Here is a 144,179-nt window from a genome sequence, read left to right as displayed (position 1 = left end):
AGTACTGTTTCCAGTTTTTCACCGGGATCATTGAGAGGAATGGGTTCCTTCATCCATCGACTGGTTTCTCCATTTGGAAAGTCAGATTCTGTATCTGGACCTTCAGATGCTTTTTTTATATTCTATGCTCTATACCAAATGCTTATTGTAAGAAATTTTGGAAGTCTAACAGGTGCTTTCAAAAATCACTTTTTTATTATGTCTGAAACCTGTAATTCAAAGCTCATTGGTTTTAAAATAGAGATATTTAAGGAACTTGACCCAATAATGAAAAGCTATTGAATTTATCCACCTCTTTAATGGGAAAACCAGTGCTTTTTTTAAAGGAAAATATAATTCTGGAAAACCTTTATTTGGTCACATTATTACTACCATTTATAGGTGAGTCAACATTTGATACACTGATTAAGAAGCAAGTTTCTACCCAAATACTTGACACTGAAGAAATAGAGATATATGTTCTCTTTGGATAAGCGAACAATTGATGAGGATAAATAAAACCATACTTTTCTCTCTGCCCAGCTTTACTGAGGTATAATCGACATAAAACGTTCTAAAAGTTTGTGGTATACAACATGATGATTTGACCTGCATATATGCTACAAAATGATTACCGTAGTAATGGTAGTTAACACATTCATTACCACATTTACTTACTTTGTGTGTGTGTGTTGAGAACTTTTAAGATTTATATTCTTAGCAACCTTCAAGTATAGTATACAGTTTATTAACTATAATTGCCATGCTGTACACCAGATGCCCAGAACTTATTCATCTTATAAGTGGAGGTTTGTACCCTTGCCTAACCTGTCCTAATTTTCCTTGTCCCCCCAGTCCCTGGAAACCATCATTCTGCTTTCTGTTTCTATTGGTTTGTTTGTTTGTTTGTTTGTTTCAGTTTTCACATAGAAGTGAGATCATGCAGGATTTGTCTTTCTCTCTCTGACTCATTTTATTTAGCATTATGTCTTCCAGGTTCATCCATGTTGTTGCAATGGCAGTATTTCCTTCTTTCTCATGGCTGAATAATATTCATATATATTCATTATGTATATATCTCACATTTTCTTATCCATTCATCCATCAACAGACACCTAGGTTGCTACAACATCTTGACTATTATAAATAATGTGGTAATTATAAATTACCACATTATAAATTATAAATAATGTGGTAATGAGAATGGGAGGGTAGATATCTCTTCAAGAATCTGGTTTCATTTCCTTTAGGTATATACCCAGTAGTGGGACTGTCAGATGTTCTACTTTTCATTTTTTGAGGAATCACCAAACCATTTTCCATAGTGGCCGAACCAATTTACATTCCCACCAGTGTATAAGAGTTCCCTTTTCTCCATATCCTTGCCAGGATTTCTTATCTCTTATCTGATAATAACCATCCTAACAGGTATGAGATGATATCTCATTATGGTTTTGATTTACATTTCCATAATGATCTGTGATGTTGAGCACCTTTCCATGTATCTGCTGGTCAATTGTATATCTTCATTGACAAAACAGCTAACTGGGTCCTTTGACTATTTTTATTAATTGAATAATTTGGGTTTTTTTTGCTATTGAATGATCTGAGTTCTTTATATATTTTGTATATTAAATTCTTCTCAGATAACAGTTTGCAAATATGTTCTCCCATTTTGTAGGTTGTCTTTTTGTTTTGTTGATCATTTCTTTTGCCCTGAAGAAGGTTTACAGTTATGTTTTCTCATTTGTTTATTTTTGCTTTTTTTTTTTGTACTTTTGATGTCATATCAAAAAAAATCATTGCCATGACCAATGTCAGGGAAATTTCGCCCTATGTTTTTTTCTAGAAGTTTTATGGTTTTTGTTCTTACATTTAAGTTTTTAATGCATTTCAAGTTAATATTTGTGAGTACTCTAAAACTAGGGCCCAGTTTCATTCTTTTGCATGAGAGTATCCAGTTTTCCCAACACTGTTTATTAAAGAGACTGTCTTTTTCCCATTGAGTATTCTTGTTTCCTTTGTTGACCATTAATTGACCATATACACATTGATTTATTTCTGGCCTCACGATTCTGTTCCATTTGTCTACATATCTTTTTAAATGCCAGTGCCATCCTGTTTTGATTATTATACCTTTGTAATATACTCTAAGATCAGGAAGTGTGATGCCTGCAGCTTTGTTATTCTATCTCAAGATGCCTCAGCTATTCAGGGTCTTTTGTGGTTCCATACAAATTTTGGAATTTTTTTTCTATTTCTGTAAAAAAAAAATGCCATGGAATCTTTTTAAAATTTTTTATTTGATTATAGTTAACACAAAATACGATATAAGTTCCAGTTGTATGATCTATTGATTCAAAATCCCTATACATTATGCTCTGCTCACCACAAATGTATCTACCATCTGTCACCATACAGCACTATTACAGTATCATTGACTATATTCCCTATGCTGGACCTTTATTCCCATGATGTATTTATTCCATAACTTGAAGACTATATCTCCCACTCCCCTTCCCACATGTGGTCCATTTTCCATTGTCTTCCTCTCTGGCAACCATCAGTTTGTTCTCTGTATTTATAGGTCTGATTCTGCTTTTTGTTTGTTTGTTTATATATCTGTTTTGTTTTTAAGATTCTACATGTAAGCAAAATCATATGGTATTTATCTTTCTCTGTCTGACTTATTTTACTTAGTATAATACCCTCTAGGTCTATCCATGTTGTCACAAATGGCAAGAGCTCATCCTTTTTTATGGCTGAGTAATATTTCATGGTGTGTGTGTGTTTATGTGTGTATGTATATATATAGATAGATAGATATGTATATAAATCTATACATATATAGATAAACATATACATAGATATGTATCTATATCTGTATATATCTTTTTTATCCATTCACCTATTAATGGACACTCAGATTTCTTCCATATCTTGGTTATTGTAAATAATGCTGCAATTAACATAGTGGTGCATATATCTTTTTGAATTAATGTTTTTGTTTTCTTTGGGTCAATACCTAGGATTAGAATTGGACCAAATGGTAATTCTATTTTTAATTTTGGGGGAAACTGTATTACTGCTTTCCATAGTGGCTGTGCTAATTTACATTCCCACCAACAGTGCAAGAGGGTTCCCTTTTCTCCATATCCTTGCCAGCACCCATTGTTTCTTGTTTTTATTATGGTAGCCATTCTGACAGGTGTAAGGTGATATTGCCTTGTTTTGATTTGCATTTCCCTGCTGTTTAGTGACACATAAACAGTCAATTCTACTTACTAGAGTCAGGGGAGTAGAAAGAAAGTCAAGACTCTTTCCCCATATTAGAGTTAAAATGAAATATCAACCACATCTCAATTATTTGGGTCGATTGGCTGAATCAGACTAGAGAAGAGACCTAGGAAATCTTCACCACACAAGGATGATAACTCATTAGACTATGGTTGGTCATCTGTCCCTCTTTCCTGTCTTCCTCCTTCAGGCTGAGCAAGTAAGCACATGAAACTGGGGAGCAAGGGGATGAGAAAGGGAGAAAATTTTTTTCGTAAGTCCAGAAAATAATAAAGAAAAACCAGCATTATATTTTATTTAAAAAACTAACAGAGTAGGAAGGAAATTGCTATGGAAAAAGAATGAAAACCAAACAGTGAGGATACTTTGAAAGAATTGGTTTCCTCTGCCTGGGAGAGTCAAAGAAGATCTCATAAAACAAATTCCATATGACCTTGACCTAGAAGGATGGTTGGGAATAAGGATTTGGATATTGAGGAGGGAATGGAAGACATGAGAAGTGGGAATAACATGTTATGCAGAGACATGGGAAAGCACTGGTATATCTCAAGTGATTTGTTCATTCTGTCTAGAGTCTGAGATGGTAAATGAACAAGAGAGAGAGATGTAGGAGATAAAGATTGTAATAGTTTAAAGCTAGATTGTGGTGAGTTCAGAGGGAAGACACAGAGATTGAAACTTGTCCTGAAAGCAGTGGAGAGCTAGTGAAAGTATTTGAGAAGAAAAAATGACAACTTCACCATCAGTAGCTTATAGAAGGCAAAGAAGACTGGAGGGAAAGCTAGTAGAAAGAGAACTAGGAGTATATGGTCACAGCTGGTCAAAGTAGAGAAGGGAATGTGAAATATGCTAGTCTGCCCTGAACGGAAGTCTCTCTCCCAATCTGTCAACTATCCTTTTCTTGGTTCATTTGATTTCCTCCTTTCACTTGATTATAATTTTCCTGATGGCATTTTTATGTTGGTGCACTCAGTAGGGAGCTGGGACCAATATTCTCTTCCTGCAAAACATGCAGCCTCGTATCTAGAGAATTTCACAGACCTCCCTGCCTTCCACAGTCTTTATACTTAGACTTCCTGAGATTTGCAATTACTACAGCAGTTCAGTGTTTGAGAGGGAACTAAAGGACAGAAGCTAAAGGATACTGAGAAGTGACTTGGTAAAATTTTGTATGCTAAGATGAGTTGATGCAGGGAAATTGATGAATCTCAAAGAAAAAGAAAATTATGTCCAACTTTCCAGCCTGTGCCTATCATGACAGTAGTAGAAGAGGGTCCTTACAGAATATTGAGGGGCTCTTTGCTCCCTTAAAACACCTATGCACCTCTGAAGAAAACTTGAAGGAGAAATAAGCTGCTCTGAAAACATTTGGACAAGGCCCACTACTACCTGGGAAATCATTGCTACTGTATCATTGACAGGAAAATCACCAAATAATTTTTGAGCAAATTATTTTTCTCCTTTCAAGCATACATACAGATCAGCAATATAGTTTGATTTCTTGCAAGGAAGGGATAGAAAACAACTTCCTTAGTGAAGTAAGTTCAAAGAGATACTGCACACATGTTTTAAAATGGCAAAACAAAAACAAGGGCACCTGGGTGGCTCCGTGGGTTAAGCACCTGCCTTTGGCTCAAGTCATGATCCCGGCCAGGGTCCTGGGATCAAGCCCTGTGGTGGGCTCTCTGTTCAGTAGGGAGCCTGCTTCTCTCTCTCCCTCTGCCTGCCACTCCCTCTGCTTGTGCTCTCTCTCCCACAAAATAAATAAACAAAATCTTAAACAAACAAACCCCACCAACTCCTGACAATACCAATTGCTGGCAAGAATGTTGATCAAGACTCTTTCATTCATTGCTGGTAGGAATGAAAAATGGGACAGCTACTTTTGAAGACCGTTTAGAAGTTCCTTATAAAGCTGAACAATCCGTCAATTATACTCCCAGATATTGACTCAACTGAGTTGAAAACTTATGCCCACACAGCACCTGTACACAAATGTTTATAGCAGCCTTATTAATAGTCATCCAAAACAAGAAGCAACCAAGATCCTTCGATATAGGAATGGATAAACAAACTAGGGTTTGTTAAGGTGGGATACATTTACTAAAAACAAAACAAAACAACACACAAAAACCAGAAAGATGACCTCTCAAGCCATAAATGAATCTTAAACAGACATTCTTAAATGGTAGAAAGCATTCTGAAAAGGCTATATATTATATCATTTCATTCATATGACATTTTGGAAAAGGCAAAACTATAGACAGTAAATACACCAGTGATTGCCGGTGATTTGGGGGTGGGTAATAAGCAGGTGAAGCAGAAAGAATTTTTTTTAGGGCACCAAAACTATTCCATGTAATACTGCAATGGTGGATACATGACATAATGCATTTGTCAAATCCCATAAGACCTGACAGTACAAAGAGTAAACCTTACTGCACTCAAATTGTTAAGTCTATTGGGAAGTTAGGGGTTATCAGAATGAAATACAGAATATAACGTAAGATTTTAACTGTATTAAAAAGGCATGAAATGACCTCACTGAAGGGGTAGGAGAATAATATGCTGACCTAAATAACTTAGAAAATAAATAGGCTGTAGGAATTAAGTCGAAAGGAACTGCACTCTGCTTGATAAAGGGATTTCCTGTGGAGGTGAGGGTTAACAGTTTGAAACCACTATACCTGTATACCGGAAAGGAACAATTCACTAAAAGGATGATAGATGGGAGGAGCCAGGTGTCTTGCTGTTGGAGTTGGGAGGTTACAGGTAAGCAAGAGAATGGGGCTAGTGGGATCCACATAGGAATGGATTAGAGTTGGAGACATCCGTAAAAACCCATATTTGCCTTAATATAGGTAAAGATAAATTTCTGTAGAAATACTTCTAGAATGTGTATTTGCATGGGTTAGTATACACAACTTTCCTTGCTCTCTCAGCCGGGAAGGCCTACAATAAAGGCCTTCCTTTATTACAATGAAGGATTGTATCTTCATTATCACTTACAATGAAGATGCCTAGCACAAAGATCTTTGTTTCTAATACCATTGTCCAGTAAAAGGAACCAAGAATTCTTGGAGAAATGACTCATTCTAGGACTGGGGCAGGAAATACCGATTTTTTTAGTGCCAGAACATCCTCTTGTGCGGAAAACTAAGGTAGTTCTCAAAACGAAACAAAACGCAAACACAATAATGGGGATACATCAAACGGACAGAGAAGCCAAGGGAGAGCGCTCCCAATGGGCAATGCTGGAACCATTTGGGCAACAAAATAAGGTTGAATTGGATTATGACACAACTTATAAAAATAAATTGTGAATTCATACTAATAAATAAATGATGGAGGGTTACGTGGGTGGCTCTGTTGTTAAGCAGCTGCCTTTGGCTCAGGTCATGATCCCAGGGTTCTGAGATCAGAGTCTGGCATCTGGCTCCCTGCTCAGCGGGAAGCCTGCTTCTCCCTCTCCCACTCCCCCTGCTTGTGTTCCCTCTCTGGCTGTCTCTTTCTGTCAAATAAACAAAATCTTTAAATACACACACATATGTGATTTAATAAAGAAAACAACAGGTGGGGGAAGAATAGACAAACCTCCCTTGTGATAGATATATGTAGACTGTCTGCTTTCAAGGAGATGGAGCATAGTGGAAATTGTGTTCCTTTCCAAGAGCTGAGTACAAAAGAGAGTGAGGGGGATAATAAATTTACATTGGAGAAACCTGACACCACCACCTCAGCCAGGTGATCTAGGTTAATACTATCCGCTATAAAACATGTGGAGGTTCACCCGGTGGTTCAGTCGGTTAAGTGTCTGTTTTCTGCTCAGGTTATGATCTCAGGGCCCTGGGCTCCCTGCTCAGCAGAGAGTCTGTTTCTCCCTCTCCCTCTCCCCCTCCCCCTGCTTGTGCTCTGTCATGCTCTCTCCCTCAAATAAATAAAATCTTTAAAAAAAAAAAAAAGGTGGACAGTAGGTACCCTTGATATGAAGTGATGAGAGTGGTTTACCTGTGATCTTTCTTCATGGAACCCACAACATCAGCCTAATTATGAGGAAAACTCCAGAAAAACACCAACTGACAAAACACGTGACCAGGATTCCTCAAAAGTGTCAAAGTCTTCCCTAACAAGGAAAGCCTGAGCAACGGCCACAGCCGAGAGAGCCTCAAGAAACCAGACAACTAAACATAATATGGCATCCCGATAGCACCTGCGAGAGAAAAACAGTAGGTAAATACTAAGGAGATCTGCATAAACTATGAGCTTTACTTAATAATAATGTATCAGTATTTGTCCATTAATTGTGACATTTTTCTTTACTAATGTAAGATGTTAAAATGGGCAAAATTTGACATAGGTTACTCAGAAACTTTATATCAGCTCTAGAAATTCTGCCAGTCTAAAAATGTACTAATATGAGAATCTATTTAGGGGCGCCTGGCTGGCTCAGTCAGTTAAGTGGCTGCCTTTGGCTCAGGTCATAATCCTGGGGTCCTGGGATCCAGCCCAGAATCAGCTCCCGGCTCAGCAGGGAGTCAGCTTCTCTCTCTTGCCCTCCTGCTGCTCAAGCACTCACTCTCCCTCAAATAAATAAATCAATAATTTTTTAAAAGAATCTATTTAAATCAAAAGACATAGCAGAACCATTTGAGGTAATTAAAATCAATCTATTCTTCATCATTAACAAGGTGTTCGACTGAGGCTTAGAATTTGTTGACTCTCCTCTCGGCCTTTATACCCCTCCTTTCTTAGGAAAATTCATCTGAATATTTTCTTAGTGCCTATTTGTTTTTTGGGGTTTGTTTTGTTTTGTTTTTTAGGCTCTTTAGGGAAGGTGTGCTCAAGTGAAGAATAAAAATGGCCCAACTGGGACCCCTGGGTGTCTCAGTTGATTAAGTGGCTACCTTCGGCTCAGGTCATGATCCCAGCATCGCGGGATAGAGTTCCACATCAGGCTCCCTGCTCAGTGGGGAGCCTGCTTCTCCCTCTGCCTCTGCCTGTGCTCACTCTCTCTGACAAATAAATAAATAAAATCTTAAAAAAAAAAAAAAAAGGCCCGATTGTGAATATAGCCTTTTGCTGGAAGAAACCACACTTAAGGTTTGATCATAACTTCTCTTTGGGGCTTGCATTTAGCACAATTTGGAAAATGAAGCCCCTGCAAACTCCAGATGGAGAGGGAGGGAGGCAAAAAAAGCCCACTGTTTCAGTTTCCTTTGAGCATTAGTCATTCCAAAGCCCATGTCAGACCTTAGAACTGGGCTCTGTCATTAGGGTCCTTCCCTGTATGACAAGATGATAGACTTTGATGAATTCTCAAGCCTTGGGGAAATGTTTTCTGGTTCATTTTAGAGGATGAGGTGAAAGCCTTCTGTACATATTGGGTTCACCTTCTCTTTAGACTGTCGCCTAAACAGAAACATACGAAAGTTTGAAAGCTTCTGCAAAGATGCTAATCTCACTTCTGCACAGGTGCTATACACAGAGCACGGAATAGAGCTGCCTGGTCAGAGAATCTAAGGTCTCAGCTAAAGTTTAGGTCAAACTCTTTTAAAGATTTTATTTATTTATTTGAGAGAGAGACAGTGAGAGAGAGCATGAGTGAGGAGAAGGTCAGAGGGAGAAGCAGACTCCCCGTGGAGCTGGGAGCCTGATGCGGGACTCGATCCCAGGATTCCGGGATCATGACCTGAACCGAAGGCAGTCGTCCAACCAACTGAGCCACCCAGGCGTCCCAGGTCAAACTCTTTTAAAGAAAATTTAAAAAAAAAAAAAGAAAAGAAAATTCACTAAGCCTACATATTGATTAAATCAATGGAAGGGGCAACATTCCAGGACTATTTGAACCAAGATCGAAGTCAATGGCAGAGAAGAATGCTGTTTGGCGAGCAGAAACAACTACTGAAGAATATTTAGTCATCTCGCTCCCTCGATTCATGAAACAAGTCTCTGCAGAGAAGAAGGCTAAAGGACTACAGGGTTTAGCAAATGAGAAAAGTATTTCAGGAGGGAAAAGGTATCCTGTTAAACGGAACTTGAACAAACAAAAATCAGAACTTTAAAATATCTCAAACTTGGAGCTCGATAGAATATATTGTATATGATGCTGATAATTTATAGAATTGATTTTCCCTTTATCATAAGTCTCTTTAAATCCCCAGCACCACTTCATTGTCTCCTGCCATTACCCATTTGATACTTACATGTTACAAGAATTGTCCTTTTCTTTTTATTTATAGATTGCTGATTCGGCTGGTTCCTTGCCTCTTTCATGTTTCCCTGTTCTCTTCTCTGTTCTGTCCACTGTTTATATTTAGAAATAAGCTACCAGCATCCACAAAATGGTGGGAAATATGACTCCAAAATCCACATGCATTGAACCTCAGAACTTGGGAAAGAAGTGTGTTAATACGAATTGTGTAGATTTTTTTTTTTAGTGGATTTTTTGAAATTAGCAGATTTATGTTTTATACTTCTAGGAATTTTAAAGTTTTGTTTACAATGAATAGGTCCAAGTGCCATAGTTTTGGGGGGGGTTGAGATTTTATTTATTTGAGGGAGAGAAAGTGAGAGAGAGAGCACAAGCAGGGGGAGCAGCAGGCAGACTCCCCATTGAGTAGGGAGCCCAATGCAGAGCAGGGCTGGATCCCAGGACTCTGGGATCATGACCAGAGCCAAAGGCAAATGCTTAACCAACTGAGCTACCCAGGCACCCCTAGAATATGGTTCTTATTCTGCTTTGTAACCCTTGTATTTTATTTGGTTTCATTTTATCTTTTTCAAAGAGTATATCTCTTATAATGAAAGTCAAGGCAAAAAGGGATTCAAAATATATACATTCAATTATGAAAAAAAATAAGGTCCAAAATGTGAATGAACTCCCCCCCCACCCCCTGCCAATATCATGGAAGAACTAACAAAGCCTATTATGCCAATGTGTTGACTTTGGCCTCTAGAACTTCTGCAGTTCACTGCCAAGATTTAGAGGCTTAGAGAAGCATCCAAACTGTGCGTATATGGCAGAAATACGGCAGCATGATTGAATCAGTGTTTTGGATAACTAGTCCTTTATCTGGACAAGTATTGTTAATGTAATTAAAATCATAATATTGACAACCAAACTGGTGCTGTGATTGACTCAGTTAAATCATGGATATTATGGAGTCATGTCTTTTAAGTAATAATAGTGCTTAGTGAGAAGGGATTCTCAGGTTCTTCTGATGGATATCTATTCAGTTTCCTGACTCTGAAAAGACACTAGACTTATTTCTCTCCTTTTTCTCCCTCTTCTACATGCCTTCTTTACTTCTATTCAACATATAAGTCTATACCATATTCCTCCATTGAGGTATGGAGATAGATAGATACAGATACAAATAAAGATTAGATATAGCTATTTCAAGGAAGGAAGATGGTTTGGGTTTGTGGAAGAGAGAAAGGGAGATAGGCAGAATGGAATTCTCTTAGACCATCTGCAAATGGAAGGGAGAAATGGAAAGCTTTCTTGATCAAAGACTTAATCCATTTTGCAGATTTACCCATTTCCCCAGGACTATAGATCAAAGGTGTTTTATTTGCAGTTTTCATAGACTTTTATGAAGGAAGAGGTGGTAGGCAAAAAGGAGGTTGTGCAAAAAATTATTTTACAAGGAAACAACGTGGTTTATTCCTTTCTTATGATACTTTAGGCATTCTAGTAGATAACACACTAACATGGGTAAATGTTGTACCTCTCTTCCTGTTTTTTAAGCTCCTTGATGGTAATGACAGTGTTTTATTCTTATTTTATCCATCAAAGTGGCTGACATAGTACCTGGTACAAAGCAAGACTCTCTAAATGCTTCTTGAATAAATGAACCCTAAGGAGTGGAGGGCTGTAAGACAACTTTTTCTCTTTGAAGAAGACTGTAGTTCTTGAGGTACGTTACCTGGGTTCTGTATACATTTCAATATGATTCAAAAGGTGAAAACTTACCCTCATTAATTATAAAGGTTTATGTTGGCAACCACTTAGTTCCTATGGTTACATCTCCAAGACATTATAAAATAGGCACTTCAAGGATTTGGGAACAGGAACAAATTGGCTGTTATAGAATTCATGAATGCTAATAACTCATTTACTTATAATGCTTATAATTAATTGGTTTAAAATCATCTACTGCAGTCTTAAAATGAATAGGATATTTAAAGGTCACCATTGCTCTTGGCTCTCATTTAGAACTCTAATCGAACAAAAATACATTGCGGATATCAATTAAAACATTTGAAATTCTTCTCTAGCCAAACTTGGCCTAGAATACTAAATGAGATACTCACTTACTATCTTTTAACTCTGGTGATCTATAGTCTGTGATTAAGTTATTATAAAACCATAATTTCCAGTATTTGGGATGATGGAGGATATGCCCATAATTGATGAAATCGAGTGAAGTAGAATGAATTAGGTACACATGAGGGTAATGCCTTGTGAGATGTTGAGCAACGAATCTTCACTTTTTTTTCCTTCACTGGAAATGCTGATTGATAGCATGTGCTACACCAAGTTTAACACTAAAGCTATGAAATTCAATGAGAAAGTTTTTTTCTCAATGGAGGATATAACACATAACAATAAATCTCAACAAATTAAGCAGCCTATCTCTGCATAATGTTAACACAGACAAATAACATTTCTTATCAGAATTTTTGACAGGTGTTCAAGCAGGTGTATTGATACTATGAAAATTGCTGATTTGTCATTTTTAAAATTATAAATCTTTACAAAGAAGTATGGTTTGTAGCAGAAATCCCCAATGGAAATGGAATGCTGTTTTGGAAAATGTTGATAGAAGTGCTGTTGATAAGGCTTTGCAACCAAATACATTGGGAGAATTGTGCATATTGGTTGTTTTACTGCATCTCCTTAGTCTAAACAGGTTTCTCTATAGACCCACTTAATGATGTCTTTTCTATGAAAACAAACTACTGATCCCAACATTAAAAAAAACACATTTTATTCAGTATGATGCCTAAATCAACAACATATAAAGAAGCACAAATGCCAAGTCTGACAGATTGTATTTTCCAAAGATAACTACAACAATATCTCCCATCCCACATGTTCTTCTTACAAAGTAATGTTACATTTTCCCTTTGGAGAAGTGGAGTCTGCATTGCATCTCCTTAAATCTGGGTGTGTTTATAACTTTGTAGTACTCTGCATGCAGAAGTAATGCAATTTGACTTCTGAAGCTAGGTCACACCAATGATATGGTGTCTGCCTGATTCTTTCGGATACTTGCTTGGAGCCCCGAGTGGTCACGTAAGCAGTCCAATGGTCTTGAGGACTCCATGCAGTGCCATGAGCATGGCTCAAACTAGCCCGTATGGAGAGGCCATGTGGAGAGGCCCTGAGACTACATAAAAGGCAAAGAATGCCTGGCACTCTCACTCCCCTAAAATTCCAGCTCCAATCACCATCTGACCCCAATTATATGTGAGACTCTGAGCCCAAACCACTAAGCTGAATTCTTCCTGAATTTTTTGGCTCACAGAAGCCAGGAGAAATAATGAAATATTTTTTTGTTGTTTGAAACCACTAAATTTTTGGATGATTTGTTATGCGGCAAGAGCAACTGGAACATTGGGTACCATGTTCAGTATAATCTCCAGTAATAATACTAATTCTTTCATTGTCATAATAAACCATTCATAGTTTCTTTGACCTTCAGCTTTTATCATTGTGAAATGACAAATTTTTGAATTAAAAAAATGATTATGAGAAGCAGAAAATATTTCACAAGCTCCAAATCTCGAGATCTGTTGTAGACAAGCTGTGCTCACTGTCCAAAGTATTTCCAGGAACATAATTTAGGGTTACTAAGTCACCAGGAGCATATGGTTTAACTGTTCTTCTTGAATTATTTAAATACAAGAGGATAGTGGGAATTTTGGCACCTGTTTCTTTACCATTCACTGCCCACAGAGACCTTAATGTGATTCAATCACTCAAAAGGAGTTGAGCATTCAGATGCCTATCTAGACTTGAAAAGGCCCCATGAATACCTAAGAGCAATCAGATTAATTTAAGGATGATGATTCAAAGACTTCTTGCAAAATAATATTCCCTCACATGGAGGAAAACCAAAAACACACTGCAAGATTTCCCAAAGAGAGGAATCCAATATGCTTCATTAGTGATAAAAAGCCTGTTCATTTGTCTGGTTGCCAGTGTTCCTCCTGGGGAAGGGAGGGAGACCTTATAGTCATTATTTAGCAAATTTGAAAAAAACTGTGTATTTTTTATTTTTAAAAGATTTTATTTAAATCCCAGTTAACATACAGTGTAATATTAGTTTCAGATGTACAGTATAGTGATTCAACACTTCCACGCACCACCCTGTGCTCATCAGACAAATGCCCTCCTTAATCCCCACCCCCTGTTTCTTCCACCACCACCCCCCACACCCCCCAACCCACCTCCCTCTGGGGGGAACCATCAGTGTGTTCTCTAGAGTTAAGAGTCTGTTTCTTGGTTTGCCTCTCTCTCCTTTTTGTCCCTTTGCTTTTGTTGTTGTTGTTCCTTAAATCCTACACATGAGTAAAACTATATGGTATTTGTCTTTCTCTGACTGACTTATTTAACTTAGCAATGTACTCTATAGCTCCATCCATATCATTGTAAATGGCAAGATTTCATTCTTTTTGATGGCTGAGTGATATTCCATTGTGTATATATACCACATCTTCTTTATCCATTCATCAGTCTATAGATACTTGGGCTGTTTCCATAATTTGGTTGTTGTAGATAATGCTGTTATAAACATTGGAGTGCATGTATCCCTTTGAATTATTTTTGTATGTTTTTTTTAAAAGATTTTATTTATTTATTTGACAGACAGAGATCACAAGTAGGCAGAGAGGCAGGCAGAGTGGTGGAGGGTGGGGAAGCAGCCTCCCTGCTGAGCAGAGAACCCGATACGGGGCTCAATCCCAGGACCCTGGGATCATAACCCAAACTGAAGGCAGAGGCTTTAACCCAATGAGCCACCCAGGTCCCCCAAGTATTTTTATATGGTTTAGGTAAATACCTTGTAGTGTAATTGGTGGATCATAGTGTAGTTTTAACTTTTTGAGGAATCTTCATACTGTTTTCCAGAGTAGATGTACTTGTTTACATTCCCACCAACAGCACAAGAGGGATTGTTTTTCTCCACATTCTCGCCAACCCTTGTTATTTCTTAAGTTTTTTATTTTAACCATTCTGACAGGTGTGAGGTGATATCTCATTGTGGTTTTGGTTTACATTTTCCTGATGATGAGTGATATTAAGCATCTTTTTGTGTGTCTTTTGGCCATCTGAAGGTGTTCTTTGGAAAAATATTTATTTATGTCTTCTGCCCATTTCTAAACTGGATTATTCCGTTTTGGGGGGTTGAATATAATAAGTTCCTTAATATTTTGGATACAGATCTCTTAATGGTTACATATTCGCAAATATCTTCTCCCATTCCATACGCTGACTTTTAATTTTTTTGATCATTTCCTTTGCCATGCAGAAGATTTTATTTTGATGAAGGCCCTATAGTTTATTCTTGCCTTTGTTTCCTTAGAGTTGGAAGACATATCTAGAAAGAAGTTGCTATGGCCAATGTCAAAGAAGTGACTGCCTATGTTCTTTTCTAGAATTTTTATGGTTTTCTATCTCACCTTTGGGTCTTTCATCCATTTTGAATTTATTTTTGTGAACAGTATAAGAAAGTGGTCCAGTTTTATTCTTTTGTATGTTGTTGTCCAGTATTCTCAGCACCATTTGTTGAAGAGACTGTCTTTTTCCTATTGGATATTCTTTCCTGCTTTATCAAAGATTAATTGGCAGTATAGTTGTGGGTTCTAAATAAGGCCATTTAAGAGAAGAGCTGATGATATGTGCTTAAAGTAGGGAACAATATATGCCTGGGAACATATTTTAAGCTTTAGAAATCCAGTGTTTGTCTAAGAGTGTGAAATATTAACTACCTCTTTCTAGTCAAAATTTGTAACTTTCTTTCTTCAAATATTGACAGGTAATGTTATCTTAATAAAGAAGAAAATTTCCTCTTTATCATCTAACCAGTGAATGATTATTCATCATCTTCATTTATGGGCAATACTACCTAGCATTTGTGCAACTTTTCCCAAGTACCTGGTACATGTATTAACCCTTTTAATCTTCACAACTCTATGGTATAAGTACTGTTATTATCCCCATTATAGAGGGGAGAAAACTGTCTGCTCAAAGCTTAACATGATCACACACAGAGACACACAGGGACAGATATGTAACTCAGCAGGCATTGGATGATGTATTTGAGGAGGTCAAGACCTCAAGCTTCAGACAGAGACGATTCCCTTGGGCTATCCATCTGCCCTATGGCATCAGAAAGAAGCAGACAGAGTAAGGGAAAGGCCTAAGATAGTTTATTGATCCTAAGTCCCCCAAGTCCGTCCTTCCAAGGTTTATGCAAGAGCAAGGACAAATTGGCAGTAAGATTGTTGGATGCATCTTTGAACATGTAAATTTGAAGTTACGATTGCAAGAGTAAGCATTTTCTTAGGAAAGCTCATTTGTATTTTAAAATGTGCTGAAAATCCATAGAAACATATTAGAAACAGCTTAAGAGACTATAATTATAAACAATAACAGAAAATAATTATGATAATGATATTCCCAAAGTCTTCAGATAATCTTTTCTTTTAGAAATGATTTTGGACTATTTATAGTATTCTATGGGAAAATATATCTATTTTTAAAGTGCTTCAGTTAAATAACTAGGACATGATAATAATCTTGCATCTAGTACTTTATGATGACTAGGTGGATATATTGATAAAACATCTGTATGGAAAAAATCAGATGCAAAATACCCATGTGTTTAGTAACATCCGGATAAGCTTGCTAAAGTTGACATTTGTTTTATGGTTTAAATGTCACAGTGGGCTTTATCCCTACCTCCTTTACCCAAACTTATTTCTAGGAATTGTTTTCAACTAGACGAGTTAAGAATTTGGAAAACTAAATATATCCACATTCCCCAACCACTAAACCAACACTTTTAAAGGTGCTTTAATTATTTTAAAGAAGAAAAACTACCAGTTATATTTTATTTTACTCCTCTTGAATGAATTCCTTAAAAACCTTTTATTGACTGTAAACAGAAGCAAATGAAAATCTCATTTTATAATTATGTTTGGTAAAATATACAATTTGATGATATCAGCCATACCAGTAATTTGTCAATGAAATTTACTGAATTAACTTTGTAGCACCAAAGACAATTAAACCCTGAGAAGAGACACAAAAGAAGCTGAAGACATACAATTATGTATTAAACTGTGTTTCTTACATTTTAGCCTTTATATAAATATAACTTGAGGAGCTTGTTTAAAATGGAAACTCCTGGGCCCTCTCTCCCAGGAATCTAGACTTATTAGGGCTTGGGTAAAGTCCTGCAATGTGCATTTCCAATAATCTTCCCAAGAAGATGTACATGCATTAACCCTTTTAATCTTCACAACTCTAGGTGATTCGTAATTAACTACTTTTAATTCTAGAGATAGATATATTCACGCACACGGTGTTGTTATATTTTTTTTCAACATTTGCAGTGCATTGGAATCCTCTGGGAAAATTAAAAAGTACAAATGCTTAGTGACCACTTCTGGACTCTCATTGTCAAAATATATGCGAGAAATACCGATCTAGGATGCGCTAAGAATGCTCTTATCTCCCCCATTCAATCTCTTGTTCACCTCCTATTGAATTTACTCCCAGTGGATTAGAAAAGGTCTGTGTCTGAAAATTTAAACTAAAGTCCATTTCATGCAAAGCATATGCATTTAACCCTCTTACCAGTTTTTCTTGAAGCATGAACCCATGGTCCAACTATATCAGAATTATTTGTGTATCTTCTTAAAAATGCACATATGTGGTCCATATACGCTATGGAGTATTATGCCTCCATCAGAAAGGATGAATACCCAACTTTTGTAGGAACATGGATGCGACTGGAAGAGATTATGCTGAGCGAAATAAGTCAAGTAGAGAGAGTCAATTATCATATGGTTTTACTTATTTGTGGAGCATAACAAATAACATGGAGGACAAGGGGAGATGGAGAGGAGAAGGGAGTTGAGGGAAATTGGAAGGGGAGGTGAACCATGAGAGAATATGGACTCTGAAAAGCAATCTGAGGGTTTTGAAGGGGCGAGGGGTGGGAGGTTGGGGGAACCAGGTGGTGGGTATTGGAGAGGGCACGGATTGCATGGAGTACTGGGTGTGGTGCAAAAACAATGAATACTGTTATGCTGAAAAGAAATAAAAAATTTTTAAAAATGCACATACCAAGGCTTAATCCCCAGATATTTTAATTCAGTAAGCTTTGGACAGAGCACAATCTATAGTAATGAAAGTAACCCTATAGATGATTACAGTCCAAGTGGATCATTATCTATACTGAGAAATAATGATTTTCAACAGCCCAGAAAATGCATTTGTCACCTCTCCTACAACATCTCCAGTTAAAAAAACTCACAAATTCCTCAGGTAGCCAATTCTTTTGAAAAGTTTTGGTTTTTAAGTTCCTTCTAAAATTCAAACTTTAAAATTCTTCCTTAAAGGGTGCCTGGGTGGCTCATTGGGTTAAGCCTCTGCCTTCAGCTCAGGTCATGATCTCAGGGTCTTGGGATCAAGTCCTGCATCGGGCTCTTTGCTCAGTGGAGAGCCTGCTTCCCTCTCTCTCTGCCTACTTGTGATTTCTCTCTGTGTGTGTCAGATAAATAAATAAAATCTTTTTAAAAAAATTCTTCCTGAAAATCAACCTCCTAGGGGCACCTGGGTAGCTCAGTGGGTTAAAGCCTCTGCCTTCAGCTCAGGTCATGATCTCAGGGTCCTGGGACCAAGCCCCGCATCGGGCTCTCTGTTCGGCGGAGAGCCTGCTTCCCCATCTCTCTCTCTACCTGCCTCTCTGCCTACTTGTGATCTCTGACTCTCAAATAAATAAATTTTAAAAATCTTAGAAAAAAGAAATCAACCTCCTAGAGACTTTGACCTATTGAGATATTTTTTTCTTCCAGGGCCATTTCTCCAGTGCCCACCCCACACCCAATCCCCACTCTCAATACATTTCCTATTTTGCAAATTAGACATCCCTTGACCTCGTGAGGTAGACCAGATGTCGATATTATTTGTCAATGTGTGTTTCCTCCACCACCTACACCACAGTCATGTGAAGGGACTTATTAAGATTGAGACATCTGAGCTCTACTTTAAAAGTATTGAATTAAAATCTCTGGTGGGGAGACCTGAGGGCCTACTATTAACAAGGTATGTGGAGGGTGTTCATGCTGCATTTGTTCCCACAGGGGTTGGTGTATCTAGGCTGTGGGCTGGAGGAAATGATGTCCACCAGCTCCTTTGTTCTTGGATAAGTCTCTCAAAGATCCCTGTCCCTCCAACACAGACCCTGAGATTAGCAAACAAATTGTTCCCATACACCCAGGCATCTTTCAAACTGCTTCTTGCATGCTATCTCCCAGTGGGGCTGTTTGTTGTGCTGACTCTTCAAGGGTGAGGACTCAGTTTCCCATCACCCTCTGGCTCTCCCAGAGCTGAGCCCACTGATTTTTAATTTTCCAGGTGTTAAGCCCCCTGATTGAAAGAAATCCAGAAATTAAGCCCCTCTGGTTTTCAAAGCCAAATGTTATGGGGATCAATCTTCTCATCGTAGATCCCCCATGCTTGGTGTTCCTGGTGTGGGCTCTGCTCATCTCCCCCTCCATGTCTGTGGTGTCCCTCCCTCCCATGAACTGTCCCATGAGTTCATTTGGCTCTTGGCCATGTCTTTGCCTTTCCTACACTCTTCCATGTGGCTTCTTCTTTACCTTTAGCTGTAGAGAATCTATCCTACCTGTCTTTAAGTTTGTTCCTAGGTTATTCATACTGATGTGGGTGCTATCTAGGTGTACCATTGGGATAAGGTGAACCTAGGATCCTCCTACTCTGCCATTTTCCCCCTAGCTCCAAGAAACATGTATTTTTTACCAGAACACCAGGCCAGATTGATGCAGAGGTTTATAGATCATAGTTTGAGAAACACAGATCTAGGAGCTTATAACGTAAAATAAATGCTTATCTTCTCAGACTGTATCAGATGAATGCCAGCCATGGGCTAGTATTATTATAGAACCATAAACATGTACATAACTACTCTTACCTCTAGAGATAGACTCATTCTTGTGTAGTTTTTCAACTCTAATTGTGGATATTTTTTTCAAATATAGAGAAATACCATTTTAAAATGTGGAAATGCTGATATAGTTAGAGGTGGGACCTGCCTGCTGTCACTTATAAAGCTCTTCAGGTGGTTTTAAGGTATAGCTCAAACTGAAAGGGCGTTTTTGGTTGGGGCACAGGTGGGGACATGGAATGAGGAAAGAATCTGAAGAATCTAGAGCCAATCTAGCCAAACTAGAGACAAGCTGTGTTCACCTCAGGGGGAAAAAAAGAGAGCTGGGTATTTGTGAAGAGAAACAGCATCATTGAGTGAAATATAACCATTGTATTTTTTAATATAAATCACATTGTTTATTAAAAGCTCATTCAACAAAGATTTTTGAGTGCCAAGCAATGCACCTGGGCTCTGGAGGTATACACTAGAAGACAACATATAGAGTCCTTGCCTTCATGAGACAGTCTGACATATGCTTTCATACATCAAAAAATAATTAAACAAATAACTAATTGCAAATATTATGCATGCTCTGAAAAACATATCAAGAGTATTTAGCCTAGGGCGCCTGGGTGGCTCAGTGGGTTAAAGCCTCTGCCTTTGGCTCAGGTCATGATCTCAGGGTCCTGGGATCGAGTCCCACATGGGGCTCTCTGCTCAGCAGGAGCCTGCTTCCTCCTCTCTCTCTCTCTGCCTGCCTCTCTGCCTACGTGTGATCTCTGTCAAATAAATAAATAAAATATTTTTTAAAAAAAGAGTATTTAGCCTAGTCTGGAATGTCAAAGGAAAGCTTTCATAGGGACAGCTTTTTAAAAATTTTTTATTTATTTATTTTGACAGAGATCACAAGTAGGCAGAGAGGCAGGCAGAGAGATTGGAGGAAGCAGGCTCCCTGCTGATCAGAGAGCCCGATGCAGGGCCCAATCCCAGGACCCTGAGACCATGACCATAACCATGACCATGACCATGACCTGAGCGGAAGGCAGAGGCTTTAACCCACTGAGTCACCCAGGCGCCCCAGGGGCAGCTTTTAAAGTTTAACTTGATGTATGACTAACAGTTTTTGTGTGTTTGAAGGCTCCAAGGCAATAAGAAAAGCCATTGCAATAGTTCCCAAAGTGTAGTCCCCAGACCAGCAGTATCAACATCATCTGGGAACTTGTTAGAGATGCCAGTTCTCAGGCCCCACCTTAGACCTACTGAATCAACGGAAACTATGGGGTTGGAGCCTAGCCATCTGTGTTTTGATAAGCCCTCCAGAGGATTCTGATCCAAGCTAAAGTGTGAGAACTACTGGCCTACTCTGAGAGCCTGAACGACAGCCAGAGTGGTAGAGCACAGTGAGCAAAGGGGGAAATGGCAAAAAAAGAAGCTAGAAAGATAAATAGGAGTGAGATTTTACAAAGCTCTGTAAGACCTATTTAAAGATTTTTATTTATTTGACCCCAATAATAACAAATCACATTTCCTGAATGTGCATTATGTATAAGATTCACAATAACCTTATGAGGTAGGTTGTTGTTAATGTTTCCCTTTGTAGGTGAGTAAATGGAGTTTCAGGTTGCTTTTCCAACATTCTATAGCTACTAAGTAATAGAGCTGGGATTAAAATCCAAGTTTTTCTCCAGAGACCAGTTTGTTAACCATTCAACTATAGTGATTATTTTAAGTCAATGGAAAGCTATTGAAGGATCCTACGTAGGAGAGAGAGATAATTGTATTGAACGTTAAAAAAAAAAATCACCCTAGTTGCCATGTGGAGGGTGATTTGTAGAGGTCAAGTCAAGCAGCAGGAAGACCTGTTAAGAATCTATTGAGAAATTCCTGTGAAAGATGATAATGGCTTGGATCAGGATGCGAATGAAAAGAAGTGGATAAACTCAAGGTAAGTTTTAGAGGTAGAATTGGTAGACATAGAAATATCTTCATTATTTTTTATGCATTTCAAGATTACTCTGGCTGCAGTGTGAAGAATGTATTAAAGTGGGCAAGAGTGGAGGCAGGAGACCAGTTATCATCCAGGAATGGAGAGTTAGTGGTGTGAAATATAGAGAAGTGACAGGAAATAAGGTCAGAGAGGTAGTCTGGGGCTAAATTAAATAGGATCTTGAAGGTCATAATACAAAATGTGGTTTGTATCTTAATTCAACTAGAAGCCACTGGAAGGTTTTAAATAGATAATGACACAATCTAATTAATCTTTTTTTTTTTTTTTAAAAAAAGGTCATCTTGGGAGCTATGAGGGGAATTGATGGAGAGTGTGGGGCATGAAAGGAGGAAGACTGGTTAGAAGGCGACTGTGGTACAGGCAAGACATGAAGAATGAATGGTAAGAATGTGGATGAGAGACAACAGGTCATAAAACTGCTATGACTTTATGATGGAGGTTTCTGGAATGAAATACTGGGCACCACTGGCTAAAATAAGGATGGTAGGGAAAATGAGAAGTGCAGCCAATTTGAGGTACAAGTGTGTGTGTGTGTTTGTAGGCAAATGATAAATATAATTATCATAATTCACAGAAAAATCTGTTGAGGATTACAGAGATGAATAAAGTAATTTGCTCAATCTCACACATTTGGTGAAACACAGAGATGGATTCAAATCTAAGTCTTTCTGATTCTGCAAGTTATGTTTTTTTCACTTATACCACATGGTATTTTCATGGTAGTGAATCTTTAGTAGAATGTGTAAGGCAAGAAATAACATGACACGGCAGAAAGGAAGTAAAAAGGGTTTCTTTCACTGGACTGCTGGCCTGATGGACAATGTGGAGGTGCCAGGAAGGAAACTAGGTTTAGGTAAAGGAGTCCACACTGAAGAATTGAGTGAGAATATTGAGCAAAGTAAGAGATGTTAAATCACAGAGTGTAGCTTTTTGGTGAAGAGCCTAAAAGTTCACCCATACACAAGATTATTGTTTGGATTTGACACGCTATTGGGTGGTATACTATGGGCTTGAAAATAGGGGAATTACATAATTTGAATATCACATAAGGAATGTATTTGCTCACTAACATGGGAACAGGACTTGATGTCATTACAGAGATAAGCAGTCATCCAGCTGATAGCAATTTGATTTGGGGTATAGAGAGAAAGGGGCACATCTGAGACCTCTAAATTTTCAGAGTTCCTTGAAATTCTTGAGTGTTATGTGTTAAGATTTTTGCAGATTTCCAAACTTATAAATACCAATATAGCATATAATATCCTTATGAAATATAGCAAAGTATGACTAAAAATTTTAAGGGAGCCCTTTGGGCCTATAACAATCCTATAAATACAAGTCTAAAATAATTCATAAAGCTCTTAAATTCTACCAATAATATAAGCCACCACACTCTTAGATTGTTTCACTTATCAGCATTATTGCAAATTGGCATTCTTTGTACAGCTTTTTTACAAGAAAGTTCCCTTCCCCACCCCACCCAATGTTTAAAAATTACTATGTTTTCCATTTCCAATAGAGAACAACAAACCCATGTTATGGCGCAGACACCTAAAGCGAAAGAAAATGAGGTCTGTGGTGGATGATCAGCTAGGTACCCTCACTAGCTAAGTGACTCACCTCCACACACCAGCCACAGAGAATACATGATACAATTTCATGCCCCAGCACACTGACAAATGACTATGTGCCATGGACCTTCAGAATCACTTGAGAATAATTGGAACTGAGTTTCAAACTTGGGAATGCTTAGTCAAGGTTGACCATACATTAACCCTGTGTCATTTAGTTAAGGTAAAACTATTGGTCTAAAACGCTACTGACCCAGTAATCATAATCACTCATTTGGAGCCCTTTTGCTTGTAAGGATCAAATCATATGTCCAAAAGGGACTGCATACGAGCATGCAACTGTCGTCTCTCTTGTATAGCACTGCTTGGTTATATATGTGAAAACCCTATTCATTGACTTTACATTCTAGCCAACATTTGGCAAGAGTGGCTGTTACAACCTGGGGAGTCGTGTCAATGGCATCTAGTGGGTTGAGGCCGCCAAACATCTGACAACACACATGATAGCTCCCTACAAGTCAGAATTATTCAAAACAAGATGTCTATACTACTGAGGTTGAAAAACCCTGTCCTATGTCAAGGCAACTGTCTAATCAGGGATAGACCACTTTTAATTTTTCTGACTAGAAGCTATGCTTGGTTACCAGTCCTTGGTTCCTTTTGGTTCTCTCAGTCCTATGACTGGAGAATCTGAATTCCTAGGGTAAAGGATACAATATTTTTCTATCTGCAAACTCACTTCCTTTTTTAATTAATTATTTTTATTAACATATAATGTATTATTTGCCCCAGGGGTACAGGTCTGTGAATTGACAGGCTTACACATTTCACAGCACTCACCATATCACATACCCTCCCCAATGTCCATAACCCAACCAGCTCCTCCACACCCCTCTCCCCCCAGCAACCCTCAGTTTGTTTGGTGAGATTAAGAGACTCTTACGGAGCAAACTCACTTCTTTTAAGTAAGTCACTGACCTTCATGATGTAGACATCTATTCCATGCATAAATCTTGCTATAGACTGAATATTTTGACACCTCAAATTCATATGTTAAAATACGAATCCCGGGGCGCCTGAGTGGCTCAGTGGGTTAAGCCTCTGCCTTCGGCTGGGGTCATGATCTCAGGGTCCTGGGATTGAGCACCGCATTGGGCTTTCTGTTCAGCAGGGAGCCTGCTTCCCCCTCCCCCTCCGCCTGCCTGCCTCTCTGCCTACTTGTGATATCTCTCTCTCTCTCTCTGTCAAATAAATAAAATTTAAAAACTTTAAAAATATATTAAAAAATAAATAACGTAAAATACTAATCTCAGGGTGATGATATTAGGAGGTGGGGCCTTTGGGAAGTGATTAGGTCATGAGGGTGGAGCCCTGAATGGGATTAGTGTCATTAGTGCCCTCATGGATGGGATTAGTGCCATTATGAACAGAGACCAGAGACTGAGCCTGCTTCCTTTCCCCTTCTGGAGGATACAAGGAGTCAGCAGTCTGCCACTAGGAAGAGGGCCCTCAACAAGAATCTGACACTACTGGCATCCTGATCTCAGGCTTCCAACCTCTATAACTGTGAAAACTATAATTGTTGTTTAAGCTACCCCATTCGTGGTATTTTGTTACAGCAACTCCAGCTAAGACAAATATTTTGCATCTACTGTGCTAGTTCTTGAGTTATAGTGGAGAATAAGATGGACAAGTAGTCTTTTCTTATGGTCCCATAGCATTTATATTTTTGTGAGGAATATAGACGAGCAAGCAGATGATTGCAATGCTGAATGATAGGTGCTGTGATGGAGAAAGTCCGGGTTCTCTTGGAGCTTGGTATGCATCTGTTAAGAGCAGGCATCTGGGGACAACTTACCTTAGAAGTGTAACTATTCTCTGATAGTTCCTTTATCTCCTTTTCACTGGGTGGACATTGAACTGGGCCAACTGACAACCTGCTTGCCTGGTCCTTGATTCAGTCCTGCCTTCCAGGGAGGATGAGTAGAAGAATGGAGGAAAATGGTGCAGAATGGCATGTGGGTGTATCTTTCTGGAGGAAATGCCCTCTAGGCACAAACAGCAGGAAAAGAAGAAATTAACCGTGGGGAAGGAGGAAAAGAAGGGTATTCTAGACTGAAAGGAAAGCGCGTGAGAGTTTGGACTCATCGGGGAACTGACTTGACTTTCTATAGCCTAAGCTATTTTGAATTGGTATTGGTGGATGAGAAGAATAGAGAGTTCAAGGGCAAGGCTTATGTGGGTCATACTGATCTCATCTCTAGTCTGCAATTACCTTAATTTTTTTCCTTCTTATGTACATTACAAAAACAACCCTCATTCATTGTTAAAAACTTCCAAAGTATGTAAAATGAGAGATGAAAGGCCCCATTAACACTTGTCAACTTCCCTTACCAAAGGTAGCCAGCATTCATAGTGTGTATCCTGCTGGCCTTATCTTCATTTCTTTTGAATGATCATGAAAAAGTTAAAGATCTAAGCCTTTTCCTCCTTTCACTTTTTTGTAGTAATTTCTGGAAATTTTTTATATGGGCACATATGGACCTACCTTATTCATTTAATATCAGCTTAGTATTCCATTATATGATGTATCATAATTTATTGGGACTTTTACTTCACCAGAGTTCCCCCAGTTATAGATTCCTTTTCTGCTAAGTGGGCAGGGCAGTGGATTGATTGCCCACTGAGGAAGCAGTGGGCTGTGAGAAAATGGGGAAAATAATGAGAAGTCCTTAGCTGAGAATTAACACACAGACAGTCTGCACCAGAAACCTCTCCCCTACACAACCGTCCCCTGCTCAAGGCATTTTTCCCTTCCAATTTCTACACAAACCCTTTAAACTGGAAGTTTTTCTCTGCCCTGCCCCCTCAAGAATGCCTCTGGTGTTCACTTTAATGTGATTCCACTGGGATAAATGTATCCGAGGAAGGAAAGACAGGGAGGAAGCCAAACCTGCCCACCTCCCTTTTCCAGCTATGCTTTAGAGGGAACACAATCAGTTGCTTTAAGGTATAACTGAAATGATAATCAGGTTTTTAGAAATATGAATAAGGCAAGAAAGAAATTTGGGAAATTCTCAAAAACAAGCAGAATGCAGTTAACAGGAAGCAGAAAGTGGAGACACCTGACTGTGCAAGTCAACAGCAAAATCACATATGTTTAAAAGGCCCCAGGCTCAGAGGGATTTATCTGAATTGTTAACTATACCATGGTTTTCTTCTTTCTTATCTTTGCTGGGTTTATTGGTATGTGCTTATAGGATCAAGAAAACTGGCAGTCTGAATTACTGTTTGAAAAATATCTGCACACCATCTTTCACTTGTGAATGATGGCTTCATCTTGATCCTTCTGGAGGATCACAAAGCAGAATCAGATATCAGCTTTTGTTTCTTTTCAGTCCCAAATCACGTGGACTAAGGCAGGTCTGATCGTTGGAGAAGTAGCTTGTTCAAAGTATACTGGGAAACCTGGAGCTGACAGGAGAGACGAGGAGCTGGGCTAGACCCTTGTGGAGAGAACGCAGGAGAAGGAAAAGGGAGGTAAACTGAGAAGGGCAGGAGCCAGAGCAGAATTCAGAAGTCAAGAGAGGACTCAATCAAGCCAGTTGGGGACAGGAATACAGAAACCTAAGAACTATTCAAGCAGCCCACCAGTGGACCAGCTTGAGTCTGCAGGGAACAAGATTGGAAAGAAAGGGTCCCTGCTAAGAAGTTACACTACTGAAATGAGTTGCACCCAAATTGCTTGATCTTAAGTTTGAATGACTCTGAAGATCCCACTGGAGTGAGGTAGGAAGAACGCGGTTTTAGTGGGGCAGATTAAAGGACCTTGGGTGAAGCCTAGCAATGGCTGGTTAATTCTCAGATGTAAAGCACTTTGTTCCATATTCTTCCCAGCCCCCTAGGTACTTAGTCATCTTTGTGTAGAATTGGGGATCCAGGCTAATCTGGATTTCATATTCTTCTGAGAGGAGTATTCTTCAGAGAGGCGTAGTTATAATCACGGTAAGAGGAGAACAGAGTCAATTGTAGTTGGAGTGAGCAGAGAGCCCATCGTGACTATGGACAGTACCTATAACAGAAATGTTTGAGGTTGAAGAGCCTTAACAATGTGGAGAGCTCTATAGAACTGTCTCCCAGTTTCTTGAAGAGATCGATTGACATGGAAACATAGCTGCCCATCCTTTCCAGGCATCTCACTGGTGCAGTCTCCTCACTGGGATGCCCTGTGTTTGCTTAAGCTTTGTAATCAACTTTGCCCTACTAAACTTTGAACTTCAGAGTACATTTAGGACAATAGTTTCTAAATTTTATTTTTAACAGGAAGTTTTACTGTTATCAAATGGAACCTTACAGAAAGCTATAATATGTAAGCATGTTAAAATATTTTAAATTCAAAGTTATGCCATTTACTTAGGGTAGAATCAGTACATGAATAAAGTTTTGATAAATACAAACCTTGGAAATATGGGGTTCTGGGTGACGGTTGTATTCTTATGTTTAGCTTCAGAATCGAATTTATTTTTTCTACAAGGTTTTGGTCGCACAGTGTAGAGACACTCCTAATTCACAGATAAATTGCAAATAGAAGCAGTGTTTTGGATAGCTCAACTTACAATCTCTGGGGACTCTTGAATTAAATGGAAATGGTAGGAATAGCTTTCAGTCAAGGTCTGCACTAAAAACTAATTTACCCAGTAGCAGAAATTAACACTGTAGTGGTTTCCAATACATTAAAACTTAGTATTTATTCCCTTTGAGTGTTTTATTATTTTATTATGTTTTGAAGGATATTTAACAATATGAGTATTGTAATTCAAACTGAACACTCTCAGAAACACTATAACCTCTTTAAGGAGTCTTAAAGGTCTTTGAATCAAAGTTGCAAAACCCCTGACCTAGGGAAATGTCTGCTCTGGGAACAGTATTGTGTAGAAGCAAGTATGGGAATTGAATTAGAGGACAACCGCATCTTGTACAAAAACAATGTTCCAAATCAAGTTGGGTGATCATGTAAGCAAATTCTGTGACTCACAAGAGGCATACTTGGTTGTTCTGTGGGTGATGGAAGATTGGAAAGACTGCCTATCTGACGATCCATGTGTGGGACCCAGTGGAGGTTGGGTGATCCCCAAAGTAGGCCCTTGCCTGGAGTGCACAAGAGACAACCCCTGTGCAACAGGGAAGCTAAACTATAATAATAGGCTACATTTGTCCAACACATGTTGTGTGTCAAGCACTGAGCTTGGTACCTCATATGCTTTGTCTCAATCCTCACAGAACCCAGTGAGGTAAGTACTGTATTTTTCCCCATTTCACAGCTGAGAAAACTGAAGTCAATCAAGGAAAAATTAACTTGCCCAAGGTCATAAAACTTGTTAGTGTGAGATCCAGAATCTGATTCTAAACCCTGTCCACCGAACTACTTCTTATACTCTTCCCTCACAAAACAGCTTGTAAGAAGGAAGTGTGTTATTAGCAAATAAGTCATTGTTTGGGATTCTGGCTCGAGTCCAGACTATATACAGGCTTACAGAATGAAGATCAGAACACCGCTTTTTATAACTCCCTCGCTGCTCCCAAAGGCAAGCACTGATACAATTCCCTGCGTTCCTTTATCAGATTCGGGGCTGAAGGATGGTGTTGCTTCTTTTGGCAATGTGAATATAAGTGACACTGAGAGGGCAAGAAGCTGTCCCTGAGTCACACGTCTAAGGTGTGGCAGAAGCAGGAACAGAACTTGTGAGCTGGCAATCCTGACTCACCTACACTCCCAGGCTATGCCTAGATAAGGGACACCAGGAATTTCCAAGTGTGCTTGAGAATTCTGTATGACTTTCACAAAATACCTTCAGTGGGCTCTCTTCCTTTGCTACCAATGCCATTCCACATAAATTATTTTCCTTAGCAAAAATTGTTTGTGAAACCACAGCCCATTTATTCCTAATTTCCATGGAATTTTGTGGTGAGTTCCATGGTCTTCTGCAGATGGGATTATCTCCTGTCTGCCTCTGTCTCTTCTTCCCTGGTTTGGACTCTTTTAGGCTAATATTCCTAATAGATAGTGAGCTCCTTGATGTGCTTCTCTTCCAGACACAAGTATAAAAATCACCAGGTTTGGGGCCTTGTGTATAGGGAATTGAAGGTTGCTCTGTGAATGTAGTGTCTACTCAGGGCCGTTAAAAGTCATGGTCATGTCCATGTCCCTGTGGCAGCCTACAGAAGCTCAGTGTCAGGACTACTGGTACTAGTAACAATATAGACACAGGCTGGAGGCTAGAACTGGGAAAACAAAGGCAACTGGATGAGCATCTGAATAGGTCAATGCTTCTCATTTGCATATTTGATAACTTTAGCCACACCACCAGAGAACGTGGAAGTCAAAGTACGCTTGCTTCCTTTCCTGGACTAATACCGTCTTCCTCCAAACCTGTGAAGAATCATTATTATTCATAGGAGTGTGGCATATCCCCTTTGTACAGGAGGAAACAATAATAATTAACATGAGTTGAATACCTACTAGGTGGTAGGAGCATAGTGTTACGGTATATTAATTTGTATATTCATTATTCATTCACTCATTCATATATTCAGATTCAGTAATTCACAATTCATTCATTTCATCCACGCATAGACTTTATGGAGTAGGGGCTAGTGTTATCATTTCTGTTTCATTTGGTGAAGCGGAGACACAGAAAGTGTTGGCGACCTGGCCAGGTTCACGTGGCCAGTAGGTGGTTAGGTGGGATTTGAATTAAGGCAGTCTGTCTCCAGAACCTACCTTCCCCCCTGCCTCATGCTCCACTCTGCTACACTGCATCTCAGAGGCATGGCTACTTGGATGCTGTGTAACAGGGATAAAGAAAAGGTAGGTATAGGGTGTCTCACATATGTCTGTCTTATTATAAGCCACTTTAAATTTCTTTCTTTTTTCAAGGTTTTATTTATTTATTTGAGAAAGAGAGAGAGGGAGACAGAAATAGTGACAGAGAGCATGAGTCGGAAGGAGAGGGAGCAGAGAGCCTGATATGGGGCTTGATCCCAGGGCCCCAGGATCATGACCTGAGTTGAAGGCAGATGCTTAACCAACTGAGCCACCCAGGTGCCCTGCCACTTTAAATTTCTTCTGGAGAGGCTCAAGGGGCAGATAATGCAGAAAGACAAAAATCATTCTGGGGACCTGGGTAGTGACTGAGACATTCACAAGGAACCCCAAGGAGAATATCTGTAATGAGCTGAGGTAGAAGGAGTAATTTTGCAGCAACTAAACAAGATCTCTGCTAATGTTTGCTCCAGCATTTCCTAGAGTGTGTCTGATGCCTTTAAATATAACTGATACTCTTGGCCTCTTATATAATATAATTATTTTTTTTCCTCAAACAACCCAATTAATTAGGCAATGCCTTGGTCCTCTTCATCTCAGAACAGACTGAAATCCCAAGAGGACAACTATCTTGTTCAAGGTCACAGAGCTGGTCAGTGGCAGAGCAGCCTGTACTTAAACTTCTGTAGTTTGTTTGCAGAACTCACATGTTTCAATGTTGCAGATGATGTAGGAATTCGGGAGTCCAGAGGCTCAGGCAAATCAAAGGTCAGGGCAAGGAGTCAGCAACCTGGAAGAAAATAAAAACCTGGAGGACCAACCTATTGAAAAGCAAAGCCAGCAGCTAGTCAAAAAGGCCAAGTTCGGAAGAGCCTCAAAGAGTGAAGGAGCAGAGCTGGGCAAAGTGGATTGGAAAACAATCTGGTGGGCTAGCACAAAGGACATTTGAATTTCATGTGAACACCTATGCCAGCCAGGAAATTTTATGTTGTGTTTTCTGTCAGGGCAGGGATGGGCCCAGGGCTTATCTAGCTTAAGAGGGAAAAGCAGGTTAAGTAGGAATGCCTGGATGGAGGGCAATGGTATAAAAGAACATATTCAGGGTCACCTAGGTGGTTAAGCATCTGACTCTCGATTTCGGCTCAGGTCATCTTAAGGTCGTGAGATCGAGCCCCACATAGGACTCTGCTCAGTGGGGAGTTTGCCTGAGATTCTCTCCCTCTCCCTCTGCCCCTCCCCTGCTCACTCTCTCTCAAAAATAAATAAATCTTCAAAAAAAAAAATAAAAGAACATATTCAAATACATACTTGCTAAAGACTATTTAGAAAATGATATAATTATGGGCTGTTAGGGGTCAGAAAAAATCCCAGGCTCCTCTCTACTGCATTTGTCTTTGAGTCCTTCTGATGACATTCCTGGCAAGGTCATCTAGCTTCTGCTCAAACACTATCTCTTGGGGCAGCCAGTTTGATTTTCAAGCAACTTTTCACAGTTCCAAAGTTATTCTTTATGTTGGCCTGAAATTTGCCTCCCCGTCCTTTCCTCCTTTTGGCTCTTACTACTTTCTCCAGGGACACAAATATGTCTAATTCCCATCCACATGACAGGAGACTTTGGGGCACATTTTGAAGACAGATCACGGGAGGATATATTGTGCTATTAGTCTAGATTGGAAAAGGAAGCACAGACTGGCTTTTCTCATGGAAAGGCTGGTTTCTTGACCATGGAAAGTTGAGTTTCTTAAGCCATGACTTCTCCAAGAGGGGATTATATTTTGGATTTCCTATTGTCTGAGCTCATTCTTATGGATCTTCCAAAATACCCTCAGAGCAGTTTGTTCCCATGGTAAACTCGGTTTTAGTTTGACTTTGTTTACTTATTTCTGGCCCTGAGGTCTTGGCCTCATTCAGTGAAGAGTATGAGTTCCTGTTCTAAATAAAGCAAAAGCTCACTCACTTGTTCTCTCTCACACACCACCCTTGTTATATCCCCAAATAAATGCTTTCTTTATAGCTAACCTGGTCATTTGGGATAAATACTCAGTATTTACAGGGATACAGCATATGTGTAGTAAGGACAGAAAGAAGAGGTTTTGTCTTATTTTGCTGACAATTTTCAAAGTGAAATCATTAAGATAAAGTAGAGGCGGGTTAAGGGGACACAGAAGTCATATATTCATTGTTTCATGAGAAAGAGAGAAATTGAGAGACAGAGTGAGTACCAGACAGTAAGAGGAATGTGTCATACAGGATAGTCTGGAAAGATCATCCAAGATATACAGCTTCTTGGCCTCTGTATGATGAGAAAGGAAGGAAAAATTGAAACAATGGCAACTATAGATGAAAAATGGAGTTTGTGAATCAAAATTAAGACGGATTTATGAACCACATAAAGAAAGAAATTCCATACTGGATACTTGTGAATTTTTCCAACCAGAAGACCTGAAAATTAAGAAAAGATGTTATTAAGAAGTTGAGGCAGTTTAAATTTAAGAAGGGAAAAAAAAGAATGATTGGGTTTAAATTGGAACTCAAAGTAACAGAAAAAAAATTATTTTAACAGAAGCTTAGAATTATGTTCCATGAAGTTTCTTTTCTTCTCCCTCGGGTGTGTGCAGAGGCTGGGGCTCTGACTTGGCCAAGATCTAAAACCCAAAAGGGCCGCTGTGGCCTTTGTCATGGGGTGTCAGGGCACAGCTTGGGCGGCAGTGGGATGCAGAACAGGACAAACCTCGTTTAGGCCCAAAGGGAAGGGGTAGCACAGAAAGCAACACAAACAGGGAGGAGCCCTCTGGATAGACCAGAAACTACTGGATCTTCTAAGAGCCCTTTTTTGGTTCTGCCGCTGCCAAAGTCGGGTTTGTAAAAGGCAACGGAGGGCCATGAGGCAGTTTGGGGAAATAAGTAGACACTGAGGATGTGGGAGAGGTAGACTAAAACACACGTGACCAAAGCCAAGTTTACCAGACGTGCAGTGGGGCCCATCCCCAAGACCTTTGGTCTGCACCAGGGAAATGGTTTATTCCAAAGCCCTCTTTGAAAGAGAAACAACGAGAGAGGAGGGAGGGAGAGAGAGTGGGAGCGGTTTGGGGTGGGGGGTGGTAGGAGTGGAAGAGAGAGGATCTCTAGCAGATTTTGTGCTGAGCGCAGAGCCTGATGTAGGGCTTGGTCCCATGACTCAGTTGATCATGACCTGAGCCGAAATCAAAAGTCCAACACTCAACGGACTGAACCACTCAGGTACCCTGAGTCAGGACGTTTTTAAAGGCAGGTGAGGTGAGGAGGAGAGGTGTGTGAGGAGGAGAGGGCCAGTGACTTAAACTCAGACTAAGGAAGTCACTAAGGAAAGGAGAGTTAATCTCATTTTGTTGAGCTCAAAGAGGGGGTCAGTGGTCCCAACTGGTGCCTGCCAGCTCCTTGATGGAAACTTGAATTCCTGCAAACAACTAAATGAACACTTGAATATCATCTCAGGCAAGGATACTATCTCATAGGATCTTGGTAGCAGACGGCATTCCGAGAAGACGCAAAAATGGGAAAAAAGTTGCAGCTTCGCTTTCTGCCCTGTTAACTCCTTGGTTATGGAATGTGTCTCTCTCTCTCTCTCTCTCTCTCTCTCTTACACACACACACACTCGGTGAGTGGCATTATCTGGAATTGCCTCTACCTCAAGCCCAGCAGCAATTTAGGCTAAGGACACAGTCCTGTACGCGGCTCAAATACCAGTGTGAGCTGGTACTGAGAAATTTCCCTTCACCCTGATCCACAGAAGGCAAACCCCGGGTCTACCAGCAGGCCGCACTGTTGTGAGTCGTTCCTGTCAGAATTTAGAAGCCTTGGGGAGGAGATACTTGAGGGTTTTTTCAAGGTCACAGAAAAAGAAAAGTTACACTGAGTGCCCCAAGCAAAGGCAGCTGGCAGAATCTTCTCATCCCTGTTGTTGCCAAGTACACCCTCCAGAAACCTTGAGTGTATATTGTGTGGAACATGAGGCAAACTCATCTGACCTCATCACTTTGCTGAAGATGATGACAAGGATGAGTGGGTCCTCTCTATTTCCAGTAGCAACAATTGGAGAGCGGGAATGGAGACGCTGCTGCATCTAGAATACGGGATGGGAGAACAAAAGGTCAAAGGGCCTAATCCTTTATCAATAACTAACTGATCTCCCTACTCTGATTATTTAATACCTTCCTAGTGCAAAATTGTTCGTAATTTACCCCAGATAAGAAGTACATTTTCCTGCCAGTGCTAGAGATGCAGAGATCTTCAACACTGAACAAATTAAAAGCAACATAAAGTAAATGACCTTTATTTATGATGACACTCTCAGCTCTGGCTGAATAAAGAACATCTTTTTTTCCCGAAATTTTAAATGACAGAGTGCCCTGGATCAAAGTCGTAATGACACATATCCTGTTATCTGATGCCTCTAAGAGGTTGAAAGGATTCGTAAATACAGTTGTCTTCATGTTTCAGACACATTTTTCACTCTTTTTGACAGTTACTAAATACATTAATTTTCTGATGGTAATTTCAATGTAATAACCATACGAAAAATGTAAGTCTTGTTTTCCCATCAGAAAAGAGGAAACTGAGAAGCATCTTGAGAGCCATAAATCAGAATATGAAAGACCTGGACGATGTCATTCGGGGAGTGGACTGGAATTCCACGTGTCAGAATTGAGTTGGAGCAGAAATATAATATGATCACAGTTCAAGGGACTTTTGCACACAGTATTTCCCTAACCCAGATAGCTATGGAAGCCTTACCAGAATAATTAGTAAGCAAGATACACATAGGTACAAAACAAGGTCTTGAATTCTTGGTTGACTCTACCAAAGTAGAGTCACAAATAATGTAGAGGGAATGGTTTATTGAAGTGGATAGCTTGAAAATCAAATAATTTGGGAGTACATGTTGGCTCCTAATGGCACAGCACTCTCCAAAGGATTTGAATTTATTTCCTTGAGGTGAGGTGAGTGAGTCAGCTCAGTCCTGTTCCATGGCTCTAGGCAGTACTCCCTAACCTAGCTAGGTCTCTCAGAAATACAGGTGCTGGCCCAGCGTAATCAGACCAAACAGCTGGTAAATGGCCTATATCCACCATAACAATGTTCGAACAATCCAAAGTGCATTCCTTCTCCATAAGTGAAATGTAGCTCATTATGAGTAATGGGAATGCCACTTTTATTCAGAAACATCTATTTTAGAATGTGGATGGTTCTTTTTCTTAAGGTTTTTAAAATTTATTTATTTGAGAGCAAGACAGAGATAGGGAGCTGAGCCAGGAGGAGAGGGAAAAGCAGGCTCCCCTCTGAGCAAGGAGCCTTATGCAGGGCTCCATCCCAGGACCCTGGGACCATGACCTGAGCTGAAGGCAGAGGCTTCATGCACTGAGTCATCCAGGTGCCCCATCATTAACATCAATGTCAAAAGCCCCCGGATGAGCCCCAGAGAATACTTGGAAGCAAGCACAGTCAAGCATGTTTTCAGTTGGGCTGGTACCATTATCCCTATCATTGTTTTTGAGGCAAAACAAGCTGATTTCCTGTTCATTTTAAAGATCTGTCTTTCTGATACACGCAGACTCTTACATTCACTTCCCGGTTCTTTGGCAATTCATTTCATTTCACTTCATTACTGTCCTTCCTTCGTTCCCTTTAAAAAAAAATTTTAATGTTACCAAAGTAATACAGGCAGACAAAAGATGAAGTTTAAATTTTTTAAAAAGCAGTCCCTTTATTCATATTTCTCCATTCCTCAGTCCCATTTGAAACTTTGAGCTGTTTCTTTTAGTATTTAACTCCATATTTCTAAATGATATGCTTTTGTTGCAACTTCTTCCTTTTTTGGGTTTTAGGCTGCTCATCATCACTTCTTTTTATTATTGAAGTAACTTACATACAAAATCCTGTTAGTTTCTCGTGTACAACATAGTGATTGGACATTTGTATACATTGAGAATAGATCAACGCAATAAGCCTAGTTACCATCCAATTTCTTGGTTTATCAACATTATGCATTGTCTATTAACTTCTTTTATTGGAAGATGAGAAATTTAATCTATTTTCCCTCTCACACACATGCACTTCTGTTATTATTTAAAATGCCATGCCCATGTAAATACTATACACTGTTGAACCAAGTTGTCTACCATCTTTGGTAGACAAGTTTTGTCTACCATGATTCTATTTCTTTTCTCTTACAATTTTTGGTCACTAGTTCTCTTTTTCACCTATTTTCATTTGCCTTGTTTTCTATATACCTAACATTAACTTTCCCCCCAAACATCCCTCCAGACTTATCAAATGCCTATCGATATGTTTTGCAACTACTCAAGTAATTAGAAAAATATTACCAAAAACCTGCCACTTCCATTTTCCCCTGGAGGCCTTTTTCCTAACACCCTGTACCATCCTGTTTCAACCTAGAATGGCTACTTCTGCTCTGTAGACCTGGGATACAATTCTCATCCTATAACTTCCTTTCATCATTCTGCATTAGATCTCCTCTTTCCTAGGTTCTCATCTTTCTAGGTTTACTCCCTCAGCTTGATGCAACCCAAGATACATGGAAAGTGAAATTTTGAGTCCTTATAACCTGTCTTTTTTACGGTTTCTCTCAAGTTGGAGAATTTCTTGGCAATTCCTAGCAATATAACAGTGATCCATGATAAAAGTAATTAGAAGTTCTGTGTGAATGTGAGGTGAAGGCTTGAGGCTTGCTGACTGGTGGGTTTGCTGGAATGGGGATCAGGCAGAAGTACGCCTCTTCACAAAGACACCCACAACATCAGAGTCTTAATTTCTCCGAGCTTAGTTGTCTAATTCGTTATCCTGAGCAGAACAGTAGTGGTATCTACCCAGCTGTGTGTAGGACCAGGGTTGAGAGAAAGAGTGAGGATCCCACTGTACTTTACAAGATTTACTCTTGATCTCCTTGTTCTCAGTTCCATGCTTTATCCCTGTTCTACACTCCCATCCTGGAGTGTGGAACCTCCCCAAGTTCAGTTTTTCCAAAGACTAAACTTCTCCTCTCCTATTGGAGAAGGAAAGGTAGTCACCATCTGCGTGGATCAGAAGGTGGAAACCAGTGAGTCCAAGCACTCTGTAGATTATCTTTCAACCAATCATTCTGTGGTAACCAGTGCCTCTACCCCTCAGCTTCTGTAGGACTACAGGTCCCATCTCATTGCTCTTCCCCTCCACAGGGACTTAGGTTATAAATTCTTTTACTCTGTAGAATTGACCTGTACTTGGGGCACCTGGGTGGCTCAGTGGGTTAAAGCCTCTGCCCTCGGCTCAGGTCATGATCCCAGAGTCCTGGGATTGAGTCCCACATCAGGCTCTCTGCTCAGCAGGGAGCCTGCTTCCCCCTCTCTCTCTCTCTCTGCCTGCCTCTCTGCCTACTTGTGATCTCTGTCTGTCAAATAAATAAATAAAATCTTTAAAAAAAAAAAAAAGAATTGACCTGTACTTTTCCATCCACTTTTGCTTTTCTAAACATCTTTTGAAATTTTTGGTCTGTTGTTGTTTTCTCTCCCATTTTCTTAGTCCCTGTTGGATAATGTCTTTCATTATAGCTCTCCTTCCTATTTTTATCAGCGTTTGGGAGGCTAACAAGATAAATCCACTTCTTATTTTGCTATATTTAACTGCAAGGCTGTTTATCCATTACTTTTGTATAAGCAAGGTGGTTTGTACCATCTTCTCTGTTTATCTCTGATTATAGTCGATTTAGTGAGGCTTTAAGTGAAAGGCCAGAAGGCTAAATTAAAATAGTTTATATATGAAGATTAATTTTGACTCTAACTCAACAATGCTTTTTAGGGTCCTTTAGAAAGTAGTTTATGGGGACGCCTGGGTGGCTCAGTTGGTTGGACGACTGCCTTCAGCTCAGGTCATGATCCCGGAGTCCTGGGATCGGGTCCCGCATCAGGCTCCCAGCTCCATGCGGAGTCTGCTTCTCTCTCTGACCTTCTCCTTGCTCATGCTCTCTCTCACTGTCTCTCTCTCAAATAAATAAATAAAATCTTTAAAAAAAAAAAAGAAAGTAGTTTATGGACACCTGGGTGGCTCAGTTGGTTGAGCCACTGCCTTCCATTCAGGTCATGATCCCAGAGCCCAGGGATTGAGTCCTGCATTGGGCTCCCAGCTCTGTAAAAAGTCTGCTTCTCCTTCTGGCCTTCTCTCTTCTCATGCTCTCTCTCTCTCTCTCTCAAATAAATAAATAAAATCTTTAAAAAATAAAAAGGAAAGTAGTTTATTTTTCTATTCTTAGAGGACATCATCATTACCATCTTAGGCCTATGACTAATTAGCAAAAATGATATCAGTGTACCCTTAATAGGATGTCTTCAGTTTGTATCCTAAACATTCTGATGAGAGAATTAGAAGAATATTGTAGGTTAAAATTCCATAAAGACAAATCCAGGCATTTGTATGGGAATTTTTTCAGCTAACTTTCATTTATTATGTAAATTCAAACATAAGAAAATTTTATATATAGCTTCAAGTTGCCCTGAAAAGTTTGGTGTGATTTTGTGATCTACTAATACCTCAGTCATTTATTTTAAAATGGCCCAGCTAGCAATAACTGATATAGTCTCCATTGTTTCCTACTTACCTGGGTAAGAAAAATCTATGGCAGGAGGTTGGATTCTTTTTTTAAAAATGAAAGGAAAACACTGTTTAATTCCTTTTTCAGGAACTTATTATATTGCTAAATGTTTTAAAGCAGTGTAACAGTTTTTAAAATGGTCTTTTTAAAAAGAAGCTGTGGGAGGCAGAATAATCCTCCCCGCCAAAAAAAGATTTCCTCTTCTAAATTCTGGAGCCTGTGCCTATGTTATACTATTTGGAAAGGGCGAATGTAATTAAGTTCCCTTGAAATGGGGAGAGTACCCTGAATTATTTAAGCGGGCCCAATGGCATCACAAGCATATTACTTACCAGCGGGAGAGGGAGGCACGAGAGGGCCAGGGTGCTACAATGTGACAAAGTCTTGACCGGCCATCGCCGGCTTTGAAGATGGAGGACAGAGACCAGGAACCAAGGAATGCGGGCAGAAACTGGAAAAGGCCAGAAAATGAATTCTTCCCTGGAATCTCCAGAAAAGAAATGAAGCCCTGTTGATGACTTCATTTTAATCCAGAGGGACTTGTTTGGACTTCTGACTCCCAGGACTATAAGATAATGACTTTGTATTGTTTGTAAGGCTCTCAGTAATAACTGGTTCCAGCAGCCATAGGAAGCTAATATAGAAACCATATGCTGAAAAGTTCACTTTATCCATTTAATCCGCTAATCAAACATTAACTCGTACAAATCACTATGCAGGTAATAGGAGGGCTGCAAGGAATTTACAATCTAGTAGAATAGATGAGATACTGCACTGCTTCAGGTGTGTTACAGATGCATGAGAAGACCTCTTTTTTTCTCTTTCCTCCCCCCGACCCCCACCCCAACCGCCCCTACTCTCCCTCCCTCTTTCTTTTCTCTCTCTCTCTCTCTCATACACACACTCCCAGAACCCTGGGATCATGACCTGAGCCAAAGGCCGATGCTTAACCAACAGAGCCAGCCAAATGTCCCATAAATTCTTGATTTATTTAGCCAAAGATTCACAAATTTAGCAGAAGTGAGGTACCTAACAGCAGAAGCAAAGCAGCATTACTCTGCTAGCCCTTTGAGGCCCTTAACGTTAGGCAAACAATAATAGGAAATCCTGCTTGAATAAAACAAAGTTTCTGGGTGCAAGAAATCTGATTTTGTGCTGCACCATATCCTTTTTCTGTGTGTGGCTTATATCACTGCTCAGGAAGAATTAAATAACCTTTGTACTTTATGAACACTAGGTTCTCCTTCTTCTTCAACTGAATTCAGTGTCATGAGTCTAAATGTTACCCCAGGTGAAAAAGCAGTCAGTGATTATCCAGGTGCCCCTGAGAAGTATTTCTTCCTTGAGCTCCACAGGGTTCCAGAAAAATCCATTTCCCCGTGGGTATTTATGTAACTGAATTTAATCACTTTATGTAGAAGGTGGGGATTGATAAGAGAAATATGCATGCCTACACAGAAGCATATAGACATGTGGCGCTAGATACTTACAAACAAATGTTGCTAAGGTGATTAATGTATTCTCTTAAGCGAACAGATGCAAGGCAACTTTTGGGATAACTCTGGGCCTCAAAGGGTCAGAGTGGAGAAATTAATCATGTAGCAAAGAAAATCTCTTGATTAGGAAAAAGAAGACAGTGACAGAAACTGCAAATGTTAGGTCATGTTTATAATTTTTCTTTTTCTCTCTTCTTGGTTTGCACTGGGGGATAAATATAGTGACAGGGAAAGGCTAGGAAGCTATAAATGCCTGGAAAATCTAGAATAAGGGAAACTGGGGTGAAATTAGATAGTAGCTAATGGCCGAGTTGAGTGTGGCAATCACAATCATTACACTCAACTGTGATCCTTTGAGCCCTACTAGGTGCTCAGGAGATTTTGTGAAAATCACAAAGGTGAACAGGACCACGTTCTAGTTCTTGATATTAAGTAATTTTCAATCTAGTGTTTGGGTATGAATCCCCATATAACTCCAGGGCTAGGCCAGATATAGGGGCTGTTAGCAGCACAGAGCCATATGACTAAGAGATCAGACTGATGGCAGGGCCACGGGGTGTGAGCAGGGAGGGATGATGGAGGGAAAGAGAAAAGCCTCAATGAAGGAGGAAGTATTCCAATAGAACTGGAACGATGGGGAGCGCCTGGGTGGCTCAGTGGGTTAAGCAGCTGCCTTCAGCTCAGGTCATGATCCCAGTATCCTGGGATCGAGTTGCACGTCGGGCTCCTTGCTTGGCAGGGAGCCTGCTTCTCCCTCGGCCTCTACCTGCCACTCTGTCTGCCTGTGCTCGCTCTCTCCCCCTCTCTCTCTCTGATAAATAAATAAAATCTTAAAAAAAAAAAGTATTGGAAAGATGAGTAAAAGTTCAGTAAGAAAACAAACAGCACAGCACTGAGAATTCAACATTAATTTGATCCCTCGTTCATTCATCAAGGCCTCTGCTCTGTGAAATTGGCTCTGCTCTGACCGACGTTACCATGGGGGAAACCAAGGAGTGTCTGATGGAAGCCCATCTCGAATTTTGATAGCACAGATGGTACCTCTCTATCTTTCCCAAACGGGCAAGGTGCATCCTTCTGTACTGAAGCGAGGAAAGCAAATGCATGAATTAGAGGAGAGCCCTGACATAATTCTGACATAAAGCCGTCATTACTGCTTTTCGAATGAATATTTTGCTTTCTGGGTGACTGTGAGTGGTGCTCATTTCTACAACAAAGGGGTTGTCTACACCATAACAAGCACTTCGGGGGCACAGCAGGGAGACAGGTTTGAGTCTTTGGGAGAGCTCAGAGCCTCTGACTATGATGGGGTGACCTGTCGAGTACACATTATCCTTCTGGAGCCTCACTTTTCTCTTTTTTGGGAACGGAGCTTGGCTGGCCTTTCCTACATAGGGATGCAGTGAGACTTAAAAAGAAATAGGAAGAGTGTTACAAATATTCAGAGATATAATCATGCAAATTGGCATATTATTCCCCACTCTTTTTCCCTCTTCATTGCACAGAGGAGTCTCCTGGGTCAGACTGAACCAGGGTAAATGGCCATCGTCTTCTCTGCTACAGAGATGAGTCTGACTCCAACACATTCGCCTGGCTCTCTGATGCTCTCTGGCACTCTTTCTCGAATAAGGATCTATTTGATTGACCCACTGGGAAAATGGATTCTTAGCTGGGAGTACTGTGGTGTCTGAACACTCAGTCTGAGCTGTTTCTGCTGGGGCCCTTGGCCAAGTCTCTTTCCCCAGACTGTTGAAGCTCTTTCCCCAGTGCGGTCCTCAGTAAGCTCTACAGCCGGTCTTTTCTTTCAAGGGAGATGTGCAGCCGCAAACTGAAAGCTTTCAGAAATCTGTATGTGGATAACTCTTACTGAAAATATTGCTATTAATGCAAACACAATCACCTAAGAGTAATAGAACAAAAGCCAGCCTACAGCTCACTGCTTTTAAAGGAAGGGGGAGTGGGCTTTTGAAATTGATTGCTTGGGTGCACACAATTTGTACTAAGTTTGCCTCTCAATTGGACTTGTGACAGCTTTCAGCTAGGTTTGAAACACCAGAGAAATTTCTCTTTTGTCCCTTGAAGGGGAAGTGGCTAAATCGATTTGGGTTATTTGTCTGGGAAACTGTCTCCCTGGACACATCAAACAGCCTCTTTTATAAAGACAGGGCCCTGGGCCATGGCTACCTTCTATAATTACAAAGTACACAACATTTATCAGCAATCAAATGTATAGTTTCTCTTTGGAAATGCTCTGGCTGAATTTAAGCTGTTCATCATTATTGCTAAATAAAAAGCTCTGAATGGGTTGTGACAACTGCCAGACAGGTGTTATTTAAATAAATAAATAAATAAACAGAACACTGGAAGAATCCTGATTACACTTTTCAAAGAAGTGTCATCTCAGGGTGTTAGAATAATAATCCTGAGCCCAGGTCTCCCCCCAACAGCCTGCACCTGGGCAATTTGAATGATAGCTGGGGTGTAAGAGGGGGGCCTGCTTTAAAATATCGTTGTTCTGGGATTATATGGGTGATGGCAGGATCATAAAGTTTGGATGGCCTCCTGGTAATTTGCCTATTTCCAACTGGTACTTAATGAGTAAATTGGATGAAACTGGATGTGCCCCTTTATGTAACTAGAGAGTGATATCTTGAGAAGTGATACCTAACTCCAAATATAGAGGGGTTTTTTGTTTTTTGTTTTTTGTTTTTGCAAGATAGAACCATTGTCATGGGATCTGTCTGTTTTCCAGTCTATAAAACAGGTAAGGTGATGCTGTCTCTCCACCTCTATAGGTCTTATGTGGGTTAGGTTCAACAAGACACTGCTTGCAAAGCAATTAGTTTTTTGTTTTTTTTTTTAAGTACAAATACATGACCAGAAGTTGGGAAGCTCCAGTTGGGTGTGTCTCTTTGGGAAGTAGGAGAATCAGTTCCTGGGTGAACCTCTGAACATCTAAATGGAAATAGGTGAGGAGTCGATCAGGGGAAGAGAGTTCTATGTAACAGTTACATGGATGGCTGGACAGTCAGGAGCACTGTCTCTATCATGGCAAGAATTACAAAGATTCTTCTTTGACTTCCCACTGCAATTCCTCTACCTTCTTAATCTTGCAAAAGTATCTGACCATTGAATATCTCTACTTGCTTCTCCTCTATTAAGCACGGAGCATCATGCCATTAGAGTACTATTATTTCCAATATGAGTTTCCCTCCTTTAGGAGTAGTAATAATATTAATAATGTACAATTTATTGAATGCTTATATGCTAGGCTCTTAGAGAAGCACCTGTGCATGCCTTAGTTCATTCAATACTTGATACCTTTAAGGTGTATTTATTTTTACAGATGAAGAAAGTGAGTCCCAATAAGGGTAAGTAATTTTTGTAAGATCATATGGCCAAAGGAATGTGAATACATTTTGGAAGAGTCAGAATTACTGAATTTGTGTAAATAGGATATTGGAGAAAAGGAAAAATGCCAATGGAGCTGCTTTGTAAGACTACTTGAAACCTGAGGAATGAATTCCTAATCACCTTCAAGTTTATGAAGAAAGATTATAAGAGATACAGCCTAGTTGACCTTGATTTCTTTAAGGATACTAGCAAAACGAAATGGGCTAATGTGGATGAAAAGACATAGTCTGTGGTCAAACCTTCTGGAATAAATGACCCATGGATGATGGCCAGTTCCACAGTCAACCACAGGGCTTGGTTGATTGCTCAAATGCCTGCTCAGTTAGAAGAATCAAATGCACTAGCCTGTTGAAACACAAGGCTCAAGAGATAGAAACATGTTTCTGGTTCCAGATTTATTTAGCTTTCCATCCATTGCTTTAAAGAGATACATTGTGTTTTCCTATTTTAAATGCATTAACTTGGTGAGGTGACTTATATTTCTTCCCGCTCCCCCATCTCTGGGCTCCTGGATCTACTGCAGGGTTATATGGGCCTGGGTGACTTACATTTTTATATAGCGTGAAAAACATTATTTTGGACTTTTGAATATTCTCATCTAAAATCCTAATTGGTATTGACTCTGAAATAGCAATTAATATCATTTCTGAGAATGGTCAGCAATCCTTAAATCCCAGGGTTAGGAGTCTGGGCTACATATTCTTCGAGGATACATCTAAGATGATCTTTAGTCTTTGGGGGAAAAGAAGGCAGATGTGACTAGAAAAGGTAAGAGTGTGATCTGTAATCTCAGAATAGGTTATGTGTATATGGTAGGATATATGCTAAGTATCCAGATCCAACATCTTTTTAATATGTATGATTTGAGAATTGAATGGCAAGGTAGAGTCCATAATACTTTCCTCAGTACAGTGATACTATGTATCAAACAAGCTCCAAGGAGGGGTGCCTGGGTGGCTCAGAGGGTTAAGCCTCTGCCTTCGGCTCAGTTCATGATCTCAGGGTACTGGGATTGAACCCTGTATTGGGTTCTCTGTTCAACAGGGAGCCTGCTTCCTTGTCTCTCTCTCTCTGCCTCCTTGTGATCTCTGTCTGTCAAATAAATAAATAAAATCTTAAAAAAAAAAAAGCTCCAAGGAAATAAAACACGTTTTTTAAAATTCAATTATCATTTCCATAATGTGCAAAGTTATTTATTGATCTTCCATGAATTTCTCTGGTTCTGATAACTGTAGTACCTAGGCACTTAATGAATCAATTAACAATGAAATCAATACGAACCACATCTTCCAGCAACTGGAGACCACTTGCTGGGCCACGTCTGCATAAGCTCTCTCAAGTACTTAAAACAATGTAGGCATTTAATAAATGATTAATAACAATACAGATAAGTCAGTGCATTAAAGAAGATTGGATTAGTACTTTGGATCAATTTTTTTTTAATGCTTTAACTTGAAACAGATCTGGAATTGATCTAAGGCAATAAACTGCAAAAATGGATAACACATGATTTTCTTTCAAGTGAAATATGAACAAAATGTATACTTAATCCTTACTACTGCCTTGTTATGCTTAGAGTATGTAGACCTGCCTAGGATTTTATTCAGCTACTTTCCTGAGGTTCCTCACTACCTCTGGACCTGGGTCTGTTCCTGGGTGATAGAATCATGCTAGTTTCCCCACCCAGTCTCTTTGAATGATTTATGAACACTTTTATCAGCCTCAGGGATCTCCTTCGTGGACTTGTTCTCTGTTATGATGATTGACAGGACAAACCTAAACACCAAAACTCAAGTCTTCCATAACTAAGCTGCTTGTTGAGTCCTGTCTCTTTGGTTCCACAGAGGTAACCTTGGAGTTTCTTGTACTTGAAACTGATCTGAACAGACTTCTCTCTGACCGTTGATTTTTCCAGATGGAGTGCTATGGACTAGCATTTTGTTACCTGATCAAGTTCACAAATGGCTTAATAATCTTATGAAACTTATGGACCATTGATTGCCCCCCTCCAAAATTTTTCTGAACAATCCAAGATTATTTAACAGATCCCCAGAAACTCCTCTGCAAGCACCAGGTTAAGAATCACTGCTTTAAACTGTCACAGAAACTTGATGATACACTGGAGCTAGAGCCAAAGATTACAGGAAAGTGGGATATTCCAAAAGTTTTTTGGGGATAGAAGGTATTTTCCACTCTAAGCAAATTTGTGTAATTTATCCCCTAGTTTGACATTGTCCAGAGACTCAAATTGCATTGAAACTGTCATGGGGTAAAAATTTAATACAAAACTGTAAGTGGAAAATAATATAGCAGCTTTATTTATGTTGCTAAGATTAAGGTTGGAGTATTTTCTCTTGGAATTGTTCATTTCCGGGGTTGGCAGGAAAATTACAGTTCAGCTTGTCCAAAAGCACCTCTGATGCTTTGAACCCCCTCTATGTTGATCGGTTTTCTTGTTGCTTCAAAGTTAGCTGTCACATTTTTAATGTGTAAGGGGGGTTTTTTCATCAATTGGTTGAAGGATTTAAATATACTTTCTTTTTATATAGGCAAAGTTTAGCTTCGTGTAACCTCAGGTGTTTTTCTCACAACGGTAAAGAATGCAAATATATTCATGTGGTAATAGAATATGACATAGTCCTTTTTTTCCCCTGACCTATTTCTCTTCAGATTCTAAGATTTGGCTTCTGCGGTTGTTGACATGGCATCGTTCTTTTTTCTATGCTGAGAGATGCTATCAGTTTTTGAATAAGAAATAAAAGATCATTGTTGGAGAAGATAAAGAAAAACTGAGTCACTTATTTACAAAATGCTTTTCTCTCTGTGACAACCAGCATTCACCACCTAAATTAATAGCATATTTTAGAAATCAGCCCTTTATACCATGGATATTTTAACTCAACAACTTGGACAGAAATGTAGTGAAGAGAACAAAGTATTTCTGCATGTCAGTTCCAGGAATTCTGGTTATACTTTCCATCTGTTTTCATCAAATTTCTGGATTCTAAATGTCTTTATCCTTTCACAAATTCTTCCTCCCTCTTTTACTGTCACACTGAAGTCTTTGGGAAGCCTTCCTTTATGTCTGAGGAAAGACTGAAAACTAATGAGGCCAACTTCATCAACAATATATACACTAATGAACAGTGACCTTCAAAGCAGTCACCTTAGAAGCCTACACAATTATCCCAATGTTGACTAGCCTTAGAGTTATATTAGTTTGTTGAAGAAGATGGTTTTGGTTCTGCACTGTTTTCAATAAGGGCACCCTGAATTAATGTGTTTTTATCACATAACAGCAATGAAAGTGTTCTTATTTGCTTTTTCAGGAGAGGGAGAGGAGCAGCTAAAAATACTTTTTTATCTCATGGTCTTAGCTTATGTGGATTTGAGATTTTGTTCCAGCTTCATGGTACATGCTCTTTCTATAAACAGTTTCTCCATAATGCCGATTTTTTATTAAATATGTCTTACAAGATGAGATACTATCTAACATTCCCAAAGTTCTGAATGATTTTATAGAAATGCTTGATATGGTAGAAACATTTTCAGCTCTCCCTCAAATTAATGAGGTTTGACTTTTACCATGTGGATAGACATATTTATTTGATCAATATATTTGATGGAATTAGATTTAGGAGCAGAACTCATTCACTTAGGGATGATAAAGCACAAAGCAAAAGCACAGTAACTTACAGATAAGATGGATGATAAAATTGTAATTATAGAAGAAACAAGAGAAAGTTGAAATTATGGCCTATGTGTCTTCCATGGGAAGAGAAACTTTTAAGTAACCGACAGACAAACAAAGCCCATCACTATGGAAATCCTCCATATCTATTGATGGTGAACCCCAAAGAATCCTTAAGTCCACTGGTGAGGCTGGTAACCTTATGCTCTTGGTGCTGCTGCTGACCTTGTTCTCTATTAGTGCAAATCAGAATGTTAAAGGGGTGTTAATGAATTTCATGATAGCTGTTAGGAACTACGAGTGAGAAGCTGGTAAAATCCCAATCCACAAGTAAGGCTGGAGAAACTGAAAAAAAAAAAAATAATAATGCTGAACTGCAGGCATCTCCTAATTTCCACAAAGCCTAGTCTTTCAAAAATCCCATATAATTCTACTATCCATGTAAAATTTCTGAAATGAGTCATGTGAGTTCAACATTTATTTACCAGAGTGATAAAGAACTTTAAAAAAATTAGATGTGTTTCACATATATACTTTATAGACCAATGTCTTATCCCCTCTTATTCTTTAATGATATCATAATAACTACTATTTATTGAACTTACATTGTGCTAGAAGACAGACACTGTGCTACATATATTAGATTGAACCATAAAATTGCCATATTGGACCATTGTTGACCTACATAAATAGCAGTTGCATATGGTTTAACCTAACATCTTTTTTAAATTTATCCTTAGAACTATATTACGAAGTAGTTACTATTCCCCTCCTTTCATAGATGAGAAAACTGAAGTTCAGAGAATTATTTTATCCTGAGTCTAGAACAAGGTAATGGCAGAGGGATTAGTCAAACCCCAAATGGCATGATTCCAAAAGTGAGTGATTCTCTGGTATAGTACTGTTTCTGGCATTTTCCAGTTCATTTAAATGATGTAAGCATGAGGTACACCCAAGCTGAGGGTTCAAATTTTCATTATGCGAGAATAGAGCAGTATTGATGAGTGTAAGTTATTTCAGTTACACTAAAATGGAAGTTACGAATGAAGATGGAATGACAAAATATGAGAGTATGAATGCCAAAGAGAAATGTAAATTTTGCACTAGCTGGCATAGATCTAAATGTTATCTTTGGCGGTTGCTTAAAATTAGCGACTATACATACTAGGCATATGGGTATGAAACCATTCCCTACTTTACTATGTGACCTTGAGCGATTAACTCTTTACTCTCAGCCTCAGCTTAGCCATATGAAAGATGAAGGGTTTGGCTTCACCAAACTTTAGGATAAATTCCCATGGAATATTGCATAATTGGTCAGATTCTATGGATTTAGCACTTAGATTCTTTCATTTAGTATTTGCTCAATAGGTACTATGAAATACATGGATTTTTAAAATCACCAAAACCAGACATTTTCCTGTTTTTATCCTGTTAATTCAAGCAAGTATTTGAGAATCTATTTACCCTCCTGCCACTTTGCCTGGCACTAGTTGTGTCTATGTGTGGAGTGGGTGGGTAGGTGGTACTCAGAGTCAATGGGGAGACAATAAAGGGACAGCATCAGAGGGGTGAAAAGATCAGGTATGCATATCAGAATATATAAAATATAGAATATAGGGAGATGGAATGGCCACACCCTGAGTTAGGAAACATTGAAAGATTGAGTTGAGGAGAGGGTGAAGAGTTTCAGTTTTGGATATGGTAGATTTATCTCACTGCTCATGAGATATTCAAAGTGGAGATGTCCTATTGGACTTTTGGGGTTGGAGCTCAGGAGGGAAAAATTGGCTTGGGATCCATGTTTATGAGTATTTGTTGATAAAATTTCATTCTTTGTTTTGTGTAGGGTTTGGTAACACATCAGAAGCCATTTATGGACAACATTCTATTTACGGAATGCATATCTTAAGAAGCAATGTCAATGGAAGGGAAAGAGAAGAATTTCAAAAGAAGATGTTGAGAATCTAACAAGGACATCCCAAAGCCATAATGTGGAGAGAAAGCTGAGATTGGAAGCTAAGGGTACACAGTTATAAAATGGGTCATAGGAATATGAATTGGGTTTCAGGAAAGTTCTTCCAAGTTCTCCAAATCCATCATTTAATGCAATTGCTATTTGACTGCCTACCCATATATACTAGACTTTGTCATGCAAAGGCACTGCTTAAGCTCAGACATCACTCTAACAGTTGATGTGAAGGGTACTTGTGGGGATTGAGGGAAAACATGACAGACTCGCCTTTGGAAAATCAAGTAACTGATAACAAGGGACACTGACAAGATGGTTTGGAGAAGGAGAAGGTTATATTATTACTGCTAATGATCACTAAGCCTTTAGTGTTTTCTTCTGGATAATAGGATGAGAAGGGAGAGTACAGGAAGCCAAAAATCAATATGCCCTTTTCTCTCTTTACTTTCAATCCTGTTTGTCTTGAGGTTGCATTAAAGTTTCTGTTTAGGTCATTCTTTGTGAAAATTTCCTTGTCTCTTAAGTCCCTTAGATAGTGAGGAGAGAGCTATAGATTGGGCAATCAAACTGGAGAGGTTCCCATAGTGGAAAGGCCATAAATGGTGAGCATGGAGAGAATGCCCAGTCTTTTCTTTAATTAGTATTCCATATTAAGAAGATGGTAGAGGATTTTTATCATGTCATTTATCATGGACAGACACTGGAGACCTGGAAGTATAACCAAATTGCTCTTTTCCCTTGAAATGTTTAATTTTCTTGTCCTTGGTTATTACTTTGGAGCATTTAGAATATTCTTCTCTCTGTCCATTCTCACAGAAGGTGATAAGGGCATATCTGTAGATTTAGACATGATTTTGAAGTTCTGGCTTTTCTATTGAAGTTAATCTTAACTATTACCTCTGGAAATATGTCAAAAGCATGAAGTCAATGAATCCCAGACAGTAAATATTGTTATCTCTAATCATCTATAGAAGAGAAACAAAAATAATATAAGGCAAGGTGATACTTTATAGAAGAATAAATTTGGGGGGAACAGTGTCAGAATAGCCTGGGCCACGTATGAGCTTTAACAGAGTACAGAACAGAGAGATAAGTAAATACCTTGTCTTTGCCAATATTCCGAGAAAAAAATCAGGCCAAGGATTTTACATGTTGCCAGAGTAAAAACTGTATGGTGTCTGCGCTGTCTTAGCTGAAGTCTCTTCTTAGGCCATGGTTGGGGGGGGAAAAAAAAAGGAAAAATGAAACTCTGCGAAAGAATGAGGGCAGACATTAAGGAAAACCCACAGAGGTAACACAGCACACCAAGTAGAGAAGAGAAACAGAAGTGAAGGAAATTTTGTTTCCTTTATGAGCTCCTGACAGATTAGCTCTTACAAATACCACAGGGGAAATTAGAATAATTAGAGAATTCTTTTTTAAATATTGTATCCTTTAACCTCCATTTCTTCTATTTTGTTACCTGTTTTATTATTTATTATTTAGCATTGTTTCCTATATTACAGGGACACCTTGTCAGTTCCTTTTACATACTTAGCCACATGAACCCAGTTACCTTGAAATGTTCCTGTGTTTCAGCAATCACTACGATTATGGGTATTTTGTTGTTATAATTGTTGATCGTCTTTCCATGATATTGAATAAACATGCAAATTTTATAGATTCTCATAAATGGGTTTGGCTAATCAAAACCACAATGAGATACCATCTTACACCAGTCAGAATGGCTAAAATTAACAAGTCAGGAAACAACAGATGTTGGGGAGGATGTGGAGAAAAGAGAACTGTCTTGCACTGTTGGTGGGAATGCAAACTAGTATAGCCACTCTGGAAAACAGTATGGAGGTTCTTCAAGAAGTTAAAACTAGAACTACCCTACAACCCAGCAATCACACTACTAGGTATTCACCCAAAGAATACAAATGAAGTGATCTGAAGGGGCACATGCACCCCAATATTTATAGCAGCAATATCCACAATAGCCAAATTGTGGAAAGAACCCAGATGTCCATTGACAGATGAATGGATAAAGAAGATGTAAGCTATATCTGTGAGATATATCTCACATCTTCTTTATCTATAAACACACACGTGCGCACACACGTGCACGCGAATATTACTCAGCCATCAAAAAGGATGAAATCTTACCATTTACAACGACATGGATGGAACTGAAGGGTATTATGCTAAACAAAATAAGTCAATCAGAGGAAGACAATTATAATATGGCTTCACTCACATGTGGAATTTAAGAAACAAAACAGGAACATAGGGGAAGGGAGGGAAAAATTAAATAAGACAGAATCAGAGAGGAAGACAAACCATGAGACTCTTAACTGTAGAGAACAAACAGGGTTGCTGGAGGGGAGGTAGGTAGGGGGGATTGGGTAGCTGGGAGATGGACATTAGGGAGGATGCTTGATGAAATGAGCACTGGGTGTTATATGCAACAGATGAATAACTGAACTCCATATCTGAAACTAATGATACAGTATATGTTAACTAATTGAATTTAAATAAAATAAGGTAAAATGAAAGAAATTTTTTTAAAAATGGGTTTGGCTCAGGTCATGATCTCTGGGTCCTGGGATCAAGCCCTGCATCAGGCTCCCTGCTTGTCAAGAAATCTGCTTCTCCCTCTCCCACTCTTCCTGCTTGTGTTCCCTTTCTTGATCTCTCTCTCTCTCTCTCAATTAAATAAATAAACTCTTTTAAAAAAAAGAATAAAAAATAAATGGGTTTGGCTAAAACAGCATTCTTACATTAATACCAGAATTTACCTTACCTGATTACAGTGTTGTAGGGACCTATTCATTAATTAATTAATTCATTCATTCATACAGAATCATTTATTGGGTTTCTTCTGTTTTCCAGTTTGTCTCTAGGTATTAAAAGATTGATGCTGTACAAATCCTGCCTTCAATGTGCTAATCATCTGTTCAGAATAATTTTGCTTGTAAGAGTCTATGTAAGTACTATAGAACAATTTTAGTCTTCTGTATTATTTCTCTATCACAGTTGATCTTTTTTGAAATGTGAAGACCTTCAAGAGAGTTCATCTTGCAATCACAAATGACAGATACCAAGTGAACTCCAACACCTGATAGTAAATGTTTACAGATGAGTTTTGGTGTCTTGTTCCTTCTATTTTAAAGTTGAAGTGAGGTTACTTCAGAAAAATCCTCTTTATATCTCAGACTTAAAAACCTTCAGAGTCATATTCTCTGCCTGACCCAATTATCAGAGAAGTTCTATTGTTCCAAAATTAGGAATGGAAAACCACAAAATATTTATAAGAATATTTCTTTATGTAAAAGTTCCCTAACTACTATCTGAACTACAATGGTGCCCAGAACTTGTCCTAAGGTTTATTCAAATTTATAAAATATTGCCTCAGTCATCATTCAGAGACCGAACTCCTTTGAGTCAACTTGCATTCAGACAAGTTCAATGTTTGTTACTTGTCCATTTGGTGACCCTGCATATTTCAGTGACTTGTGTCCAAGCTGCTTATATCAGCAGTCTCTTGTCATAAGCCCTGATTTGGACACCTGACCAGAGAAACTTGAAGTCATGTGACCTGTTTTAGGACAGCTGGTAGTGAACAGGAGAGGTGGGTCCTGGCACCTGGGTGGCTCAGTCATTAAGCCTCTGCCTTCTTCTCAGCTCATGATCCCAGGGTCCTGCAATTGAGCTCCACATTGGGCTCCCTGCTCACCAGGGAGCTTGCTTCTCCCTGTGCCTCTTTGTACCCCCTACCCCATGCTCTCTCTCACTCTCTCACTCACTTGCACTCTTTCACCTGAGCACCTGGGTGGTTCAGCCACTTAAGCATCTGCCTTCAGCTCAGGTCATGATTCCAAGGTCCTGGGATCAAGTCCCGAGCATGCTTCTCTTCCTACCTGAGGCTTCCCCTGCTTGTATGCTCTCTCTGTGTCAAATAAATTAAATTAAATTAAATTAAGAAGGGTGGGTCCTTTTCTGCTCCTTCATCCTTCATAAGTACTTCATACATTTTAAAAATAAACATTTTGTGTTTTTATCCTCTGGTTTCTTCTCCTATCTGTGGTAAATCTTGAACTCCATTGACTATAAATTTGGTTGGGAGCTTACAGCTTTGCCTGTCATTTTGGTTTTAAGCCAGCACATGGAAGAGTCAATAATCAGGAAATATTCTCTCTGTGGAAAACCATTTACATCCTTGAGGGATTGAGCCTTATGAAAAACGAATTGCTCGTCGGTATTTCATTGTCGCCGTTTGGGCTAAGTTTTCCATCTCATTCCCATCTAAGCTATTTTGATGCTGCATCAAATCAACTAGATCAACCAATTTCTCAATATGCTACTCATACAGAGCCTAGGAGCCAGGACTCTGAAGCAAAAATTAGAAACTTTTTCTTCCATTTCTTTTTTCTTCCTTTCTGTAGTGACAAGAAAGAAAAATACTCTTCACTGGCTAAAGTGTTTTCTTACCATGTTCCTTGCCAAAAGTTCGTACAAATCTCATCCATACCATGCTTTATCCAGTTATGCTGCTTAACACAAAGCAGGCTTACTGGACAGCTTAGTATTTAGTGAGGTGCAACTGGTTTCCTTGTACCCCATCAGTCTGAGAGACAAATCACCCATTCCAATGAGCAAACATCTTTTCCTCGATCAACCTTGCGGTGACCTTGGCATGACTCCTCTCTATTTGGAAGTAATGATACCAGGTCCCATTAATCTTCACCGTGATGTTGTCTGGCCTCCTATAATGGTTACCAACCCTTGAGTTGCTCTTAGGAAATGAAACATTATGCAAATTTGCACTCATTCCACTGAGGTCAACCTTTTCAGAACTTCCCCCAAAAGAATAATGCTTCATTCATGCTTACTCCTGCTTTGTGAATGGAACCTCTTAGGAGCCGTGCCTGCCCTTTCTCATTTGCTCTGTAGCCTGTATGACCTTCCCTGAGAGGAGGACTCCTTGGCAGTATAATTATGATGATAAACCCAGTGTTATAAGTTGATGTCTACATCAGCATAGACATTTAGGGTACTGATGGGATTAAGGCAGGGGAAAAAAAAAGAAATAGATGTACTTTTTTTTTCCTGGAGTAATTAGGGTATTCATATGGCTCTTAGTCCTCTGAAAGGCAAGATCTCACTCAAGCCTCAATAAGCTAAAGCTATTAAAAGAGCAAAGTTTTCCTCACACTTCTCAATTCCAGAATGGTTACATGCTTATAAACTATTAAAGGGAGAATGGAAATTTTATTTCTGAGATACTTTCATATAGTTGTGTTGTGTTGGGATGAGCAAAATTAATCTGTCCCAAAATACTGTTTCTCAACCTCATATGGTTAGTCAAAAATATTATAAAGCCATGCCCAGGTTTAAAAACAACAGATATTAGACAAGAGGTCATTATTTGCGTCTCAAAAGCCTTCTTCACTTGACTAAAGAATTATAGAAAGATTCTTGAACTCGATAGTGCATCTTTGAATTTATTTACAGACTATTAAATGTGTGACAGAAAGACTGATAGAAAAATTGAAAATGTGTTAGGAACCACTATTAGCTGAAGAACAGAAAACATAACACATAAGAGAGCTAATTTAATAAAGTCAACAGAAGATAACACTCAATTTGAAAATACTGATTTATATACAACTTTTGAGAAACTCACCTCCTGTGTTACAGAGAACCCATGTCCAGGTGAAATGCTTTGGCACTGCCAAGCCAGGATGACGGATGACAACTCGGAATAGAGATTAAACATCTTTAGGAATTGCACAGACCAGTCTCATGATATATATCATGCTGGTTGAAAGAATGGACCTGTGGGACGCCTGGGTGGCTCAGTAGGTTAAACATCTGCCTTTGGCTCCTTGCTCAGAGAGGAGCCTGCCTTTCCCTCTGCCTGCTGTTCCCCCTGGTAGTGTTTTCTCTCTCTCTGTCTCTATGTCTCTCTCTCTCTCTCTCTCTCACACACACACACACAAATAAATAAATAAATAAATAAATAAACTCTTTAAAAAAAAAAGAAGAAGAAGAAGAAGGATGGACCTGAAAGGCATACTCAGTTTTGGAACCCAGATTTTAACTTACTTATCTGAACTTGGGCAAATTACTTCAACCCTAGGTTTCTTCATTTGTAATGTGGGACAGTAATAATAATAAAAATAACAACAACAACAACACTTTTGACAGTTGTGATGATTAAATTATCTAGTCCATTTGAAGTGTTTAGCCTGGCCCACTTAATTAGTAACTATTATCTCAATAACTAATCTCAGTAACTAATATCTCAATAACTATTAGATATTATTACTTTCATTATCATCTTCATCATCATCACTTCTAGATACATTCATTGCCTTACCGTCATGATACTTTCTAAGGCAGCAACTTTCAAACGTTAGCCTACCTCATAATCACTTGGAGGCTTTGCTAAACCACAGCTTGCTGGGCCCCACTTACAGGGGATTTGACTTAGAAGGCAGGTGGGTAGTGGAGCCTAAGAATTGACATTTCCACCAATTTCCAGGTGCAACTCATGCTGCTGGCCCAGGGACTGCACTTTAAGAACCACTATTCTAAGGTATTCAGAGCAAGTTTCAAGGTACCTCTTTTATATATGGGATATATCAATATAAGTGTACATTGAACAATCACAACTCATGGCATATCACCTGAAAGCATCTTTATTTTTCCTCCTACTGTTGCTTTAATATGTATCCAGTGGTGAAAGATCTTCCCTTTCTCGTGCATGAAAACCTGAGCAGATGTAGACTTTCAAAACATTCTCAGTGGAGCAATTTGTCAAATATTAAGGTTTCTGAGCCAATGCCTTGGCACTGATAAGAGAATTGCCTATACAGAAAAATTTTAAGTAGGTGCAGTCATCCATTCCAGCTAAAAACACAAGTAACAGAAATTTCAAATGTTCTATGAAGAAAATTGTCAGTTATAAAGTAGCACTGACTTGTTGGCTTGCTTTCTCTGCCTTCCTCCTCATAGAAAGAAGGAAAATCTCTCTAAGGGAGCTGAAATGTATGGGGGTTGGCTTCTAAAACACTCTATAAACAAAGACAGACACACAAATGATTTGAAGTGTTGGAATGGTATTCCCACCCTAGTCAGTGTTTCATTATGTGATAATAATCTAGGGCATGTAACAAAGACATACCTAAAGGTTAGAGATCAACCCAGGGTTAGATAAAGCCATGATTGGTAATGCTTAAGAGGTAGAGGGAAAAATACTTGATGTGACCTAAAGTGAGTTGAAATTCATCTGAGGTTCAAGAAAAACCAAACCTCTGTCTTCAAATATTGCCCCAATTTCAGGGCATCCCCATAAATATAAAATAGGAGGAATGACAATTTAAGCACTGGAACTGGAAATCTAAATATACAAAGGTAAAACAACATAATTGAGAAATAAAACCTTCACGTATTTTCACGTAGAATCATGAGAAATAAGATACAGGAGGAAGAACTATAGAAAGCAATTTCATTGTCCTTGCTCAACAGACAAACTTTGAACTAATTTTTGTTTCTCTGCAAGTCTACATTTCAGGTCAGACTGTGTTTATAATGCCTCAACCAGTGTTAAGCCCCTTCTATGTGCAGGCACTATGCTATATGCTTTACCAATAATATCTTATTGAATAATAGAAATAAGCATGTATTAATCAGGGTAAGTGATATGAACTATTATAATAAACAATCCCATAATCTTCCTGGCATGATATATATATATATATTTTCCATTTGTGTCTCCATCTATTCTGATACTAATGGGTGGCTTTCCATAGAGTTCCCCAAGTAGTGACTCAGAGACATAAAGTTTGTAGATTTAGGGCTTCCCCCTTAGATAAGCATTCCTCAGAATTCTGTGCTTGATCCTTTGCATTCTGCTAGCCAACAAGCCAATGGAGAGAGCATGAAGGATCACATGAGATGTTTTATGGCCAGGCCTGGATGTGATTGATTGATATATAATTTCTGTTCATATTGCATGGCCAGAACCCAGTCAAGTGCCACAACCCAATTTTAAGGGAGTCTGGGAAACATTCTTCCCCTATGGTCATGCAAAAGAAATAGGATAGGTTAGCAACTAGGTAGACTCTGACACCACATGACATAAATATTGTACACATAAGGTAATTGAAGCTTAATGCACTGCAGGGAGCTCGGAGCAGCTGTTAGATCCAAGAACCGAACCCAAGTTGTGATTCAAAAAAGCATAGACTTTCCAACACTTCCTTATAAATCAACAACTGAAAAATACTCTGACAATGTTCTAGGTCTTCCCAAAAGTACGTACAAGAAGAGAGGGTGGGTCTGCAATATGATGATGAGGATAGGAAACAACCATTGATTTGGGGTTTATAGAAGTTTCCGTTATGGCCCATCTTTCATTGTTTAAAGAAAAGTCCAAGTTGGCAAAGGCGCGGGGAGGTTAGATTCAGGGAAGCCTGTCCTCAATATTTATTGTGGCCTTAATCTACCCAGAAGACTGCTGTCTGGAATAACAATTAGAGGATATGTCTCAGGCTGCTTTGTGATTACCAGCTCTCTTCCTTCCAACAGTTGTTTGATAGTATTTTTTTTTATTGCTTTTCATTCTTCCTCTTTATTATTGTACCACCACTGTATGGCTATGCAGAAATACTTTAGCGAGAGCCAAAACATCTCTGCTGGATGCAAATCAAAGTTGCCAAAGGCAGCCAAAGTACCACAGGCAGGCATTAACTTAATGTCTTCTCCTCAGAACCATGCCATATGTTTTCCCAAAAGATAGGTATTTGCCATCAGCTCTCTTTGATCTGAGCTGGTATCACAGGGATGGGGAGTTTCAGAATGGCCAGACTCTGAGAGCCACATGATCCAATTCGTACCTTAGCCAAAGCAGGAAGGAGGCAGCATTTGGTGGGTGGCTTTCTGTTCCCTTTTTTCCTTCATTCCTTTCCAGGAATTGGAAGGTTAGAATTGCTTTCCAGCCCTGCTTCTTCAACCCAAACCTCATCATTTAAGCTTCTACTGCTGTTGTTCTTCTCAAGATGGCGTCGTCTTCTTTCTTTTTTTTTTTTTAAGATTTTATTTATTTATTTGATAGAGACACAGTGAGAGAAGGAACTCAGGCAGGGGGAGTGGGAGAGGGAGAAGGCAATGTGGGGCTCCATCCCAGGATCCTGGGATCATGACCTGAGCCAAAGGCAGCCACTTAACCACTGAGCTACTCAGGTGCCCTTCAAGATGGCTTCTAAGTAGTTCCTAATACCCTAGTGTAAATTAGTTTAGTGTTTTTAAACTTCCTAGAAGCATTTGTGTTTTAAAGTTGATCAGTCATGCTTCATTGAATATAACTTTTCTCTCTTAATCAATGAATCTATAAATTAATTGACTTTTTAAGACAAAACTAACCTGGTCATCATGCAAAAAAAAAAAAAAAAAAACCAGCTTGTACAGAATCCTCTTTAGAAGTGTTTGAGTCTGGTGCCTTCTATGCAAAAAGATTTTTAATTAATAATTTGGTGTTTTCAATGATTTTGGATCTATTTGAGTTTTCTGCTGCTTCTTGAATCAGTTTTCATACAGGAAATTGTTTAGCTTATTTCAACATTTAAATGTATTGACATAAAGTTTTCCTTAGAATTATCTTGGGAGATTAAAGAATTCATCAGTGTATATATTTTTCCTAATAGTGTTTATTCCTTCTCTTGTATTTAATTTTGACAGAAGTTTGTCAATCTTATTACTCTTTTCATAGAACCTTTTACCTTATTGATCCTTCCTATTGTATTTTTGTTTTTTATTTCATTATTTTGTGTGCTTATCCGTATTTTTTCCCCTCAACTTTATTTGGGTTTAATCTATTTTTGTTTTTCTGATTTCTTAAATTGGACACTTTGTTCACAAATAGTCAACATTTCTTTATCTAAACAGAGCCACTTTATATCTAAATACCTCTTTATCTCTGTATCTCACAAGTTTGGATATGTAATACAGTATTTTAATTTTTATTCCTTTATAGTTATTTTCTAATTTCCATTTTAAGGGTTTTTTGAAGTCTAAATTTTTTAGAAATATATTTAAATTTTCAAATGGAGAGAATTTTTAAAATTTATTTTTATATTGATTTCTAGATTAATTGCATATAACGAAAGACATGATCTGTTTAGCATAAATTCTGAGTCAGTTGAGTCATACTTTTGGGCCAAGTACATTGTCAATTTTGTAGTGTTCAATGTGTGCTTGTAAAAAAATGGGCACTCAACAAATAGAGAATTCACATTTTATATAAGCACACATTGAACTTTTATGAAATATATGTGTGTGTATGTATACTCTGTACCTCAAAAAATAGACAATGGACATTTTTATAAGCACACATTGAATATTTATGAAAAATGATGTGTACTTAGAAATATACAGACTAGATAGATAGATATAGATACAGGAAGATAAAATCTCAATACATTAGATCAAAATAGAAAATGAGCTCTTTAAATCTGTTTCATTAATTTTTGATCTCCTTAATCTTCTGCATACAAAGAGAGATACAGTAAAATCTCCCACTGTAATGATGGATTTTTTCTTTATGATTTTGTTTACTCTGTTTTGCATATTTTTAGGCTATGTCATTAGATGTACACAAGTTTAGAATTGGGACTTTTTCCTGGTACAATGTATCTTTTCTACCCCCCAACTCCAACTATCCCCCCACCAGGTTCAATGTATCTTTAATCTCTTGACTCTCTTCATTCATAATATTTTTTTTCTTTTTGCTTAAAGTAACTTATCTACTATATCTGCTTTTTGAAGTTATTTTCATAATGTAACTTTTTCTATCCTTTTACTTTTAACTTTTTTGCATTCATATTTTATTTGTCTCTTGTCAACAGTGTATAGCTAGATTATATATTGCCATCCAATCTTACAAACTCTTTTTTTTTTAAGATTTTATTTATTTGAGATAGAGTGAGAGAGAGAGAGCACAAGTGGGGGTGGAGGAGGGGCAGAGGGAGAGGGAGAAGCAGACTCCCCACGGAGCAGGGAGCCAGACCTGAGGCTTGATCTCAGGACCCTGGGATCATGACCTGAGCCAAAGGCAGACACAACCAACTGAGCTACCCAGGTGCCCCTAATCTTACAAATTCTTAACTAGAAAGTTTGGCCAATTTACATTTATTATGATTGTTATTGTAATTTTATATATTTCTACTATCATTTTGTGCTATTTTACCTGATTTTTCTATGTTTTTTTCTTTCCTCTTTTCTGCTTTTTTTTGAGTGGGGAGATTTACTGAGGTCATTATTTTTGTTCTCCATAATTTTCTTTTCTAATTTTGAAATTACATATTCTATTTCTAATCTTTATTTGGTTACTTTTTAAACATCTTAACTTACACTCTTAACTTCACAAATTCTCAAGTTAATCAACATCTTTAACATCTTCCTGAAAATTGAGGACTTCAGACTTCTTTAAATTTGATCACCTGTCCCTTCTTCCATTTTATTTTTGCCCAGAATTTTACTTTAGTCATTTTATCTTAGCTTCCATCCCAAATTAATCATTATTATTTTAACTATTTAATCACTATTTCTTATGTATCCACATACTTACCACCTTCTTTGTTTTCCATTCTCTTACATCTTGGTGTTTGTCTCTAGGTTTAGTTTCCTGCTCTCTGTAATACATCTTTGCAAACTTCTATCAGTTGGAGACAGTCGGTGACAAACCCTCCCCATTTCAATTTTCTGAAAATGTGCCTTTTTTGCTTTACCCTTGAATGATAATTTCTATATGGATAGTTATTTTTCCCATCCCTGTAGAGTTATTGTCCAGCTGTCATCTGCCTTCTGCTAGTACAACTGAGAATTCTACTTTTGTTCCATTGAAGATAATCTACTTTTTCTCTTTATATACTTTAAAAATCTGTTTTTGGTGTTATACAGTTTTGCCAGAATGTGTTTATGTGTAGATGCCTTATATTTCTCTTGTTTGGAAATCTTTATCTTCCTGAATCCAAAGATCATGTCCTTTATCCACTCTGGAAAATTCTCAGCCATCATCTCTCTACAGTCCCCTCCCCCCCAACACATGCATTTCTTTACTTTTCTGCTGCACTTCAGTTATATGTACATTGGACCTCACAGTCTATCCTCCATGTGTCTGGACCTCTGAGTTTCTTTCTTTGTCTTTCTCTGCTGCCCTGTCTGCTTCTTTCTTCAACTGATAGCAGTGTGCTATTTAGTCACTGCATTGCATTTTATTTTTAATGATTATATTCTGAATTTCTCAAAGTTCTAATTGATTCATATTCAAATTTCTTGGTCTTTTTTGAGTTTCCTATTATTGCTGATATTTTTTTTTATTTTATCTTTTGTTCTTTAAACTTTAAGACACTTATTTTACATTCTGTATTTTATCATTTATGTGTCTGAAGTGCTTGAAAACCTAATTGTTTTTCTGTTGGTTCCTTCCATTTCTTGTTATTCTCCTATCTTGCTTCTTTCATTTGTTTAATTTTTTAGGTTATTGCTTGTTGTGTCTTTATAATGGGAATACTCTGTGTGGTGGGTGAAGGTTATGTCCCATGTTCAGGATCTGTGTTTACTTTTACCCATCAGTCTCTAGCGCTACAAATTTAAGACTACTTGGTGTCAATTTCCAGGCTTGTGGTTCCTTAGCCCTGAAATTCTCAATGCTATGAACTCTCAGGGAAGAGTTTTTCCCTTGTTTACTTTTTCTAAATCAGAGCCCAAGCTATGATGGATACATTTTTTGTGGTGTCCCTTTGCCAACAGGTGGATTGTTTTCTAAACTTTTCTTTTACTACAGAAATAACTCTTAAAGGACCCAGCTTACTGCTGGAGTTTCATTTTGCATTTCTGCTTTACTGGGGCCAAAGCCTTGTCTCCTATTGTTTCACAGAAATTAAAACTCAAGCATTTTAGTTACAAAGGTCTCTGATAATCCTAGGGCACCCATAGAGCCATTGTCAGCTTACCATTATAGTTTTCAGACCTATTTCTTTTTTTACCTTGGGCTTATTTTATACTTGTGAAATCAGCCACACATCTAAAAAGAACGTTCATTACATTTTACCAAGCCATACCTATGTGTGTGTATACATATATGTGTGTGTGTGTATATTTATTTATTTATTAGTTACATTGTATTTATTTATTGTAATTTTAACTGGATGTGTTTGTCATTTATAAGTGACTTGTTTTTGTCCAGGGGTCTAGAAATTTTGTACCTCCTCCTCTTCCATAACCCACTCCTCATTTTTGCTATAAATTCAGATTCAATTAGCAATTTGTTGAGTATTTACTACATGTCTGACTCATTTACATATGTGTTCACAGCTAAAGCTTTTTAAGACCCTGTGAAAAATACACTGCTAAACTCGGGGTGGATTCCCTCTAGTTCCAAGAAACCATCACTGACATTAATTAGATTGAGCAGCAAATGGAGGCTCAGAGAAGTTACAGCTTCTCCCAAAGTCACAAAATGCGCCTAGGGTCACACCTACAGCACATGGAATTATTAAATGTATTCTTTTGCTCTATGCATTTCCCCTCAGAAATAAAAGAATGATAATGCTAGTGTTTCCATTAAATTGACACTGACTAATGTCACTTTTATTTGTTTGGTGGGTGTGAGGATCTTAATTAATGACTTAACCTACTATGAATAGAAATGTTGAATCTCTGAAAAGAAAGGCACCTGACAGATAGCCAAAAAATAACAAACAAAGCCTCACATTCTCCATAAGGCTCACACACTGACATGCAGCCGAGTACATTTAAACTCCTTTATAGAGATTTTTATGCTTCACAGATGCTGAAAAGGACATATTAAATCTAAGCTTCCAAGACACATTTTCTCCCCAAACCATAAAAAAAAAGATTATAAAGCTTTTTATTGTAATTATTTCAATTAGAATGAAGGTTTATCTGATTGGTTTTTCAGTGTTAATTTTATTCTCAGTTTACTAAGACTCCTATTTTATCTAACTTAGGACATTTGCAACTACCAGGTTATTTTGTTGTTGTTGTTGTTGTTTATTTTTGTTTTGGGGTTTTTTTGGGGGGGGTCCTCTGTGTCTCCTGAAGACTTGGAAGTGATTAATGACAAATGTACTCATTTAATAAAAGAGGCAATATTAACAACCTTCTTGAAAAAAAAATATAACTACACTGCTGTTATTTATTTAATATAATCAACTGTGAATGTATTTCCAATTATTTGATCAATTGTATTTTCGAGGATCGTGGGATGGTGATGCAGAAATCAAGATGTGATTTAGAGCTATAATCTTTCAGTATTCTGTTTTCACAATTTGATGGAATGCAAGCATTATATAGATATCTGGGATCCCTTTTTAACATTTACATAAATTGAAGTCTATGCTTCCAGTATCTTATTTTTTTAATTGCAGCTCTTTGAGAAAAGATGGTTGTACATATGGTTTTATAGAACGCCTGCAGTAACTCCACGCCTCCTAAGGAATCTGGTGTTCATGGTCTGGGCCCAATGCCATACTAGAATTCATATATGTTTCATGCGTTGCATCTGAGCTCGCTCCTCGGTATTGCCGACAGAAGACTGTTCAGCCATTTGGTAGCGAGTCTGGGTCATGAATTGTTAAGCAGAAGGAAAAATAATAATAGGTAACATTTATTCAGTGTTTATTGTGTGCTGGGTATTTTACCTGTACTCACCCACTTAACCCTCATGACAACACTAGGGGAGAAGTACTCTTTTTCATCCCCATTATTTTCAGATATGGGAACTGAGGCACAAAAAATTCAAGGAACTGTCACCTAGCTAGTAAGTGCGAAAAGTTGAGATGAGAACTCCGGCAATCTGGCCCATCTCTTCATCGCTATCCAATACTGCCTCTTAGAAGCATGGGTGGTCAGATGCCAGAGGCCAGGGAAAAGACAGAGTTCCATTTAAGCCCCTTCAAATACATTTTTGAAGTAGGGTAATGGATAAGAGTCCAGGAGCCCCAGGGAGTGTCAGAGACATCGGCAAAGCAGTACTAGGAACTAAAGTTGAAGAAAGAATGCAGGACAGCATGTAGTAAAACGTGACTGTAGTGATCCAAAACGATGGCGAACAATTGTTAATTGTTGTTCTAATGTTTGAGGGAGTGATTCTGATGTCTTCAAAACTCAAGTGCTCACAATATGCTTCACACTTCCCATTCTTTTCTTAATCCTCACAACTGCCCTAGGAGGTTGGTGATTTCTTTTTGTTTTTTTTTTTGTTTTTATTAAAGATTTTTTTTTTAAAGATTTGACAGAGATCACAAGTAGGCAGAGAGGCAGGTAGAGAGAGAGAGAGCCCGATGCGGGGCTCGATCCCAGGACCCTAAGATCATGACCTGAGCTGGAGGCAGAGGCTTTAACCCACTGAGCCACCCAGGTGCCCCTAAGTTTGCTTTTTTTTAAAGATTTTATTTCTTTGACAGAGAGAGAGCACAAGCAGGAGGAGTGGCAGGCAGAGGGAGAGGGGAAAGCAGACTCCCCACTGAGCAAGGAGCCCGATGTGGGGTTCGATCCCAGGGCCTTGGGATCTTGACCTGAGCTGAAGCCAGAGGTTTACCCCACTGAACCACCCAGGTGTCCCAAGCCAGTGATATTTACCTATTTTACAGATGACAAAACTGAGACCATAAGGAATAACTAACTTGTTTGAAATTATGAACCTAAGGAAGTCACATAACTGGGTTTTCAGCCTAGATTTTTTAGACTTTAGAACCTATGCAATGCCATCTTATGCTGCCTTTTAGGCAGAAACGTTTCAGATCTACCTCCTTAGTGCATGTTTATTTGAAGGACCCTTACTAGGTTTTGACCAGGTTTGCTCTCTTTCAGGGGTCTCTTACTGCCATACATTCTCAAAAAGATTGCAGGGATCCAAAGGCAATGTTAATTCTCTAGCAATGTGGATAACAAGACCCCAAGCCTAACCGTTGTTATTCTGTGGGAATAAAGGACATGGTTCCTAAGAGCTGGGGCTCTTATATGTTTAACATCTGGTCTTTTATTGTGCTGGAATAGATCATGCCCCCCCCAAATCATCTTGATTTTCTTTAATATCTCACTAACCCAAAACACATTCTGAGTCTATGCACTCATCTTTTTTCAGCCTATATCACCTTTATAAGCTGTTACTTCCAAACCTTTCCTCCCCATTGTGTGATAACGATAATAACTCATTGATCTGGCAACACTGGGGGCAAAGTCTGTCCTTGATCTGCTGAAAACAAGCCCTTTCCTATCTGCATTCATTTTAGTGAGGTCGGGGTTTGCTTTTGCTTTTCGAACTCCAAATTTCATAAAACTCCAATATCTGATTTCAAAAAAGTCAAGTAAAGGTCCAGTAGTATTTTAAAATTCAGAGAACTTTCGTATAAGGCCATTATTCTTCATCCTGATCTGACTATAATCAGGCTCTTAATCAAAAGGCTTGGCGTTTTTAAATGTCTACGCTCCATCTGCTCATAATATGGGCAGTAAAACAGACTTTTGATGCTTGTTACTGTAGGTTGCCTCGTGCTCCAGTAAATATGAGCTTAATGAAATATATAAACAAATCTCTGAATCCAATCCAAAATGCTAATAATTTGCCAGACTAGCATTATGCCCATTAAGGAAATTAGAAGATTCAATCTGTACTTTAACTTGGAAGTAAACATTGCAAAGCCACTCTCCAATTTCCTGGTATTTTCTTTTAACCAGTCTGCAGGTGACGTACAGGATCAGATGTCCTTCCTGGTGAGATGAGACACTAGGTTAAATAATCGACCTTTGGCGGAAAATCTCCTATTCCCTTCCCTTCTCTGAAGTTTAGGGAACTTACTTTTGGGGTTTGTGCATTCTTTCTTAAGTCGACTATGATCAGGCCTTTCTATAACCCGCTGAAACTTTTCAAGGCAGAGGTAGTAAAAGTGAATGCAGTGATGAGTGAAGGCAGGGACCTAAGCAGAGAAGGGGATGGTTCACTTCTTTGTAGCCCCTCATTGGGCACTGCTTCGAAGACCGAACCAGACAGACACCCATCACTGGTAGGCAAAACAGCCTACTTGCAAAGAACCTGGGAGGTGGCACTGAATGCTGAAACTGCAGCCCTCTCGCTTCCCAGGTTTGCTATCTGTGGTGCACAATGGAATTTCTTTCAAAGCCATAGTTTCATAATTTGTAAAATGGAAAAATAATAATACATAGGGTTGTTTTGAGGATTGAATAAAATAACCCATGTAACCGACTTACCCACAATGTCTTGACATATAGTATGTGACCAATAAATTCTAATTATTATTATAAATATTAAATGTATTTTCAATGAAGGAGGAGGACAACTGGAAAGGGGTATTAAACCAAGTGCACCATCTTCCCGCCCTTTCATTTCATATTTTCCCCCATGGAGAGGAGGGGCAGAATTTGCTATCTCACAGAGCAACATAGCAAAAATGGTGGTGAACGGCAAAAGTGGGCATTCTTGACAATGTATGACCGTGTACCAAGGTCATCCAAAATTGTGTCTAAAATAAGAATATGTAGGCACTGGTACACACACACACACACACACACATTCACAAGCTGTTTGTAATAAGAGTCCTCTCTATAAAGAGCAAACCTGACCTCTATTTAAAACCATTACTCTAGGGGCGCCTGGGTGGCTCAGTGGGTTAAAGTGTCTGCCTTCAGTTCGGGTCATGATCTCAGGGTCCTGGGATTAAGCCCTGCATCGGGCTTTCTGCTCGACGGGAAGCCTGCTTCCCCCTCTCTCTCTGCCTGCCTCTCTGCTTACTTGTGATCTCTGTCAAATAAATAAATAAAATCATTAAAAAAAAATTACTCTACTTCCTGTTATCCTTAAGATCGCCGTGAAACCCATTCATGAGACTCATAAGGTCATCTGTCTTTTATTTACCTCTTCTACCTCATATCATTCTGGTCATTCTTTGTCCAGCTGCTTTTTACTTCTTTTAAGTTATTTTACTGAATGTGCCATATTTTGTAACCATATTTTGTACAAGCTGTGGCCACTTTAACTACTCCGCTCCTGCTCTTCGCCAAGCTATTACCCATACCTTAAGCTCCCCTTCCTTGACTTCTTCAGGGAAAGCTTTCCTGATCCCCTAGACTAAGATATCACATTCATAGATATGCCGTGACATTCATAGATATGCCGTGATAGTCTCATGTACACCTCTATCTTTTGTTACATGTATCAAAACTTGTTATGTACTGAATTGTGTCCTCCCAGAACTCCTCTGTTGGAGCTCTGACCTGCAATGTGACTCTGTTTGGAGATAAGGCCTTGAAGAAGGTCATTAAGGTTAATTAAGGTCATAAAGGGGAGGCCATATTCTGATGGGACTCGTGTCCTTATAGGAAGAGGAAGAGACACCAGAGATCAGTCTTTCTCTCTGTGTCTCTCTTTCTCTCTCTCTCCACCTGCACATTAAAAAAGGCCATGTGAAGACACAGCAAGAAGGCAGCGAATTAGAAGCCAAGGAGTGAGCGCTCTCCAAAAACCAACCCTGCCAGAATCTTGATCATGGCCTTCTAGTCTGTGGAATGGTGAGAAAAGAAATTTCTAAGGGTTAAGCCACCTAATCTGTGGTATTTTCTTATGACAGTCCAGGCTGACTAAGACAACACTATAATATTCTAATTGCTTATTTAATGTCTTTTTTCCCTGATTGCTTTTAAGTACCTTATGAGCCAGGGATAATGTCCACTTTTTTAATTTTTTCTTGTATGTCCAGGGCCTATCAGAGTTCTTGACACATAGAAGGTTTTTCAATAGTCATTCAGTGAATGAGATGCTAGTCCCTTTTTTTTCCCTTTAAAAATGATAGGGTCATTGGAGAACATGTCTTTCTTGTTCACTGCTATATGTCAAGTATACCTAACAAAGGAAAATCCATTCATTTCCACATTTGTCAAATACCTATTAAATAGAAAGTGCAAACCTGTGATAACCAGAGAAGAAAGCCAAAGATTCGGTTCTGGCTCAAAACCTTTGGCTCTGCTTTTTTTCTGACAAAACCCAAACAACAGAGCCAAACAAAAAGACATCTTTGTTATTTCTTCACCTGACGATCACATAGATTCCCAGAAGATAAATACCATGGAAATATTATAGGCCTAAATTGCCAGTGTTCATTTTAATCTTGAAAAGCTTTTAATATGGGTGAATGATATTTCCTTATAGACATCTTTAATAGGCCAGGATTTAAATTAAATTAAATTAAATTAAATTAAATTTAAATTTAGATAGTTTGGCTGGAGAATCAGCTGCTTATTATTTGATGTTTTCTCATTGATTACTCCTAATTTACACAAATAATATAATGGCTTTCTTCAAAACAACAAATGGGTACTTGATAATGATGCTCTTTCCCACCCCCCGTCCTTCTCACGCTAGCTCTTGTCACCACCAGGAAGAAAATAAATAACCTGATTAAGAGTAATGCTATCCTCAACAGCTTCCCAGTTCTGCTTAGTAATGAGGAGATGCTTTGTCTATCAGAGAATAAAATGCAACCTGTGCATTTGTGACTACCCACTGCATTTTATATGATTTAGTGATGTATTTAATGAGTATTTTCATTATGGTGTCTTCCAGAACTCCCTGCGTATATTTTTAAGATTTAAAAACAAATTTACTTTTGGGTCATTTCAGCATGTTCAAATTTTTCCATACTATTTATCAGGAGAGATGGGATGTTTGCACCATCATTTTTTCTAGATGACTTGGTACCCTTTTTGTCTCCTTCATGTTATACATATTTGGAAGATAAGGAGCATCCAAAGGCCAAGTGTTGACTCAAAATAGCTAGACCTCTATTCATCCAATGATAGATTTTGTTGTTAGAAACTTTGCTAGCAGAGGTAACAATATTTAAGAGACCTAGGTCAGAGAATTTTAGCTCCATATTGGCATAATGGTGCTGTTTTCCATCTCTTGCAGCTCACTGATCTACCCCAGGACTCCTGCCTCTGTTGGAATAATATGCCAACCCCTGTTGATACACAATCACTCTTCTTCTCACTCTGGCCTCAGGAATATAGTCCTCATGCCCTTTAGAGAGAGTTAACTCCTTCCTTACTATCACCTCTCTTTACTGGAGAGACTGGAATTTATCCCAGTTCTTCTGCTCTTAGGCTAATATATATATATATATATATATATATATATATATATATATATATACACATATATTTATTTATTTTTTTTTACAGTGAAATTTGACCTCTGATGAGTCATGGCTAGAATCTGTAAATTTGGAAAACACTATCAGACATTGTCTTTCCTTAAAGGATGTTCCATTAGAAACATTCTGTTTCATTATTTACATGGTTTAATATAGGAAGCTGCAGGATCAAAATGGCAGATCACATTCCTATCGTGACTGTTTTAATCTATAAAAACAAGGTGCCTCGTTAGCGCAGTAGGTAGCGTGTCAGTCTCATAATCTATAAAAACAGAGAAACAAATGTCAAAAAGTTCCTAGGTTTCTAACACAAGAAGAGCACGTCCTATCAGTCATTATGAAAATCAAGCCAATCTGTCTTGGTTGCTAATCCCATAATGTTACCACTGATGGTTTGTGTGTGGAGATAGTCATGCAAACCGAGTCATGATCTATGACCCTTGCATAATAGGGAATTTTTTAATTGAAGAAATAATTGCTGAGTGTGTCTTCACCTAGTAGTAAAACACAGCCAACATGAAAACTATAGGGTGACGATGTAGGGGAAGAAATGGGGGCATGGATATGGGTTCTGGAGTCAGACAAAACGGAAACTGAACTGTAACTCTTCCTCTTACTAGTTGTACGATCTTTGACAAAATACTTAATTTCTCCAAACCTCAGTTTCCTGAAGGATTATTTGCTTTCCCCCCACTTCCAAAGGCTCTTTATCCGGGGATAAACGTCCTCTACTACCCTTGGCTTCATGCCCCACACCTATTATTTTTCATGGAGGTGCAGTGAATTTCCTAATTGGTATGTGTGGAAGAAGAGCAAGGTATTTATAGCCCAATTTATTCTCTTGCCCTTTATCTGGGGAAATAGGTTGGCTGTGGGTACCATGCTAACAAGTGGCAGGAAAAGCCTGCGGCAAACCAGTGATGCCTAAGACTGGCTGCTCTTCTCATATGCCCCGCTCGAATGTTGAGCCTATTCAATTCTGTTGTTCAGTATTATGAATCCCATTAGGCCACAGTTATAAGCCACATTTTTAAAGACTTTTTATTTATTTATTTTTTTGAGAGAGAGAGAGAGAAAGAGAGAGAGTGAGCATAAGTGGGGGGTAGGCGGGGTAGGGCAGAGGGAGAAGCAGATCCCCACTGAGCAGAGAGCCTGATGTGGACTTGATCCCAGGACCCTAAGAGCACGACCTGAGGCAAAGGCAGACACTTGAATGACTGAGTTACCCAGGTGCCCTATAAGCCACATTTTCTAATTTATTTCTAATTGTTTCATCAGTAAGGGTAAAAGTTTGTTCTCTGTATGTTGATCTCTATGGTCTTAGTTCTCAATTAGATCACAAATAAGGCAGGCGAAAGAGATGTTATTTCCCGGCTGCCTTCATGTGTCCAAACAGGCACATGAGAATTAAATTATGTAAATAAAATGCTAGTAAAGTGCCCCCCCATATATTAAGTAACCAATAATTGGTATTTCTGAATCATTCAAGTAATTATGAGTAGGCAGTATCCTTTCATTGAACTTAATGTAAATGTTGCCACATTCCCTTGGATCAAGCATCATGGAAAATAGAATGTGTTATTCTATTAATCTTGGCTCTTTTTGAGTCTATAAAGGCTTTGAGAAAACATTGGAAAAGGGTTTGAGGGGAAACTAGGATATGTTAGAAGGACTAGATCTTTATATCTTAATGCCTTGAAATCAAAATTTGATTTCATCAAAGAAAGTTGAATCATCTGGTCTAATACCTCATTTTATGGAAGCAGAAACTGAGGCCAACATAATTTAAGAGATTTCCTTAAAGTCCTGTAGATACTAGCAGAAGGGAATTATACTTCAGATTCTTTCCATTGTACTACGCAGATAAGAAAGTGACCGTAAATGAGTTTTTGTTTAAAGTTAGGTTACTAGGGGGACACCTGGGTGGCTCAGTGGGTTAAGCCTCTGCCTTCGGCTCAGGTTGTGATCCCGGGGTCCTGGGCTCTTTTCTCAGCAGGGAGCCTGCTTCCCTTCCTCTCTCTCTTTGCCCGCCTCTCTGCCTGCTTGTGATTTCTGCCTGTCAAATAAATAAATAAAATCTTTAAAAATAAATAAGTAAAGTTAGGTTACTAGAAAATCTCAGTTTTAAACTTTCCAGCACTAGTGGCCGTAGAACAAGTTTGAGAATACTGATCTAAATGACCACTTATTTCTGAGATGAGATCTACCATCCTTCTGGATCAGGATATCTGTAGAAGTAAATACCATTAGGACACAGCCTGATAATGGTGATCATCCATATTTATAGTGTTAGGATCTGAATAGCCTCATGTTGACCCATCGTCTCCTTTAACACATAGAAACATTCGTAGTTACTAAAAAGTCACACTGCTGAGAATTGTGTCTTCCAGTTTTCCATCGGGATCCTGGCCCAGGCTTTCTTCCTGGCTTAGCTGACTCCAGCCCCATGATCTGCAATCATGTGTATAAAAACCTTAGAAAACACCCATTCTGCTCAGCTAAGCTAATTATCAGCTAAAAACAAAAGCCAAAAGAATAAAACAACTCTCTACTTCCTGTAACTATCAGTATTACTGGACAAAAGTATTTGACAGCCAGGGAGATGATGTTAAAGATCACCACTGCGAACTCAAGTCTCAGATCACTCAAGATACAAAGCAAAATGAGAATGAAAGGTGGTAAACCTGACATTTAAAAACTCTCTGATATTTTTGAAAACTGCTCTTTTGCCATTTACTTCTCAGCAGACAGAAGCACAGAGCCATCACTGTGTCCTTAAACACATATTTGAGGGAACATAGCTCCTGCTTATATTTAGTTTGTTTTTTCTGCAAATTGGAGACCGGAGATGTTTTTCTTTCCAAATTGATTATTTGTGGTACAAATGGATCTAAATCTGTAAGCATTAATACCCACCATTGATTACGAATCACACCATCTCACTGAGCAGGAGGAGACAATGTTAGCACTGTATTCTTTGTCCATCATGGCTGACTACCAGAAATGGTGGACTGCTGAGCTATGGAACTTGGCAAAATTTGCTGTATGTCAGAAACAAAATGCCTAAATATTTAAACATTTCCAGACTGACAAGACTTTAGACATGAAGAAAAATTCATTCCTTCTGAAGCCAAGTCAAGCCACAAGTAGTGTAGCCTTATTCCTGGAGGAGAGCAGTAAGAAAAATTAAAATATTAAATGTCATGCTTATTACTTGTGTGTAATTGTTGCATCCTGTCTTTAGCAGAAAGCAAAGGGATGGGATCCTATTTCAATGACCCTCATGCTAACATCCAGTTCTACACTGTAAGGCTATTTCTCCATCCAGGCAGCTAGCCCGGAGTAATACTGCTTTGCTGAATTAGAAACAAAGAATTCTATTTGAACAAGAAATTCTCTATAAAAGATATATTTACAGACCCCTTCTTTTAGTAAGACATCTATGCTTACAGATTCATAAAACCTTAAAACTGAAAAGGATCTGAGAAAACATCCAGTCCACCCTGCTCATATTTCTAGGTTAGGAAGCCAAAGCCCAAATAGGAGGAGTTGCCCATGGTTACATGGCTACCCAGTGGCAGGACTGGGATTAAAATCAAGGTCTTTTGATTCTTAGTCCCAGAGTCTTTTCACTAAATGTGTGTTGTCTCTCTTCCCTTACAAAGGAAATACCCCATGGTTGTGAGGAATATTGGCCTGAGAGTTCAAACACATGAATTGGATACCTAATTTTGTCCCCTTGTGGATGTGTCATTAGGACAAATCACTTAAACTTTGATTCTCATTTTTCTCATTGTAAAATGTGGATAATAATAATAGTGCTTATATATAGGATTATTCTTAGAATTAAGTGCCTCAAATAATGTAAAACACTTCTATTGTTAGGATTAAGTGCCTCAAATAATGTAAAGCACTTAAGAAAGTGCCTGGCCCATAGTAAGCTGTCAAAAATGTTTGATAGTGTTTTCTTATTATGCTATTAAGGTAATTGGTTTAATCAAGACAGCCTTTTTTGATAAGATAGTTGAGAATAATACATGATATTTGGGAACAGCTGGGAAGGAAATAATCAATGGAAATGTCAACAGAAGAGATTTAAAAAAAAAAAAAAAAAGGCCCAGTGTATTGGCCAAACTCCACTATGTAAAGTCCAAAATCTTCATGGCTACATCTGGTCTCTCAAGACATACCTGATGTCAGAAAAGGAGCACTACTGCTTCTACACAGTTCTTAAACTAATTATGCTTGGTTTCTATTTCTCATACATTATAAGTTAATGCATGCGTATTGCCACAGATTTTATATATATATATATATATCCATATATAAAATTATATATATATATATATATACGTGTATATATGGATATATATGTATATGCATCCCTTTATGTAGATCATATATACGTGTATATATACACGGATATATGCATATATATATGCATATACATACACACACGTATACACACACGGATATATATATACACACATTATATATATGCATACATTTGCAACAAGGCTTTCTTGATGTTGGAAGGGGTACATTGAATCACATTCTGACATAATACTCCAGCCCTCCAGACTGACCAGTAAAGAGTTCATAGAATAGCGCTTATCTGTTGACTAGCACTGACCCTCAGACCACATTTTAATTAGCACTGACCTAGACCATGACTTTAGGATGCTCTAGCAACATGCTCCTTCTTTAATTTTATTGGCTCTATCTTAAAAGACATGGCACCCACCTAGCAGTCCTTCCATTTACTTGGGAGTAAATAATATATTCTAATACAGAAAAGTTTGTGACTTGTCTGATAGGTCCATATCTATCAGATGTCCTATCAGGACATCACCCATATAATTCAATCTTCCTGGAAAATTCCATTGACTTGCTTTCTCTAATAATAGCCAAATAGCTCTTGTAACAGAAAAGAATCTATAGCATTTTTACTTATAACTGTATTAAAGTGGTATTAATCACTACCATTTGTATTTCAATATCTGCCCAATATTTTTTTATTGTGTAGTTGACACACAATATTCCATTACTGTCAGGTATACAACATAGTGATCTGACAACACTGTACATTATATTATGCTCACCACAAGTGTAACTACCCTCTATCACCATATAACGCTATTACAATACCATTGACTATATTCCTTATGCTGTACCTTTCTTCCCCATGAATTATTCATTCCTAAACTGGAAGCCTGTACCTCCCATTTCCCTTCATCCATTTTGCCCATTTCACTATTTCCCTCCCCTCTGGCAACCTCCAGTTTGTTTTCTGTATTGATGAATCTGTTACTACTTACTGTTTGTTCATTTGCTTTGGTTTTTAGATTTCACATATAAGTGAAATCATATGGTATTTATCTTTCTCTGTCTGACTTATTTTACTTAGCATAATACCCTCTAGGTCCATCCATGTTGCCACAAATAACAAGATCCCATTCTTTTTTATGGCTGAATAATGTTTGGATAGCTAGATAGATAGATAGAGATATAGATAGAAATGTATAGATAGCTACCACAATTTCTTTATCCATTCACCTACTGTTGGATATATGGGTTCTTCCATATCTTGACTATTGTAAATGATGTTGCAATAAATACGGGAGTGCATATATCTTTGGGTAAATACCCAGTAGATGAATTAATGGATCATGTGGTATTTCTATTTTTCATCTTTTCAGGAATCCTCGTGCTATTTCCCACAGTAGCTGAACCAATCTACATTCCCATCAACAGTGCACGAGGGGTTCTTTTTCTCCACATCCTCACCAACCCTTGTTATTTCTTGTCTTTTTGATACCAGCCATTCTGACAGGTGTGAGATGATACCTCATTGTGGTTTTGACTTGCATTTTCTTGATGATGAGTGATGATGAGCATCTTTTCAAGTCCCTGTTGGCCACCTGTATGTTATGATCTGCTCAAAATTAAAGTAGCAGTGAATGCAAGTGAAATGGAGAGCATGTGACCAGGAGAAAAGCAGTGGCTTTGTTTCTAATCCTGCATAGGTATGTACTTCACCTAGTTTTATCTTCTGCCGTTTTCCCTAAGGAACTGTGGCCGATGCTTCCGTTAATACTGGATTTCTGAATCATTACTTCATAGAGATGTTTCAAACACCTAGAAGAGCACTTATAGTTTTACCAGCACCAAATTAATGAGGGTTATCTGCCCTTCTTCCTTATTTCCTGCTTTCTCTGTGAGGAGCATACATCTAGGCTTAAAACTCTGGTTTCACAGTCTTCCTTAGGAAGAGTCAAGATCCAAAGCAGCCTACAAATGGATGAGTAGTTTGGTTAAAACTGTCTCATCCTTTTGCTTCAGAGGATCTCCTCACCATTGTTTCAAACCTTTGCCTCCCAGTTCCTTAATATTGGGTAAAACTGACATGTCACATTAATCTAATAGACTCTACTCCTGAGTTTCACCCATACACTGTTTCACACTACAGTTTTGTGGACAGAAATCCATTCTAGCTCAGAACATTTCCAAGTCCAGTGGCAGAGAGTAGTACCAACCTTCAACACGTACCCCTGTCCTTCCCAACTGCTAATAGCAGTTCCCCAAGCCATTTATTTGTCATCATTTTATAAATACTTTTCATTTTGTTAGGGATATGTATTGCTAAGGTTGAACCCAATGAAAACATAAGGACCAAGCAGCATTAACCCTTGAGGAGCTAAGACTCTAGAACCTGAAAAATAAATCCCATGTGGTAACCATTAATGATGTTTGTGAAATATAGCAGTTCTCTTCTTTTTCTGAAAGAAGGCTCTGTCAGGACCCTTTCGGCTACGTAAGGCTGTGTGATCAGCTCTGGCTAATAAATTGCACGTAGTAGAGACATGTGTCACTTCTGGCTAAGCACTTAATGAACGTATCAATTAGAACTCTCTTTCTCTCTTCCATGACAACAAGCAATGCTCCAGAGTGGTTGTTCCCTCATCCTGGGTCCTAAGAAAAGATAACACAGAACAGACCCTCAGACTGACCCTTGAAGAACATGTAGCATGAGGAAGAATGAAACCTTAATTGTTTCAAGTCACTGCAATTTGGGTTTTTTATTATTGCTCCATAACTTAAACCATCCTGATTGATATAAATTCTTTCATGCAGCCCTACGACCTAGAAGCAACCCTAGGACCTACCTTGGCTTGCAAATTTAAGTGAAACTAAACATCTATTTTCTATAAACAATATAGCATGGGTGAAAGGTATTTTTTGAAAATTGGGGATCTGATTTTTTGAAAGTTAGGTGTGATGCAAAAACTTCATTGTGCTCTGTAGCTTGTTAAATGACATTCTACCTACACAGCTTTGACTGAGAAATATATCTAGTAAGTCAAGGTTGTACATCGCAAGCTTAGGAGCAACTGACACACACACACACACAATGAAAATGATGGTAGACTTAAAACCAACCACATCAATAATTAATCTAAATATAAATTTAACTAAGCATTCCACATAAAATGCTGAGATTTGTCCAACTGGATTAAAGAAACAAGCCCCAACTAGATGCTATCTACAAGAGCTGTACTTTAACTTTAAAGACACAGATAAGCTGACAGGGGAAGGATGGAAAAAGATAAAACATACAAAAAATAAGCTTTACAAATGTGTTTGGGGAGGAACCAGAAATTTACCCTGGCAAATATTCTAATTTGTTTAATGAGAGAGAGAGAAAAAAAAATTGTTCAAGCAAAGCATAGGCTTTATGCCTTTTCAAATGGGAAAGCATTGTCTTATATATTCATTATTTAAATGCAGGTGTTTTGCATCTTGAAAGAAGAAAATATCTGGAGCCTTAGAGAAAAAATTATCATACAGGAGAACTTCATAAAACAATAATATTTAGAGCTCAAAGAGGACTTGAAAATCATCTAGTCCAAGGTTTCCAAATGAAATAGACCTACCACCTCTGATATATGAATGCCTTTGGATGGTACTTGACGTTTTAATAATTACTAATGTAGGGGCACCTGGATGCTCAGTGAGTTAAGCCTCTGCCTTCAGCTCAGTTCATGATCCCAGGGTTCTGGGATCGAGCCCTGCATCAGGCTTTCTGCTCAACAGGGAGCCTGCTTCCTCCTCTCTCTCTGCCTGCCTCTCTGCCTACTTGTGATCTCTCTATGTCAAATAAATTTTAAAAATCTAAAAAATAATAATAATAATAATTACTAATGTAATAATTTCCATTAAGAAATGCTGTAACTAGTACATCGTACTCATGACTTCAATGTTATTTCCTGCTAAGAACAAAATTTACACAAGAGTCATGGTTTTTTTTCTTTTCTTTTTTTTTTTTTTTAAAGATTTTATTTATTTATTTGACAGAGAGAAATCACAAGTAGATGGAGAGGCAGGCAGAGAGAGAGAGGGAAACAGGCTCTCTGCCGAGCAGAGAGCCCGATGCGGGACTCGATCCCAGGACTCTGAGATCACGACCTGAGCCGAAGGCAGCAGCTTAACCCACTGAGCCACCCAGGCGCCCCAAGAGTCATGTTTTAAAGAAAGTTGTCATGTAATAAGCACAGAGATGGTATACAAATATGGCAGAAACCTTGGAGCTGATATGAAAATGACTGAAGTTGTGGAAACACTGATTGAACCCAACTCTCTTATGGAAAGAACTGAGGCCTGGGAGGGTGGGCATAATTTATATAAGGTCACATAGTAATTGAATGGAAAACCTGAGTCTAGGACCTACTTCTTCCAATGTGCATTACAATGCTTCCCCCCCGCCCACTTTGCTATTTAAGAAATAGCATCCAGGGGTGCCTGGGTGGCTCAGTGGGTTAAGCCTCTGCCTTCGGCTCAGGTCATGATCCCAGGGTCTTGGGATCGAGACCCACATCGGGCTCTCTGCTTAGTGGGGAGCCTGCTTCTCTTCCTCTCTCTGCCTGCCTCTCTGCCTACTTGTGATCTCTGTCTGTCAAATAAATAAAATCTAAAAAAAAAAAAAGAAAGAAATAGCATCCATTACCTGGAGAGTTTAGAACATCTTGCATTTAACAACAAATAGTTAAGCTGACACATTAGCACATTAACTCTGAAGCTCTGAAGTCCTGAATTATCAAAGAGCACTTCTTTGGGTTTTCACCAGCAAACATTTTTGTATCTTATTTTCTTCCACCTCCGTTAGGATATAAGCTAACTGCAGCAGGGACTGGGTCCGTTTTGTTCACTGCTGTAGACTCAGCACACAAAATGGTGCCTTGCCTACAGTGATGGCCAATGAATTATTTGTTGACTGAATGAATTTGAAAGATCAAGAGGTGGGGTGCCTGGGTGGCTCAGTCAGTTAAGTGCCTACCTTTGGCTCATGTTATGATCTCAGGGTCCTGGGATCAGACCCTACATCTGGCTCCCAACTCAGCAGGGTGTCTGCTTCTGCCTCTCCCTCTGCCTGTCCCTTCCGCTGCTTGTGCTCTCTCTGTTTCTCCCTCTGTTTCTTTCAAATGAATAAATTTTTAAAAATCCTTAAGAAAGAAAGAAAGAAAGAACGGAAGAAAGAAAGAAAGAGAAAGAAAGGAAGAGAAAGACCAAGAGGCCACTGCAACCCCAGAAATAAAAGTTATCTATCTTGGCATATACTTATATGTCATTAATTCAACAGAACTAATTACTCATTCATTCATTCATTCAATCACTTAAAACCATTTGTGCAAATCTACCATATGGCAGACACCACCTTGACATGAAAGATACAGTGAATGAAACAAATACGGTATCTCCCCTCACAGAACTCCTTTTCTATGGGGAACAAATACAGACTGGCAAATATGATCAAATGTGTTAAGTGCTACGTTATGTATAAGTATTAAGATGCTATGGGAGGCATATAGAGAGAACACTTTACCCAGACTTGAACCCGAAGGACTGGAACTTGAAAGATGAATGGCAGTTAATTAGTAGAAAACAGCTTGTGCTTTTTAAAAATATATTTATTTTATTTATTTATTTGACAAAGAGAAAAAAAGAGAGAGATCAAAAGCAAGGGGAGTGACAGGCAGAGGGAGAGGGAGAAGCAGGCTTCCTGCTGAGCAGAGAGCCCCACATGGGGCTCCATTCTGGACCCTGGGACAATGACCTGAGCAGAAGGCAGATACTTCATGAACTGAGACAGGCTTCCCAAAACAGTTTATGCATAATCACTACTGTAATAAAGCCCCAGAATCAGTCCTAGATAAAATGATGATATAAATAAATTGCCTTCCCTATACCCACCTTTTTCCTAGAGTCTCTGGCAGGTTTCTATCTTGCGTTCTATTTCCAAAGGACCTTGCTCTCAACTCAGCACCACTATGATTGTAGTCAATAAAAGCTCAAGGCATTTCTTTTTTTGAAGGTATTGTAAACAAGCCTACAATTGCCCAGTCTTTGTATCCTTCTCTCAACCATAAGAAGCAACTTAACATGTTTTAATAATAACATGATGACCTTGTTATTTAGAGAAGAAGCTGGCAAACTACAACCTGCTGACCAGCCTCATATTGTTATGAATAAGTTTCTATTGGCAAACAGCCAGGTTCATTCATTTCTATGTTGTCTATGGCTGCTTTGGCTCTACAAGGACAGAGATAAGTAGTTGCAAGAGAAATCATATGACTCTTAAACCTAAATTCTTTTTTATCTGGCCTTCACTGAAAAAGTTCATCAATGCCTCATTTAGAACTGTGGTTTTACTCTTAAAAATAACTATTCTTTGTGGGTGCCTCATTGGCTCAGTGGGTTAAGTAAGCCTCTGCCTTCAGCTCAGGTCATGATCTCAGGGTCCTGGGATCGAGCCCCACATCAGGCTCTCTGCTCAGCAGGGAGCTTGCTTCCCCCACTGTCTCTGCCTACCTCTCTGTCTACTTGTGATCTCTATCCATCAAATAAATAAATAAAATTTTTAAAAAATTATTTCTTGGGCACCTGGGTGGCTCAGTTGGTGAAGCATCTGCCTACGGTTCAGATCATGATCCCAGGGTCCTGGGATCGAGCCCCACATTGAGCTTCCTGCTCAGCAGGGAACCTGCTTCTCCCTCTCCCTCTGCCTGCCACTCCCCCTGCTTGTGCTTTCTCTTTCTCTGTCAAATAAATAAATAAAATCTTTTTTTTAAATAATAATTATTATTCCTTTTGATGCTGGAAAATTAAATTTTCTGATACATTTAATTAATTTCTATACTTACCACTGTTTTCAGAATAACTCCTTACCTCTATGTTTACTTTCCTTCTTTCCAAAATATATATTTCAATAATTCCTTTCTTAGTCTTTGCATATCTGAAAATGCCTTTGTTTTGTCCTTGCTTATACATGATAAATTAATTGAGTATAAAATTTCAGGATTACAGTATCCTCCCACTCTCTGTACTTTGAAAGTATATATTTCATTGTCCATGGACTTTTTTTTTCTTTTTCTTTTTCTTTTCTTTTCTTTCTTTCTTTTTTTTTTTTTTTTTACCCAAGAAATCAGCTCAGTGTTTTGGTATATCATTGGTCCTTTATTTGTGGTATCTTTTAAAATTCTCTCTTTAACCTTGATGTTCTGAAGTCTTATAAGCTGTGCCTAGATATAAATTTATGTTTATTTAGCCTATCTGGTACTCAGAGTGTGCTTTCAATTTGAGGAAATATGTCTTCAGTTCTGGAACATTTTCAGCCATTATATCCTCAAATAGTTTTGTCTGCCATTCCATCCATTCCTCTTTCCTAAACTTTGATGAGACAAATATTAGAAACTCTTGTTTTATCTGTATCCCTTGAATTTATCTTTCATATATTTTGAAATCTCTGTCCCTTAGTGCCATGTCCTGGGTTGATTTTCTCAGAAATATTTTCAAATTCCTTAATTCTTTATTCAACTCTGTCAAGCTGAGAGCAGCTTTTATTTCAGCAAATAATAAAAGGGACGAGATCCCCCCTAAGCCCCTAGGCTCAAACCTGGATGTGGCTGCACGTCTTTCAAGAAGTACTTTTAGTTTCTTTTCCTTATAGCAGCTGGACTTCCAGTTCTCTCTGCCTGGAAGAGGCTTCAGGTGCACACATTATTCTGTGCTTTAATCTATTTCTGGTCCTCAGTGATAGCCATATTATTTTTTATTCCTGCTATGTCTTTTTGGTTTTTCTCTTTTTATATTTTATAAATCATAACTTGGTGTTTGGAGCAGAGGTAATTAAAACATGACCTGACTATACCATCCCAACCAGAGGTCTCTTTCCAGAAGTTTTTGTACTTAATAGAGATTATTTAAGGTTAAAATGCCTTCCAGAATATAAAGGAATAAGTTCATAACAGTGGCTCTTCAAGCAGTATGGTTCATGGTTAAGGATTTAGGAGAAAGGTCTCTATGGGATTCCTTACACCATATCACATAAACAACCACCTCCTTCAAAGGTGGACACTGACATATGTAGCTCCCTATTGACTGGATTCTTCTAGCCAAGTTCAAGTAAATATTGAACCCCATCCCAGGCCATATGGAACTTCAAATACCTTCTAAAGATTTCTATGAATTTTATGTACTATATAGTCTCATGGTTCCCTTTACTTCAGGACTCTTATTCCTATGTGTGCTGTCTATCTTTTATACTGTTCCGACTCAGACCAGGAAAAAAAATATATTTTGCTTTATTTACTCCAACAGAAAACGAAAAATTATTAATATAAAAAACATGTGGAGAATTGGTAAGAAGGGTTACATTGAATTGAAACTATTTTCCAAATGAATATCAGATACCCTGTTTTTAAAAGTCTTTCACATGCACACAGATGAATACAAGTAAAATTGGGGACTCTGATTAAGATCAATGTCAATATCTTGGTTGTGATATTGTACTATAGCTTTGCAGACTTTATCATTAGGGAAAATTGGGCAAAGTACACAAGGGATCTCTCTGTATTACTTTTCACAATTGCCCATGAGCTTATAATTATCTGAATTTTTTAAAAAGTCAGGGAAAAAATGGGGTGCCTGGGTGGCTCAGTCAGATGAGCATCCAACTTCTGATTTTGGCTCAGGTCATAATTTCATGGTCATGAGATCAAGCCCTGTGTCTGGCTCTGTGCACAGCAGGGAGTCTGCTTGAGATTCTCTCTCTCTCTCTCTCTCTCTCTCACGCTCTCTCTCTCTGGCCCTCCACCCTCTCAAAAATAAATAAGTCTTTTTTAAAAATTAAGAAAAAAAAGCCAGACAATGTTGCCACTTAGAATGGATGTTCTTTTTTTAAATTATGTTACGTAAGTCACCACACAGTACATCATTAGTTTCTGATGTAGTGTTCCATGATTCATTGTTTGCATATAAGACCCAGTGCTCTATGCAATGTGTGCCCTCCATAATACCCATCATCACTGCCCATAGAACCCAGTATTCCAACATTTTGATGACACCTCACTTTTTCCTTCTTCTCCCTTCTCTTCCTTTCCTTTTCAGAATAAAAAAGTAAGAAACCACAACAAAAGCCACTTATTTCTTTGTAACATAGAGAAAAATACTGATCATTGTCTTTCATTGTCTTGGCTCTGTAACTTACCTTCCATTCTTTTTTTTAAAGATGTTTTATTTATTTAGTTGACAGAGAGAGAGAAATCACAATCAGGCAGAGCAGCAGGCAGAGGGAGAGAGAGAAGTGTACTCCCTGATGAGCAGAGAGCCCGACATAGGGCTTGATCCCAGGACCCTAGGATCATGACCTGAGCCAAGGGCAGACACTTAACCAACTGAGCCACCCGGGTGACCCCTTACCTTCCATTCTTAAAACCTTGAAAGTTATTTTTACTAAGTTTTATTCCCAAGAATTCTAATGGCAGATGGTGATATAATAAAGGTTTTACCTCCCAGAATGAAAACATTTACTGCTTCCCTAAAAGATCTTGATGAAGAACTTGAATTCTAAGCAGGAAATTAACTGGGTTGCAGTCAATTGATTCTGTGCTTCTGATTTCCTGCTGAGTGGTAATATTAGCGTTTCTATCTTCATGGTGATTACATGATTGGGAAAAAGTGTGGTGTCATGTAGGAATGTTCAAATGATTCCTTGGCACTTTATCTGATTATGGGTATACTTAGAGACACATGGAGTTGGATAGAAAGAATGAAGCAAGGATTGGGCCATAAAGGGAGAAGAGTGTTCTTTGGAACCAGAGGCAAGAGTGATATACAGTTTATATGAAGATGCTAACTGAAGATTCATTTGCCTATAGCAGAAAGTTCAAGCAGTCCTAGAATGGAAAGGAAGAAATGTTTCTTTGGGAGACATGGGCTCTGGATAATAATGACTAACATCTCCATGATGTTTACTGTGTGCCAAACGGATAATCTACACCTTATACATATCTCAACTAATTTAATCTTAATAACAATCCCATGAGTTGAATACTACCATTATCCCAATATTCATATTAGGAAACAGAAGCACACAGAAGTTAGTTAGGCAACTTAACTAAGGTTACACAGCCAGTAAATCTTAGGTAATCGGCCTCTAGATTATATATTTTTAATACTATCTTCTTCTTCTGGATTTTGGTCCTGGATCTGCTACTTAATTGTTACGAGTCTTAAAAAAATTAGTTATGAGTATTTCTTTTTTTAATTTTTTTAAAGATTTTATTTATTTATTTGACAGAGATCACAAGTACACAGAGAGGCAGGCAGAGAAAGAGGTAGAAGCAGGCTTCCCACTGAGCAGAGATCCCGATGCGGGGCTCGATCCCAGGACCCTGGGATCATGACCTGAGCCGAAGACAGAGGCTTTAACCCACTGAGCCACCCAAGTGCCCCAGTTATGAGTATTTAGACAGGCTACTTAACTTCTTTGAATCAGAGTTTCTTCAATAGTAAGTTATATTTTTACAAGGATTAAATAAGATGCTACAGGCAAAGGACTTAAAGTCAGACACAAAGCTAGCACTCCATATGCTAGCCACTATTGTTATTATTAGTGGGGGTGTTTGTGTTAACATTATCATTTTTGTCTTTCCCATTCCTGTCCTTCCCATCACTGATGGATGAAAATAGATTATTATATATGATCCATAACTTACCTCCAAGAGAGTAGCCAGAAGTCCTTTAAAATGAAGGCTGTCTGTATGGAGCACTGGGTGTGGTACATAAACAATGAATTCTGGAACACTGAAAAGAAATAAAATAAAATATAATGAAAAAAAAATGAAGCCTGTCTGAAAATTGGGAGGAAGGGCTTCAACCCCAAACTAGGGACAGACCAAGGTGAGTCACAGAAATGCTCTTATCAGTCTACTCAGTGGCTTCATATTAAATTAGGCTTAGAATACATTGATGAAAACTAAGAATCCTGTGTTATATTTAGTTTTATTTAAAACTTTGCTTTTGCTGATGTTTTCAAAATCTTTCAAAATATATATTTTTCAAGAACAATAGGAATATAAAATGGGTCAATTTTACTCATTAGTTAACAAATGCAAAATAAAGCAATAACCAGCTACCATTTTTCCCTATCAGATTGAAGCTGACAGAAACAGTGGCAGTTTCCAGTTACAAGCACACTCATACACTCTGCAACCTCTTTGATGAACAATTTAACAGTATCTATCAATATTTTTAATGTACATCCCCTTTAACCCAGCTCTTCCATGCCTAGAAATACATCTTACAGCAATGCTTACCCAATTGACCGAAGATGCACGTACAAGTCTGTTTGCAGCATAGTTTGTATTTGTTTTTAAAAAAATAGAAATAGCTTAAATGTCCATCAAGCCCTCAATACTGCTATGAATATGTGCAGTGCTCTCCTAGCAGGCATCCCTACAGCTAAATTTCTCTGCTTTAGTAACTAAAAAAAAAAAAAATGCTTTCTACCCAATGGACTTGTATATTGCTTTTCGAATAAATCGCTGAGTAATTTCAGTGGGTCTATTATTGTTTTCATAAACCCAAGAAGAGTTACCAGAGGTGTTATGATACCATATAAATGTCAAGAGGTGATTGAAAGGAACCAGTTTTAGTGTTTAATCATTGTTCACTCTCATTTCAAGGCTATTTTTCCTACCCTAAGGGTTTAGCAGAATCATGTCTTATTTTCCAAATAGATTTTTCTCTCTAAAGTTCCTCGTTGTTTCTCTAAACTCTGACTGTCCTTCATCTCCTACTTGAAGGGCTTAGTCATTGTCAAATTCCTCCAGTATTAAAAAAAGAAGAATCAAAAAAACAAACAAACAAAAAATAAACAAACCCTGGGTGGCTTTGGAGAAATGGTGTCTCACATTTCTGTGAAAATAGTGACACCTCACCCAACACTACCCAGGCAAAACCATGTAAGAAGGATAGATGATCAAAGAAAGAGTGGATGATGTTTTGAAACAAAAATCCAACATGGTCCTCTAGGGAAGAAATAAAAAGAAATGTTTTATATAGCCCTCTAAATGCTCAATTAAGTTTATTTAGCAACTTTTCCTAATGATGGCATAACCGTTCAGAGTAGACATAACATTGCTTTATCCCGGATATTTACAATTGTATCTCAGAGCCCATTTGTCCTTGAGAGACTAGCAATCAGCAAAGCAGATGATGAAGCTATAAATCTATGGAATCGCTTTGCCGAATATCAGTGTCTCAACGTTATGGTGGTGAAATGAGTTCTTTTACAGAACACTATTGAATACGTCTCACGTCGCCATTTTTCAGTAGCTTAATCTACACTGTGAGTTGACTTGAAATTTTTTTCCCCGAAGCATTGGCTATAAATAACACATCACAAAAGGACAAAGTTGAAGAATGAAAAAGGTTGGAACAGATTTTATTTTAAATCTTTCAATTTGTGTATTTCTAAAGTGAGCTTATGTATTTGCAATCTTCTGTAGCCACTATTTGTGCCTCTGTGCTCAAGAGACAGAAAAAAGATTGTGGCCATATTTAACTCAGAAAAGCAATACAAATCAGCTCTTTGTTCTACTGTCAACTCTTTCTTTCGGGCATTAGAACATAAATATGTCTTGTATTCTACCACTCTGAAGAACAGGATCCCAACAATTTACTTAAGAACTTCAATGGAGGTGGCTCAGTCATTAAGCATCTGCCTTTGGCTCAGGTCATGATCCCAGGGTCCTAGGTTCGAGCCCCACATCAGGGTCCCTGCTCAACGAGAAGCCTGCCTCTACCTCTCCCACTCTCCCTGCTTGTGTTCCATCTCTCACTGTGTGTCTCTCTGTCAAGTAAATAAATAAAATCTTTTTTTAAAAAAGTACTTCAATGGAGATAGTAACATTATACCCAAGAACATGTTGGATAAGATGGGATACAAATTCTAAATGCCTTTAAAACTAGGCTCTTTCCTTCTATTTAATCAAAATGATGCAGTCCTCTCCCCCATCACCAAATACATACATCTGTTAAAAGATAAACTGAGGCATATTCAAATTTTTTTAAGAGTTTATTTGAGCAAAAATCCATTCAAAGAGGGCTGTGTCAAACCAGCAGTGGTTAGGAGGGTAACTGAACCAAAGAGTTCATCCACCAGGGGCACCTGGGTGGCTCAGTGGGTTAAGCCTCTGCCTTCGGCTCGTGTCATGATCTCAAGGTCCTGGGATCGAGCCCCACATTGAGCTTTCTGCTCAGCGGGGAGCCTGCTTCCCCCTCTCTCTCTGCCTGTCTCTCTGCTTACTTGTGATCTCTTTCTCTCTCTGTCAAATAAATAAATAAATAAAATCTTAAAAAAAAAAAAAAGAGTTTATCCACCAGATTCACATCAAGCTGATAAAAACAGCCACTGAGCTTTTGCAGTGAAGAAAGAAAGGCTATTTCTTGGTGTGTGTGGCACCCCCCAGGAAAATGGGGGGCTAATGATCAAAAGTCCCAAACTCCCCAGTGACTTGCAAGTAAGGGCTTTTAAGGGCAGAATTTGGGGCAGTTGTCTCTTGAGGAGATGCATATTGTTGATTAGAGGCCCATCAGGTCCTGCCAGCAGGGATTTCCTGAGAAGATGGACACCATTGATTGGAGACCTGTGAGGTCACATTAGCAGGTTCTCTGGTGCCACCTTGTCCAGTCCCCAGAAGGTCTCCGCCGTCTCAGGAGACTTGGAATCTGAAAAATATCTTTACTTATAATCCAGTGGAGTTGCATATCTACAGGGTTCTCTGGCTAGTCCAGCTGTTCCTGGGGGCAATGTGACCTCTAGTGTTCCTTCTTTCATTTGAACTGACACTCACCAACAGGGGCCAGGGGAAAGACTTATATAGGGAAAGTAAGGAAGCAAAACAGGAAATTGCTTGATTGGCTATAGCTTAAAGGCTAGTTAGCTCTTTGTGATTGGTTGTCCTTAGCGTGTTGACTTTTTAACACCGAGGCATTAGATTTTAGTTTGCTTAAGTAGGCTTCCCTGGCATTAAAACCACCTCAGTCTAACAGACTCCTTGTTTAATTAATTTAGCACACCTTTGATTTAAGCTTTACCATTCCAGACCTTTTCCATTAAATAAAACCCATGCTAATGTAGCCAAACATTCTTTTTTTTTTAAGATTTTATTTATTCACTTGACAGACAGAGATTACAAGTAGGCAGAGAGGCAGGCAGAGAGAGAAAGGAAAGGAAGCAGGCTCCCTGCTGAGCAGAGAGCCCAGTGCGGGGCTCGATTCCAGGACCCTGGGATCATGACCTGAGCCCAAGGCAGAGGCTTAACCCACTGAGCCACCCAGGCGCCCCATAGCCAAACATTCTAAATTGCTTGAAACTATGACATCATTGCTGCATGTTGCTGAAAGTCACAAAAGTTTGAGGTAGCAAGTTTCAAATTGGTGGAAATTTGGAATTTATGGAGTCATTAGACATTGCATCTCATTTCCTTACTAAATAGACATGGAAGAAGCAAAGAATTTTGTCTGTTTATCTGATGTGCATTTTATTATCGGCCTTACCCAGCACAGGAACAACCAGAGCAGAAAACTGGCACTTAATCACATTTAATAAGAAGAGATTGAAGTTCTGGAAATTCCTGTTTGGATACTTATCTGGATACCATGTAAATCCTATAAAATGATTCATTTTGAGTTTGGAAAATAAAATTTCATTTTCATATTCTAATGCCATGAACACTTCTCAATTCCATTAACTATAATTATGCTGGAGTTAAATTTCTTTTTTCTCTATCATGGCTCATTATAAATTACACTCTTAATTTGAAAAAAATGGACTCCATACTTGCAGACATTGATCCACAACACCAAAGCACTTTTTTTTTTTTTTTTTTAACGCAAAAACTGAATAAGCAATTGAAGGAACTATAAGGTCAGGATAAGGCTAAGTAAATGTAATTTTACTTAGATACTATATTTACTTTTGGAAAATGCTGTTTTGTCTTAATCAGGGACACATAAGGAAAGATTGCCAAAGCATTTTTTTCCCCTTATCATCTTAGTGCCCACGCAAATCAGTAGCTTTCACTACCTGGGGGACAGGAAAGTTCAGCTTCAAAGAGTTATTTTCAAAGACCTAAAAATCACAGAGAAAAATGAATTTATTACTTTGGTAATCCATCTGAAAACTTCAATGCATAGTAATACTACTTTTGAAAATGTTCTTTTGCAAATAGGAATTGATGACAGTTTAGCTGTGTTTTAAGTTAACAGTCTTTGTGCACATATACATGTATACATGGAGGGGGAGTGACTTCAGGGACAGATGGTTTGCAAATACTTCACCATTAACACAGTAATATCAGATCAGTATTCAACTGACAGAACTAGGGCCTGAAGGGGAGCAGAATTTGTTACCAAAAATATGCCTCTCTGACATGGGATTATTTTAGGTTATTTTTAAGAAACAACAGACATAGGAGAAGCTGTGAAAACCTGGTAGGAGTTACCCTTTTATAAGAGAAATGTATGTATTTTTTATTTTTATTTTTTTGCAATTTCAGGGTTTTTTTTTTCCAATTTTATCATCTTAACCAACTTTTTACTCATTTTTTTTTATCATGGTAAATATGCTTTTTCATCGCCATTCCCCTATTTCCCCCATCCCCTGACCCACCTCCCCTCTGGTAACCATCAGTTTGTTCTCTATAGCTAAGAGTCTGCCAGCCTTTTTTTTTTTAAGATTTTTTTTGTTTAATATTTTATTTATTCATTTGAGAGAGAGACAGAGACAGAGACAGAGCACAGCAGGGGGAGAGGCAGAGGGAGAAGCAGACTCTCCACTGAGCTGGGATCCCTACATGGGACTCGATCCCAGGACCTTGAGATCATGACCTGAGCCAAAGGTGTCAGCTAAGATTCTGTTTTTTGGTTTCTCTCTCTCTGTCTGTCTCTCTTTTTCTATTTGCTCATTTTTTGTTGTTTTTTCCTTAAATTCCACATAAGAGTAAAATTATATGGTTTTTGTCATTCTCTGACTGACTTATTTCACTTAGCATTATACTTTCTAGCCCTATCCATGTTGCTGCAAATAGCAAGATTTCATTCTTTTTTATGTCTTAATAATATATATATATATGATTATACCACATCTTCTTAATCTATTCATCTATTGATGGACTCTTGGGCTGCTTCCATAGTTTTGTTATTATAAAAAATGTGGCAATAAACACAGGGATGCTTGTATCCCTTTCAGTTAGTGTGTTTGTATTTTGGGGGTAAACACCCAATAGTGCCATCACTGGATTATAGGGTAGTTCTAGTTTTAATTTTTTGAGGAACCTCCATACTGTTTTCCACAGTAGCTGCAACAACACTCTGCATGAGGGTTCCTTTTTCTCAACATCTTTGACAACACTTATTGATTCCTGTGTTTTTGATTTTAGCCATTCTAACAGTGATGAGGTATCTCATTGTAGTTTTGATTTGCAAATATTTTCTCCCATTCAGTAGGTTGCCTTTTAGTTTTGTTGATTGCTTCCTTAATCTATTAGAAACTTTTCATTTTGATGTAGTCCCAATAGTTTATTTTTGTTTTTATTTTCCTTGCCTCAGAAGATTATCTAGAAAAATGTTGCTATGGCCAATGTCAGAGAGATTATTGCCTGTGCTCTCTTCTAGGATTTTTATAGTTTCAGGACTCACACTTAGGTCTTTAATCCATTTTAAGCTTATTTTTGTGTATGATGAAACAAAGTGCTCCAGTTTTATTCTTTTGCATGTGGTTGTCTTGTTTTCCTAATACCATTTGTCAAAGAGACTGCCTTTTGCCCATTCTTACTTTGTCTAAGATCTACTGACTATATAAATTGGATTTATTTCTAGGTTTTCTGTTCTATTCCATTGATCTATGTGTCTGTTTTTATGCCAGTACCATACTGTTTTAATTATTGCCACTTTGCAATAGAACTTGAAATCTGGAACTCTGGTGCCTTCAGTTTGGTTTTTCTTTTTCAAGATTGCTTTGGCTCTTTGAGGTCTTTTGTGATCTCATACAAATTTTAGGATTGTTTGTTCTAGTTCTGTGAAAAATACTGTTAGTACTTTGATAGGGATTACATTAAATATGCAGATTTCTTTGGGTAGTACAGATATTTTAATAATATTTTTTCTTCCAATCCATGAGCATGGTGTGTTTTTCCATTTCTTCATGATCTCTTGAATTTCTTTCATCAGTGTTTTATAGTTTTTAGGGTACAGGTCTTTCACCTCTTTGGTCAAGTTTATTCTTGAATATTTCATTGTGTTTTTTAACAACTGATAATCAGTTTATTAAAAAGGATGATTTAAGCATCTGCAATGGTGACTTCAATCTCATTTCCTGGCTCAATAAGGATGGATGTAATCTTCTTAACAATCTCAGAAGGAATGTGCAAGTCAATGAGTCACCTGTAGATCGTCATCTGAAAACAATCCCAAATCTTAGAACCTTCACCACAAAGAGCTTTTTTTGTAGCAATTCTCAGATTTGGTAGGCATCCAAACTGGTCCTCTCACTTTGAGATTCTTTTCCTTTGCACCTCTACTCAAGGCAGCACATATCTCCTCCAAAGATTTTCTGTTGTAGCTGGTTAAAATAATTCTAATTCTGCGAATCACCATCTCTGGTTCCTTGGGTGTCTTCCCAGTGTCTTTAAAAGTCATGGCTGTGGCATAGCTTCCTGACCAACTTGTTCCTCAGTGAGCACAGACAGCAGTAAGTCAAGAGCAAGAATGGGGTTCCCAGAGCTCTGCTATGTCTTCTTCAAAAAGCTGAATATTTTATTGTTTTGGGTGCAGTTGTAAATGAAATTGTTTTCTTGATTCCAATTTCTGCTGCTTTGTTATTAGTGTGTAGGAATGCAACAGATTTCTGTACACTGAGTTTGCATCCTGAGACTCTACTGAATTCATTTATCAGTTCTAATAGTTTTTTGGTGAAATCTTTGGGGTTTTCTATATGTAGTATTGATGAAGTTCTAGAACCTAGGTGAGGTTCGGTGGGCTGAGGTCTGGAGCCGATGACCAAGAAAGAATTCTTGAGACATCTTTGGTGCAAAATGGTAGTTTATTAAAGCACGGGGACAGGACCCATGGGCAGGAAGAGCTGCTGCCCGGGGTTATGAGAGATGGCATGTTATGTACCTTGCAGTTGGGGGAAGGTGAGGGGAAGGGAGGTTTCAATGGAACTTTCATACACTAAAGAGGGCCTACAAGGTGCCGGGATACCGGAGGTATCAATGTTGTCTTTTGGCCAGCCATTAACATCAAGATAGTTGGGAGATTCCTGGTGGGAGGTCACAATCCTGCTATCACGGGTCTTTGTTAATGAGATTTAGGTTCAGAAGAGATTTAACTATACTTACATTTCCTTCTACCTCAGCCTCCTCCAGTTTTGTTTATGGAGGGGAGGGTGACAGTAGGGCTTGAGGAACTGAGTTATTTGCTTCTGGAAATTGTGCTATTGATAAGGTAACTTCTTTGTTTGTAGATCTCTATAACATTTGTAAACCAAGGGAGACTCCTGTCTTGCAGGATTGTGATCTCTGCAAGTTAACTATTTGTTAATCATTTATGGCAGTCAAGGGTGCCTGAGGAATGTCAAATATATTACCGAGAGGAGGGGAGTGGGTGGAGAGGGGGTGCAAGGTGCCAGCTTTTGCTTTGTTTTTGTTTTTTGTTTTGTTTTTTAAAGATTTTATTTATTTATTTGACATAGAGAGATTACAAGTAGGCAGAGAGGCAGGCAGAGAGAGAGAGAGAGAGATGAGGATGCAGGCTCCCTGCCAAGCAGAGAACCCGATGCAGGGCTCGATCCCAGGACCCTGAGATCATGACCTTAGCCCAAGGCAGAGGCTTAACCCACTGAGCCACCCAGGCGCCCCTTTTGCTTTGTCCTCAGCCAGCCTCCTGCTCCCTCATCAGTATCACATCATCTGCAAATAGTGAGAGTTTTACTTCTTCTTTACCAATTTGGATGCCTTTTCTTTCTTTATGTTGTCTAATGGCTGTAGCTAGGACTTCCAGTGCTATTTTGAATAAAACTGGGGATAGTGGTAAGAGAGTTTTTGACTTCTTTGATTTCATGGTTGGACTGAGAAATTTATGTTTATAAAGGAAATCTGCATTTGTCAGGGTATCTCCCTCTCTGTACCAGGAAGAGAATGACTACATGTCTAGAAAAGTTTATCAATGGAGAAGGCAACAAACTAAATCTGCATACCAACCATAGCCTCCTTTGCTGTTCTTTTCCTGGTAACTTCCCATAACTGACTCCCCACCCTTATCATATTCCTTGGTCTTTAGCTGTAGGTGGTTTTAAGGTGGTGGCTTGGGCCATATTAGGAAGTTATTCAATTTTCCTGGTATCTCCCATGTATACAAGAGGTATACATGTTGTTAATCTTCTGTTTGCTTTACTCCTATTTAATCTGTCTCTTACTACAGGGGGAGGAGAGGTCCTCAGCCCAGAACCTAAAAGGGTAGAAGGAAAATTATTCTTCCTCCCTCATAGCCATAGAGCCCAAAGCATGAAATAAGGAGGTGATTCAGGAGTAATGAAATTCAGGACTACTGTAGTCAAAATAACAAAATCCTTTATTGATGCTCTAGTAAGGAGGGATTATATGTTCTAGTTAAAAGCTGTAAGGAAATTTTTAAAAATCCTGCCAGCAATAGATAGACCCCTCTGTATGAAGAGAGAAAGGAGAAATTTAACACAATTTAATATCACATAAGCATGATCACATTCAATGTGTATAAGGTAACACAATAGTGTGGACAGACTTACAAAGTCTGGACAGAATTTCACATAAATGTATACCTTAAAATAGAACAAAGAATAATGAAAACTCTTTTCTCCTTGAGAGACATGTACTGAGGTGTAGCTTGTATACCTCCTGAGAGACTTAATTTCAAAAATGTCTGCTTATATTTCCAAGGGGCAAAAGATATGTGAATTGAATTATAAAATCAAAAGGGTTAGCTTCCTCTTCAGCCATTTCAACTTTCAAGAGATATCCTAAGGAGAGAAGGATCCTCAAAGAGAATTTCATCATTTTATCCTTATGATCTACATTTGTAATTTATGCTTCTTTTTATTGTTTAAGTATATTCATATGTGTTTACTATTTATAAAACTTATCTGCTCTTAAGCAGATATGTATGTGGTTCTGCTGAGGATTTAGTTCTTCTCAACTAATATTTGTTCACATTACTAGAGAGATCTGATTCCTTTATTCTCTTTTCAGGCATTCACTCACAAGTGTAGGCATTTGGTTCAGAATGAGTTGCCCCAAGATGTGTCACTTTGGCCCTCAGGTTATTTCAAACTGAAAACAATTAAGGCCCAAATAACTCAGGAGAAACTTTGATCTCCCCCCACCAACTGCCTAAAAGAATTTAAATGTAAGACTTGCTCCAGAAAGACAGCAATCACCATAGAAAACTACATTATAATATGAACTAGGAGTGGCAGACAGGTATTTAGCAAAGTCTGTTTGTTAAAATTCCTCTCTGTGTTACATTGTTTTCATGTGGCCTAGCAATCATTTGTCTATGAAGCATTTATTATTTTTCATCTTCCTGTAAATTGCTTTTGTTTCCTTTGAAGTCCCAGACTCCTAACCCCTTCTTCTTAGTTCAGGATGACACACCTCATTTTTCCTATTTTTGGAACCATTCATGTTTATGTGGATTTCCCATAGTTAAGTAATTAAATTTGATTTTTTTTCTGTTGATCTATCTCATGTCAATTTCATTCTTAGACTAGCCAAAAGAACCTTGAACAATAGAGAAATTTTTCTTTCCAACACAAGCATATAACAAGGGGATAAGAATGGAGGCAGGAAGGTACCTGGCTGGTTCAGTCAGTAGAGCATGTAACTCTTGATCTCAGGGTTGTGAATTTGAGCCCCATGTTGGACATAGAGTTTACTTTTAAAAAATGGAGGCAGGAAAGTCTATGGAAATGTTTGGTTGAAAGGAAACATTTTCTTAAAGCATCAACACAGTCTACTATGTCATAAACTTCTAGCTCAATAAGAAAACATAAGAAAAGATAAAGACAGCCTATTTTGCTAGAATCACTCAAGACAAATATCAGAAACTAGCAAAACCTAGACAGATGTATGGTATTGGTTGTAAAAGTCACACACTCACTGTTAGACTGAATCAATCCTGGAGAGAAAACAGGCTAAACTAGTAGGCTTTTCTGAGTGAGAGATATTCTAGGTAGTTTATGAATTGGCCCTTATCAGTAATATTAGTTTGGCCCACATAATTCTAAATCCCAGTTCCTTTTTCTTGAAAGAGAAAGAAAAGGGATGAGAGAGACCTGTCTAGTGCTCTTTTCTTCCCATTTAGAGTTATAAAAGATACTGAGTCTCTCTAAAATAATAGTTATTGGGGTGTCTGGGTGGTTTGGTCAGTTAAGCATCTGCCTTTGGCAGGATGGGGGGGTCGGATTTTAGATCACATTAATAGAAGTCCATCAAGTGGGAGGATTAATAGTCTACTGTGGCATTTGTGCTGGTCGAAATACATGTAGAGCAACACATTCAGCTCTGTATATGCATGTTGCTGTGTTTTACACAGATTTGAAACATGATTCTTACATTATCTCTTTTTAAAGTAAATAGGCCTATCTCTAAATACTTGAAGAACTGTCATATTAAAGTGGAATTATATGTATGTATATCTGTAACAAGGAAAAACTTTATATTGCCTCCATTTCCCTTGCTGCTGTGACCTATAGATTAGAAACTTCTGCTTAGCCCTGCAGGTAGGGATATTAATCATTGAAGGAATTTTGCTTACAGCTAAGATTTATAAAAACTGTACTTTAACCAAAATCTACCTTACCTGAGGAGATAAGGAAGTAGCCAGCACAGTCATCATCTCAATTCCTCAAGATTGAGGAAAGATCATAACTCAGGGGAAAATTGAAACAGTGTCCCATAGAGTTAATGAGGCAGAAACTAGCAGAAAATTTAAAGCTTGATTTTCACAGAACTATTTCTTCCAATCAGCTATTATGTCTTTTTTTTTCCAAAGATTTATCTATTTGAGAGAGAGAGAGAGAGAGCAGGGGAAGGAGCATAGAGAGAGAGAGAGAGAATCCTCAAGCTGCTTCCCTGCTGAGTGTAGAGCCTAACATGGGGCTCTATCCCAGGACCCTGAGCTCATGACCTGAACCAAAATCAAGAGTTGGCCGCTTACCAACTAAGCCACCCAGATGCACCAGCTATTTTGTCTTTTCAGACCTCACTAACAAACTCACTAGCTATCTCTGTAGAAGCCTGGACTCAAGGTCAACTGATAGGGTTCCAGCCTATGAACAAGCAAGGTCTTGCATTCCTTACTCGAGATAACAAACCATCCAGTTTGTAAAGGCTCTCAGAATTTGCCCATAGCCCCTTCTCCTTGTCTTAAAATAACCTCCTAAAGTCAGGGGATGAATTTTTCCTCATTCTGATGTTAAGTCTTTCACCCCAAACTGGACATGGGATATATGTTACATATATGTTTGCTCAAGGTGCATGCTCCATTTTTCCTCATGAATAATCAAAAATTTTCCCACCCTTTTCATCAATGGGTATGTAATCTCAACCCCTATGGTTATAAAAAGATTGTTCTCTCCCCCTTCAGGGAAGCATATTTGAGGCTTGTCCTCCCTTCCTCTCCTTTGGCTGCCTCTCAAGTAAACCTTTTTCTTGCTGCATACTTGATGTCTCAGTGATTGGCTTTGCTACACATTGGGCAGATGGACTTGGGTTCAATTACATATCTTTTATAGTTTCTGTGGGTGGAAGCAAAGTCAATACATAGGAGTTACGGAAGGCAGATTTCTGCTCAACGAAAGGAAGACTATTACATTTTCCTTCTCCAAAGCACTTCCCAGTCACTCAAAGTATTCAAGCAGAACATGAATACTCACCCCGCCCAGATGTTGTAGAAGGGGTGCTTCCTTGGATGAGAAGTCTGGTCAAATTTCTTAGTTCCCTTTCCAATTCTGTGATCCTGGGACTCTCCTAATTGACAATCTAATTATGATTCATCTTTCTTTGAGAAACTTTGTCTCTTCAGCTTTTAGAAGGAGTTCTCCTCAGAAATACCAAGTGCTTACGACAGGACAGTATTAGCTTTGGGAAAGTGCATGTCACCCTAGGTAATAAATGATCAAAGGACAGGGATGTTAGAAACTGTCTTCTAGTCTCCAGTGCTTGTCTCTCTACATTTTAGGTCCTCTGGTCCTCCAGGGCTTATAAAAACTGTGCTGTTCCTTTGTCACCCTTGATTTCTTTCTTCTCAGCCTGACTGAAACATCTGTGTTTATTTTCATACACAATAGCCCCTATTGTTGATCATTAGTGTACACACATTCACACACAGGCTAAAACTGGGCTATGAACACTTTTTTTCTGATTAAAATGTTTTATCTTCTATGCAAGGTAGAGAGTGCTTACCTGGGCTTCACTTAATCAAAGGTAATAATCTTTGTGTAGGTGACATTTTCTTCTAAGAATCTTAGAGAAACACAGAAACAATTAGTACCTGGTAACACTTCTATGTATATTGTAAGGGAAGAAAAAAATAATTTTTCTTGTACTTTTCAAAATTCTTAGATGGGGATCCTATAACACAAGACAGAACAACTAGAGAAAAAAGTTTATTAACACATGTATCTCATATAAACATGGGAGACAGCCAGGAAAAAGAGATGGCTTAAAATTTGGGCTTAAATATCATCTTCACTGGAAAACATAAAAAGAATTTCAACAAAGCAATACAGGTATGAACAACTGAATAAAAAAGTGAGCAGAGAATGTAAACAAACAATTCACAGAAAATAAATGAGGAAAAAAAGAGTAAAAGTGGGGAAAAATTAAAAAAGAAAATAAATAGAAATAGCCAATAAACAAATTAAGATACATACAGGTTCATTAACAAGTTAAGAACACAACAGGCCTCAGTAGTTGAAGGGAAATGACATAGTCAAGAGCACAGGTGGAGTAGCTGGTTCTGCATTTGACTTTATATCAAAAAAATTCAGTGGAGTGTCTGGGTGACTCAGTCAATTGAGCATCTGCCTTTGGCTCAGGTCCTGATCCCAGGTTCCTCAGATCAAGCCCTGCATCAGACTCCCTGCTCAGTGGGGAGCCTGCTTCTCTCTCTCCCTCTGCCTGCCTCTCCCCCTGCTTGTGTTCTCTCCCTCCACCAAATAAATAAATAAAATCTTTTAAAAAGTCAGCTACCCCCTTGGAGGAATTATTATCCTCAGTTCCACTGCCTTCGTGAAGCAATACTGTTAGCTCAATGGGGTTCTTGATTCACAAATGTTCTCCTAAATTTCTGGGCTTGATTTCTTGAAGGCTCAATTAATTAAAGCATTATAGCATCCATCAAGCCATTACTGATGTTCAGTCTTAGTTCCAGCTACTTATAAACAAAAGTGGATGTGACTACTCTACTCAGTGGACAGGACTCAAAGTAGTCTTAATAGCTTTGGCCAATATGTCCCTTTATGAATCTTTTTTACATTTTGGGTCACTGCCAATGTCCCAGGTATCTGGTCTACCGCTTAGAAGACTACAGACTGGTAGATGAAAATAAACCCCTCTTTGGAGCCATGAACTATGGAAACAAATTTCAGTTGACAATCAGACAAAGTCACTAATGTAAATGTCTAAAGTAAGAGCCTATTCTTAATGAGGCCAAAGGGAATCAAGCTGCTGATCAAGCCTACTCAGATGGCCATCATCACTAGCTAAATTTGTCATTGTACTGAATATGGAAATATGTCTACTTTTATAGACTGGACATAAATTAAAGCACTATGTGTTTCTGGAGCAGAAGTTAGCACTTCATGCCAAACTTGGGACTCGCCAAAAGTTGACCCATTTGACTCATAATAAGAGGACATGTTGCAAGAGTCATTGTTCCTTCCTTCTGGCAAATCAACTAAATGGAATCTTGATTCCTTTTTTAAGGCTATCTGTGGTACTTCATTACTGTCAACACTTTTTCTGGTCATGGTTTTGCTGTTTCAGTCCAATCAGATAATTTTGGCCCCCCCATTTATGACCCTTAAATCAAAACTGTACCATGTTCCACTTTCCAAAACATCTACAGTCTGACAATAGTTTGCTTTTTGTCATAAAAGTCACCCCAAAATGGGCCAGTGATCATGGTATTTGATGGACATTCATGTCCCTTAGCATCCTTGGGCTGTTGGCATCACTGCAAAGTGGAATGTGTGTGGGTTTTTTTTAAAGATTTTATTTATTTATTTGACAGACAGAGATCACAAGTAGGCAGAGAGGCAGGCAGAGAGAGAGAGAGAGAGAGGAGGAAGCAGGCTCCCTGCTGAGCAGAGAGCTTGATGCGGGCTGGATCCCAGGACCCTGAGATCATGACCTGAGCTGAAGGCAGAGGCTTAACCCACTAAGCCACCCAGGTGCCCTGGAATGTATTTTTAAAAAATCATCTAAAAATTATTTCTGTCTTGATCTATCTTGTCTCTTCCTGGTCCATACCTTTTAATAAGACAATTTGGTTGCAGAATGTGGTGTAAGGGCAGAAAATATTTTTCTTCCTCTATTCTAGGTTCTTTGGTCTAGTAGTTATATTGATATAAAACAGATTAGCAGGAGAAAAGCAAACTTAATTTCATACATATGGTAGACCCATAAAAATATGAGACCAAAAAGGCAATCAGGCAATTGAGGCTTCTATAACACCCTGAGCTAAGGAAACAAGTAGAGGTATGGGGACACAAAGGGGAGGAAGGCCATTCACAAGAAGGCAAGAAGAGATGTTTGGGAAACAAAGGCTGCCCTGCTATGCAGGTAAATTTCTCATGTAAAAAGGTATCTCTAGTAATATCTCTCTTTCTGGCACACCCCCCCCATTTCCAATGTAAATTTAGGCAACTGGGGAGAGGTAAATATGTTATGCCCGAGTTTTCGCATCCAAGAGACCACCAAGGAGCCAAGCACCGATGCAATCACACGAAGGTTTATTTGACAAGCTTAAGCTTGGGCCCAAGTATACCCGACACAGCGGAGTAGGGACTTGGACCGCAAGCCAGATTATAGTCAGAGTTTTTAAAGGCAGAGTAGGGGTGGACTTGGCGGTGGGTGAGGACAAAGTAGGTGTTCAGAAGGGCTATCAGGGTAAAGAAGACTGTCAGGATATTGAAGTCCTGGTTACTATCAAGCCAAGTCCATTTTTCTCTTTAATGAGGCACTAACATGAAGACAATTGGGAGTTTCCTGGTGGAATTTCACATTCTTGCTATCAAGCATCCTTGTTAGTGAGATTTGGGTTTAGAAGAAATTTAACTTTATTTAGGGCTTGAGGAACTGAGTTATTTGCCTCTGGAAATTGTGCTATTGTTAGATAGCTTCTTTGTTTGTAGATCTCTAGGACATTTGTAAACCTAGGGAGACTCCTGTCTTGCAGGATTGTGATCTCTGTAAGTTAACTATTTGTTTTTCTTTTAGGGCAGTTAGAGGTAGTTGAGGAATGTCACACATACTGCCGAGGGGAGGAGAGCGGGTGGAGAGGGGGTGCAAGGTGCCAGCTTTTGCTTTGCCAAGATGGCTGTACTTATGTCAGGGCTAGACTCGAGGTGGGTACAGCCCTGTTTTTCTTGGCTTCCACAAATGTTAGGTCTGTAATCAAAGGAGCGAGACTGATACGAAGTGAAGGTCAAGCAAAGCTTTATTTCTCGCCAAGCATCGAGAATCAAACCGACCATTCGGGGCCACCTCTTACAGAGAGGGTGACCCCTCCCTGCCTTACAGACTAACTCTTATAGAGCAAAGGTCATGTGGTTGAGCCTGGACACACACAGGTGGCCAATGAGATTGTAACACACAGAGAAAGCTTCACAGTCATGCTAGGTCACACACGGGTGGCCAATTGAATTACAATTCACCCCATAGTAGCCATTTGAACTAGCCTATCACCTTGGTCAGAATTGGCACCCAAAAGGCGGGGCCCACACTCCTTGGTAGCTAGGGAGACAGTACGCACGCTTCACTGATTGGATGTCTCCACCTGCCCTGACTCATCCTTGCATTCAGGCTCTGTTCCCTCCACCTGACCTGACCCGCCCTTGTATTTGGGCTCTGTTATCAGGGACTGGTCGACCATATTCTACTGGTTTCCGGGACTTGCTTTTAAGTAAGTTCCCCTGGGGTGGGGGTGCGCACAGGGTCAGTTTAAGTTTTACTGCATGAACAACAAAATCACTGTTTAACCAGATGGAATTGCTCTGGCTAAATAGGCCCTTACAGTAAAAAGCTTTTCCTGAATCTGGTGGATTTTGATTGGCTTTAGCTCAAAATAATCCCCATGCCAAAGTGACATATTTTAGGGTGGTAAATTCTGCTTTCCTTCAGTGGCCATTCCAGAATGGGTTGATCTGTTGGCTTCTGCCTGGGTTATAATCAGAGAAAAGGGGAGAGAAAATATATAAAACTATTTGGAAAATTCAGGATTCTTCCCTGACCATTTCTGACATTATGTGTCTTTATCTCCTACTAGTAACCTCAGGTAGGCCTGACTGATACACCCTCTGGTTGGTAGCCTACCCAAAATGAATGCTAGGAGATTCAAAGATAATCCTGGTTCAGCCCCCTGGATTCTAGTAGCATGGATGCCTGTATGCACATTCATTGGGGACCTCTACATCACCCCTAAAGAACATAGGGTAAGGGAATGAGGCCTCCTCTGAAAAAAAAACATCTTCAGCTAAAACAGAAGGATGTGGGGAAGGCTGGTTATGGGGAGGTGAGCCAGAAAAGCTAGGGAAACAGGGGTGAGGTTTGTTAGACACAGTTAAGTAGGGCCTTCTCCATTGATAAGATTCTCTTGTGATTTAGAGTCATTCTTCTCTTCCTGGTACCGAAAGAGACACCCTTACAAATGGAGATTTCCTTTATAAATGTAAATTTCCCTGACAAAAGGGTAAATTCTACTCTATTTTCAGAGCCTCTCTCATATCTGCTGGTTCTCAAAATAAGCAGCTAAAAATAATCCTTGTACCAAAGAGGCATAATCAGGGTAGCATATTCTGGTCTCCTGCAGTCATATTTTGGGGTGGCATATTCTGGTCTTCTATAATATAAATACCCATAGTCATCCCTAAGTGATTTTTATATACATGAGGAGATTAGACTCAGTGATAGTTAAAAGAATTGAAAACAGTGTGTTTAGAAAAGTGGCGGAATCACCTTCAGTTGCTAGATTTAATTACTGGGAGACATTGCAAAAACTAATCTCTACTGCTTAGAATTCCAGGTTTGGGTTAATTGACCCCTGAGGCTGTTCCAGTGCTAATTCTTTAGTGTTATATTGCACATACCGAGGGAGTAAATCACTTTTATATGGATATGAATGGATCATAAAGCAATAAAAATGCTAATGCTCTGGAGACAAATCCAGAGCTTTCTAGTGCCCGGATTGCTTTTGGACCTCGGTGGGAGCTGCTCACCCATGGTGCAAGCATCAAACATTTCCAATGGCCAGTTGTCTGATTCCACAGTAACACTGACTTCCGGGGGAACATTTAATTTACTTATTTTAGAACCAGTTATATTCATGGCCAGGAAGGACCTTTCTTGAGACACTTTCTTTATTGTAATTTTATTCACCACTGTTTCATACATAGCGAGTTTTGCTATTTAAAAAAAAAAAAAAGTATCCCAGGAAGATTTTCAGTATAGCTATAATACTTAGGATTTTTTTTTCTCACAACAAGTCTTAACTCCTTATGCTGCAGTTTAAAGCCTTTTTATCTTGTTCCCTTCTCAATAGAAGTTGGAGGGCTAAATCATGGAATCTGATCAAAGCTAAACTGAGGCATATTCAAATTTTAAGAATTAATTTGAGCCAACATCAGTTTGAATCCGGCAGTACCAAACAAGAAGTGGTTAGAAGTGCTCCATGAAGGCAGCTGGAGACATTTTGAGAGCAAAGGCAGAAACAATGTAAAGAAGTTACTGATTGGCTGTAGTTTAAAACCACATTGGCTCTTTGTGTCTGGTTCTCTTCAGATTTCCATTTTTATAACTGCGAGACATTTACAGGCTTAGATTTTTGTTTTGGTTATGTAGGTGTCTTTAGAGCTGCCTCAGTCCACTGTCCTCCTTGTATCATTAATGTAACAAATCCTGTCTGCTGGTTTATTACATTCATATCCAGCTGTTTTATGACAAAAATGAGATCGTTTGCAAGAGAAAAGTTTTGCTCTAAAAATGAGGTAAATCGTGTCCGGCTGTCACTAGCTCATCTGTTCTCATTGATAAGAGCTCAGTAGTTCATTTGCTATGGGGCCCCACTGGGGACTCCTCAATAAAAACATATGAAAACAATTAATTAATTAATTAGTACATCAATAAATAAATCAGGAGCCCCAATTACGGCGAGGCAACATTGTGACTCTACATACCCAGAGTTTGTAAGACTAGTTGAGAGTCTATGGTCTGGGAAAGGCTAGACTTTGCTGATCTGAACTAGCTCTCTGAGGACCTTGGGGTGATGAGCTCCCGCACAGTGGCGAAAACCGTGCAGGGGTCCATTGAAGAGTATCCTCTTACCCATCAACACCCATACCAGAGGTCCCTAGCAATATGCTCTAGCCACAGGAGATTTTACTTTTGGGCTTGGAGCTGGACATCAACTCTTGGGTGGCTGAGCCATCTTTCCCAAGTACCAGCTGTTGGGCTGGCAGGAAGGGCTACTAAAGATGGTGAAAGTCCCGCCACAAGACCTGAGCTCGGACAGGAGAACAAAGGCCCAAGCAGGAATCTGAGACCCCCGCCCCGGGCTCCTGTGGACCAATGGGATCCCGATGAGCAGGTGGGATATCCAAATAAGGGAAACTTGCCAAAAGACCCCTGAGCTTTCCCCAAGACCCCTTAAAAGCCCCCTCCTCCCTGCCTTAGGCGCGACTTCCGCCACTCTGCTTTCCAGAGTCGCAGAACCTCGCCGGAGGGTGCCCACCTCCTCCCGGCACAACTTTCCTGGCTCCCCTTCTCCTGAGCCCTGAAACTTCGCCAGAGAGCGTTGTTAATAAATCTTGCACCCACTTTGCCTGGTGGTGTGTTTATCTCGCCGGAAAAAACTTTACACCAGCCTGTATTAAGATGTATGCAGAGGACATTCTTAGGCAACGGGCTTGGGCCATGGAATGCGGGAAGGGCCCATGGGGACCCCCTAGCTGAATCTAGACAAGCCCATCCAGCAACCCACCTCAAGATATCCATAGGCCCTGACCAATGGGCTACTTCCAGCAAGGCAGAGTTACCAAAAAAAGAGAAAATTCCACTTGTGGCCATACCCCCTTATCTTCCCCCTTTTAAAAACAGCCCCCATCCACTGCCTCCTGACAGACAGCCTCTCCTCCACTGTTCTGCTCCCTGCTCCCCTGCAGTGTAGTCAGTAAACATCAAGCTCCTTTGTTCTGCCTCTGGTGAATTCTTTCCCCGCCTGAACCATCACCCTCCACCCAATCATCACCCCACATTTGGAGGCCCCCATCCCATCAGGAGAGATACCACATTTATTATTTTTTTAAATTTTAAATATTTTATTTATTTATTTGACACAGAGAGAGTGAGCACAAACAGAAGAGCAGCAGAAGCAGAGGGTGAGGGAGAAGCAGACTCTCCACTGAGCAGAGAGCTCTATCCCAGGATTCCGAGACCATGACCCAAGTTGAAGGCCAACACTTAACTGACTGAGCTACCCAGCTACCACAGTTTACCTCAACTAACTTTGGGCTTTATTCCTCTCATCTCCACTTCCCTGGAATAGTAGTGTAGCTAGGGCACAGGGCAGCAGGAGCATCTCACTCCAGAGGTCCCAAACAGACAAGGTTCAGCCACTGGCCACTGACAAAATCCAAAGGCAGAGAAATGGGCGATGGTCAAATAAAGGATTTATTTCAGTGAGTCCAACACTGGGAAGACAGCAGACTAGCGTCTCAAAAGATGGTCTCCAAAGTGCCAAAAATGCTTCCAGGTTTATAAGGACATTGTGGGGCAAATGTGGGTGGGTATATGCAGGTAGGCAGTGAAGGTCAAATCAAACATTGCTTTGGTGTGGTGTCTTGCTGGCTCAGGGATTAGTTTGAGGGGGCAGTCTCTGGTCCTATCAGGGGATAATTTGCCCTCAGGAGCTTATGCCTGAGCCAAGGGACAGCTGGAAAGAAGAACCCAACTAGAAAATTTGAGGTCAAAATGGAGGCAGCCAAAGTCCACTTTCAATAGTGAGATTAATCTATCATTGGTTTGGAGTATGTTATTTCTTTACTGGCTTATTAAGAAACATTATCCTGTATGCTACTGGCCTGTGAAATTCCCACAGTGAGCCTGTGTTAAATAAATTGCTGGCAAAGACAAATTCAGTCTCTGAGCATAATTTCGCCTTCCAACACACAGCAAAATCCATTTTGTTACACAAATAAGGAAGCTGAGGTCCAGGGGAATTAACTCAAGGCATTACTCTAGGTACCCCAGTTAACAGAACTGTAAAGGCTGAAGTTAGAATCTTTAGCTCTTTGCTTTTTCTCCTGCCTTGAGCTGTTATTGTAGAATCCCAATAGGCCATGTGGCTTTTGCCCTTCAGTGTACTGTGTCCACATCTGCATATGATCCTATACAAATCTGTCTTTTCATCTGAGATTTTACCTATTCTATCTTCAATCAATTAACTTAAATAGATGAAAATACAAATATCTCATGGAGTACTTAAGAGGATGATTCAAGGGGTGCCTGGGTGGCTCAGTGGGTTAAAGCCTCTGCCTTCGGCTCAGGTCATGATCCCAGTGTCCTGGGATCAAACCCTGCATCGGGCTCTCTGCTCAGCAGGGAGCCTGCTTCACTTCCTCTCTCTCTCTGCCTGCCTCTCTGCCTACTTGTAACCTCTATCTATCAAATAAATAAAATCTTTAAAAAAAAAGATGGATGATTCAAGTTACCTTGGATGTGGGGCACCTGACACTTGATGAAAACATGGAATGGCAGCAGGAAAACAAACAAACAAAAAAACCCTCCTTGAGTTAACTTATTTTCTTCTTTGTGTTTTTTTAGAGATAACCCTGTTTGATCTAACACATTTATGAAAGAAGTCTTAAATAAAATAGAAAGGTCTCTGTCAAAAACTCCTTGACTTTAGCTTTTCCTTTTGTTAGCTATGTGGGACCTTGGGTGGCTTGGAAATGGCGGAGCTCTGATGTCATGGAACCTGGACTGGTTCATGAGACCCAACTGGCAGTAGGACACTTTGGAGGATTAGAGGTTTATTTAACACCAGTGGGCTCAGAGGAGAGTGATCTCCAAAGGTCTGAGCCCTGAGCACAACCAGGGAGGGTAATTTATACCCTTCTACTTCTGCATATTTGGTGCTTTTGGTGGGAGCGGGAAATGGGGTAGGGAAGAAAAACCCGAAAAGGCTTTGAGAGGGGACTGGAATTCCCTTGCTGGTTTGGTCAGCCATCTTAGAGCACAGTTTTCCCCTTATCACTGATAAAGACTAAAGTTTATTTTGGTAATCTGAGTCAGAGAAAATTAAAAAAAAAATCATTGTCTGTTAGAATCTTCTTCATCAGAGGATGATGATGAGTTAGAGGAACACTGCTGTTAACTGTGCCCTTCTGAAATGAACCAGCCCTGGACTGCAACTGCTGAGAGTGTTTTCCATCCCTGGAGATGGTGCTAATGGAGAGACATGGTAGATTCGAGAGGAGGAAGACATGTAAGTCCTCTTCCTCCATAAAATCATGTCTGTACCTTCACCCTCTCATTTCACAGGAAGAAGTATCTCCTGGCCCAAGTTTACACTTTACATAGATTTTTTTTATGTCAGTGCTTCTCTCCTGTTCTGGAGTCTTTCTTCATCAATATCTCTGTTCTCTGGCAGATTTAATGTCCTCTTCTTGCACTTTTTTTTTTTTTTTTTACTCTCAGCTTGCAAACTTTTTACATTTGTCTGTGTAAGAATAGCAAAGGGGAGAAGAATATGTCACCCCAGAGTATGCCACTTTGACTTAAGGATTATCTTGAGCTGATTATTTTCACGAAACAGTAGACACAGGAGATGCTCTGAAAACCCAAGAGAAGTTACCCTTTTGTAAGAAAAATTTATATTTATGAAGGAAATTTTCATTAGGAAGGAATGTCTCCCTCTCTGTACCAGGAAGAGAAGGGATCTCAAGATCCCTTCTGGGGGATCCCTGACTGGGATCTCTAGAAACTCACCTGTGGAGGACCCAGTGACTCTAATCTGCGTAACAATCATATCCTCCTTCCTCTTGCTTTTCCTGATAACCTCCCAGAAAATTGGCTCCCCACGTGAGTCATTTTCTTTTGTCTTTAGCTAAAGATGGATTTAAGGTGGTGGTGTGGGCCATTTCAGGGAGTTACTCTGTTTTTTTTTTTTTTTAAGATTTTATTTATTTGACAGACAGAGATCACAAGTAGACAGAGAGGCAGGCAGAGAAAGAGGAGGAAGCAGGCTCCCTGAGGAGCAGAGAGCCCGATGTGGGGCTCAATCCCAGAACCCTGGGATCATGACCTGAGCCAAAGGCAGAGGCTTTAACCCACTGAGCCACCCAGGCGCCCCAGTTACTCTGTTTTCTTGGGTATCTGCCATGTACACAGGAGGCATATATCTTATCAACCTTCTGTTCAGTTTTCTCCTGCCAATCTGTATTTTTGGGGGGTGTCTCAGCCAACGACCTCAGAAGGGTAGAGGGGCCATTATTTTCCTGTCTCCTTCTTTTAAGGAAAGAAAAACTCCTTAATCCTGATATCCCCTGTAAGGACAGATACAAATTAAAAACAAAAGGTGTAATTCTCCCTGTTAAAAATAAAGGAAGAGATTTCCTCCCTGCCCTTTTGTTTCAGAATTTCTTTCTCTACCCTTCTCAAATGTACAAATCTTAATATTGACTAAATCAGCTGCTCTCCAGTCTTACAACCCAGGAATATTTCCTCAAGGACCTGGGAGCCAATTTTTTGAGGTGCAACATAAAGGGAGATAGCACCCCATTACCATGTGAGGTAAGACCCCAACTGCAGTGGACACTTAGCTCCAATTTGCAAAACTTCCACCAGGCACTAAGACATGAGAAATTTGTTTTCCTACTGGATAAAGCTGTTCAAGTAAGATAGATGGCCTTCCCAATTTCCATGATAAAGTTAGGATGAATTATGTGTGACAGAATGTGCTGTCCAATGTTCTTACTTAAGGACTGTATTGTTTATTTTGAAACATAGCCATACTGGATTTTATTTGTTTAGCTATATGAAAAGGTGAAATTTCTTTCTGTGTCTGTGAGTTCACATCTTGGTTTCATGGTTATTTGAAGATGAAACTGTTTTCTATCTTTACTATCTCTGTGGAGAGGATTTCTAGGTTGGGAGCTATTGTTTTTTTTTTTTTAATCATATTTCTTCAACACTCCTAACTTGTCTAGCATAATTCCCTTTTTTAGCAGCAAAATTGCTTGAAGACATAATCTACAGTGCTTTCTGCTTCTTCTTGGCCCACTTACTCATTAGCCCAGTGGTTCCCAGTCTTAGCTGCGCACTGGAATCACCTGGGGAATGTTCAAAAACAACTAATACCAGACAACCTGATTTCATTGATGTGGGCATTATGACTTGCACATCAAAACTTTCAAAAGACTTCCAGTTGTTTCTAATGTGCAGCCAAGTTTGGGAACTACTGGCTTGGGCTTACACTGACTGTAACTCTTTATCCTGAGGTTAAAAAGTACATGAATCTAGGGCCAAATAGAGCTGAGATTAAACTTCTGCTCTACTATTTCCCTTCAGCAAGAAAGTTAACAACTAATCCTGACAAAAACTCTCTCTTTCATCAAATGTGAGACAGGCTCCTCTGAGCCCTCTTTTTGATTAGGCCTTGTTTGACACTTGGCTTTGACCTGCTTAGTCCATTTGTAGCAAGAATCCTGCTTGGTCCATTTACCAAGAATCCCCCAGTCTTTTTTCTTTTCTTTCTTTCTTTCTTTCTTTCTTTTTTTTTTTTTTAAGATTTTGTTTATCCATTTGTCAGAGAGAGAGTTTGAGAGAACACAAGCAGGGGGAGCAGCAGGTAGAGGGAGAAGCAGGCTCCCTGATGAGCAAGGAGCCCCTTGTGGGACTTGATCCCAGGACCCCAGGGTCATGACCTGAGCCAGGGGCAGAAGCTTAATCAGCTGAGCAACTCAGGCATCCCAAGAATCCCCAACTCTTGGTATCTGATTAATCTTGATATCCGGTCATACCTTGACCTCCCTTCAGCAGTAATCTACCTAAGTTGATTTAGCAAGAATCCTCCAACCCTTAATGCTTCCTTTAGTCACTCACCACACACCGCCATCTATAAACCTTCACTGTTCTTGCTGTATTCAGCATTGAGTCCAGTCCAGTATTAATGTCTCTTTTCCCCTTTTGCAATAGTTCCCAAATAAAACCTGTTTTACCCCATTAACTACTGCCAAACTCTGGTTTTCATCAATAAGCCTCAGTTTCCTCTATCTGTAAAACAGAAATAAGAAAGCTCTTTCTTACGAAAGTGTGGTGAGGATAAAGCAATACCATTCATGTGAAGCATTTCATGTTCAATAAATATTAACAATTATTATTACAAGTTATATTTCCAACGTATCTCCAGTATTCCTCTTTTTTCTCAGTTTCTTCAAGCTCTCTAAGCCCTTTCTTGCTGCTTTGCCATTCTTTCCCCTGACTTCTGTTTAATTGTATTCTGCTTTTTCTGTTATTTCTTTGATTCTCCGTTCTCCCACTTCCCTTTTCCCATATCCTAAGTGTAAGAGTGACAGTAGCATGTGGCTTTGGCTCTTCACCTTTCTTCATACACACCCAGTGTTTAAGGATTGCAAGTCCACTTTCTGGTCACACGCACCCCGCAGTAGAGAACAGAATCTGGCACCCAATAGCGAGTCAGTAAACTTTTGTGAAAGGTATGAATTATATAATTTTGACCCTTAACTCTCCCCAACTTCACAAAGGCCTGCAAAGTTAGATATCTCTATCTGGATGTTTTGTTCTATCTCCACACCTTCAGGGTTTTTTTTTTTCCTCCCCCTGTTTCCTATTTCTTTTAATAGCACAAATACTTCTCAGTTGCACAGATTTACAAATTGAAATAATCTTTGACCCCTCACACCTTCTTGCCTACATAGCCAAACATCCATAGAACGGGTCAAACTCTAACTCCAGGTAATTTGTAGGAAATGACCTAGTAACTAATCTAGCAGCATTTAGTTTCCTGGAAACCAACTATTAAAGGAATTATCCCTCTCATCTTGTCTTTTAAATCAATACTTGTAAGGGCTTTTCAAAAGACCAGAAAAAATAGTTTTTAATTTGCCATGGGATAGATACAGGCAAGAGGAGGATTTAACCAACCTAATTTTAATATATAAATTACATTTTTATTATGAAACACTGGAGGTTTCAGTAAATTTGGAGGAGAAATGTTAAGAGGCAAAATTTAGTTTATTTAGCAATTGGACAAAGATATAAAAGGCAGATACAGCAATATCTACCAAGGACAAAAAGATGTACTACTTTTTATTGAAACATTTTTAGTGACACCATGGTAACTCCTGCCTCTGAATAGAGTTATTCAGTTTCAAGGAGAAAAGGTCAAAGTCAAATCATTGTTAGGTTACTGGTATACAATTCTGTTGTTGAACACATTTGCAGTTATTTGGTGTTTTTTTTTCTTTTTTGTACTGTTCAGAGTAAGGCTACTGTGTAGCATCCCTTCAATGAGCACTTTTCTCATTGAACACTTTGGTGCTCCCAGGAGTTGTACAATGTGATAGCAAACCTGAATGAGAAGACTGTATAGATCTCAACTCAATAGCCTCTTTTAAGAAACCAGAAAAAAGAGAGGAAAATATAACACAAGCAGAAGGAAGGAAATAATAAACATAAGTATAAATCAATGGGAATGATCACAGAAACACAATGGAAACTCTTAATTCTCCAAAAAAAAAAAGCAGGTCCTTCAATTAGAAAACAATAAAATTGGCAAACCTCTAGCAATACTGACAAAAAAATGGGGGGGGACCCCCACAGGTTGCTAACATTAGGGATGAACAGAAGATTTAACTACAGACCCTCCAGGAACTAACACGGTATATGTGATCACTACAAAAAAAGCTCTATACATAGACATTCGATTAGAAAAAATGGACCAATCCTTTAAAAAAATATAAATGACTCTAACTCACTGAATATGAGCAGGATAATTTGAAGTCCTATAGCTATTAAAGAAGTTGATTTTGTAATTTAAAAACTGCCAAAATGACATCAGTAATCCCAGATGATTTGACTGGAGAATTCTATCAAAGGAGAAATTAACACCAGTGGTGAACAATCTCTTCCAGGAAATAGAAAACGAAGGACTACTTTCCAATTCATTTCATGAGGACTGTATTTACATAATGCCAACCTGAATAAAACAGGCCAAAAAAAGGAAACTACGAGCCAAGTCCTTTATGATTATAGATGTAAGTAAGAGTCCTTAATAATATTAGCAAAAATAAATCAACTATATACAAAAAGAATTTTATAACATGACCAAATATTATTTATTCTGGGGATGAAAGGCTATATCAATATTAAAAAATATTCAGTGTAATACACTATATTAACAGGCTAAAGAACAGTCACATGATCAAGCCAGTCAATGAAGAAAAAGCATTAAAAGCATTCATTTTGGCTCAGTTGGTTAAGCATCTGACTCTTGGTTTGGCTCAGGTCATGGTCTCATGGTTGTAACCACATCACAGATGGCACATGGCAGGAACTAGTTTCCCATGGTTGGAGTAAGAGTTTATAGACAAGCAAGCAAGAGAAGAAGGCTAGAGTGATTTATAATATACTGCCGTATAGTCCATACTTATATAACTAAGTGATTTAATTAACAAGTAAATGGAGTAAAAGAGAGAAATCCCCATGAAGAATTCCAAGTAATTTATGTAGATATTTTACCTGCAAGAAGATAGAGTAACTTTCCACTTCTTAAGTGTGCACTATGCATTGTGACATTCTAACAGTATGAGAAAGGCCGGGGGAACAGAGTAAATTTATAATGGAAAAACTAACACCAACTCAAGCTAGGTGATCAAAGTTGGTATCAATGGTGATGTCATGTTGATACTGTAGACCCTTGACATGGTGTGATGAAAACAGCATATTGCTTCTGTAGTCTTCCTGGCCAAAACCCATATCAGTTCAATCTAGAGAAAAACATCAGACAAATCACAATTATTGGGCATTCTACAAAATACCTGACCAGTACTTCTCAAAACTGTCAAGGGCCTAAAAAGGAAAAATCTGAGAAAACATAATAGCTAAGGAGACATGACAATTGAGTGTCATCCTGTATGGAAAATCTGGAACAGAAGAAGAATGTTAGATAAAAATGAAGGAAATCAAAAGTATGGACTTAGGTAATAATAATGTATTGATATTGCTTCAGTAATTATAGCAAATATACCAATCTGATATAAAATGTAAATAATAGGAGAAACTGGACATAAGATATTGGAACTCTCTGTTCTGCCTTCACGACTATTTTGTAAATCTAATATTATGCCAAACTTCATTTTAAAAGTGTTGAAGAATAAGTTTAGAGCTAGAGCTTAATTGCGTGGTTTGCGGTGAAAAGACAATTTCTAAACAAGAGCTGTTTCATTTCGAAATGCACTCAGTAATGTTTCCACTAAAGAATGGCAGTTTCTTCTCAAAGTGTGATTGTTCAGAGCCACAGAGACTAAAACAGACAAAGGGAATTGAGGCTATTATGATGGGAGGAGAGCTTAAAGACTGCTTTGCTTCAGCTTAGGCATTTAGAATGCTCAGGAAGCAGTGCAGAACGGTTTTTTGTAGTGTTGTGGGTTTTTTTTTTTTTTTCTGTTTATCTCAGAAAATGTTAGAAGTTGTTCCTTTGAGAGACACTATAGTGTATCAAAAATATAATTCTGGGGTATTATTTCAGTACGCATAGTCAACCGTTCCCAGGGCTCTAAATGATGAGATAGGAGGCAAAAATATTCCTCAAGTAGGGGTATGTTGGGCAGAAAGTATTCCGGGACTCATGAAATGGTAATCAGAAGCCATTTTGGCTTCTGAAGGTGTATGCTAACCCTTTGAAAGGTTCGAAGTCCATTTGGAAAAGTATCTAAAATTTCAGAGGTGGACACATCAGGTCTGATGTACAGGTTTCTGGCAAACTAAATGTGTAAAGACCCCTGAACCTGCTGGCTGTTCACATAGCCTGAGATCTGTGATCTGGTTTGAGGGTAAACTAAACTTCTTAACAGCTGGATTCCTTAAGCTACAAGCAATCAAAAGGTGGTATCTGTTGGCTGCTTTCTTATATGAGAGTATTGATGAGAATGTGTTGGGGAAAGAGAAGCGGGATTACAAAGGGAAATTTTCTGGAATCATTTCAAGACCTCCTTGTCTTCCTGGAGCAATTGGGCCTGCTTCTAAGAAACTGATGTTCACATCCAAGAGAGCTTTTAAAAAAAGATCACCACATGACTCCGTGCCCACTATAGGGACAGTTCATTCTATATATTCAACCCTTCAGCTGAGATTTCCAAATCTGTAAAGACTACTAGTTGTTTGAGATTTTTTTTTCATTTCTGTAAATTCTGTGGTTGTGTTCATAAATTCCTGTTTGTTTATTTCTAGGAAGTGTAGGTGGGAGATTGCAAGGAAGGTCCTTATCTCCAACTTTTCCCTTTAGTCTGGATGAAGTAATTTCATTTTGTCCACTGTTCTGCTTACAATGTTTTCATTCCTACATCTGTTCTATGTAATTAAAAATTATTCCTTACAAATCTGTCTAATGAGTAATGACTTTACCATCAAATCCCCAGAATCCCGGGGCGCCTGGGTGGCTCAGTGGGTTAAGCCGCTGCCTTCGGCTCAGGTCATGATCTCAGAGTCCTGGGATCGAGTCCCGCATCGGGCTCTCTGCTCAGCAGAGAGCCTGCTTCCCTCTCTCTCTCTGCCTGCCTCTCCATCTACTTGTGATTTCTCTCTGTCAAATAAATAAATAAAATCTTAAAAAAAAAAAAAATCCCCAGAATCCCACAGAGTTAAATTATAGAGAGGCAGGTAATTTTGCTTGAAAATCAATAGAAATAACTTTTGAAATCAAAGAAATGAGAAATAAATCTAATCCAGCATGGTCTCTTAGGCCCATAGGATTTGCATGTGTGTGTCCACAAGGGCGCACATATCAGGCAAGACAGGACCCTTGGTTGTCTGTATTAACTGACTCTGATTTATGTTAGAGGATTGTGTTCTCCTTAATTACGAAATGATCCTGTTTACCCTGAAAGTCCTATTTCTCCTAACTAGTTGATTATATAAGCATCCCATTTTTTTTTAATGCTGTGTGTTTCTAAAAGCATTGGTTTCTAAAAACACTTCTTTAAATTGATAATACCATTTGAAGTATACTTAAGGGAACTTGGTATACCATACCACTATTTTTCCTTTCCAAAAAGAGTTAGCAAAGATACACTCCTTTTTAAAAATTGAGATATAATTTCCATATGACATCGTGTAAGTTTGAGGTGTACGTGTTGATTTGATACATTTTACATACTGCAATAGGATTACACCAACACTTTAGCTAACACCTCTATCATATCACATACTTAGAATTTCTTTTTTTCTGGTGAGAACATTTAACGTTCAGTCTCTTAACAATTTTGATGTACATGATACAATATTGTTGACTGCAATCATTACACTGTGCTATAGATATCTAGAACTTATTTATCATCCCGTTGTAACTTTGCACACTTTAACAACAGCTCCTCAATTTTCCTACCTGCTAGCCCCTGAAAACCACCATTCTACTCTGTTTCCAGGAGTTTGGCTTGTTTAGATTCCACTTATAAGTGATATCATACATAGACTTTTAAAAATTTTTTATTATTTTTATAGACTTTTTTCTAAACTAGCATCTTGAAAGGTTTTTTTGAAGACTTTACTTTTATTTTCATTTTTATTAATCAAGCTCTATAGCTCTATGCCCAACATGGGACTTGAACTCAACCCCAGGATCAAGAGTCACATGCTCCAAGTGAGACTTAGTGAGCCAACGTGCCCCCAATATCATGCAGTATTTGTCTTCTCTGTCTACTTATCTCACTAGGCATAATGACTTCAAGGTCCAACCGTGTTGTAATAAATAGTAGGATGTCCTTATTTCTCATAGTTGAATAATATTCCAGTGTGTGTGTGTGTGTGTATGTGTGTGTGTGTACCACATTTTCTTTATTCATTTATCCATCAGTGGACACTAAGGTTGTTCCCATAACTTGGTATATATCTGCACTTCCATGTTTACTACAGCATTATTTACAATAATATATACCCAAAGGTGTAATTGCTGGATCATATGGTAGTTGTATTTCTAATGATGATTAGTCATTTTAGCCATCTTTTCATGTCCCTGTTAGCCATTTGGATGTCTTCTTTGGAAAAATGTCTGTTAAGGTCCTCTGCCCATTTTCAGGTTGGATTGTTGGGGGGTTTTGTTGTTGTTAATTGAGTATGAATTCTTTATATACTCTGTATATTAATTCTTTATCCAATACATGGTTTTCAATTTTTTTCCCATTCTGTAGGTTGCCTTTTCATTTGTTGATTGTTTGTTTTGCTGTACAGAAGCTTTTAGTTTGATGGAGTTCTACTTGTTCTTTTTGATTTTGTGTCATGTCTGCATTTGGGGTCATATCCAAAAAGTCATTACCAAGACTAATGTCAAGAAGCTTCATCCCTCTCTTTACTTCTAGCAGTTTTATATGTCAGGATTTTATGTTTAAGCTTTTAATGTATTTCAAGTAATTTTTTGTATGTGGTGGAAGATAAGGGTCCAATTTTATTTTTCGGTCTATGGTTATCCAGTATTCCCATCACCATTTATTGAAGAGACTCTCCTTTCTCTACTGAGTGTTCTTGGCTCCATGTCAAATGTTAAACAATCATATATGGAGTGGTTTATATCCGGGCCCTCTATTCTGTTTCATTAGTTTATGTGTCTATTTTTATGCCAGTATTATATCAGTTGAAATACTATAGCTTTGTAATACAGTTTGAAACCAGGAGACATGAAGCCACTAGCTTTATTATTCTTTCTCAGGATTGTGTTGGCTATTGGGATCTTTTGTGGTTACATTTAAAATTTTAGAATTGTTCTTTTTACTTCTATGAAGAATGCCATTGAGAGTTTAATAGAGATTGCACTGAATCTATAGATGGCTTTGGGTAGTATGGACATTTTCACAGTATTAATTCTTTCAATCCATTAACAACAGCACATCTTTCCACTTGTTTATGTCTTCTTTAATTCCTTTCATAAAAGTCTTATAGTTATCTTTGTACAGATATTTCACTTCCTTGGTTAAATTTGTTCATAGGTATTTTATTGTTTTGATGCTATTGTGGATGGGATAGCATTTTTTTTTCAGAGATTTCATTGTTAACATACAGAAATGCAACTGACTTCTGTATGTTGACTTTACCTTCTACAACTTTACTGAATTCACTGATTATTTCCAATAGTTTTTTGGTTGGATCTTTAGGATTTTCTACATATAAGATCATATCATCCATAAAAAATGACAGTTTTACTTCTTCATTTCAAATTTGGATGTCTTTTATGTCTTTGTGTTACCTAATTGCTCTAACTGGCACTTAAGTACTATGGAATGAGAGTAGTAAGAGTGGGTACCCTTATTCTGTTCCTGATCTTACCAGAAAAGCTTTCAGTCTTTCACTATTGGGTATGATGTTCACTATGGATTTGCCATATATGCCTTTTTATGTTGAGGTACATTCCTCCTACACCCAATTTGTTGAGAGTTTTTAATCATTAAATGGTGTTGTATATTTTCAATTTTTTTTCTGTATCTATTGAGATGACCATATGATTTTTATATTTATTGATGTGATTTACCACATTTATTGGTTTGCATATGTTGAACCATCCTTTTACCCCAGGGATAATCCCACTTGATCATGGTGTATAATCCTTTTAATATGTTTTTGAATTCCATTTGCTAATGGTTTGTTGGGAATATTTGCACCTGTATTCATAAGGGCTACTGCTCTATAGTTTTCTTTAGTGTCCTTATCTGACTTCGGTATCAGGGTAATGTTGGCTTTCTAAAATGAGTTTGGAAGTATTCTCTCGTCTTCAATACTTTTGAAGAACTTGAGAAAGATTAGTATTAATTCTCTAAATGTTGGGTGGAATTCATCATTGCAGCCTTCTGGTTCTGAGATTTTCTGTGTCGGGAAAATTTGATTACTTATGCACTCTTCTTACTCGTTATTGGTCTGTTAAAATTTTCTATTTCTTCATGATTCAGTCTCAGTAGGTTGTAGCTCTAGGAATTTATCTATCTCTTTTAGGTTATTCAAATTGTTGAGATATAATTGTTCATCTTACAGATCTTATGTATTTTTGTAGTATCCCCAGCTGTAATGTGTCCTCTTTCATTTCTGATTTTATTTGAGTATTCCTTTTTTTTTTTTTTTCCTTAGTCTAGCTAAAGATCAGTTAATTTTCTTTCTCTTTTTGAAAAACCAGCTCTGGGGATGCTGGGCATTCATCCACTGCTTTCCCTTTCCCCCAGCAAAGGAGGTCACTGCTGGTTAATTCAGGGGTAACTCCTGCCTCTTCCTCTGTTGCCTTGAGGGAGGGGTGCTGCTGGCAAATTTCCTCCTACTCTCTCCAGTGAAGCCAAATTCCCATGCTTCCCCTGCCCCTCCAGCGGATTGCTGGAATCTCTCCTCAAGAAGGCTAGACTTCCACAAAGGCTGTTTCAACCACTGGTTGTCTACTCAAGTTAGCACTCTCACTTTCCCTGACTGTGGCTAAGAGGAACTATGGCCATTTTGCAGATTTCTGCTCATTCCATAGCCCATGCAGAGGTCTATTACTCGATGCACAGATAGATGTGGCCTTCCCAGGTCCCTTGACATGTCGTACTGGATCCCACAACTCCCACAGTGGTACTTCTATTTGTGAATGGATGTCAAATTAATTGTTAAAAGGGGGGGACAGAAAGGAGGAAGTATAATACCACCATGATGCTGACATCACTCTCGTTGCTTGTTCTTTACATTGCTCAGTAGTATTCTATGGTGTGTGTGTGTGTGTGTATATATATATATATATATATATATATATATATATATATGATGGGTTTTTTTTAAACCATTTACTCATTGAAGGACATCTCAGTTGTTTCCAGTTTAGGGCTATTACAAACAAATTGTCTGTAAACCTTTATGTATGAGATTTTATGTAAAAATAAGTTTTCACTTTTATGTCATCACTGTCAAGGAGTACAATTTGCTTCTCTGTATGGTAGCTGCATTTTAGTTTTTAAAGAATGACCAAATGTTTCCCAGACTGGTTATTTTACCTCCCACTAGGAACATATGATTAACAGCTTTGCCACATCCTTTCCAATATTTGGTATTTTTACTATTTTGTATTTTTGCTGTTCTGATGTGTGTAGCAATATTTCCTTGTAGCTTTAATTTGCATTTTTCTGATGGTATTGATGTTGAATGTCTTTTCATGTGCTTCTTTGCCATTTATATGTCCTCTTTGGTAAAATATTTGTTCATGTACTTTCCCCATTTTTTAAGTGCATTATTTGCTTTCTTACTGTCAAGTATTGAAATTTTCTTGTATCTTCCTGATACTAATCATTTGCTAGATATCTGTTTTGCAAATATTTTCTGCCAATCTGTAGCTTGTTTTTTCATCTTCCCTACAGTGTTTTAAGCAAAGCAAAACTTTTCAATTTTGATGAAATTCCAATATAGATTTTTCTTTTTATGAATCATATTATTAGTATCAAGTCTAAGAACTTGTTGTTTAGCTCTATAGTCTAAATATTTTCTCCTGTTTTTTTCTAAAATGTTATAGTTTTACATTTTACATTTAATGTCAGTGATCCACTTTGAGTTATTTTTTTGTATAATGTGAGACTTGACTCAAGGTTAAGGAGTGAAACTTGTGTAATTTCTCATATTTTTCTGTTTATATTCTCTATCTTTTCATTAATGCCAATTATCTTTTCTGTTAACTCATTGAACATCTTTTGAAGAGTGTTGACAATTTTTGAAGATTTACTTAGAGAGAGAAAGAGTAAGAGAAGGCAGGGGCAGAGGAAGAGGGGGTGAGAGAATCTCAAGCAGATTCCTTGCTGAGCACAGAGTCAGATGCGGGGCTCAATCCCCGGACCATGTGATCATGACCTGAGTAGAAATCAAGAGTTGGATGCTTAACCAGCTGAGCCACCCAAGTGCCCCTTAAGAGTACTGACATTTTTAATTTAGTAAGTGATTACCTTCTTTAGGCTCAGGCTGAAATTTGTCTTGTCTATAGTGGAGAGAAATTCTAATCCCAGGTCTTTTTTTTAAATGTTAATTACACTGTTTTTAAAGTGTCCTACATATGCTTGATTCACCCATCAGACAGAAATTTAAGCAGTGTTTATACATAGAATTTAGGGTTTCCGCTCATTAGTTCTCTCCTGTCTAGGATTCCCTCCTCACTTCTCAGTAGCTGTTGTTGTTTAGTGGCTATGTTCTCCGGTTCTGTAGGACAAAAAATAGGTACTTTTTTAAAAACACAATTTCTGCAACCTCATGTTGTACCTCTATCATGATTGAACTTAAGCAAAATTTGTAAAAACAATAAATTCACTCATGTTGGTATCGTCTTTCAAATTTCAATTTCTTTTTTTTTTAAGATTCTATTTATTTATTTGACAGAGAGAGACACAGTGAGAGAGGGAACACAAGCAGGAGTAGGAGAGGGAGAAGCAGGCCTCCCACAGAGCAGGGATCCCACTGTGGGGCTCAATCCCAGGACCCTGGGATCATAACCTGAGCTGAAGGCAGATACTTAATGACTGAGTCACACGGGCACCCCTCAGATTTCAATTTCTGTATAAAATCTGCTTTTTTTTTGGTTCATTTTCCAGAGCCATTAAGTGGCTGAATTTTATATTTTATCTAGAGCTTATATAATGACTTTATTGATATGCCAATTTAGCTAATTTACAGTACCCACTTGTTCTCTGAAACAATAATCTAGGGGCCCCTGAGTGGTTCAGCTGGTTGGGTATTCAGCTCAGTTCATGATCCCAGGGTCTTGGGAATTCCTGCTCAGCAGCGAGTCTGCTTCTCCCTCTCCTTCTGCCTGCTGCACCCCCTGCTTGTGCTTGCTCTCTCTTGCTGTCAAATAAATAAGTAAAATCTTAAAAAAAAAATAAAGCAATAATCTAGGTATTGGATTAAAGGTATCTTGTAGATACAATTAAAGTATCTAATCAGTTGACTTTATAAAAGGGCGATTCATCTAGGATAATCTTGGTGGACCTTGGGAATTTGTTGAAAAGTCTTTTTAAAAAGGGCTTAAGTGAGTAGGAGAAGAATAAATGAAACAAGATGGGATTGGGAGGGAGACAAACCATAAGTGACTCTTAATCTCACAAAACAAACTGAGGGTTGCTGGGGTGAAGGGTTTTGGGAGAAGGGGGTGGGATTATGGACATTGGGGAGGGTATGTGCTTTGGTGAGTGCTGTGAAGCGTGTAAAACTGGTGATTCACAGACCTGTACCCCTGGGGATAAAAATATATGTTTATAAAAAATTAAAAATTAAAACAAAAGGGCTAAAATTTCCTCGAGAGAAAGAAAATAAATATTCTCTGTAGAAAATAGCTTCAACCCATGTCTATGGAGTTTGAGCCAGTGCATGAACTTGGCTTCCTAAGTATCTGCTCTATGGTTTTGGACTTGCCATCACATCGATTGACTGAGAAAGTCCAAAATCCATAAGGCAGACACTCCGGAAACAGCGGCAACAGAGGGGATGGAAGAGAGAGGGAGAAATATATGCCATTGGTTCTACTTCTGTGGCTCAACTCTGATACACTTCTTCATTCCAAAAGTCATTGATATTTTATATTTTGAAAGCAATAATCTCAGGATGTAAAGTCCTTAGATGAAACCTGTCTAAGTTTGATATTTGCTATCTCACCTGACTCATTTCCTTTTTTAAACTATTTCTCATGGTATACTACTTTAGTTGACATTAATCTCAGGAAATATTAAAGTTCTAAACTGAAGCTTCTCTCTCTCTCTCTCTTTTTTTTTTTAAATTAAATTCAGTTAGCCAACATATAATACATCATTAGTTTTTGGTGCAGTGTTCAATGGTTCATTAGTTGCACATAACACCCACTGCTCATCAGATCATGTGCCCTCCTTAATGCCCATCACCAAATTCTCTCTTTTATAAGAAATTTTTCTTTTGATATTTCAAATTTTTTTTTCTTTTTCAAATTTCAAAAATCAAATTTTTGATTTTTCTTTTCTGTAACTAGTCTTAGGAGCACCACTGACTCGGGACCAAGAGGGACTTCAGCCCTCTTCCACTCTTCAAATTAACTTGGTAGTCACTTTGCCTAACAATTATTTCATATCTAGGCCAAACTTTGAATTCCAGATAATAGTGCTGAAATGCATTTCTCTCAGGGCAATCTACCCTTCTTACATACTCATTCCTTTATAGCTACCATAGGTACCATTTCAGTGCTTATTAAAATGAAATTTTCTCTAATATTTTTTAGATAATTTTTCACATTTCTTATAATACCAGTAATATATCCATTTTTTTAAAGAATGATTTTGTTATTTTGTAGTAGGTCAGCTTTTAGTCCACTGTATAACCATAAGTGGAATAACTAAAACTGTAACATAATAGTAAGTTTAGTGTTCTGTAGAGGAAATAGTCCTTACTTTTTCTTTTTTCCTCAAGAATCATCTTTGTTCTTTATGTTTGTTCTGCCATGTGAGTTTTCTAATCACTTTGTACTAAAATCCATTTGGGATTCAAAGTACACTGGATTGCTTAATTTTGGATCATCTCACATTTTTACAGAATTTAATCTTCCCATTCATGATCACTGTGTTTCTCTATCAAGTCTTCTTTTACCTTTTTTAGTGTCATTTCATAATTCTTTTCCTTATTTTTTATCCTATTATTTATTTCTTTATTTATTTATGTGGGGAGGAGCAGAGGGAGAGAGAGAGAGAGAAAGAATCTTAAGTAGACTCCACACCCAGCACGGAGCCTGATGTGGGCCTCAATCTCACAACCCTGAGATCATGACGTGACCTAAAATCAAGAGTCAGACAGTTAACTGACTGAGCCACCCAAGTGCCCCATTTTGTAATTTTCTTCTTAAAGGCTGTCTATTGCTTTTCTCATTTTAGTTTAAGGTAGCAAAGTAAATTATTAAAATATTTTGAATGTATTCTGAATAGGATTATTTTTTCATCTATACTTTCTAATTCATTTTGAGTGCTATTTATTCTTATATATAAATAATATACCCCCAAACTTCCTGAATTTATTATTTCTAATCATGTATCTTAAGAATTACTTTTTATGAAATTAAGAAAACAATCCCATTTACAATTGCATCAAAAAGAATAAAATATTCATGAATAAACCTAACCAAAGAGGTGAAAGACCTGTACTCTGAAAACTATAAAACACTGCTGAAAGTAATTGAAGACAACACAAAGAAATGGAAACAAATTCCATGCTCATGGATTGTACCAACAAATACTGTTAAAATGTCTGTACTACCCAAAGAAATCTACAGATTGAATGTAATCCCTATCAAAATACCAACAGCATTTTTCACAGGACTAGAACAAATAATCCTAAAATTTGTATGGAACTACAAAAGACCTTTAATAGCCAAAGCAATCCTGAAGAAGAAAAATGAAACTGAAGTTATCATAATTCCAGGCTTCAAATATATTACAAAGCTGTAGTAATCAAAACAAGATGGTATTCGCACCAAAATAGACTCATAAGAGCAATAGAACAGAATGGAAAGCCAGAAATAAACCCAAAATTATATAATCAATTAATCTTCAACAAAGCAGGAAAGAATAGCCAATGGAGGAAAAGAATCTCTTTGATAAATGGTATTGAGAAAATTGGTCAGATACATGCAAAAGACTAAAACTGGACCACTTTCTTAGGCCATAAACAAAAATAAACTCAAAATGGATTAAAGACCTAAATGTGAGACCTGAAGCCATAAAAACACTAGAAGAAAGCACAGGCAGTAATGTGTCTGACATCAGCCATAAAGACATTTTTCTAGATATGTCTCCTGATGAAAGGGAAATAAAAGTCAAAATAAAGTATTGGGACTACATCCTTATATGATTTTTGACATCAAAGTTATAAAAAATAGCTCTTAGGCTGCATGGGTGGCTTAATTGGTTAAACATCTGCCTTGGGCTTAGGTCATGATCTTGGGGTCCTGGGATCGAGCCCTGCATTGGGCTCCCTGCTCAGTGGGAAGCCTATTGTTTCTCCCTCTCCCTCTGTCCCTCCCCCTGGCAACTTGTGATCTCTCACTCTCTCATTTTTGCTCTCTATCTCAAATAAATAAAATCTTTTAAAATAGCTCTTAAGTGCACGTTAGCAGAAATAAAGCAATTCATGAATGAATGAAAGACAAATCTGAGGCAATTGTACTCAAAATCAAACTGGTTAAATAGATATAAAAACAGATAATATAAGAAAACTGGAGTATCTCTTTAGGAAGTGAAATATTTGAATAATATAAATTCTGTAATGTGAGAAAAATGTGAAAGGGAGAGGAATTAATTCAAAGAAGTGATTCAAGATGATTTTCATTCCCCAGAACAAAAAGGCATGAGTCTCCTGATTGAATGGGCCCACTGAGAGCAAAAGGTGGAAAAACATCCACAAAAAGAGGCACACCACAGTGAAATTTCAGAATAGGGACAAAGAGATGGTGGTAAGGTCTCCTAAGTAGGAAAAAGTAGGTAACTTACAAAGGATCAAAAATCAAAATGACGTCTGACTTCTCAACAGCAGCACTGAGAGTTATAAGACCATTCCTTCCAAATTCTGAAAGAAAATTATTTTTCACTTAAAATTCGATATTGAATCAAAAAATATCAATCAAGCAAGAGAATAAAATAAACTTTTTTAGATATGTCGAGTCAAAAATTTAACTTCATGCACCTTTTTTGGGAAATCTACTGAAAGATATGTTCTATCAAAACAAAGAATACCAGTAAAAGAGAGCAAACAAGCGAAAAAACAGTTGGCATAGAGATGGCATCAGCAAGATGGCAGAGTAGGAAGTCCTAAACCCTTCTTTTCCCAACAAACACATTGATTCAGCAATAATTTATAGGCATATTCCATGCTTGAGGAATCAGAAACCAATGGATGCCGGCTCCCCAGCAGAACATGAAACCAGACTCCTCGAAGGGAGATTCAGGACACCTTAACATGGAGATGGTGTCCTCAGTGCATCACCATAATAGTGGGAAGAGAACCCCTAGCTCTAAGTCACCTAGTGGCCCAACTATTTGGAAGGGGCTCCAAAAGGATTAGCTTCTGTCTTACTAGTTGAAACTCTTGAGTTCAGCATGGACAAGCTGCCCAGAAAGATACTGTCCTTTCATTTCCAAGGCAAATATCTCCCATCTTTCTATTCACTCTTTTTCTGGGACTATACTCCATCATTTATAACCTTCTCCAATCAGTTCTAGACTCTTCTTTTCTGGTTTCTTTCCTTCTGTTTACAACTGAAAGCCAATATAACATAATGTCTACAAGCACAGACTCTGGAGACAGAATACTTAGATGTGAACCCCAAATCAAGCCCAATGCCACTACTTAAGTGCTGCGTGAGTTTGAACAAGTCATCTAGCCTTTCTAAGCTTAATTTTCCTATCTATAAATAAACAGGATTATTTCAAAGGATTAAGTGAGATAATCTACATAAAGTGCTTAGCAGAATGCTTGCCATATGTTAAGAACTAAATTGTTAGGTATTATGCTAAAAAGTATGATATCAACCAAAAAGCTCATTTTTCCCTTATTCTAGAAAAACTCTCCCCTCTTCTCTGCTATCTCCCCTTACTTTTAATCACAACTCTGGCTATAAGAATGTGGCCTATTCCCACCAATCCCTCTTTATTTAACCACCACTTTCTCTTCTCACTGCTTGACTAACACTGCTCTCCTGATGGGGCTGAATCTTTCTAGTACTAGTCCAGTGCTCAGTCACCTACACCATAATGCCTCGTGTCAAATATATTGGCTGATTCCACTGGCATGTTTTTCCAATCACACATGATCTATCTGGATCTAAAAGATGGATCTTCCACTTGTCATTATATAGGTTGTCAGAAAAGACAAGATAGGTCTTCAACAGAAAAAGTGACATTTAATTTCTCAAGTGTCATTTCTTGAAGTACTATAATCCAATGCTTCTGACCTGATTTCAAACCATTCTCAACTCACTCCCCCACTCTTGTCAATCTCCTCACCCTTCATCTACTCTATGCTCTCCTAAGAAGCTTTAAAAATAAAATATTTCATAATGTTCTACAAAAAGTTGAGGACTCTTGAATCAGTAATCATTATAGTATGCCTTTTTTTGTGGGGTAGGTCTGTGTTTGAAACCACTGAACTGCATCAAACTTTGGTCATTGTAGTCCCCTTTCTTTGAAAACTGAGCTGTAGCTCCATACACAGCTTTCTTGAGAAAGTGCTGAAATCATTCCGCCTTTTCAGAGAAGTAGAAGGCCCTGCTTCAGGCAGTAGAGAAATCTAATTTTAAAGTCTAATAAGGAAATCTGGGCAGATGAATACCAAGGAGAAGGTGATGTTGATCTAGTTGAGTGCACCGCAGAATTAAAGCTTGATGGGAAATCATTGTGCTTCAGGGAACAGGACACCAGCAAAGGCTTAGAGCACGGTGTGAAGATCAATATTGGAAGCATAAAATAATTGAATTAGCAAATCCTCAGGACAAATAAGCTGAAGGGAACAATGGGCAGTACAGCTCCAACTGACTTATGAAAGTTAACAGGAATTAGGAAAGGAAATGGGCCCATTTCTTTTGGCATTAGGCCTGCTAACACTATGGCTGAATGCAGAATGTACCTTGCTCTAGAAGTGAAATTGACACGCTGTTTCATGGTAACCTGAGGCTAATAATTGCAGATCCAAGAGTGGTCAGCAATCCCAATCCAGGCTCTTGTAATGAAAGGACCAATGTGTTCATTTCAATTTCCTTTTTAGCCACTTACTAGCGATGTGACTTGGGCAAGTTGTTTAAGCTCAGGTTCCCATCTGTAAAATGGCGATGAAAAGAATCCCTATGCTTTAGGGATATTGTACTGCTAAAATGAGATCAGGTATGTAAGTGCCTAGCACACTGCCTGGCACATAGCTGGAGCTCAATAAATGTTCATTTCCTTTATTTTTCTCATTTTCTATTCTTTCCCATTTTCCTATTTATTTTTCCTATTACTCCCCAATAATTTTGTTTAGTATCACCACTCTCATATTGTAGGGGGAAAAAATTAAAATCCTGAGAGCAATTTTTTTGTTTCCTTGTTGCAAAAATCAAGAGAATTAGTGAAGTTGAAAGCATTGGCTAAAACAAATTAAAGAATTATCGGAGATTCTATTATGTATACTTTTATTATTTTATTATTTAAGTGATTACACATTGCATTGTTTTCTAAAATTCCTTTTTCTATTCTTTTTTATTTTTTACTGAATTATAATTGACATACAATATTACATTAGTTTCAAATACACAACACAGGGATTTGATTTTTTTTATACATCACAGAATGATCATCACAATAGGTCTAGTTACCATCTGTCACAGTACAACGTTATTACAGTATTATTGACTATGTTTCCTATGCTATACATTACACCCCCGTGACTTATTTATTTAATAGCTGGAAATTTAAAGCTCTTAACCCCCTTCACTTATTTTGGCCATCTCTCTATGCCTGACACTGTCTTAAACAGAGGTGGTTGAATGTTGGGTGGTATCCTTTGCTGGAACAGCTCTCATTAAGGTCACATTAAAAAGTATGATTAAAAATAACACAAGCCATAAGTGACTCTTAACAACAGAGAACAAACTGAGGGATGATAGAGGGAAGTGGGTGGGGGAATGGGCTAGATTGGGGATGGAAATTAAAGAGGGCACTTGTGGTGATGAGCACTGGGTGTTGTACGTTGGGGATCAATCACTGAATTCTACTCCAGCAACCAATACTGCACTGTATGTTAACTAACAAAATTTAAATTAAAAAAAGAAAGAAAAAGAAAACAATCTACCACCTCAGTTAACTTGGAGACCAGAAGTTAAATACAGTTTGTAATAGTAAAGTGTTCCTTTATAGAGCATCTACTATAGGTCCTAGCTAGGTGCTTTAGATATCACTATTCTTCACTAAAATTCCTGAATGGTAGATATTATTATCCATATTTTACAGATAAGGAATCTTAAATTCAAAGACATTATTCAAGCCAATAGCCAACACTCCAACCCAGGTCTCTGTGGCCCCAAATCATATACCTTTTTTACTGTGCTAGTTTGCCAGGCCAACCTGTCAGCAATTGGTTGGTTGCTAGCCTCTCTCCAGTTACTGAGTTCAGCTGAGGTCAAACTCACTTAGTCTGTGCTTTTCACTGGTATCACACTTTTTTTTAAGATTTTATTTATTTATTTGACAGAGATCACAAGTAGGCAGAGAAGTAGGCAGAGAAAGGAGGGGGGGAAGCAGGCTCCCTGCTGAACACAGTGCCCGATGCGGGGCTTGATCCCAGGACCCTGGGACCATGACCTGAGTCAAAGGCAGAGGCTTAACCCACTGAGCCACCCAGCTATCACACTTTTTGAGTTAATTTGAAACTCAAATAACTCTGGGATAGTGCCAGACCCATTTTTTAGGCTGAGAGAGGTGTTCCGTACTAGCAAATCTCAACTATTCCACGAAAAAATTTCAGTAAGAAGGCCTTGTAAAAATACACTATTTACTGAGGTTGAAGTGAGATATTTGTACATTGTGGTGTGAATCTTGCCTTTCGTGGGAGGGATTTGTGGTGCAATAAAAGTAGGTATAGTGGTTGAATTTATCAGGCCAGCCTGCAGTCTTAGCCTAACAATCACTAACTTCTATTCAGTCTCAGACTAAGTGGCCAACACAACTTGAATAGTGTCAGACCTTTATTTTCTACATAATAATCACTGCTGTTTATTGGGCTCTTACAAGTACTAGGTATTGTATTGTATACATTAAGTACAGAGACTTGGCCAAGACCACTTGAATGATGTCAGACCTGTATTTTCTACATAAGTATGTCAAGTTCCAAACCCCATGTTCCTACCCCTATAAAGTGAACAGGTTGCACAAAGCTTCATAAAACAGCTCAAAATGAAAAATTGGTGGACTTTTTACACCAAAATAAAGAGTAAGTGTGGCCTTGTGGATAATACTTGACTAGACATTTTTAAGCAGGCTTAATTACACTTGACTATAGACTCTCTTATCCACTAATGCATATTTGTCCTTAGCCAAACAAAGCTATCAGCTTTTAATTTTGGTTTTCTTATCCCCATATTTGACATTCTGTCACCTCCCACTCCTGGATTTTACCTTCTTTCATCCTCCATGTCTGTGAGATTATTCTTCAACATCTCACCCCTACTGTTAGACCTACTCCAAACTCTTCCTGACCATTCCATAGGATGAAATACTCCCCAAAGATTATATCCAGTAAGATCTTGGTTAGCCATAATGCTTGGTTATTGTATAACATGAATGTTTGGAGTTCAAAATTTCAAAATAACTCAAAAATTCTTTTTAAGATTGTAAAAGGTTGTGATTTGTTTCAATTCTTTTTTTTTTAATTTAAGTTTTTGATTTCTCAGAGATACAAAAACATATTTGTTCTCCCTATACCTGAATAAAGTCACTGTTTTGGGGTTTTTTACATTTTTTATTGTTTTATTTTATTTTTATTTTTAATTCCAGTGTAGTTAACATACAGTATTATACTAGTTTCAGGTGTACAATATAGTGATTCAATGCTTCCATATATTATTCAGTGCTCAATTTGTTTCAATTCTTATTTAAAATCTTTTTTAAAAAGTGTGTAGGGTGAATTTTTGTCTTAGTAAAAATAATACACTGAGTAAAATGAATTTTTTTGATGACTGAGGGTCTTTTCACTGATTTAGGATTACCAGAACTCTGATTTCCCTATTTGTAAAGTATGACTCATGAAAGAATCTATTTCACTAGGTGGTATAAAGATTAAATGAGATAATACATATGAATATAACTTTGCCAACAGTGTAGTGATCTGCAATATACTTTATTGTTCTCAATAACTTATGCAGGGCTTTTTTTAAAATGATTTTATCTTTAAGTGATCTCTACACCCAATGTGTGCTCAAACTTATAACCCTGAGATCAAGAATCATGCACTCCACCAACTGAACCAACTGAATGGATTCACTTTTTTTTGTTCTTTGTGGTTTGAATAGTGTGCTCTATGTGTGTGCTCTGTGCATATATGTGTTGTGTATGCCCGGGTCTGTTGGGTGTGGTGTATGTGTTTCAGTGTCGTGTTTGGTGTTTATGTGGTATTGGTAATGTGTGGTGTCTGTGTGGTGTGTTGTGTGCAAGTGATGAATCACTAAACTCTACCTCTGAAACTAATACCACACTACATGTTAACTAACTTGAATTTAAACAAAATCGTGAAAGAAAATTTTAGCACGGTTTCTAAAACCCTTGGAATTAACTAAATGGTGAGATAGATTAAGGTATTCTTGTTATGTCAATGAGGCAACTTTTGAAAAGCATCTAAGTATGGCAGCTGGTTTCCCAGAGAGCAAACTTTGCATTGAGGGGATTGAAACTTTCAGTCCCACTTGCAGACCTTCAGGGAAGGGAGAAGGGCTGGAGGGTGAATGGATCACCAGTGGCCATTGATTTAATCAATGAAGCCTAGGTAATGAAGCCTTCATAAAAGCCCAGGTTTGAAGAGCTTCCAGGTTGGTGAACCTGTGGAGATTTGGGGAGAATGGAGCTCTTGGAGAGAGAATGGAAACTCCGTGCCCCTTCCAGGTACCTGGTCGAATGCATTTCTTCTATCTGGCTGTTCTTGAGTTACAACCTATTATCATAAACTGGTAATTTGGTAAGAAAAATGTTTCTCTCATTCTGTAAGCAAATTAATGGAACTCTAGCAAATAAATGGAGCCCAAAGAGGGGGGTCATTGGAACCTCTGATCTGTAGTTGGTCAGAAACACAGGTAACAACCAACCGGGGCTTGCACGTGCCATCTGAAGTGGGTGTGTGGGGGGGGGCAGTCTTGCAGGACTGGGCCCCTAACCTGTGGGAACTGATGCTATCTCTGGTAAACAATGTCAGAGTTGAGTTGAATCCTAAAATGCCAGCTGGTGTCTAGAGTGTTGCTTGTTGGAGGTGTGGGGGAAACTGCCCCCAACCTGGTCTGAATCCGAATTGGGTGTATAACCTAAAGACACACTTTCACGTGCTTTCCTTTTCTTTCTCATACTTCAACTCTAAGCTGCCTGGGAACAGGAGTAATACCTTTCCCTTTCCTATAACACTCCACACAGCTCCAGGAATAGGTCAGTTGCTTAATAAATACTGGTCAAGTGTTACACTGGCTCTAAATTTCGTTGTGGTGTAGTAGTTGTTTTTCTACATCGCACCTTCTTGTTTGAAATATCGCAGAGGGAGAGTTTAAAATTGGTGTTTTAAATATAGGCCCATAGCTTCATACTTCAAGATATAGCCCGAAGCTGGCCCCATATCCTACCTTGGGGGTGAGAGGGTCTGCAAATCATTTCTGAAAGATACATAGTTCCAGTTTGGTTTACGGACTAATTGTAGTACATGAAAAATCTTGCTGACTTGACATCTGCCAAGAGAGGAAGGAACGTAATGGGGATGGGGAGCTTGTATGTATGTGTGAGGGGGGTGGTTGAAGGATGGCTTTGGCCAGTAACTAACATCAATGTATAGCTGTTGGTATGTTTCACCCCTGGTACACAGAACCTGCCTTAGCTTCATTCTGAATACAGCTCTAGAGCTCGAGCCACAAGAAAAACACTACTGATAGTTAGGCTTGTATGTAGGCCTGCAGCCCACTGGCAAAATGACTCAATGGTCTGTGGCCTGCAGTCCCAAATGTAGTAAGTAACCCTACAGAGGAGTCAGAGCTGGAGCCCAAGGTGCCACCCTCAGGTGTGATGTCAAAGATGAACGAGACTAATAGACTTCCAGAGTCCGGCCTTTCATTGCTCCCTGCCTTTGGAAAACTATAGACCAGTGTTTCTTCCTTGTATCACCTGTCAGAATCATCTAGGTGAGAAGGAGAATTTTCCTTTGAATTCAGACTTTTGGGCCCCACCCAAGATTCTGAGTCAGAATCATTGAAATGGGAACCAGAAATCTGATTTTGTTTTTGTTTTTGTTTGTTTTGTTTTGTTTTTTGGAAGGTGCTCCAGATGGCTCAAGTTTGAGAACAACCGGTACCTATTGAGAAGACTCCCGTGGCTGAATTCATTGTTATTCTCTGTTGCTCTCATGGATTAGTGCATTCTCTTCTCTATGTTTAGTATTCCCTCACCTTTTTCCATCATTCATTAAGGTTTGGTAGAAATGCCATCAGGCTTTTAGGAGGCAGCCTTTTTTGGATAATGATGAAAAAAAGTGAAATAAAACATGCACTGAAATTAGATTCCTTTGCAAAGAATATCAAGTACTTAATCATAATTCATCTCCTCCATCAACCAAGAAAAATGCTAGAGCTACTTGATTGCATTGCTGGTAAATATTTTACTAGCATTCTCCCTCGCTAAAGTACAGGTTCCTTCATGACAATCCCTAGATTAGTGGTAATCCCATTAATTGCTCAATGCATTTGCTAAATGAGTGATGGACAAGTGATGTGAAAAAGAAATGGAGATTCAGACTCTCCAACACATAGTGTGTGACCCTGACTGGGGAAGACCACACAGCAGAATGGTAAAGCCCCAGGGGCTTTTAGAGTCAGAAATGCCTGGAATTCAATCCAAGTTTTGTTGCTTATGGTCTGTGTGACCTTTGACAACTGCTTAATCATTCTGTTTTCTCATCTATAATGTTGGCATAATAATGGTGCCAATCTCCTAGAATTGCTATCAGGATGAAGTGACAAAGCACATATAAAACCCTACTTTTAATATCTGTCTACGTAATACATGCTCAATCAGTAGTAACTGTTATTATGTCTATAATTACTGCTCAGACTTATAATGTCTTGACAACCCCAGGGGCCATTAAGCTTGTACGACTGTTTGTCCCTGTAGTGGATGTCTCTGGACTGTGTGTGTGTGCATTTTTAACAATTTTGCTATCCACTATTTCTTTTATTACAATTAGTCTCCAACAGTTTCCTCAATTTGTCCTCCCCTCTCCTTTTAATGTGCTGCTTATAGTCTTTCGTGAGGTGGAATGCATCCACTCATAAAGTGAAGACACTTGTTCAAAAATTCTGGTAACACAAAATCTGAACTCCATATAAGTGAAATGCTTAAACTATTTTCTTCTCCATTAAAAAATGGTTTATAAATTTATTGCAAGGTTGTAGCAAGAGGCTTATAGTTTGTGGCATTTCCTCTCCATATTTTTAAATCTTTTTTACAAAATAATTTTCCTCTGATTTTAAACTGCATTTCTGGAGTTATTTTTCTCTTGTGAGAGCAATTTTTTCCCCACCAAAGTACTTATTATTACTTTCTTTCTTTCTTTCTTGCAGGGTGTGCAGGGTCAATATAAGTAGAAACGTTTTCCTAAGACATTATGTTTCCAAGAGAAAAGATTAGTCAAATTGCATTTTGTGTAATTCCAAGTGACAAAAACATCTAACAAATTTCATTTTGCCCAGCAACACAGAAATATGGACTTGGCTGGGATTGCCTATATAAGTCAAGTAGAAAAATGATTCTTTACAAAACGTTGATGACTGAGCTGCACTTTAGCTGTGCTGAAAGGGCATCGTGACCCACATTTTTCTACCAATAAATCCATATGGGAATCTGCTAGATCCCGCCTTTCCTTGGCATGGTCAATTAGCATACCCTCAGTAAGGAGGCAGCCCCCATCCAAAGACTGGAACTCACTGTTAATCACAGTGGATATTTTATGACCAGTCATCTGTACCCACTCATGGATATTAAAGACAAACTATTTCCCTTCCTTATTTTATCACTTTACATGTGAGGTTTCTAGACTTAGAGGTTATGTATGATTTTGTCCAAGGTCATATATTTATTTGGTTGAATATTTAATGTTTGGTTACCATTTATATTTTCCTTTTAATAACTGTCTCTTTAGGTGCTATGCTCTGTTTCTAGGGGACATTGACATTTATTTTCTAACTCACTTTTTAGTATTTTTATTTCCAAAATGATAGTAGTTTTCAATTACAAAAATCAAGTTTTGAGAAATAATCACTTGTTCCCTTCTGGTTTTATTATGTATTTGTTGTTTTATGTTTTGTTTTGTAGTTTACCTGTTGTATAGTTTAGTGTTATAAAATGATATTGGGTTCTTTTTAAAAGATATTATTTATTTATTTGAGAGAGAGAGAGTGAGAACGTGCAAGAGAGCACAAGCAATGGAGAGGGAGAAGCAGGGTGCCCACTGAGCAGGGAGCCCAATGTGGGGCTCCATTCCAGGACCCTGAAATCGTGACCTGAGCTGAAGGCAGACTTAACCAACTGAGCCGCCCAGGTGCCCCAATAATATTGGGTTCTAACATAATATTGTTTTCCAAATAATCACATGTACCAGTAAATTTATCAAAGAATCCATTTTATTTTTATTTGAAATAACATATTTACTTTATATTATTTTCTATTAAAATATGTTAAGGCTTTTACTCTGTTCTATTGATCAGATATTCTACTTAGAATAGTGTTACAATTTTAATTTCTTAGATTTGTGATGTGTGTTTATCTGATAGAGCAAGGGTTTCCTTACTATTCTTTCTCCAAATGTTCCATTAAGCCCTCTTATTCATTGTTATGAATATCAGTCTCCCTTTGTCAATTCCCAATAATTGAATTTAGTATTTGATTGGAATTGATATACATTAGTTTGGGGAGAATGAACAAATTCACAATATTGGGGACAGAAACTGTAAGTCTCAATGTATTTGTCTGCTGTTGTTTATACAATAACATACTTTAAAAAAAATCTGACAAAAAAAAAAAAAAAAACCTGGGCAATTTAACTGAACTCTATTCCACTTGAAATTTGTTTCCTTGGATTTTTAGGCATATAATCTTATTCACAAAGAAAGATAATATTGATTCCTTTTTTTTATATGTCATTTCTTTTTATGATCTCAATTTCTTCATTTGTAAAATGGAGATAAAATAGTACTTACGATTAAGATAGCCATGAAAATCAAAGGGGATAAGTCACTTAAACCAAATAACATCACTATTTTACAAATGGTAAATCCTCTGTAAATGTTGTTGTTCTTATTGATGTTGTTATATTTTTTGGCTACTTGAGGATGGGGATGTTTATAATAGATAAATTACATCATCTTAAGGAAATATAACTCTCTACCTAGCTTACTTAGAAATTTAAAAATCAGTGATAGGCCTTTAAGTTTATCAAACACTTTCGTTTTTCCGTCTTTGTTGATACTTATTTGGTTTTTCTCACTTGGCTTTTTAATTTGATGGATTACATTAATATATTTCCTAATGTTGACAAATCTTTGGGATCTAAATTTCCCTGGGTTTGTCATGGTACATTTTGTTTTTAATATACCAATAAATTTGTCTTATCATTATTTTAATTAGGACTCATCTATATGATGAGTGAGATTTATCTCTTGCTTGCTCTTCTTTGAGCTATTTTTGTCAGATTTCAGTATCAGGGCTATGTTCTCTTCCAAAATGATATGGGAAGCTGTTCATACTTTTCTGTACTTTGGAACAATTTATGTAAATTGCAAAATATTTGTCTTTGTGTCATTTAAAAGAACATCAGTAGATTTCCACAGAACAGTTATCCTTTCCTTTTGAAAAGTAAATCAGATTATAGTCCTTCTCCATTCAAAACTTCTTGATTTTGGAATAAACCCACAAAGTCTGGCTATAGCCATTAAGAGCCTACAGGATGTAGCTGTTCCTGCATATCTGGTTAACATCCTGGCCCACCTCAGGTTTCTTCCAAGGCTCTCACTGAAAGAAGCTAGTAAGGCTCTAGCTGGGTTCTTCTGGTGTGCCATGCTCCTTCCCTCCACAAGACCTCTGTGCTTTTGGTGACCTTCACCTATAGTGCACTCTACCCCTCTCTCCCCCAACTGGCCACATTCTTTTCCTGCAGGTCTCGGCTTCAAAGAAATATCCTAAGAAAGTTATTCTCTGAAAGTAGGTCTCCCAGGTATTCTCCAGCATGTCATCCTCTGTACTTTCTTCATAGTATTGACAGTATCTACAATGACTTCTTTTGTTTATTTATATATTTTTTTATGCCTATACTCGGCCATTTATTAATTGCCCATCTCCCCAACCTTCGCTAGAGTTTGAGATCTAGTTTTGTGGTATGCACTCATGTTTTTCTCATCATAGATCTCTTATAATACAAATTTTTACCATTTGCATTCAAATTTTATAATTATATCCTTTTGGGGGCTCAATTTCATTCAATTCAGTGAGCAATGGCAGTCCTCTTAAGTTAGGACTAGCTTTTGTTTAAGTTATTCATTTAGCTTCATTCCTGGGTGGACTAGACTATGCAGTCAAGTATTTTATTTTTAAGAAGGGCTTTTGGTTGGTGTATTTTTCTGTATGAATAAATGATAACTCATTTAGGTATAAAAATTTGGGGCAGAATTTTTCTTCTGTAGAATTCAGTATATATTGTACAGTTACTAACAATGTCTTTTGAGCACATCAAGGAAGACTTCTGAAGTCTGAAATGTCTGATTTTTGTTTCTATGTAGAAAATCTTGCCTCTACCCATGCATGCCTCAAATTTTGTATGCTATTTTTAAATTATTAATTAATTTAAATAAAATATTTGTGAAAATGTGTGTAGCTGTAGGTCTTTTTTAGTCCACAAAAGTATTTTTGCTGAGAATTTTGTTCTGTGATATTTATTCAGCTCAGAAAACTTTCCAATTATTATAGATTTAGTTATTATATCTGTTCCACTTATTTTAGTCTTTTGCTTTAGGAATGATATTTATTCAGTTCAGAAAAGTTTCCAGTTATTATAGATTTTGTTATATCTATTCCATTTATTCTAGTCTTTTGCTTTAGGAATGCCTAAATCTTTTTTTAAATTTTTCTTATTGTTTTTGTCTGTCTCTTCCTTGCTGGTATTATTTCTTAATTTGTCCTTCATTTCATTATTCCCCACCCCACCCCCTTACTTACAGTTCTGTTTTGCTTTGGTTGAATGTGTTTTTTTCATGGTTCACTAGTTTAGTTTCTTCAGAATCCTTTTTAGCTCATCCACATGTCTTTGCATAGCATTCTCTTATGCTCACTCATCTTTCTCTGTTCTTATTTCATAAAGACCATGTCTTGTTGAATTCTACATAGAATGCTAAGAAGTTTAATTTTTTTTTCTTTTTCCTGGAACAAATAATTGTCAATATCTGCTCTTCTACTTAATCTTCAAAAACCTCACTTTTTCTTTGTTCTGCAATATCCTTTCTTAGACCCACATATTAATAATTTATCCTGCCTCCTTCTCTTGGGACAAGGAGAGCTCTAGTCTGTCCCAAAATTGGAGACCCATGTAGGCAACCCTTGCCCCTGATCTTTTCCAATGTATAGGTAGATAGAATCTTATTCTCAAGATAGAATGTCAGGATAGACAGTTTGTTTGGTTTTTGTGGGGGCCTCTCCTGTATATTATAGTATCCTATAATATATATATATATATATATACTGACCTTTACCCACAAGATGCCAGTGTGACCATCAAAGAGGGTGTGCTCCCCTAGTGTGACCACCAAAGATGACTTTAGTCATTGACTGTTGTTCTCTCGAGGTCCAAAGTTGCCCCTGGATTGAGAACCACTTATCTAAGCAGACTTCGACCTGGGATCACATTCATGTTTAAATTTTGTCTCCATGCTCATCTCTGACATTGCACTAAAGAAGAACATGGAAAACTCCAAGTTCCAGAGTCCACCAGTGACAGTTACTTTTCCAACTTTTCCTTCAACTATAGCATTCTACTTGCTGGGACTCTTCACAGCTTCCAAGTAGGGCTGTACAGGTTATACTCTACCCAAGGGCATCGGGTTTAGTAGGGGATGTGATCCCGCACGCACTTCATTCTCCTAAATATGTGTGTGTGAGGCTGGATCTACCAATAAAGAGTGTTTTTTCAAAAATCAAACAAAACTAGTGAACTTGGGTCTATTCCTTGCCAAATGTAGTAGATCACTGCCAGTTCTTATTTTACTTCACTCTTCTGCCACACTGTTTTCTTGAGTTGCAGGTCTTGAATGAATTACGTAGAGGTGAGCACTGATACAAGAGTCTAGTAGTATCTTGGTGACCTTTAAAAAAAATACCTGCATTGCATTGGTTGGGATGCCTGTTTTTCTGAATGTCACATATCCTGGGGCCAGACAGTGTGGGAGGAATAACACTCTCTCCCCAGTGCTATCAGACAACAAGTGTTCTTGGTTTCTACTTGTAAAGCGTACGCCAACTTCTAATTGTGATTGCCAGTTTCATTCCGTATGTCCTATAATTAGAGAAAAACTGTTCCAGGCTCTGGCAATTACTTGTTTGTCAGTCATTTCCTTTTCTTTTGACCTTGTTATTTTTTTCTTGTCCTTTTTCCTGTCTTCAAAGGTATTATTGGAAAGTGGGCAAGTGGGAAACAGGAGGCGCTAGCCAGCATCAGTTTAAACCTGAAGTTCTGAATCAACCTTTCAACTTGGAACACAGTTAAACTTTCAATCAGAGTTTTAGGGACGTCTGGGTGGCTCAGTCGGTTAAACATCTGCCTTCGGCTCAGGTTGCGATCCTGGGGTCCTGAGATCGGTCCTGCATCAGGCTCCCTGTTGAGCAGGGAGCCTGCTTCTCCCTCTGCCTCTCTCTCTGCCTCTCTCTCTCTCTGTCTCTCATGAACAAATAAATAAAATATTTTAATTAAAGAAACACATACTTTTAAAGTATTTATTCTGTGGTGAGGGACATAAGAAGAAGGAGACATGATCCCTGCCTTTGAGGAGTTTATAATCTCACTGGGGCAAGGTAAGCATACAAGGGAAAGGAAAAAGGCAAAGCAGGATAAATGTCATAAAAGAATTCCAGGAAGAATACTCTGGGCTTTAAAGGAGGAGTAGTCTTCTCCATCTCAATCAGGAAACGTTTCCCCAAAGATATGATGTTTGAGCTGATTTTTAAAAGATGAGTAGTGGCACCTCAAACCTGGAAAATACTCATTCTAGGCAAGGCTGACAGCATGGAAAGGAGCACAGTATGTTAGCCCCTGCCTCTCCCATTCCTGCTTAGCTGGAAGTGCTGCAAGCTTTTGGCCTGCAAGCTTAGACCCACCCATTTTTTATACCAAACATGACCAGTCAACCAGGCGTTGTCATAATCCTATTCATTTCCCAGATGTATAATATTGGCTATGAACAACTATGGTACTCCTGGATGCCTGAACTCTAGCCTTCCCCCATAATATTATCTGTGGCCAAATCCATATCACACGACTTGTATCTGTCTTGTTTCCTTAATTTGTACACCAAGGCTCTTCTGGAACTCCTAGACTAATTGAGAGGGTTCCAGATTTCCTGGAGGGTCCTAAACTCTCTTGAGAGTTCCATTTTGTTTGAAGCTAGGTCTTGATACCCTGTCCCCTTTATATTAGCCATCATCCTCTTCTTATTAGATAAAAATGGAGCTAAGATCATGCCATCTATCTGATTCTGAGCATCATTAGAACTTATGAAGTTGTACTATGCTATGATAAATCCACAGGTCTGTCCCCTTGGCCACTTACACCAGCCTGTGTCAAGCCCAATTTTACCCATCTTTTTTATACTGAGTTTTATACAGTAGACCACTTAATTTACTTCTTTTTTTCCCTTGGAGCTAGTCTATCAGTAGGATAAATCCTGTTAGCTTTATTATGATCCTTCTTAACCTGGCTGACATAAGTTATCCTGATAGAATATAGGAAAAACAGGACACCAGAGGATTTTTTTTTTTCCCAGCTCTAGCTAAGTGTGGACTGAGGAAGAAAAATCAACTTTTTGGGTTTTTTTGTCTGAAGGACTTTGTGATAGGTAGACTAGATCTATCTATAATTCTCTTCATAATAAGGTTCAGGCAGGAGTCACTAAAATGATTACAATGGAAGGTTTGATAATAAAATATTGAATCAAATTTTATTATTTATAAGCTTCAGACTAAAATTTTGTGACTACTTTATTGAAAATTTCAAACACACACAAAAATAGAATAGTCTAGCAAACCCTGATATGCCTCACTCATGCCTCATTTAGCTTTAACAATTATCAATTCATGACTGATCCTGCATCATCTACACCCCAGCCATAGAGTTAGCATTATTTTAAAGCAAATTTCAGATATAATATTATTTTATTCCTAAAAATAAATGAGAATAATCCTTTAATATCTTCAAATATCTATTCCTCAATAATTACCTTTTCATTGTTTGTTTAAATAGGAATCCAAATATAATCTCTAGATGCTCCGATAACTAGTTTTTCCCTGTAAATTTTTTTTGAGGAAATAGTTTTTTGTCTGTGGAAGTTTCCATGGTTTGGTTTTGCTGTCTGCATCCCCTAGTGCCTTTAGCCTTCGGAGCTAGAGAATGTGTGCTGTTTATGTTTATTTTTAGGGTAAGGAATATTACAAGTTTATACCAATACTTCTATTGCCTAATTAACCTTATTAATTTTACCTATGTATCTCTTTTTAACCACATTGAAAATCATAATTCTCAATAACCCCAATAAAATTGCTCATTTGCTTCAACCTCAGAATAACAAAGTAAAACTACTAATAACGATATGAATACTAGGGCTTTTTTTTTTTTTTTTTTTAGTCATTTGGATCTGTAGGACCTATCCCAGTCACTCGATGCCGCTGAATTACTATGACTTAAAGTCACTTGGCATTTTTCCTCTTTTTATGGTTTTGTCATCAATCGGATACATGGCAAGGTTAATTTGTTTCGGTTGCTTCCTATTTTTTTAGCGATTGCTTTTCTAAATGGAAACTCGTTTTATAATCATATAAAATATTTACATGCTTTTGGAGTTTGAAGCTACAAAATAAGATATATTTAAAAACAAGGTATATTCTCTACTGACTTAATCTATGAAGCAAGAAGCCTTGCGTCTATCACCATTCGTAACCATTATTTTGTTATTTTATACTTTATCCTTTCACTTTTGATAAAATTCATTTTATTTTTTTAAAGATTTTATTTATTTGACAGAGATCACAAGTAGACAGAGAGGGAAGCAGAGAGAGGTGGGGGGGGCAGGCTCCCTGCTGAGCAGAGAGCCCGATGCGGGACTCGATCCCAGGACCCTGGGATCATGACCTGAGCCAAAGGCAGAGGCTTTAACCCACTGAGCCACCCAGGTGCCCCAATAAAATACATTTTAGATAAATAATAACATGCAGCCTTTTCTCCACCTTACTACTTTTTATTTAACAATATATCTTGATGATCACTTGGTGAAAGGATGTACAGATATTTTTCATCCCTGTTTAAAACTGCATGGTATATAGTGTATAGTGTATCTATTTTGTAGATGTACCATAGTCTTTCTTTCATTAAGTCCTCTATGGGAATATTTGGGTGATTTTCCAGTCTTTTGCTATTATAAATAGTGCTGCAGTAAATAGTATTATGCACACATTTTTCTGTATTTTTGCCAGTGAATCATGAGACCAATTCCTACAAGGGAGATTGCTGGGTCAAAAGCTAAATACATATGATAATTTCCCTATATATTCCCCCATTTCCCTCCACTGAGATGATAGTATTTTGCCTTCTAGAAGCAGCAATGATTTAGATGTTTCTTTCCCCATGGCCTCACTAACAAAAAGCATACTGTGAAATGTGGAGATTTTTCTCAACCCGGTGGGTGAAAAATGTATCTTAACACAGTTTTAGTTTGAATGTTGAGACTGAAATTTAAAATGCAACTTGATTCCCTTTGACGTGGACGTTGATGTGTACCTATTCTGTGCTGGGTGTAGCTGTGTACATAAAGATTGAGCGATGAGTTAGACACAGTTATTGCTCTCGAGAAATACACTGTCCAATGGGAAAATGTAAAATCAACTCTATCGGTACGGCATGACAAATGCTACAATAAAAGTATGCACAGAGTGTTATGGGAATATAAAAGAAGAAAATAGGGAGGGAGGAAAAACCAAACTAGAAGAGTGAGGAGAAGTGTTTAGGAAACTAAGCTGGAGAGATGCCCAAAGGTAAATCACAGGAAGCCATTAAATTTAGGAGAATCATAAACAGAAACACACTAAGAAGTCTTAGTTCTCATGCCCACATTTCTCAGGACTGTTAATGGTGACTTTGGTAATTAATTTCCTTTCTTTTTTAACGATGTTTAGTTCCCATATATGTAAAATGGGCCCTATGATTTCTAAGACCCCTTTGATCCTTTGTGTTTTATGAATGTTCCTGCTTTCTTCTCTATTCTGGCTTCACTCTCCCCACTCAATTAAGTGAGGGACGAGTTCAAACAAATCATTAGCACAATGTAGTTAGTTTACATGCGGGGACCTCAGTTGTCAAGAAAGGATTACAGAGGTGAAACTAAGGGTCAGGTGAGTAAGAGTGAGAGATACGGGGCAAAGGTAACCAATTTAACAGGCGGCCAAAATGGATTGGGATACAACAAAAGCTCACATAGATCCGGTTGCATATAAAGTCAGTAAAAATTTGGGGTCAAAATTGAAATTATTATTATTTGGGAAGCTAAGGCTTTACCGCATATTCTTAAGGGTCTGTTGTTCAGGTAGCAAAACATGAGATTGTTGGGGGCAGATCAGCTGTGATAAAAAGTTGCAGTAATGCTAAGATTCTGGAACACAAAATACTTGCAAAGTGTTCACATAGTTAGCAGGTCATCACCACACTTTTTTTTTTTTTCAGTTGACTTACCTCTAAGGACAATGAAGTGTACTAAATGCCCTTCATCCTCAGAGAAAGACATTTGAACTTATCATTTGCTGAAATAGTCCAGTACATCAAACAGAACTTTATTCCAATAATGAAAGGATGTAATTAGTGAGATGGTATTTTCATTTTCCAGCTGGGACAGCTTTCTATAGCCTGGGTAAATGTAAAGCTTCTTTGAAATGTATTCTTTGCCAATAAAATCCCCAAAAAGCCTTTTAGGGACCATCATTTATACAGATACAAAATAATCTTTTTAAAATAGGTGACCCATTTTTTTCCCAGGCACCGTTCATAAGCAAATACGTAAGACTTGACTAAAGTTGAGTGGGAAAAGTTGTGTTTGATTCTACACAGGCGGCCAGAACAGACATTAGCTTAAATATTCACAAAGGAATGTCAACCTGTAGATCAGGTGCTCACTGGGAATTATGTGGAAGTAAAATCTGTATACATCATTTATGGGGTTGGAGAGAGATGCACAATTCTGTCTAGAAACTTCTCAATAATGTTTGTGTCATAACCAGATCCATATTCTTTCTATGGAAAAAGAAATGAACAATGGCTATTCTGAGCTCTAGTTATTGTCATGGAACTTTCAAAAGTGATGGCTGCTTTTTTTTTTTTTTTTTCAGTTAAAAGTTGGAATGGAGGGTATTATAAAGCAGTCTAGGCAGATAAAGCTTCTTTGTGTTGTGCACGTATCTGATTTGTACATGAAAGTAAATAAGGTGGAAATATCCACCTTCATTTTGGACTTTCTGTTTGAGACAGACAAAACAAATGTCACGACACACAGTCCATTGGGAAAGCACGCTGGCCATTCTGCTCCATTGGCCCTGCTTCGGTCTGACCTGCTTCGCAGAGCTGTGTCTGCTGACAGCCCTCACCTCTAGGTTCAGGCTTAACGCTGTGCCTGAGGAGTTGATGAAGGCATGAAGAAATTTAAAAGCCTCAGCAGAAGAGGCGTGAGGAGAACTCTGTTTTGAGCAGAGCTTGGAATTCTTCCATCTCATGATCTGACATTTCGTGGTTTGCAATATTCCCTGGTCTCCTTCTGTCATTCACTTCCCAGAATCCATCACTGTCAGTACGATCCAGCTCTGACCCAACTCTGAGACCCCGGGCTGATCACTTAATTTTTTTTTTTTTTAGAGGTTGTATTTATTTATTTGAAAAAGAGAGCACAAGCAGGGAGAGCAATGGAGGGAAAGGGAGAAGCAGACTCTCCGCTGAGCAGGGAGCCCGACATGGGGTTCCATCCCAGGATCCTGGGATCATGACCCAAGCTGAAGGCTGATGCTTGACTGACTTAACCACCCAGGTGCCCTGGATCACTTAATTTTTAAAAAAAAATTCACAGGTGATAATCATTTTTTATGTAACAGTTTTATTGAGATGTCATTCATTTACCATTTAATTTGCCAATTTAAAGTGTTTTTTCAGTGTATTTGCCAAGTTGCAGTTACCTAGTTTCAACATCAGTGCTCTCTTCTGTCCATGGAGTTAATAAAATCTGAGCCTCCTATGTCATAGGTATCTTGGGAGAATAGAATGAGATGATGCAAGTCTAGGAACACGGGGAGATTAAAATAGCCCTGGAACTATGAGCTGGCTTTGCCGTAATTAGCTGCTAGGTGTGGCCAGAGCCTTGAAGAGGACCATGAAGAGACTGAAGAGACCTTGGCAGTGATACAGTCTTTCACATGTGTATAACAATTCATAGTCTCAATGTTTTTTCATATACAGGTTGTGGCTTGAGACATTATGGGTGAGGATGTTTGGAGGGCCACATGACCAATTCCGTTCCCTAGGACAGCAGGAGAGACCCCATTGTGGAAGCTCAGAAAGAGCCTTCTGTAAACAGGGCAAAATATCTGGTCAACTGTGCTTTTTTTAGTCCTAGAATTTGACATAACATACTTTAAAAAAAAGAAAATGGACTCGCCTCTTAGCAATTCCTGCCATAGCCCCTCCTGTAGGGGACTTTGTTAGAAGGGTTTGTGAATATCAAATGTTAATAGGACCATCTGAAAGGCATGTTCTCCCAGCCAGCTGGAGCATGTTACAGCCCTCAATTTTTTCATGTTCATCACCGCACTCTATGGAATGGATGTTGTTTAAGAGAAACAGGATGCTTATAAAGTATTCCATCGAACGTTGCTGCCATTAAAGCATATTCTACTTTGACCTGTGAAGGCCTAATGATCATTTTTATCTAACAGTTAACAAATGTTCA

The 144,179-nt window shown here is 38.3% G+C and overlaps 1 pseudogene; it reads right to left on the bottom strand.

Annotated features, from left to right (window-relative positions):
• Positions 1 to 90,982: 90,982 nt before the first annotated feature.
• LOC101693691 lies at positions 90,983 to 91,340 on the bottom strand (annotated as a pseudogene).
• Positions 91,341 to 144,179: the final 52,839 nt, after the last annotated feature.

The sequence above is a fragment of the Mustela putorius genome, unplaced genomic scaffold, assembly GCF_011764305.1.
Source record: "Mustela putorius furo isolate JIRA1106 unplaced genomic scaffold, ASM1176430v1.1 tig00003901_pilon_pilon_pilon, whole genome shotgun sequence".
Lineage (NCBI taxonomy): Eukaryota > Metazoa > Chordata > Mammalia > Carnivora > Mustelidae > Mustela > Mustela putorius.
This window is presented reverse-complemented; position numbering and strand designations above follow the sequence as displayed.